The 144,179-nt window shown below is 46.4% G+C and overlaps 1 protein-coding gene across 1 annotated transcript; it reads right to left on the bottom strand.

Annotated features, from left to right (window-relative positions):
- Positions 1–57,789: 57,789 nt before the first annotated feature.
- Positions 57,790–125,599, bottom strand: LOC147662831 (uncharacterized). The gene is made up of 4 exons (XM_086950881.1): positions 124,874–125,599; positions 123,775–124,801; positions 59,304–60,759; positions 57,790–58,296 (listed from the first exon to the last, which is right to left on the bottom strand). The coding sequence occupies exons 1-4, from the start codon at positions 125,597–125,599 to the stop codon at positions 58,023–58,025; spliced, it is 3,483 nt and encodes a 1,160-aa protein (XP_086807007.1). The 3' UTR covers positions 57,790–58,022.
- Positions 125,600–144,179: the final 18,580 nt, after the last annotated feature.

Genomic DNA, 144,179 nt, shown 5'->3' with positions numbered 1-144,179 from the left:
CCGTCTTGATGCACTAAAAGAAAATATGTCAGTTTGTAGATATGATCCAGAACCTGGACAGGACGACTTAATGATATTAGCGTCTTTACGGTTAAGATCTGCTACTGATAGTTTGTTATGTTATGCAGGAATGAAGGAGCGCCTAGATAGAATTTATGAGTTCGTTCAAACGGGAAAGGACCCCGACAGTATTAAGGATGCCCTGGAGAAACAGAAAGTTAACATGCAAGCACTGATACTACGATTTTTCATAAATTGTCTAATAAGAGAACGAGACAGGCCCGGAACAGATCAGAGTGAATTAGATGCATTGAGCAAGTGGGGTCAAAACATAGCTGATGGAAAACATGACAGACAAAATTGCATAGAGGCCATGTATAAAAAGATTAAGAAAGCAGTGATAGCAGTACACGAGAAAGAGAAAGAAAAGGCTCCCTCCGAGGAGGAAGAAGAATCTGAAGAACCAGAACCAACTACAAGTACTATAGCATATGTAGGTGGGGAAACTACCTTAGGAAAGGTGTCCGTCCGGAAAGCAAGAGAGTTTTCTTCTCTGCCTTAACGAATCCGAATTCTGCTGAGCATCAGTTCCAGGAAACTGATAAACGGCTTCGAGATCGAGTGGGGTACCATGTACTCAATTCTATGGATGAACAAGAATTAGCCCGATCAGCGGTATCATGGGCCGAAAATGCAGACATATATAATGATGACACCGTAGCACAGACATTTCTGAACCTCTCCCCCGACGAACAGAAATTAGCAGGGGTATATATGATTCAGCACCTTCTCATTAAGTACAGAAAACATTATTCCGATCCAGGTCCCTTACATGAGACACTAGAAGCACTACTGATGGATAGATGGAGAGGCCTAAGCACTAAATTAGTTCAAATAATTCTAGAACAACGACGCAGATATGATACCTTTGTAAGTCCTGAATATGTCCCCGCCCCACCTCCGGAAAGGAAAATGTACCATATGCAGTGCGGGAGTGGTATAGAAAGTCAGAACCCCTTGCGAGAAGTGCACCCTGTTATGGGTGAGGATAAAGTTTTGAAACGCGTGTATGTACACACGCCTCTGACTAAATTAGAACTGTTAGAAATGAAGAAATTAGTACCATGCCATGATAAAGACCCTGCAGGTTTCCATAGAGAGCTTAAAGACATGTTATTAATGGGGGACTACACATATGATGATATCATGAAAATGTTGAAAGTATTATTGCCTACGGGAATATTCGAGAAATTAAAGGAAAAGGAATGGGAGGTGGGAGACACAAAGATTGCCTGGGCAGAAATAGAAGACGAAGAGAAAAAACGGGTTCCAGGGTTAGGCCTTGGGGACAAAACTAAAGCATTACCAGGTTTGATAGTACAGGTCCTGCCCAGATTATTGACAACTAGAAAGGAGGATTGGGATGCAATCTCGTCCTGTAAACAGAAACATGATGAAGATACTAGCGATTTTTATTCAAGATTCGAGAAATGTTTTATTATCAATAGTGGCCTCCAGCCAAGTAGCGAGTCGTACCCACATCTTTTTGTATCAAAGTTAGTCGAGAATTCCCTACCGTTAGTTAAAAATAGAGTGTATAAAGTCGAGAGTACATGGCAAGCAAATACGCCATCCCAGATGTTACAAATGTTACAATATCACCAGAATAGAATTAGGGAAGAACAAGATCAGGAACAGAAACGTATGAAGGACACGAAAATGAAAATGTTAGTAGCCCAGACGGTCCCATCCGACAGTCACAGGAAAGGTACGACCCAGACAAGTCACGCTGCAGCTCCTGTTAAAGGGACATGCAATTATTGCAAGCAGCCAGGTCACTACGTACACGAATGTGCAGTTCTAAAACATAACATAGCGACAGGTAAAACTAAAGAGAGACCGCATCCGCCTAGACAAGACCATAACCAGCATCAGTCTACACAGAATACACAGCCCATGCATGCATCTGCACAGACAGCACAGACCGTAGCAGTACCACAGCCACAGCCCATTGCTGCAACTCAGCAAGTCTCACAACAGATGTACCAGTATGCCCAGTCTGCTTACCCCGAATATTCCCGATATACATGAAACAGCCTAGAGAGGGAAGGTGGCTTGCCTCTTATCGAGATTCCTGTAGATCAAGAAGGTCCTTATGTACACAGTCAAGTATTGGGGAAAGATAGAAAGTTTTTAATTGACACAGGGGCAAGTCGCACTACAATAAGTCATGACGAAGTTCCAGGGGCACCCCTCTCAGGCTCACAAAATGTTTCCCTTGGTTTTTCAGGACAACCTATTGTAAATGAAGTATCAGAACCAGTTCCCCTGGCTGTGGGTCCATTATCACGCGTTACAGACCTGTTACTAACAAAATCATGTCCGGAAAATCTGTTAGGAATTAAAACACTGAAGGCTCTAGGAGCTATAATATGTTGCTCCCCGGAGGGGGTTAGACTCTTTCTGCGGGATTTCAAGGGTCATTACGTCCTTCGTGAGTTTGACGTCAGATTGAAAAAGGTACCTGATTACTTGTGGGCAAAAGGCCCAACTGATGTAGGATGTATGCACATTACACCATACCGCGTTACCCTCAAGGCAGGTGTTGTATTACCCAGAATCAGACAATACAAGTTACCACCCGATGCTGTAGCGGCTTTACTGAAAATCATTGAAGAGCTCATTGCCCAAGGAGTGGTCGTCGAGACCGACTCCAATATCTGTAACTCACCCATCATTCCGATTCTTAAACGTACTGATCCCAATGCACCGCCAGTATATCGGCTGGTGATTGATCTTCGAGAATTGAATAAATGCATTATCCCACAGTATCCTGTGGTCCCCGATATATCATCTCTCTTGACTGCTATTGATTCAGAAGCAACGTTCTTTACTGTAATTGATCTCAAGAACGCCTTCTTCAGCGTGCCTATTGATCCAGAGAGCCAATATCTCTTCGGATTCTGTTTAAATGGACGCAGTTTCAAATTTTCGCGCGCACCTCAAGGATTCACAGAAAGCCCCAGCATCTATAGTCAAGCACTGAAAAGACAACTAGATTGTATTCAAATGCCAGTTAACACCGCTTTACTACAATACGTCGATGATCTGCTGATCACCGCACGAAGCGAGCCCGAATGTGAAAAAGCATCACTGACAGTTTTACATTTCCTGGCCGACAAGGGACACAAGGTGTCTCCTTCGAAGCTACAATTCTGTGTTCAGCAAGTTGTGTACTTGGGTCACTTGCTGTCCAAAGTGGGGAGACAGCTCACTCCCGATCGCATTCAGTTAATTGTGAACATGCCGCAACCCAAGACACAAAAGGAAGTGCGGGCCTTCATAGGCCTCACCTCGTACTGCAGACAATGGATTCCCCAGTATGCATTTCTAGCTAAACCACTCATCCAGTTAACGACACAGGAGGCAGCGACTTCGACTGTCCTCCCTTGGACTCAGGAACACACACAAGCTTTTGAAGAATTAAAGAAAGTTTTATGCCAAGCACCAGTTTTAGCGACACCATGTTACAGCAAACCTTTTACACTTTTTGTTACAGAACGTGATGGCACAGCGTTGTCTGTCCTCACTCAAGACCAAGCAGGTTCACATAAGCCTTGTGCTTATTTTTCTAGTACATTGGATTCAGTAGCTCAAGCACTCCCTGCGTGCTTAAAGTCAGTAGCAGCAACAGCGTTAGCAATAAGACAAAGTGATTCAATTGTTTTAGGTCATCAGTTAACAGTTCAAGTACCACATTCTGTAGAGGTTTTGTTAAACAGAACCCAGACTCAACACTTAACTATAGCACGACTGACAGGTTATGAATTAACACTATTCCAGCCACACATAGAAATCAGACGTTGCAGCATCCTGAACCCAGCAACACTGTTACCTACAGTTATGACAGATCCAGCTCCGCATGATTGTATAGAAATAATTAATGCAGTAACTAAGCCTAGACGAGACTTAACAGATGTCCCATTGACAAATCCAGACCTGACACTTTATGTGGATGGTTCATGCATGAGAACAAGTACAGGAGAATTAGTGGCCGCGTACGCCGTGACCACTGAAACTGAAATTAAAGAAACACATCGTATTGACACACTGTCTGCTCAAGCGGCAGAGCTCATCGCTCTGACTCGAGCCTGTATTCTAGCCAAGAACAGAAATGTTAACATATACACAGATTCCCGCTATGCCTTCGGAGTTGTACACGACTTCGGAGTCCTCTGGCAAGAACGAGGTTTTCTGACTTCCCATGGGGCCAAAATACAACATGGCCCCCTCATTCAAGCACTGTTAGAAGCAATACATTTGCCCTCGGGCATATCAGTCATGAAGTGTAAGGCACATACTAAAGTCACAGATTCTGTTTCCCAGGGTAACGACCTGGCAGACCAGACAGCAAAACATACAGCACTGACTCACACCCAGACTACTGATGTGACAAAGACAATAGTCCAGACCCAGTGTATGGCAGTTAGAGATCCCGCCCTAGATGTAATTGATATCCAGACACATGCTACTCCAGAAGAGATAAAGAAATGGACTGAACTAGGAGGGATTCAGACAGATCAAGGTTGGGTGACGAAGGGAAAATCTATATGGTTTCTCCCCGACTCAATGGTTCAAGTCATGATAAATACAGCACATAGTCCTGCCCATCTTGGAGAGAAAGCCATGTTAGACAGTTTACAGAATCTCTGGTACAACAAACACTTACGAGCAGCAGCAAAACAGAAAGTGCGTACTTGCATGATCTGTTGTCAGTTCAATCCAGGTAAAAGTGTCCCTGTTGAGCAAGGTGGATTCCATCCTCCCGATCACCCTTTTGAAGTCCTCCAGATGGATTATATCCAGATGAATAGCTGTAGAGGATTTAAGTATGTCCTTGTAATTGTTTGTGCTCTGTCCCGCTGGACCGAAGCATATCCAGTCCCAGACTACACTGCTCCGACCACTGCCAGACAGTTGGTTCGTGAATTCTTCCCACGGTACGGTTTGCCCCGTGTCGTGTATTCAGATAACGGACAGCCGTTCTCGTCCGAGCTGATGAAACAAGTTTCCCTCTTGCTAGGATATCAGTGGAGGTTCCACTGTGTCCGACATCCCGAAGCAGCTGGCCTTGTAGAAAGGCATAATCAGACACTAAAAATCCGTCTTGCCAAGATCTGTCAGGAAAAAGGGGTCGACTGGATAGTCGCCCTGCCCGTGGCACTATTCTACATGAGAATGGTCGCCCACTCAAGATCAGGGCTATCCCCGTACGAAGTGGTCTTTGGCAGACCGCCGAATATGTGGGGGACGCCCGTTCCGAAAAAGATCACTGATATTGATTGTAACATGTTGACAGATTACCTTGCCTCCTTGATGTCTGCACTCCAATCATGTCGTTCACAGGTTGCCGCAGCCTTCCCTGACAACACCGATGTAAAGGCGCATGAGGTCCGTCCAGGTGACCTGGTAGTCGTCCGGAATTTCGACCGGAAAAGTCCGCTGGAGCCCCGCTGGAAGTCTCCAAAGACCGTTCTGCTTACCACCAGGACCGCCGTGAAAATCGAGGGGAGAAAGGGGTGGGTCCACACGAGTCACATCAAACTATGCAATGAACTAAAAAACGGACTGAAACAGGACTCTGACTCGTCCACCCCCACCAAAGACTGTGTTGAAGCACAAGACGTTACTGTGCCTAAAAGAGAAAAGACTCCTCAAGAACTTTACCGTATGAAGCTTCGATCTAGCAAGTCAGACAGTTTAATTGTTTAAGTCCTCCCCTAGGTGAATCGGTTAAATAGTTTCTGACATGTATCCCCTAGATCGAGTTAGAGAGAGAGAGGAAAAGAGAAGAACATATTGCAAATCACTTCGTAGTCACTGCATAGTGACACTAATAATCATGTTTATTCTGAGTATTCTAATTATTATTGCCAGCATTCTGCTTCCTATGTACTGGCCTATTTTCAGGCGTGAACAATCTGCTTACAATGTCTCTGCTGAACACACTTTTAGTGAACTTCCCGCACATGAACTCTCTTACAGACTTGCGCTGCGCAACAACACATTCATTAGTATGTTACACCATTCCCATCAGACAAATAATGCTACAGACTGTTGGATATGTGGTCGACTCCCTCCCTACCAGAATTACAAGGGAGCTCTGCCTCTCTTTCCATACCCATTCACTCACAATGGCTCCTGTGGAGCATGGTTTAAAATAATTAATTCTTTAGATCCTGATATTGCTGTTTTCGATGGGGGCTGGGTTTGGGGAAACTTGAACTTAGTCCTGCTCAACGTCTGTTATCCTGATAAAGAGGGACTTCCCACTCGAATAGGAACTGATCTAGAAAATGAAGTATATGGATTAGGTAATTACACAATTAGCCTTATGATCCTCACTGTTGAATCTGAAACTGCTCCAGTTCTGCCCCATATGTTAGTATTACCAGTCACAGGTGAATTATGTGTTAGCAAGAAAGGTTCAGTACACGTAGGTCATAGTAAATGCACTACTGTGGTCGAGTTCAGTGACCATGGTAAATCGTCCTTCAAAGCTACCAGTCATTCCTACTTTGTTTGTGGTCATACCGCATACATACGTTTGCCTCCAGATTGGGATGGTACCTGTTACATTGCCTTCCTTCTGCCACCTGTTTTTCTAGCTCCTCCTGATTACCATAGAAATACGAATCTAGCACCGAATAGACCCAAAAGAGATATTCCCCTTGTCGACTACACAGAAACGGCATGGGAACAGTACACTGATTTCAATAAAGGATTCTTTTTCTTCCTAGGGCCTGTCCAAAACAGTAAATTAATACGCAGATTAACGAGAACACTCGAAGCAGTAGTGAACGAAACTGCCTCCGCTCTAGGTAACTTAACAGAGGAGCAGTCTGCTATACGGACTGTTGTCCTTCAAAATCGTCTTGTGATTGACGTCATCTTGGCAGATAGAGGTGGAGCCTGTAAGGTCATCGGGTCAAGCTGCTGTGTTTTCATTCCACAAAACGCACCATCTGTCTATCAAGCAATAACCCGCTTACATAAAATTGCAAATCAGATACATCAGAATCCAGGCACCTGGACTTGGTCCGGTTGGTTCTGGACTACGTTAACAGCTTGGGGATGGAAGATCTTATCCTTCCTAGGCATTGGCCTTGTTATAGTATTCAGTTGTTGCCTGTGCCTGCAGTGTGGGCCAGCGATATGTGGACTGTGTGCCACATCCTGCATCGAGCATTCCAGTTGCCTCTCAAACAGTCAAAGAAAGAAAGACGAACATATAATGTTACAAGAACAAACCGATCGATTTATGAGGATCGATATATCATGAAGGGTCCGTAGGGAACAAGGAGGGAATGAGGTAATATAAATTTTATGGTCATGTTGTGTTCCCTAGCGAGTACCCCACCGACTCCATGTACGAGTTAAAGTGCATGTAACTTCCCTCCTGTACCAGCTATGAAGACGCAAATACATTTGCGTCCAACGTTAACTTGTCCTCTTTCAGACCCACCATGAATGGGTTTGATGGTCCGTTCCTAAGTATGCTATGCCAACGTCTTTTTGAAGTGTACTCCTACGTTTTTCAGCCTGGCTGAAAGTAGGCCCTGAATCTCTGCCATCGAGCCTCTTTTCTGGCTTCTGACTGCGAGGGCCTCTGCCCAAGCAGCCCCCGTACCCGTGAACTCTGACTTACTTCTAGCGCGGCCCTCCGTGCTCAGCTCAGCCTGCTGCCTGCCAAGATTGACTATAACCTTCGAGTTATCTGTTTTCCTCCCCGAAGATACATTCCAGCCTGCTAGCTTCAGTAAACATCCTTCCTCAGCTACAGGGCTAAAGGGCCGACCTGTCTTTATGCAAGTAATTCATAGCCTCTGTTGCCATGCTTCCATGGAAGGCCCCATGCCCCCACGTTTCTCATACAGACACTCAGGCGCTTATACACGCACTCACAGCAAGTATAGAATAGCTTCTGCTCTAGAGACCTTTCTGCCCAGATAGCTTAGTTCCTAAACATCAGATATCAGATATGATAGAAGCACAAGTTGATCTGACATGCCAGACTTCTGTCTCTTTCCGTCAGTGTAAATGTCAAGTCCCCTGCACCCCGTCTATCACACGTCATGCAGCTGCGCGCGCATCCAAGCTTCCGATTTCTGCTGACATTGCAACATTCTGTTAGCACCACCCCTTGGTGCCACCCACTTGCGTCACCTATCAGTGACGTTTCTAGCACACACGCCTAGTTTACGCCTAGTTTACGCCTCTTGATGATGTATTAGCACCACGTGTATACTGTTATCTTGTCTTCTCTCAGCTGTTACGCCTCTTACATTGAACATTATGATGTAAATCAAGTATATAAGCTATGTATTGTCAATAAACGACAGCGCGCTCATCTATCCCTTCTGACACCCTGTGTGGTGGTCAGAACATGATATCCTGATTCCTTTATGAGGAATAAAACCCTTAGAAACTCTTACACCACGGACTCTGTTTTCCTTCATTTCGATTGAGTTATTATTGATTAAGTACTTACCTGCATAGAAATTAAGAGAGTAAATTAATTATTTACATCAAGGGAACTGATACCTAGGTACGGTTTTCCAGTAACAATTGAATCAGACAGAGGTGGGCATTTTCAGAATGAAATAATAGGCCAAATCTGTGAAGCATTCAAAATTACACAAAAACTACACTGTGCATATCGCCCAGAGGCTTCTGGAGTGGTAGAACAACTGAATGGCACTATCAAGTCAAGATTGAGAAAAATGTGTGAATCTACTGGAATGGATTGGATAGATGCTTTGCCCCTTGTCTTGATGGGACTCAGAAGTATTCCAGATCGGAAGACAGGCCTGAGCCCCCACGAGATTCTGATGGGAAGAGTAATGCGGCAAGCATGGGTGCCAGGACACAAACTGATAAACATGTCTGATGATTTGGTGCCAGAGTACTGCAAGCAACTGGGTGACCAAGTGCGTTCTATCTCTCACCAGATTGGGGAAGACGCCGTCACCAGACCAGAAACTCCAGCCCATGACTTGAACCCTGGTGATTGGGTTGTAATTAAGAAACACACTCGGAGGAGTTGCCTTGCACCGAAGTGGGGAAAGAAAAGACAGCTGATTCTTGTTACCACAACAGCGGTGAAGTGTGCGGGTGTGCCACGGTGGATCCATGCCAGCCATACGAAAAAGGTGACAGAAGACGAAGAAACTGAGGCTGAAGGTTGTGCAGCTGAGGGGTCTCCAGACGTTGGTCCTGAAGTAGCTGAAGAAGAACAACCGAGCACCAGTCAAGATGATTGGGTCCCAGTAATCGACCTGACACTCGACCCAATAAGAACCAGAAGACAAACCTACTTAGATAGAGAGTGGTATAGTGAGGACGAGGCAGGAATAGAAGGAGATAATCAGATCATTGAAATCCAAATAAAATCTGATGGGAGAGGAAGGTCAGATAGGGACAGAACAAGTTAGTGACACACCTCCAAAAACTCCTGAGCCTGGAAAGGGACAGTTAGAAATTAGGGCAGAAGTTCAAGCGGAAAAAGATCAAAAGTTCGAAGTGCTTGAAAAGGATCAGATAGAGCTAGACGAATGTGTTCAGGAAATAGAAGTTGAAACAACCAAAAGTCAAAATCAGCATACACCTGAACAAGGCCAGTTTAGTGACCAGACAGAAGAAACTGAAATAAGACCTGGAACTAGTCAGACAGGAAGGGAAGAAGAAGACACTGAAGCAGATGTGCCACAACTAAACGAAAATAAAAGAGCATTTGAAGAAAGCCAAATTACAGTGCCAGTTAAAAGATTCAAGAAAAAAGACAAGGTACCTAGATATGTAAAAAGACTAAGATTGAGACTGAAAACCGACGAAGAACTTGAGTAAGAAATCCAAGACACCAGTAAATCTGATCAATCTGGAACAAACCCTAAAAGAAGAAGTGCCCGAATAAAAAGACTGAACAATAAGTATCAGAGTCCTGAATGGACTTATCTGGTGTTGGAGGAATTTGAAAATCTTGATATAAGTGACGAAAGTGATGAAGAATTGATTGCTGATTAGACAGACGAAGAAGTGCAACCAACCTGAAAATTGCCCTGTGTAAGTAACCTGTGTAAAGTTACAAAAAGGAGTTGCAACTTCTTTTGAAGCCAAAATGTCTGATTCCACTGTGAATGGAAGGCCAAGACGAAACTGTTGTAAAACATGCTGCAAAGTATGTTTGTGTAGTGTAGCATTAGTACTGATATTATGGTTAGGACTAACAATTACTATTCCTTACATGATGAGTAAAGATACTAATTTGTATCCTACTAAGATAGTGACAAAAGACACAGAAGAGCTGCAAACGAAAGAGACACCACAAAGTGTAGAAAGACCTGAGAAAGCACTTCACCTTAAGCAAACTAAAATGGACTTGGATGCATAAGATGAGGAAGGGCTACATTATCACTAAATAAAGAACAGAACTCATTTAAATATATTTTCAAACCTGTTAGTACACTACGTAGAAGCAATGGAAATAGAAGACTATTACGTCTGTATGAAGTTACCTACTTCTGTAGCTGAGGGTGTGACCTATCATCATTTACCACTAACATATGGAATTTTTTGTAGTATTTTAGCTAGTTTATTCTATAAAAGAGGACCGTTAACAATACTATTACTCTATCTCAGACGTGATATTTTTTTAACTTCCTATACGTGGAAATCTGAATCCTGTACATACCAAGAGTGATGTAACACGTTATATGGGAGAATACTTTCTAACCATAGGTACAATAGATTTAGGTGAAGCACATAGAGATAACTTAACATGTTCATTACATGAACAAGAGAAAATGTTTCTAAATATGGCAGAGAAAAGAAGAGAAAGTTTCCAAAGGAAAGCGAATTATAAAAGACAGAAAACTCCTAAGTGGGCAGAAAACATGGGGAGCACCTCAAATGGTGGAGCTAATCCTGCTTTGTTGCTGGATTTCAAAAAGAAGGGGAAACTTTGTCTGCACAGAGAAAAGACTAGTTATTATAATAACATGTTCATTGGTTCCAGTGAATGCAAACACAATTACAAGGTAATTGGAGGTTGGGGTTTCAAAAATGGGTCAGAACCTGTGTTTTTCCCGGAATTTATTATATATGTGGAAACAAGGCTTATTTCAAATTGCCAGATCACTGGTATGGAAGCTGTTATTTTGGAATTGTCTTCTCAAAAATATACCATGTGAATGAAGTCGCTGGAAGCAATGAAAATACTAATGGATTAGTACGTAGTAAAAGAGAGAGTGTAGGAAAAATATTAGGTGATATATTTAGTGCATTGATACCTGCAGTGGGAGTAACTCTGAATACACACAGAATTTGCAAATTGTCTACAGTGGTGGATCGGTTATCAACTGGCACTGCTGCAGGTTTCCTGCTGGTCAATACCGAAATGGTTGCGATCAGATCTATGGTTTTGCAGAATAGACTTGCTCTTGACACTTTATTGGCAAAAGAGGGCGGAGTCTGTAGAATGTTGAAAGCGCAACATTGTTGCACTTACATTCCTGACAAAAGTGCTGAAATAAAGAAATATGTGAGAAACATAACTAATTTGGAAAAAGAGCTCAAACCACTGGAGGTTGACAGTGCCTGGAAGAGACTGACTGAAGATCTTTCCTCTGTAGTTAATTTGTTTTCTAACCTAGGTAAAAGTCTTGTGAGTAAAATACTGATGCCAATAGTTGGAATAGGCTTAATTGTGCTAATTATAGTAATTTTCTGTAAATGTTGAAAACACAAAAAGAAGTATGCTGTGAATAAGAGAGGAATGAAACGGAATGTTGATGAACTTGAATTAGAAGAGCTGAATAATCAGATCTCTAAGAAAATGAAAAATTATCATCCAAATAAAGATGCCGAAAAAAGGCTGAGTAAAAAGTTTGAAGAAATTGAATTGGGTGAAATGTTAAAAGTTGGCATCTGGTTCCATCAATAGTGTTGATAGTAAATATCATCAAAGAGGGGATTGATGGAGCAAGTATTCGCACGTTAAACGACTTGCTTGTATCAAGAACCTCAAATAACCTTAATAGACTAAATCAACCTGTTTGTGTTACTATTATTGCACAATTTACACGACACGGGGTGTCCCAGTGAAGCTTGCTTATGTGTTTACTAACACGTAATACGCTTGCCTCTAAAATGGCCGCTGCTTTGCGGGAATTTAGCCTGCGCATGCATCGGTCATACCCATGTGACGTGACGTACTCGCAGTTCTGGTGGGAATTTGTTGCACAGGCGCAATACAGCTAAGATGGCCGCTTTGTCTTCTCATATGCTCCGAGCTTGCATCGCCGCTTTTGCAAAATTGTCTGTTCTGCTTAACTCCTAATGCTATAGTTATTATAAAGTAAGGGGTGTAGTATAGCCAATCATGGTATACAGTGTATTCATTTCTTCTGTATTTCTAAATTGTTTTCACTTGCTTTTCATGTATCGTATTCTTGTGGGCCTGGGAGGCGCTTGCTACTCCATCTTGAAGAGACCGTATGGTACTTGTCATGTGATGAGGGAAAAGAACCTTGTAGCAGTGGAACTCAGCCAGCTGGCAGCCTCGCCCAAGATGCTCCTGGGAACCGACCTGTAACCCAGCAGGAGGAAGCTGAACTGTACCTGAAATCGCTACAATTGTAATAAACTGCTGTATACACCATTGTCTTCTGTAAACCATATGCCATGGGAAACTAGAATGTAAGGGGTGGGTACGAAAATGAATACTAAGCCTGGAAAAGTCTACATTTTAGGTGGGGTGATGACCTAACCTCCTCCTTTGTCCAATCAGAACTTGGGGATCATTTCACTTGCAACATTGGGGGGTGGTACACTGACCCGAAAAACAGTATACCAAGCCTAGGTTTAGCTATAGAAATTGTCCGAATTGTCCGAATAGCTGACCTGTCAATGACCCAACGCACTCTATAGGTGACTGATACAGAGAGCTGCGGAGCACTCTGTCCGTATTTTCCACAGACCCAATCAGAGTTTTGGGGAACCTTAAGTGCTGGCGAAGCACTTTGCTGGGAGATTCGAGAACCCAATCGGGGTTATTGGCAGATTCCTTGCAGAGAGGGAGTAGCGCAGGCGTTGCAACCGAAGCTGCAGGTGTTGGTCCTACCCTTTGGTGAACCCGGTCCTGATCCAAAATCCTGGGGTTATCCTGTCCTTACTGTCCATGAGCTGTACTTGTTCGCCTACTGGCAACCTAAGTCCTTGAGGGTCCTTTCCCGTCTTTCCAAACTGACCTGTGGCCAGGGTTAGTCTTCAATCTATCCTAGGTAAATATAAATCTGTGTGGGTGTTCGTTTATCAAAACTTCCTTCCTAATCTCTTGAATAAAGTATACTTGCATACGTTCTTTTTCTCCTCTATTGTTCTATAAATCAGATTTTTATGCATTTTGTCTATTAGCATGTTCCACTTTTCTACCTACCTTTAGTCAAATAGCAAATCGTTTGCACATATAGTTTGTTCCATTCTTACCCTCCCTATAGTTAATAAGTACATCTGGATAAATACTAAGTTTCATTTCCTCTGAACCATTAGTGAATTTCGAAAGTCTACGTTGATTTAGCATGTTCCCTTTCTTTACCCGCCTTTAGTGAAGTTGTGAAAGACTGTTGATCTAAATTAGCTTGTTCCTTATTTTTCCTACCCTTTATTTTCGATTTCTAAATGATTCTTACTCTCATTCATAGCTATACAATATTTCTAGTTTTAGTTATAGACAGTTTGATCTGTGTAAATGTATGGCTCATGGCATATGATGATGATGATGATGATTAGATAAAGGTTTTCAAAACTTCTTGAGTCTGTGGTCATTATAAAGAGTACAAACTGTGAAGAAATTGTATATGGTATTGTGTTGTCTACTTAGTCCACAGCTAGCTCCTTGATCCATTGTGATTTTAGGTACCTGTGACGAGGATTGGTAAGTCAGGTACACGAGAATAAACAGAAAGGAACTGAATTGCTGATAATAGTGTGTAGGCTACCTGATTAAAGTGTAATGAAAATATTTTATGGGCCCACGTGTGCTTATCTGGTTAGTCGGGTGACCTGCGCGCTCTATCACAAGGTGCTCACTAGAATAGTGAACACCATATACCAGGCCAACTTCTCACAGGGATTACTCACTAAACTACTAATTTTAATGGTTAAGTCGGTAGTCTCCTTTCTCGACTCCCTATTCTCTTCTCTGAATGAAATTAATTCCCTTTGAATTCCTTCTAAGATTTCTCCTAACTTCTTTAAATCCAGGCCTTCTGCCATTCTGCTCAGGTGCCCAAATTAACATGGGCACTTCAGTCTGTCAGGTTAAGAGCCTTTCTTCCAAAGGCACAGGAGCAGAACGCCACAAGTTCCCAATGCCCCCACAAGATTCCTCAGCCACGGGGGAAAGGGGATTGAACAGAGAAGAGACAGCCACACTGCTATTCTTCTTTCTTTCAACATCTGTGGTCTTCTTGCTTCTTATCAGCTTTACAGGTAAGTATATAACTAAAAGGAAAATACACTCATTAATACAATACTTATGCCATATCAGTGACTAGGTTTTTGTTTTTTAATATATCCAGTTCACCTACCCTGTGTATGTGTGGCCAATGCTTCTCTTCTATTAGTGGTGTTGTATTCTTCTGTATGCTGTGGACCCAATGTAAGACTATTACTCCTTGTGCCTTACTTAGCCTAACTTTCTCTTTTTTCTATGTTTCTTTTAGGTTCCTTACCATTACTGTGCACTGCAGTTGGTTTTAACCTATTTACTCTGAGGTAAGTAGAACTCAGGTTGATATTTTGCTTCACATTTTTTCTCTTGCTTTTTAATGATAAATGTGTGTGTGGTAATTAACAGTCTTCCTTTTAATTACCAATTCTGTTGCAGTTTCTTCACTCCAACCGTGTATCTACCTCTCCAACCTTCTTGATAATATTTGCCTTGTAGTTTCGTTTATTTTTCTCGGTATACTGCAGAGGTTTTCTGCTGCTGATTCAATTTTGCCCTTGCCTAAGATGTGTTAATTTTTAATGAGCATGCTCAAACGTATTTTTGCTCGAACTAATTTGCACTCCAAAAATAACTACCTTGTCACTCGAATTGCGCTTGCTTATAGAAAAATCCGACAGTGAGCTACTGTGATTGCGCAACCTTCAAAAAACAAATATTCAATTGCTGGATTGCGCATGCTTGAAAGAAAACGACACACTGTCTCAGAGATTGCGCATGCTTCAGAAAAACAAACATTCAATTGCTGGGATTGCAAATGCTTCAAAGAAAATGACACACAGTCTCAGAGATTGCACTTGCTTCGAAAATATGACACTCAGTAGCAGAAAATGCGCATGCTCTCAAAATAATCCTCGGAACATTCTTACTTGACAATTGGTTCTCCTCCGTCTGCTGTGAGGACTCGGGCGCGACGAAGAGTTTAATTCCCTAAACTAACTTAGTGATGCTTGCCTCAATGAGATCTCCTATTCGGCGAACTTTGGTGAAGTGCGCCACAGTGATAGTCCAACACCTGGTCCACAGTGATTGCCTTCACCCACTAGAGCGCTAACCAGTTGTTGTGCAGGAGGACTCACGGCGGCCATGTTAGGTGCAGTAACCTCCGTTATTGTGTTGAGTTGTTGCCTGATTCTCTTTTTGGACCTAATATCATGGGCAATTATATTCACCCGCAGCCTTTTTCTGGGATGTGGTCTGACAAACCCTGACACATGTCCATCAAAGCTTTTACAGGAGCTCATGTCCATCAAAGCTTTTACAGGAGCTCATATCCATCAAAGCTTTTACAGGAGCTCATGTCCATCAAAGCTTTAACAGGAGCTCATGTCCATCGAAGCTTTTACAGGAGCTCATGTCCATCAAAGCTTTTACAGGAGCTCATGTCCATCCAGGCTTTTACAGGAGCTCATGTCCATCAAAGCTTTTACAGGAGCTCATGTCCATCAAAGCTTTTACAGGCGCTCATGTCCATCAAAGCTTTTACAGGAGCTCATGTCCATCCAGGCTTTTACAGGAGCTCATGTCCATCAAAGCTTTTACAGGAGCTCATGTCCATCAAAGCTTTTACAGGAGCTCATGTCCATCCAAGCTTTTATAGGAGCTCATGTCCATCCAAGCTTTTACAGGCGCTCATGTCCATCAAAGCTTTTACAGGAGCTCATGTCCATCCAGGCTTTTACAGGTGCTCATGTCCATCAAAGCTTTTACAGTAGCTCATGTTGTCGGGTTCAGAGCCTTTCTTCCAAAGGCACAGGAGCATAACGCCGCAAGTTCCCAATGCCCCCACAAGATTCCTCAGCCAAACGCAATGGTAGCGCCTAACGAATGAAACCTCTCGGGGGAAAGGGGATTGAACAGAGAAGAGACAGCCACAATGCTATTCTTCTTTCTTTCAACTTCTGTGGTCTTCTTGCTTCTTGTCAGCTTTACATGTAAGTATATAACTAAAAGGAAAATACACTCATTAATACAATACTTATGCCATATCAGTGACTAGGTTTTTGTTTTTTAATATATCCAGTTCACCTACCCTGTGTATGTGTGGCCAATGCTTCTCTTCTATTAGTGGTGTAGTATTATTCTGTATGCTGTGGACACAATTTAAGACTATTATTCCTTGTGCCTTACTTAGCCTAACTTTCTCTTTTTTCTATGTTTCTTTTAGGTTCCTTACCATTACTGTGCACTGCAGTTGGTTTTAACCTATTTACTCTGAGGTAAGTAGAACTCAGGTTGATATTTTGCTTCACATTTTTTCTCTTGCTATTTAATGATAAATGTGTGTGTGGTAATTAACAGTCTTCCTTTTAATTACCAATACTGTTACAGTTTCTTCACTCCAACCGTGTATATACCTCTCCAACCTTCTCGATAATAATTGCCTTGTAGCTTCGTTTATTTTTCTCGGTATACTGCAGAGGTTTTCTGGTGCTGACTCAATTTTGCCCTTGCCTAAGATGTGTTAATTTTTAATGAGCCTGCTCAAATGTATTTTTGCTTGAACTAATTCACACTCCAAAAATAACTACCTTGTCACTCGAATTGCGCTTGCTTATAGAAAAAACGACAGTGAGCTACTGTGATTGCGCAAGCTTCAAAAAACAAATATTCAATTGCTGGATTGCGCATGCTTGCAAGAAAACGACACACTGTCTCAGAGATTGCGCATGCTTCAGAAAAACAAACATTCAATTGCTGGGATTGCAAATGCTTCAAAGAAAACGACACACTGTCTCAGAGATTGCACATGCTTCGAAAATATGACACTCAGTAGCAGAGAATGTGCATGCTCTCAAAATAATCCTCGGAACATTCTTACTTGACAATTGGTTCTCCTCCGACTGCTGTGAGGACTCGGGCGCGACGAAGAGTTTAATTCCCTAAACTAACTTTGCAACGCTCACCTCAATGAGATCTCCTATTCGGCGAACTTTGGTGAAGTGCGCCACAGTGATAGTCCAACACCTGGACCACAGTGATTGCCTTCACCCACTAGTGCGCTAGCCAGTTGTTGTGCAGGCGGACTCACGGCGGCCATTTTAGGTGCAGTAACCTCCGTTATTTTGTTGCATTGTTGCCTGATTCTCTTTTTGGACCTAATATCATGGGCAATTATATTCACCCGCAGCCTTTTTCCGGGATGTGGTCTGACAACCCTGACACATGTCCATCAAAGCTTTTACAGGCGCTCATGTCCATCAAAGCTTTTACAGGAGCTCATGTCCATCAAAGCTTTTACAGGAGCTCATGTTCATCAAAGCTTTTACTGGCGCTTATGTCCATCAAAGCATTTACAGGAGCTCATGTCCATCAAAGCTTTTACTGGCGCTTATGTCCATCAAAGCATTTACAGGAGCTCATGTCCATCAAAGGTTTTACTGGCGCTTATGTCCATCAAAGCATTTACAGGAGCTCATGTCCATCGAAGCTTTTACAGGCGCTCACGTCCATCAAAGCTTTTACAGGAGCTCATGTCCATCAAAGCTTTTACAGGAGCTCATGTCCATCGAAGCTTTTACAGGAGCTCATGTCCATCGAAGCTTTTACAGGCGCTCACGTCCATCAAAGCTTTTACAGGAGCTCATGTCCATCAAAGCTTTTACAGGAGCTCATGTCCATCAAAGCTTTTACAGGAGCTCATATCCATCGAAGCTTTTACCGGCGCTCACGTCCATTGAAGCTATTACAGGAGCTCATGTCCATCAAAGCTTTTACAGGAGCTCATGTCCATCAAAGCTTTTACAGGCGCTCATGTCCATCAAAGCTTTTACAGGAGCTCATGTCCATCAAAGCTTTTACAGGAGCTCATGTCCATCGAAGCTTTTACAGGCGCTCACGTCCATCGAAGCTTTTACAGGAGCTCATATCCATTGAAGCTTTTACCGGCGCTCACGTCCATTGAAGCTATTACAGGAGCTCATGTCCATCAAAGCTTTTACAGGAGCTCATGTCCATCAAAGCTTTTACAGGAGCTCATGTCCATCAAAGCTTTTACAGGTGCTCATGTCCATCACAGCTTTTACAGGCAATCACTGCCACCCGCTGCTCCAAGTGCAGGCTGCGGAGACCAGGCGTTTCCTGTTGTGGGTAAATTGGAGCAGTGGGAAGATTAGGGATTGTTCTGCTGCTGCCTCAGACAGGACACCTCCTCATGTGCTGCTTAGCTGCGACCCATCCTTCAATGGAAGAAGGCCAGTCAGTACATTAAGTTGAGGTGTCACTCTCTTAACTGATGGTAGAGGATGTGACATTAGGACCAGAGCCATTGACTTTGGAAGCTGCAGCATCTCTATAAAAGCCCCCATGGGGGGAGATTTGAAGCTCTTTTACCCTAATGGGGAAAACACACCTGACCACAAACACACAAAGTCTCCCATACCTTGCAAAGCACCCACTGAGTGCGTCTTTGTCAGATCAAAACAACCCCAATTTGCAAACTTTTGCTATCCAATCCGCTTTTATTCTGGTGCCTGGGCTTATTTTCGGTCCCAGTCCGACCATGCTTTACTCATCCTGCATTGTGTGTGAACTTATACTTTTATCAGATGTGTTTCTATATTTCCATTCAGCGTGTGACTCTTTAAAAGTGCCTGAAAAGTGCACTGAGTTGCATGTAAACGCCTGCCTAAGTTCACCTTATAGGTGAGTGTGCCTCATAGAGCAAGACTGAAAGCTAGGAAGCTGGGGAACTGGGTTCAAGTCTCGGCGAGAACACTTAACATCCTGTTATTCTGGGCAAATCACTTAAATCTACCTGTGTCTATCAAGAATGAATGTGTCCATCTGTAAAAGAAACTGGTGCTCATATAAAGCGCTCTGATGCCCGATGTCTCGGGGTCTAGTTTGCGCTGTATTATACTCTAAAAAAACAAAAGGATTATGGCAGTGAGAGTTTTTCACACTCCCCCAACTTTGCCTCAGTCCTCTTCTCCCCTCCTCTGTGCTTGATTCCTTCCTCTCACCTCGCCCTCAGCCCCCTCCCTTGCACTCATCACTCCTCACCCTCCCTTTCACCCTACCACTCAGCCCCCTCCCTTGCACTCATCACTCCTCACCCTCCCTCTCACCCTCCCACTCAGCCCCCTCCCTTGCACCCATCACTCCTCATCCTCCCCTCACCCTCCCACCCAGCCCCCTCCCTTACGCCCATCACTCCCCACCCTCTCTCACCCTCCCTCTCACCCTTCCACCCAGTCCCCTCCCTTGCGCTCATCACTCCTCACCCTCCCTCTCAACCTTCCACTCAGCCCCTCCCTTGCACCCATCACTCCTCACCCTCCCTCTCAGCCCCTCCCTTGCACTCATCACTCCTCACCCTCCCTTTCACCCTGCCACCCAGCCCCCTCCCTTGCACCCATCACTCCTCACCCTCCCCCTCCCACCCAGCCCCCTCCCTTGCGCCCATCACTCCCCACCCTCTCTCTCACCCTCCCTCTCACCCTTCCACCCAGTCCCCTCCCTTGCGCTCATCACTCCTCACCCTCCCTCTCAACCTTCCACTCAGCCCCCTCCCTTGCGTCCATCACTCCTCACCCTCCCTCTCACCCTCCCTCTCACCCTTCCACTCAGCCCCCTCCCTTGCACCCATCAATCCCCACCCTCCCTCTCACCCTCCCACTCAGCCCCCTCCCTTGTGCCCATCACTCCCCACCCTCTCTCACCCTCCCTCTCACCCTCCCTCTCAGCCCCTCCCTTGCACTCATCACTCCTCACCCTCCCTTTCACCCTGCCACCCAGCCCCCTCCCTTGCACCCATCACTCCTCACCCTCCCCCTCACCCTCCCACCCAGCCCCCTCCCTTGCGCCCATCACTCCCCACCCTCTCTCTCACCCTCCCTCTCATGTTTCCACCCGGTCCCCTCCCTTGCGCTCATCACTCCTCACCCTCCCTCTCACCCTTCCACTCAGCCCCCTCCCTTGCGTCCATCACTCCTCACCCTCCCTCTCACCCTCCCTCTCACCATCCACTCAGCCCCCTCCCTTGCGCCCATCACTCCCCACCCTCCCTCTCACCCTCCCACTCAGCCCCCTCCCTTGCACCCATCATTCCTCACCCTCCCTCTCACCCTCCCTCTCACCCTTCCACTCAGCCCCTCCCTTGCGTCCATCACTCCTCACCCTCTCTCACCCTGCCACTCAGCCCCCTCCCTTGCACCCTTCACTCCTCACCCTCCCACCCAGCCCCCTCCCTTGCACCCATCACTCTTCACCCTTCCTCTCACCCTCCCACTCAGCCCCCTCCCTTGCACCCATCACTCCTCACCCTCCCTCTCACCCTTCCACTCAGCCCCTCCCTTGCACCCATCACTCCCCACCCTCCCTCTCACCCTTCCTCTCACCCTTCCACTCAGCCCCCTCCCTTGCACCCATCACTCCTCACCCTCCCTCTCACACTTCCACTCAGCCCCCTCCCTTGCGCCCATCACTCCTCACCCTCCCTCTCAACCTTCCACTCAGCCCCCTCCCTTGCACCCATCACTCCTCACCCTCCCTCTCACCCTTCCACTCAGCCCCCTCAGTTGCGCCCATCACTCCCCACCCTCCCTCTCACCCTCCCTCTCACCCTTCCACCCAGTTCCATCCCTTGCGCTCATCACTCCTCACCCTCCCTCTCAACCTTCCACTCAGCCCCTCCCTTGAACCCATCACTCCCCACCCTCCCGCTCACCCTTCCTCTCACCCTTCCACCCAGTCCCCTCCCTTGCGCTCATCACTCCTCACCCTCCCTCTCACACTTCCTCTCACCCTTCCACTCAGCCCCCTCCCTTGCACCCATTACTCCTCACCCTCCCTCTCACACTTCCGCTCACCGTTCCACTCAGCCCCCTCCCTTGCACCCTTCACTCCCCACCCTCCCTCTCACCCTTCCTCTCACCCTTCCACCCAGTCCCCTCCCTTGCGCTCATCACTCCTCACCCTCCCTCTCACACTTCCTCTCACCTTTCCACTCAGCCCCCTCCCTTGCACCCATCACTCCTCACCCTCCCTCTCACACTTCCACTCAGCCCCCTCCCTTGCGCCCATCACTCCCCACTCTCCCTCTCAACCTTCCACTCAGCACCTTCCCTTGCACCCATCACTCCTCACCCTCCCTCTCACCCTTCCACTCAGCCCCCTCCCTTGCGCCCATCACTCCCCACCCTCCCTCTCACCCTTCCACCCAGTCCCCTCCCTTGCGCTCATCACTCCTCACCCTTCCTCTCAACCTTCCACTCAGCCCCTCCTTTGCACCCATTACTCCTCACCCTCCCTCTCACCCTTCCACTCAGCCCCCTCTCTTGCGCTCATCACTCCACACCCTCCCTCTCACACTTCCACTCAGTCCCCTCCCTTGCGCTCATCACTCCTCACCCTCCCTCTCACACTTCCTCTCACCTTTCCACTCAGCCCCCTCCCTTGCACCCATCACTCCTCACCCTCCCTCTCACACTTCCACTCAGCCCCCTCCCTTGCGCCCATCACTCCCCACTCTCCCTCTCAACCTTCCACTCAGCACCTTCCCTTGCACCCATCACTCCTCACCCTCCCTCTCACCCTTCCACTCAGCCCCCTCCCTTGCGCCCATCACTCCCCACCCTCCCTCTCACCCTTCCACCCAGTCCCCTCCCTTGCGCTCATCACTCCTCACCCTTCCTCTCAACCTTCCACTCAGCCCCTCCTTTGCACCCATTACTCCTCACCCTCCCTCTCACCCTTCCACTCAGCCCCCTCTCTTGCGCTCATCACTCCACACCCTCCCTCTCACACTTCCACTCAGCCCCCTCCTTTGCACCCATCACTCCTCACCCTCCCTCTCACACTTCCACTCAGCCCCCTCCCTTGCGCCCATCACTCCCCACTCTCCCTCTCAACCTTCCACTCAGCCCCCTCCCTTGCACCCATCACTCCTCACCCTCCCTCTCACCCTTCCACTCAGCCCCCTCCCTTGCGCCCATCACTCCCCACCCTCCCTCTCACCCTTCCACCCAGTCCCCTCCCTTGCGCTCATCACTCCTCACCCTTCCTCTCAACCTTCCACTCAGCCCCTCCTTTGCACCCATTACTCCTCACCCTCCCTCTCACCCTTCCACTCAGCCCCCTCCCTTGCGCTTATCACTCCTCACCCTCCCTCTCACACTTTCACTCAGCCCCCTCCCTTGCACCCATCACTCCTCACCCTCCCTCTCACACTTCCACTCAGCCCCCTCCCTTGCGCCCATCACTCCCCACTCTCCCTCTCAACCTTCCACTCAGCCCCTTCCCTTGCACCCATCACTCCTCACCCTCCCTCTCACCCTTACACCCAGTCCCCTCCCTTGCGCTCATCACTCCTCACCCTCCCTCTCACACTTCCTCTCACCCTTCCACTCAGCCCCCTCCCTTGCACCCATCACTCCTCACCCTCCCTCTCACACTTCCTCTCACCGTTCCACTCAGCCCCCTCCCTTGCACCCATCACTCCCCACCCTCCCTCTCACCCTTCCTCTCACACTTCCACCCAGTCCCCTCCCTTGCGCTCATCACTCCTCACCCTCCCTCTCACACTTCCTCTCACCCTTCCACTCAGCCCCCTCCCTTGCACCCATCACTCCTCACCCTCCCTCTCACACTTCCACTCAGCCCCCTCCCTTGCGCCCATCACTCCCCACTCTCCCTCTCAACCTTACACTCAGCTCCTTCCCTTGCGCCCATCACTCCCCACCCTCCCTCTCACCCTTCCACCCAGTCCCCTCCCTTGCGCTCATCACTCCTCACCCTTCCTCTCAACCTTCCACTCAGCCCCTCCTTTGCACCCATTACTCCTCACCCTCCCTCTCATCCTTCCACTCAGCCCGCTCCCTTGCGCCCATCACTCCCCCCCCTCCCTCTCACCCTTCCACCCAGTCCCCTTCCTTGCGCCCATATCTCCCCACCCTCCCTCTCAACCTTCCACTCAGCCCCGTCCCTTGCACCCATCACTCCTCACCCTCCCTCTCACCCTTCCACTCAGCCCCCTCCCTTGCGCCCATCACTCCCCACCCTCCCTCTCACCCTTCCACCCAGTCCCCTCCCTTGCGCTCATCACTCCTCACCATTCCTCTCAACTTCCACTCAGCCCCCTCCCTTGCGCCCATCACGCCCCCCCTCTCACCCCTCCACCCAGTCCCCTCCCTTGCGCTCATCACTCCTCACCCTCCCTCTCACCCTTACACTCAGCCCTTCCCTTGCATCCATCACTCCTCACCCTCTCTCTCACCCTGCAACTCAGCCCCCTCCCTTGCACCCATCACTCCTCACCCTCCCACCCAGCCCCCTCCCTTGCACCCATCACTCTTCACCCTTCCTCTCACCCTCCCACTCAGCCCCTCCCTTGCATCCATCACTCCTCACCCTCCCTCTCACCCTTCCACTCAGCCCCCTCCCTTGCACCCATCACTCCTCACCCTCCCTCTCACCCTTCCACTCAGCCCCTCCCTTGCACTCATCACTCCCCACCCTCCCTCTCACCCTTCCTCTCACCCTTCCACTCAGCCCCCTCCCTTGCACCCATCACTCCTCACCCTCCCTCTCACACTTCCACTCAGCCCCCTCCCTTGCGCCCATCACTCCCCACCCTCCCTCTCAACCTTCCACTCAGCCCCCACCCTTGCACCCATCACTCCTCACCCTCCCTTTCACCCTTCCACTCAGCCTCCTCAGTTGCGCCCATCACTCCCCACCCTCCCTCTCACCATTCCACCCAGTTCCATCCCTTGCGCTCATCACTCCTCACCCTCCCTCTCAACCTTCTACTCAGCCCCTCCCTTGAACCCATCACTCCTCACCCTCCCTCTCACCCTCCCTCTCACCCTTCCACTCAGCCCCCTCCCTTGCGCCCATCACTCCTCACCCTCCCTCTCACCCTTCCACTCAGCCCCCTCCCTTGCGCCCATCACTCCCCACCCTCCCTCTCAACCTTCCACTCAGCCCCTTCCCTTGCACCCATCACTCCTCACCCTCCCTCTCACCCTTCCACTCAGCCCCCTCTCTTACGCCCATCACTCCCCACCCTCCCTCTCACCCTTCCACCAGTCCCCTCCCATGCGCTCATCACTCCTCACCCTCCCTCTCAACCTTCCACTCAGCCCCCACCCTTGCACCCATCACTCCTCACCCTCCCTTTCACCCTTCCACTCAGCCTCCTCAGTTGCGCCCATCACTCCCCACCCTCCCTCTCACCCTTCCACCCAGTTCCATTCCTTGCGCTCATCACTCCTCACCCTCCCTCTCAACCTTCTACTGTCGTTAATATTTAATTTACTATCTTAATTTCTATGCAGGTAAGTACTTAATCAATAATAACTCAATCGGAAGAAAGAAAACAGAGTCCGTGGTGTTAGAGTTCTTAGTAGTTTTATTCCTTAAAAAGGAATTATTCCGGAATAGGATATCATGTTCCTGCAACCAGACAGGATTCAGGAAGGGATAGAGCGTTGCTTTATTGACAATACATAGCTTATATACTTAATTTACATCATAGAAAACAGTGTAGTAGGCGTAACAGCTGAGAGTAGACAAGATAACAGCATCCACGTGTTACTAGTACGTAATCAGAAGGCGTGGACTAGGCGTAACTATAGGTGTGTTCTAGAAACGTCACAGATAGGTGTCACAGGTGGGTGGCACTAAACAGAAATGTTGCAATTGTCAGCAGAAATCGGAAGCTTGGATGCGCGCGCAGCTGCATGACGTGTGATTGGCGTAAATCTGGAGGGTGCAGGGGGCTTGACATTTGCACTGACGGAAAGAGACAGAAGTCTGGCAGGTCAGATCAACTTGTGCTTCTATCATATCTGATATCTGCTGTTTAGGAACTGAGCTATCGGGGCGGAAAGGTCTCTGGGGCAGAAGCTATTCTATACTGACTGTGAGTGCGTGTATAAGCGCCTGAGTGTCTACATGAGAAAGCGTGGGGGCATGGGCCTTCCATGGGAGCATGGTAACAGAGGCTATGAATTACTTGCACGGAGACAGGCCAGCCCTTTGGCTCTGCAGCTGGGGAATGTTTACTGAAACTAGTAGGCAGGAATGTATCTTCGAGGAGCGGAACAGATAACCCGAAGGTTGTAGTCAGTCTTGGCAGGCAGCAGGCTGAGCTGAGCGCGGTGGGCCGCGCTGGTAGTAAGGCAGAGTTCACGGGTACGGGGGTAGCCTGGGAGCCTGGGCTGAGGCTTTCAGAGTCAGAAGGAAGGAAAAGCTCGATGGCAGAAATTCAGGGCCTACTTTGCCAGAGCTGAAAAACGTGTGAAGTACACTACAAAAAGACGTTGGCATAGCATACTTAGGAACGGACTATCCAACCCATTCAGGGTGGGTCTGAAAGAGGACATGTTAACGTTGGACGCAAATGTATTTGCGTCTTCATAGCTGGCACAGGAGGGAAGTTACATGCACTTTAATTCGTACATGGAGACGGTGGGGTACACGATAGGGAACATAACTTAACCAAAAATTTATATTTCCTCATTCCCTCCTTGTTCCCTACGGACCCTTCATGATATATCGATCATCATAAATTGATCAGTTTGTTCTTGTAACATAATTTGCTCGTCTCTCTTCCGTTGTCGGTTTGAGAGAAAACTGGAATGTTCAATGCACGATGTGGCACACAGTCCACATATCGCCGGCCCACACTGTAGGCACAGGCAGCAGCTGAATACTATGACAAGGCCAAAGCCTAGGATGGATAGGATTTTCCATCCCCAAGCGGACAACGTTGTCCAGAACCAACCGGACCAAGTCCAGGTGCCTGGAGTCTGATGTATTAAACTTGCAATTTTGTGAAGACGTGTAATAGCTTTGTATACAGATGGCGCGTTTTCTGGAATGAAAACACAGCAACTTGACCCGATGACCTTACAGGCTCCACCTCTATCTGCCAAGATGACGTCAATAACAAGGCGATTCTGAAGGACAACAACCCGCATGGCGGACTGCTCCTCAGTTAAGTTACCTAAGGCGGAGGCAGTTTCATGTACTACAGCTTCAAGAGTTCTAGTTAATCTACGTATTAATTTACTGTTTTGGACGGGGCCTAAAAAGAAAAAGAATCCTTTATTAAAATCGGTGTACTGTTCCCATGCCGTTTCTGTATAGTCGACAAGTGGGAGATCTCTTCGGAGTCTATTCTTTACTAGATTTGGGTTTCTGTGGTAATCAGGAGGGGCTAGGAAAACAGGTGGCAGAAGGAATGCAATGTAACAGGTACCATCCCAATCTGAAGGTAAACGTATGTATGCGGTATGACCACAAACAAAATAAGAATGACGGGTAGCTTTGAAGGAGGACTTACCATGGTCACTGAATTCAACCACAGTAGTACATTTACTATGACCTAAATGTACTGAACCTTTCTTTCTGACACATAATTCACCAGTAACTGGTAATACTGACATAGCGGGCAGAACTGGTGCAGCTTCGGATTCAACAGTAAGAATCATAAGGTTAATTGTGTAATTGCTTAATCCATATACTTCATTTTCTAGATCAGTTCCTATTCTAATGGGTAGTCCCTCCTTATCAGGGTAACAGACGTTGAGCAGGACTAAGTTCAGGTTTCCCCAAACCCAGCTCCCGTCGAAAACAGCAATATCAGGATCTAAGGAATTAATTATTTTGAACCATGCACCACAGGAGCCGTTATGAGTGAACGGGTATGGAAAGAGGGGCAGAGCTCCCTTGTAATTCTGGTAGGGAGGGAGTCGGCCACATATCCAGCAGTTTGTAGCGTTATTAGTCTGATGGGAGTGATGTAACATACTAATGAATGTGTTGTTGCGCAGCGCAAGTCTGTAAGAAAGTTCATGTGGAGGTAACTCGCTAAAAGAATGTTCAGCAGAAACATTGTAAGCAGATTGTTCATGCTTGAAAATAGGGCAATAGATTGGAAGAAGTACACTTGCAATAATTATCAGAATACTTAGAAAAAACATGATTAATAATGTCACTATACAGTGACTACGCAGTGATTTGCAGTATGTACGTTTCTTGAATTGTCTCTCTCTCTCTCTATCTCGATCTAGGGGATACATGTCAGAAACTATTTAACCGATTCACCTAGGGGAGGACTTAAACAATTAAACTGTCTGACTTGCTAGATCGAAGTTTCTGTTTATACTCCTCTTGGGGAGTTTTCTCTCGTTCGGGAACCTTAAAGTCACTAGGTTTAATACAGTCTTTGGTGGGGGTGGACGAGTCAGGGTCCTGTTTCAGTTCGTTGCATAATTTAATATGACTCGTGTGGACCCACCCCTTTCTGCCTTCCAACTTCATGGCGGTCCTCGTGGTAAGAAGGACGGTCTTCGGTGCTTTCCAGCGGGGCTCCAGCGGACTTTTCCTGTCAAAGTTCCTCACTAGCTCCATGTCGCCAGGACGGACATCATGTGGCTTTACATCAGTGTTGTCAGGGAAGGCTGTGGCAACCTGTGAACGACATGATTGGAGTGCAGACATCAAGGAGGCAAGGTAATCTGTCAACATATTACAATCAACATCGGTAATTTTCTTAGGAATGGGCGTCCCCCACATATTCGGTGGTCTGCCAAAGACCACTTCGTACGGGGATAGTCCTGATCTCGAATGTGCAACCATTCTCATATAGAACAGTGCAACTGGCAGGGCGACTATCCAGTCGACCCCTTTCTCCTGGCATATTTTGGCAAGGCGTATCTTGAGTGTCTGGTTATGCCTCTCTACAAGGCCTGCGGCTTCGGGATGTCGGACACAGTGGAATTTCCACTGATATCCTAGCAAAAGGGAGACATGCTTCATAAGTTCGGATGAGAACGGCTGTCCGTTATCTGAGTACACAACACGAGGCAGGCCGTATCGTGGGAAGAATTCTCGAACCAGCTGCTTGGCAGTGGTCGGGGCAGTGTAATCTGAGACTGGGTAGGCTTCGGTCCAGCGAGAAAGGGCACAAACAACTACGAGGACATATTTGAATCCTCGACAACGATCCATCTGGATATAATCCATCTGGAGGACTTCAAAAGGGTGATCGGGAGGATGAAATCCACCTTGCTCTACAGGGACGCTTTTACCTGGATTGAACTGACAACAGATCATGCAAGTACGCACTTTCTGTTTTGCTGCTGCTCGTAAGTGTTTGTTGTACCAGAGATTCTGTAAACTGTCTAACATAGCTTTTTCTCCTAAATGTGCAGGACTATGTGCTGTATTTATCATGATTTGAACCATTGAGTCGGGGAGGAACCATGTAGGTTTTCCCTTTGTGACCCATCCTTGATCTGTCTGGATCCCTCCTAGTTCAGTCCATTTCTTTATTTCATCTGAAGTGGCATGTGTCTGAATATCGATTACGTCTAGGGTGGGATCCCTGACTGACATGCACTGAGTTGGTACTATTGTCTTTGTCACATCAGTAGTCTGGGTGTGAGTCAATGCTGTATGTTTCGCTGTCTGGTCTGCCAGGTCGTTACCCTGGGAAACAGAATCTGTGACTTTAGTATGTGCTTTACACTTCATGACTGATATGCCTGAGGGCAAATGTATTGCCTTTAATAGTGCTTGAATGAGAGGACCGTGTTGGATCTTGGCGCCGTGAGAGGTCAAAAAACCTCTTTCTTGCCATAACATGCCGAAGTCGTGTACGACTCCGAACGCATAGCGGGAATCAGTGTATATGTTAACATTTCTGTTCTTTGCTAGAATACAAGCTCGGGTCAGAGCGATGAGCTCCGCTGCTTGAGCAGACAATGTGTCAATACGGTGTGTTTCTTTCACTTCAGTTTCAGTGGTCACTGCATACGCGGCCACTAATTCTCCTGTACTTGTTCTCATGCATGAACCGTCCACATAAAGTGTCAGGTCTGGATTTGTCAGTGGGACATCTGTTAGATCTCGTCGAGGTTTTGTTACTGTATTAATGATCTCTATGCAATCATGCGGTGTTGGATCGGTCATACATGCAGGCAACAATGTTGCGGGGTTCAAGATACTACAGCGTCTGATTTCTATGTGTGGCTGGAATAGTGTCAATTCATAACCTGTTAATCGTGCTATGGTCAAGTGTTGAGTCTGGGTTCTGTTTAAAAGAACCTCTACAGAATGTGGAACTTGGACTGTTAATGGATGTCCTAAAACAATTGAATCGCTCTGTCTGATTGCTAATGCTGTTGCTGCTACTGACTTTAAGCACGCAGGGAGTGCCTGGGCTACTGAATCCAATGTACTTGAAAAGTAAGCGCAAGGCTTATATGAACCTGCTTGGTCTTGAGTGAGGACAGACAGTGCTGTACCCTCACGTTCTGTAACAAAAAGTGTAAAAGGTTTGCTGTAACATGGTGTCGCTAGAACTGGTGCTTGGCATAATGCTTTCTTTAATTCCTCAAAGGCTTGTGTATGTTCCTGAGTCCAGGGAAGGACAGTCGAAGTCGCTGCCTCCTGTGTTGTTAACTGAATGAGTGGTTTGGCTAGAAATGCATACTGAGGAATCCATTGTCTACAGTACGAGGTGAGGCCTATGAAGGCCCGCACTTCCTTTTGTGTCTGGGGTTGTGGCATATTTGCAATTAACTGAATGCGATCGGGAGTGAGCTGTCTCCCCACTTTGGACAGCAAGTGACCCAGGTACACAACTTGCTGAACACAGAATTGTAGCTTCGAAGGAGACACCTTGTGTCCCTTGTCGGCCAGAAAATGTAAAACTGTCAGTGATGCTTGTTCACATTCGGGCTCACTTCGTGCGGTGATCAGCAGATCATCGACGTATTGCAGTAAAGCGGTGTTAACTGGCATTGTGATACAATCGAGTTGTCTTTTCAGTGCTTGGCTTTCTGTGAATCCTTGAGGTGCGCGCGAAAATTTAAAACTGCATCCATTTAAACTGAATCCGAAGAGATATTGGCTCTCTGGATCAATAGGTACGCTGAAGAAGGCGTTCTTGAGATCAATTACAGTAAAGAACGTTGCTTCTGAATCAATAGCAGTCAATAAGGATGAGATGTCGGGAACCACAGGGTACTGTGGAACAATGCATTTATTCAGTTCTCGTAGATCAATCACCAGCCGATATACTGGTGGTGCATTGGGATCAGTACGTTTAAGAATCGGAATGATGGGTGAATTGCAGATATTGGAGTCGGTCTCCACGACCACTCCCTGGGTAATAAGCTCTTCAATTATTTCCAGTAAAGCCACTACAGCATCGGGTGGTAACTTGTATTGTCTTATTCTAGGTAAAACTACACCTTGTTTGAGTGTAACACGGTATGGAGTAATGTGCATACAACCTACATCAGTTGGGCCTTTTGCCCACAGGTGATCTGGTACATTTTTCAATCTGACGTCAAACTCACGTAACATATAATGACCCTTGAAATCCCGCAGAAAGAGTCTGACTCCCTCCGGGGAACAGCAGATTATGGCCTAGAGCCTTTAATGTTTTAATTCCTAACAAATTTTCTGGACATGATTTCGTGAGTAACAGGTCTGTAACACGTGATAATGGACCCACAGCCAGGGGAACTGGTTCTGATACTTCATTTACAATGGGCTGTCCTGAAAAACCAAGGGAAACATTCTGTGAGCCTGAGAGGGGGGCCCCTGGAACTTCATCATGGCTGATAGTGGTGCGACTTGCCCCTGTGTCAATTAAAAACTTTCTGTCTTTTCCCAATACTTGACTATGTACATAAGGACCCTCTTGATCTACAGGAATCTCAATAAGAGGCAAGCCACCCTCCCTCTCTAGGCTGTTTCATGTATATCGTGGATAATCGGGGTAAGCAGACTGGGCATACTGGTACATCTGTTGTGAAACTTGCTGGGTCGCGGCAATGGGCTGCGGCTGTGATACCGCTACTGTCTGTGCTGTATGTGATGAAGCATGCGTAGGCTGTGCATTCTGCATGGGCTGTATATTCTGTGAAGACTGATGCTGGTTATGGTCTTGTCTAGGCGGATGCGGTCTTTCTTTAGTTTTACCTGTCGCTATGTTATGTTTCAGAACTGGGCATTCGTGTACGTAGTGACCTGGCTGCTTGCAATAATTGCATGTCCCTTTAATGGGAGCTGCGGCGTGACCTGTCTGGGTCGTACCCTTTCTGTGGCCGTCGGTTGGGACCGACTGTGCTACTAGCATTTTCATTTTCGTGTCTTTCATACGTTTCTGTTCCTGATCCTGCTCTTCTCTAATTCTGTTCTGATGATATTGTAACATTTGTAACATCTGTGATGGCGTATTGGCTTGCCATGTACTCTCGACCTTGTATACACGGTTTTTAACTGCTAACAGGGAATTTTCGACTAACTTTGATACAAAAAGATGCAGGTACGACTCGCTACTTGGTTTAAGACCACTATTAATAATGAAACATTTCTCGAATCTTGAATAGAAGTCACTAGTATCTTCATCGGGTTTCTGTTTACATGCTGAGATTGCATCCCAGTCTTCCTTCCTAGTTGTCAATAATCTTGGCAGAACCTGCACTATCAAACCTGGTAATGCTTTAGTTTTCTCCCCAAGGCCTACCCCTGGGACACGTTTATTCTCTTCCTCTTCTATTTCTGCCCATACAATCTTTTTCTCTCCCACCTCCCATTCTTTTTCCTTGAGTTTCTCGTAGATGCCCGTGGGCAGCAGTACCTTTAACATTTTCGTGATATCTTCGTACGTATACTCCCCCATTAGTAACATGTCTTTAAGCTCTCTATGAAAACCTGCAGGGTCTTTATCATGGCACGGGACTAGTTTCTTCATTTCTAACAGTTCTAACTTAGTCAGAGGCGTGTGTACATACACACGTTTCAAGTGATGATCCTCACCCATAACTGGATGCACTTCTCGTAAGGGGTTCTGACTTTCAATGCCATGCCGACGTTCCATATGATACATTTTCCTTTCTGGGGGCGGGGCGGGAACATATTCGGAGCTTATGAAAGTGTCATATCTATGGCGTTGTTCTAGAATTATTTGAATTAATTTGGTACTTAAACCTCTCCATCTATCCATGAGTAGTTCTTCTAATATCTCGTGTAAGGGGCCTGGATCAGAATGTTTATTTCTGTATTTCGTGAGGAGGTGCTGAATCATGTATACACCTGCTAATTTCTGCTCGTCTGGGGAAAGGTTCAAGAATGTCTGTGCTACGGTGTCATCATTATATATATCCGGGTTTTCAGTCCATAATATGGCTGACCGGGCTAGTTCCATGGAATTTAGTACATGATACCCTACTCGATCTCGAAGCCTTTTATCAGTTTCCTGGAACTGATGTTCAGCAGAATTCGGGTTTGTTAAGGCAGAGAAAAGAACTCTCTTGCTTTCTGGACGGATACCTTTCCTAAGGTAAGTTCCCTTACCTACATATGCTATGGTGTCTGTAGTCTTTTCTGGTTCTTCAGGTTCTTCTTCCCCCTCGGAGGAAGCCTTTTCTTTCGCTTCTTTGTGTACGTCTAATACTGCTTTTCTTATTTTCTTGTACATACTGGCTATGCAAGTACCCTTGTCGTGTTTTCCTTCAGATATATTTTGACCCCACCTGTTCAGTGCATCTATTTCACCCTGATCTGTCTCAGGCCTGTCTCGTTCTCTTATTAGGCAATTTATGAAAAAACGTAATATCTGTCCTTGAACGTCAACTTTCTGATGCTCTATGGCATCCTTAATACTGTCGGGGTCTTTCCCAGTCTGTATAAACTGATATATCCTATCTAGGTGCTCTTTCATTCCTGGAAACATCAGCAGGAAATCAGTAGCAGATCGTAACCTTAATGATGCCATTATCATTTTATCGTCTTTACCGGGTACTGGATCATATCTGCAGACTGTAAGTTGTCCTTTGAATGCATCGAGACGGGGTGATTTGTACGTGTAGGGACTCTGCAAGTCCCCGAGCGGTAACCTACGTGTTGATGGCGGGGTCCGAAAACCTCCTGTCGCACCTCCTGAGGCGGAAGCTTGGGCATTATCTCTCTGTGAAGTCTGTATCTGTACTTGAATTTGTCCTTTAGTAGGGTCAGGTAAACGTGGCTTCGGTAGATTAACTTTAGGTATGGGAAGCGGTGGAGGGGATGGAACAGGCGGAATATGATCTTGGGGCAGGTTACCACCCCCATCCCTGTCGTTAGGCAGGGCGCGGACAGGCAGATTGGTGTAAGCGGGGGCTACATCCTCTAGATAAGAATTCAGGAATATGTCTTTAGTAGTCTTGTGAGTTACTTTAGTTGGAACCAATGGTGACGGTAGATTTTTCGGTATTTCTGAAATGGCCTCAGGCGAACCTTCGGCCACAAGATACATACTATTTACAAGATTGTGTCTTTCGCGGTCTATTTGCTCTGTTTTTACTCGAATCCCCTCAGTAACTAATTCGTTTTCTTGGGCTTTTTCTGATTCTTTAAGTCTGTCTTCTCTACGTAGTTCCTTTTCAGCACGCTTACGTGATTCCTTACGCCAAAACTCTATGGCGTCTTTCTGAGATTGTCTGGCTTTCTTTTTCCATAATGCTTCTTCTACCTTCATGATGCACTCGGCATCCCATGTTCCAGTAACTGGCCATCTGTGTCTCTCGTCTAGATGTTTAGTATACTCGGCCCATAAATCTAGATACACTATGGCATCTATGCCATGCTTGTGGTACATAAAGTTCCCAGGAGTGTCCCTGGGGGGCATAGGAATTTCTTCCTCTAGTATCCCTTTCCTAGTTCCTATCTGCTTTAACTTGTTGAAAAACGGCATCTTGTTTACTTAGTACTGAATGCTCAATCCTTGCTACTTAATACTAGATACAGCTATTTATACAAGAACACAATAATGCACATAAAACAGTCACACTCATACCACGACATTAATCACATGAAGAAAAAACATTTAAGAACACTTATTACTACCCCCTATATCGGATGTACTGCTAAACAGCACAGATACACTGCTGAGAACAGTGCAAGAACTTGAATCATCGGATGTACTGCTAAACAGCGCAGATACACTGCTGAGAACAGTGCAAGAACTTGAATCATCGGATGTACTGCTAAACAGTACAGATACACTGCCTAAAGCAGTGCAGACCGGACTTGTGTACCCAAACCCGTCTAGATACGTCCCAGCAATGGTACTCACCGGGAAGCACGGAAAACAGAAGGCCTCGGAAAACTCGACTGGACTGGACTGGACCGGACTCGACTCGACTCGACACGTGGACACTTCGGAAAACTGGTGGGCCTCTTGACACCTCGGACCTTGCTTCTTTCGGCTAGGCTCTGGTCGGGATCCTCCGCACTCCTCACCGCCTCGTCTGGGTACTGATCGCAATCTTCGTCTCCTCCGTGGGCCAGAGGGAGATACAGGAAATCCTGCCGGTACGCGTAGTTTCCTTCTAACTGATGGCAGGGGACAGAGCTTGCAATGCACCAACCGGCGCGTGAGGTGGGGGAGGCGTCCCTGTTCGGGCGCCAAAATGTCGTTAATATTTAATTTACTATCTTAATTTCTATGCAGGTAAGTACTTAATCAATAATAACTCAATCGGAAGAAAGAAAACAGAGTCCGTGGTGTTAGAGTTCTTAGGGGTTTTATTCCTTAAAAAGGAATTATTCCGGAATAGGATATCATGTTCCTGCAACCACACAGGATTCAGGAAGGGATAGAGCGTTGCTTTATTGACAATACATAGCTTATATACTTAATTTACATCATAGAAAACAGTGTAGTAGGCGTAACAGCTGAGAGTAGACAAGATAACAGCATCCACGTGTTACTAGTACGTAATCAGAAGGCGTGGACTAGGCGTAACTATAGGTGTGTTCTAGAAACGTCACAGATAGGTGTCACAGGTGGGTGGCACTAAACAGAAATGTTGCAATTGTCAGCAGAAATCGGAAGCTTGGATGCGCGCGCAGCTGCATGACGTGTGATTGGCGTAAATCTGGAGGGTGCAGGGGGCTTGACATTTGCACTGACGGAAAGAGACAGAAGTCTGGCAGGTCAGATCAACTTGTGCTTCTATCATATCTGATATCTGCTGTTTAGGAACTGAGCTATCGGGGCGGAAAGGTCTCTGGGGCAGAAGCTATTCTATACTGACTGTGAGTGCGTGTATAAGCGCCTGAGTGTCTACATGAGAAAGCGTGGGGGCATGGGCCTTCCATGGGAGCATGGTAACAGAGGCTATGAATTACTTGCACGGAGACAGGCCAGCCCTTTGGCTCTGCAGCTGGGGAATGTTTACTGAAACTAGTAGGCAGGAATGTATCTTCGAGGAGCGGAACAGATAACCAGAAGGTTGTAGTCAGTCTTGGCAGGCAGCAGGCTGAGCTGAGCGCGGTGGGCCGCGCTGGTAGTAAGGCAGAGTTCACGGGTACGGGGGCAGCCTGGGAGCCTGGGCTGAGGCTTTCAGAGTCAGAAGGAAGGAAAAGCTCGATGGCAGAAATTCAGGGCCTACTTTGCCAGAGCTGAAAAACGTGTGAAGTACACTACAAAAAGACGTTGGCATAGCATACTTAGGAACGGACTATCCAACCCATTCAGGGTGGGTCTGAAAGAGGACATGTTAACGTTGGACGCAAATGTATTTGCGTCTTCATAGCTGGCACAGGAGGGAAGTTACATGCACTTTAATTCGTACATGGAGACGGTGGGGTACACGATAGGGAACATAACTTAACCAAAAATTTATATTTCCTCACTACTCAGCCCCTCCCTTGAACCCATCACTCCTCATCCTCCCTCTCACCCTCCCTCTCACCCTTCCACTCAGCCCCCTCCCTTGCGCCCATCACTCCTCACCCTCCCTCTCACCCTTCCACTCAGCCCCCTCCCTTGCGCCCATCACTCCCCACCCTCCCTCTCAACCTTCCACTCAGCCCCTTCCCTTGCACCCATCACTCCTCACCCTCCCTCTCACCCTTCCACTCAGCCCCCTCTCTTACGCCCATCACTCCCCACCCTCCCTCTCACCCTTCCACCAGTCCCCTCCCATGTGCTCATCACTCCTCACCCTCCCTCTCAACCTTCCACTCGGCCCCCTCCTTTGCACCCATCACTCCTCACCCACTCTCTCTTCCCTCGAAGTTCCAGCCAATGTTGGCAGATTTTGAGACCCTTCCCAAGCCCAAAGCTGTACAAATTCCAGTACAAATTCAGTCCAACGCAGACCAGTTTCAGCCCAAATCTCAGCCCAGCGGTGCAACTCTCCCACGATGCAAACATTGCCTTTAGAAAACATTTTAAGGATAATTCTAAATTCTCATCAATATAAAGATAGTGGAGGAGACTATTGTGCTCCAGTGCCTGTCTGCAATCATGCCCAAATCCTATTAATAACAGCTCCTGCTAAGGACCAGTCCCCACTGGGACCTTCTAAACTGGACTTTTGTCACCTCAGATCCGAACCCAAACCTGGCGTTCATGGATAAACCCTACAAGAGTAGATTATAATCAACCTTCAAGAAGTCTAAGAACAGAAGCGTCAACGCTCATTCAGCAATGAAGGGACCGTGCACCATTAACACCACACAGCGATACTATCGTGACACAACCCGTCTGACCATTAACACCACACAGGGATACTATCGTGACACAACCCGTCTGTTCATGTCATCCCAACACAACTCCTTCGTAAAGGCTTGCATTCTATCTACTTGCCTGAAGATACTCAGAACATGAGTACACAATTTACAAGGACAGGACAGGGAAATAGTAAAAAGAAACACTTGTGGTATTGGGTTCTCCAGGCCTACATATTCCGCAAAACCCGCTACACCATAAAAAGATGTTGGCACGGAAACTGGAAAATGCGAAAGACAAGTTTATTAAGACCCCATGGGGTGGTGGTACATTCCTACGGCACCCTTCGGCAATGCAAGAAGTATCACACCGAACATCGGTGCGAGACCTCTTTTATACAGTTTTACAGTAATAAAAAGTGTAGGCGGAACACATTTACAGAGTTTAGGTACATATATGGTCATTTTTGGAACCCAGCCAACTCATGGGAGGAGTTACAACGCCACTGGTCAGTTTGGAGGAACATTCCTAAGGGATGACTGTCCACTAGTACAGAGGGTTTAACTGCGCATGTGCAAGCTTGACCAGTACTAAAAATAGCCTGTTGCTGCGCAAATTCGAGTGGTCAGTGGTACAGAGAAAGGACAAAGGGTATGCTGGCCACGAGGCGACGCATTCATATAAAATGGCCACCGGTGCGTTCAAAATGGCTCCTGAACACCATAGTCAAGTTAAGGAGAAATATGTGTAGCAAAGCTTAACGCTAACCCGATCACCGTCAAATTACGACAGACGACCCTTTTAGTTTTAGAGTTCAGCTGAAGCTACCTCATAGTGGACATAATCAGGGTATTCATCTTCAATATCGATGGACATAATTTTCGCTACTTCTCTATGAATCATTTGTTAATTTTTTACAATAGCTCGTTTGGACGGGATACAAGCAGAAAGGCACATGGAACATAGCATAGGGCCACATTGGATACAAAGACATAGGAAGAATAATATCCCAATTATTACACATAAGATTGTCAGCAACTTCCAACCCCAAGTACTAAGTAACGTCCAAAACCACCCCGAAAATGTCCAAGTACCATTATCAGGATGTATCTCAGCAGCTATCTTGTGTAACTTAGATATTGCATCATATTCAGAAGGTGAATTATCTGGCACGTATACACAACAACTACTTCCGATAATGCGACATGCACCTCCACGGTCAGCTAATACTACATCTAGAACCATGCGATTCTGGAGCGTTACAATTCTGGTAATTTGAAGTTCCTCTGTTAAGTGTTCTAAGGCAAAAACTGTCTCATTAGCGACAGCTTCTACAACACGTGTCAGTCGTCTTATTTTTCGACTATTTAAGGCAGCCCCAACAAATGAAAAGAGGCCTAAATTAAAATCAACATACTGTTGCAGAGACGTATCGGTTTGATCAATGTCGTCGAGAACTAATGTTCTTTTCACTCTATTCAATATAAAGTCATGGTACAAAACAAAATCATTATGATACATAGGTGGGGCAATAAACACAGGGGGTAATACAAAGGATATATAACATGTTCCTAACCATCCTATAGGGAGACGGTGATAACCTTTATTTCCACAAATGAAGTACGTGTTTCATGAGGCCACAAAGGTAATACCATTTGGAGTGTCAAAGGTGAGAGTGGTGTTACCTTCACTTCTTCCTACTGGGATTGTACCTTTATTACGAACACATAAGTCGGCTTTCGTATCAATAACAGTAATCACGTGCTGATTGGACATATTTACATTTCTTTGGTTACTATAAATTCGTGGCGAGGATACATTATCAGGTCTGTATTCTTCCCATTCGAACTTAGTTCCTTCAGCTTGTGGATAACCATCTCGATCATTAAAGCAGACCTTGTTAAGTCGGAAAAGTAGTCCACCTTTTGTTGGCCATTGCAAAGTAAACAAAAGAGTATACCAAGCATTGCAAGAACCATTATGAGAAAACGGGAGTGGGATAAGTGGAGTGCCTCCTTTCTTTTGATGTCCGGGCAACATCCCACATACCCAACAGTTCGAAGTGTTTGTCATGTTATGCGTATGATGCAGAATCTGGATGAAGCTGTTATTCAAATGAGTCTGTCTGTGCCGCTCTTCATGGTAAGGCAAAGTAAAATGAAAATGTTCAGATGGAATAGGGGTAGTTGGCAACAAGTGTTCTCCCGCTGGTACCAGCAACTCTACCACCCAAGCTATAACTGCAATCACCACAATTGTTATAACAAAAAGTACTGCACCAAGAATTCTCTTATTGCGCATTGTAGAAGATGCCATAGTTCAAAAGTTCAAAATGTCTCAAAAAACAACTAAAAAATAAAAATATGAGTGCTGAGCTCCGAGGTAGCCGTTGGTTTCTTCTCCGAGATTCAAGACGGGTGTCGCTACACTTGGCAGAACAGATTCCCCCCCTTGATATTCCCGGCTTCCATTTCACAAACCTGGAGCGGTAACTCAACCAGTCTCGCACAAAACAACTGCTTTTCTTGGTCGTAGATTATATCTCTCTCTTCCAGAGACAGTGCGGTCCGGGAAGGCTCCCTCCGATTCAGTAGACGCAACAGCTGGGCTCTTCTCCTCGTCCAAGATGTCTCGATAATCAGACAGCACAGTTGGATTCACCAGGTCCGGAGAGACACGACGGCAGTGAGTGGAATGCACCCAACGCTTCCTGTTGGTAACTCGCACAGCCGTTCGAGTTGCGAGTAGCACCTGCTCGGGGCCACGCCACCTCGGCTCCAAGCTGCTTGTTCTCTCAAAGCATCGGACCATTACATGGTCACCAGGATGAAGATTGTGAGCCTCTCCAATGGAATTGTCAGGGAGCGCTTCTCGAACCTGTTGATGAATGGAAAGTAAATCATTTGTTAATCGTGCCAAAAAATCGTTCATCATTATACAAGGCACATCATGTAACAATCGAGGCTTAGGAACTCCCCATATATTCATAGGCCTTCCAAACACCACTTCATAAGGTCTGAGGCCAGTTCGAGAATGGGGCACTGATCTGATAGATAGCAATGCCAGAGGCAGAGCATCCGGCCATTTCAAAGACGTGGATGCCACGATCTTTGCTAGCTTTAATTTCAGAGTAGCATTATACCTCTCCACGAGACCTGCTGACTGCGGATGGAATACAGCATGAAATTTCTGCTGAATTCCCAATCCCTTCATTACATATTCCACAATTTTCCCAACAAAATGAGGACCATTATCGCTCCACAAAAATTTACAAACACCGTAGCGGGGGAAGTATTCCTTGAGCAAAACCTTAGCCGTTGTCAGCGCTGTATTGTCCTTCGCGGGGAAGGCCTCAATCCACTTACTGAAAGCACACACCACCACTAAGACATACTTAAGGTTATTGCAACGCTCAAGCTGGATGTAATCCATCTGTAGTACCTCGAATGGTGCAGTAGGTGGAACAAAACCTCCTTTCGGAGTATGGGTCCCCTTAGCAGGATTGTGCTGTAAACATATCAAACAGGTCTGCACTACTCTTTTGGCCGTATTGGCAATCTCAGGATGCTCCCAAACTCGCGTTAGCAATCGAGTAATTGCGAGAGCTCCAACATGTGCCAATCCATGTGTCATTTGAACCATCGCTTGCAAGTAAGCTGCAGGCAATTTCCATCTTTCCATATATTTGCTTCTCCAACAACCCTCATCATCCAGCACTCCCTCGCTGCCCAGGTTGCGAGTTCTGCTTCAGACGCTGATTTCTGGATATCTAGTATCTCCTCTCTAGCATCGTGCCATCGCTCAGCCTGTGATTTCACTACATACATTGGCGAGGTATTTCGTAACAGAGCAGTTTCCCTCGCTATTCTATCTGCAAAATCGTTTCCTTGTCCCACTTTGTCCGTCACTTTCTTATGTGCACTGCATTTGATTATCGCCACTTTCTTTGGACAAAGTAACGCATTCAAGAGATCACGCACTAGTTCTCCGTGCATGATGTGCACTCCATGTGAAGTCAAAACCCCTCGCTCTCTCCAGAGTAGGCCAAAATAATGCGCTACTCCAAAGGCGTACCGGCTATCAGTGTAGATATTCACACACAAGCCAGCACTCAATTCACATGCTCTTGTTAAGGCTATCAGTTCCGCTGCTTGGGCCGATTTCTGTGGTATTCGTGCTGCTTCTACCACTGTCTTAAGTGTTGTGATCGCATATGCTGCAGAAGTTGTACCATCTGGCAGCCTCAAACACGATCCATCAACCCACAGTTCCCCATCCACATCTGGAAGTGGCGTATCCTGTAAGGCGACACGACCCTTTGTTTTTTCTTAAGTCAGGAAAACACAATCATGGTGTTCTTCCTCCTGGCCCTAAACAACTGGATACGGCAATAAAGTAGCAGGGTTCAAAGTAGCACATCTCTTTAGTGTGATGTGTGGTGCCAACAGTGTGAGCTCATATCCTGTTAAACGTGCACTCGTGAGATACTGGGTCTTTGTTTGGTTTAACAGAGCATCTACCGCATGGGGAACTAACACCAGCAATTTATGTGACAAAACTATTCCCTCACTCTGCCGTATAGCCACTGCTGTTGCTGCGACTGCTCGAAAGCACCCAGGTAATCCTCGTGCTACAGGGTCAAGTATTGCCGAAAAATATGCACAGGGCCTCTGCTTATCCCCGTGTGTCTGCACTAAAACTGACAATGCACACCCATCTTTCTCGTGTACGTACAACGTGAAAATCTTTGTGTAATCTGGTGTACCTAACACTGGTGCAGAACAAAGGGCTTGTCTCAATTGTTCGAACACGTTCTGACATTCATCTGTCCATTCAAGGGGCATTGGTGTAGTTTTGGACAATAACGCTAACAAAGGTTTTATAATGTGTGAAAATCCCATTATCCACTGCCTGCAAAAAGACGTTAAACCTATGAAAGCACGCACATCTCTCTGAGTACGGGGGACTGGTGTATCTAAAATTGCTTGAATTCGATCAGATGTTAATGCACGTCCCTCCTTAGACAAAAGATGACCGAGGTAGGTCACCTTTGGTCTACAATATTGGAGTTTCTTCCTAGATACCTTATGATTATTCTGAGCAAGAAAGGATAGCAAAGCAAGAGTACTCTCCTCACACTGTTCATGCGTATCTGCGGCAAGTAGAATATCATCGACATACTGGATAAGGGCCACTCCAGACTGCAAATCAAAAGAATCGAGCTGTCTTTTTAAAGCCTGGCTATAGATGCTAGGACTTTCTGTATAGCCTTGAGGAACTCGACAAAATCTATACGATTTATTATTTAATGTGAAACCAAATAGATATCTGCTATCGGGATGGATGGGAATGGAAAAGAAGGCATTTTTGAGGTCAATCACAGTAAACGTGGTAGCAGTGGGCGGAATCAAAGTAAGTAAGGTAGTAATATCAGACACCACCGGGTACTGGGGCACTACAATCTTATTAATTTCCCTCAAATCAATAATAAATCGATAGACTTTGTCATCAGTATCTTTCTTTAAGATCAGAAGAATCGGGCTGTTACAGACATTATAGGGAACTTCCTCCACTACTCCTGCAATAATCAAGTCGTGTATAATGTGAGTTAAGGCAATTTCACCTTCCCTAGATATTTTATATTGCGGCACACGCGGCAGAGACACTCCCTCCTTAACAGTTATTCGAATAGGAGGAATAAGCATCTGTCCCACATCCGAATCCGAAGCAGCCCATAACGTTTGTGGGAGAGAGGCTAGCGCTTCAATTTCTTGCATAGTACACAGTCTCCCTACATCTGGGTAATTGTCATTCAAGATAACCCGCACTCCTTCAGGAGCGCAGCATATTGTTGCTCGGAAGTATTTAAGCAAATCTATTCCCATAATATTGTCTGGAGTATTCAGCGACAATAAAAATGGGCACGGACCAAAGAATCTGTCAATGTAAAACGTAAGGGGTTGTGACAATGGGCTAAGAGAGGGTGTTCCATCGAACCCTATAGATGTAATCGTTTCGCCAGACAGGGGAGCCCTTGGAACCAAGTTTTTAGACCGAGCACTACGAGTAGCTCCTGTATCAACCAGGAACTGATCAGTAGAACCCAAAACGCCCGCTGATACATATGGACCTCTTTGATCTACTGGTACTTCAACCGATTCCACATCCCATCCTACGCAATCCTATGCATGCACATAGTCCTGGGACTCCACATTATCACCCTCCGATATCTGATACTGATTCCGTCGATCAAAAGTATTATGATCATCCTGACCACGACCCCTCGCCTCAAACCTACCACGATCACTTGCTCCGCCCCTCGCTCCTGAATAACTATTCCGTGGCCTTCCACCTCCTCGACCACGCTGATTACGTTGTTCACGGAGCACCGGACAATCTGAGGCCCAATGTCCAAACTCTTTACAGTATGCACACTGATCCTCAGCAATGTCGGTACGACCCGAAGACGCACCATACGCTCCACGCCTACCTCTATCGTTCCCTCTCGGCTGTGTAGCACGAACCTGAGACAACATCACTTTCGTCTTTAATTCCTTCGCTTTCTTATCAGTACTTTCTTTGGCCTCTAATTCCTGTCGCTCATAATACTGAGCCATAGTCAATAAGGAAGCAGTGGTCGCCGTGGTCCAAGAACTTTCACTAGTCTTTAGACGCTTCGCAATCTTCGGCAGGAGATTAGCCACGTACTTGTCGACAAACAAGTGCCTACCCGTATCATCTGTTAATAATTGCCCACTGTAATCATGGAATGCTTCTTCAAAACGTGAAAAGAAGTCAGACACCGACTCATCCGCCTTCTGTTTGCAAGAAGCTAACATAGTCCAATCAATCTTTTTATGGGGGACAAGCGTTTTTAATTTGTTTAAGATAGCCGTCGGAAGATCTAAGATTAATTGACACGGCTTACATGCAGGCTCCCTGTCTAAATCAGCTTGGGCTAAAGCTTTCCAATCCGCTCCTAAGATCGCTTGATCGTCGAACTTACGAATCGCTCTCCACATATCAGGGGGCAATATTAACCCAAAGAAAAGATCAATATCAACTAACGTCATAACACACAAAGAAATAGCCCCTTCCACTCCTTCATAGAAAGCTGCCGGATTCTTACGGGGATCAGGCAAAGCATTTTTCAATGCCATAACATCTGCTTTATTCCAAGGTGTATAAACCCAATTATATACAAAATAACCCTTGGCATCCCCGGACAATTTATCGTCACTTGTACCTTGCCCTTTAGGAGGGACATACAAAGGTGCAGCTTCACGCATAGGCATAACATGAACCGTAGAACTCTTATCTGCTCCAAAGATAGAACACTCTTTGGATGTCTCCGTCGACCCCGGCGCAGGCACATCTGATGCTTTTCTTGCTTCCCGTAATCTTGACGCCTCATCCCGTAGCTGGACCAACCGTTCGAAAAAACGATCCGCATCTGCAATAACAAATAAACCTTTACGCATATTCTCAATATTGACCGATATATCCTTAGGCTCTAGATCAGTCGAATGTTTCCTGAATCGTTCTACAACTTCATCTCCAAACTGACTCAAAAAATACAACCGTTCTCGTTCGGACCACTTACTCATTTCATCATTAATCTCTGACATAGTTATTTTGTTCAAATTAAGTTTGCGGGCAAAACTGCGCAATTCCGCAGCTACACTAGCACTTAGCCTGACACGACTACTCCCTTGACCATCTCCTTCCGAGTCCTCGTCTGGGGCCGTAGGCAGAACATACGGAGGCGGGCACCGATCTAATAATGAAAAATCATCAACTTCATTAGTAAGGACAGGATAAAGAGGATGTCGGATAGGAAATTGACCATTCGTTTGCAAATTACGTTCCAGTGCCTCCCTCTCTTTCTTCTCCTGCAACTCTTTTTCCTCCAGCTGTAAAGCCTTATCCCGAGCAGCCTTCCGCTGTTCTTTGTCCGCCAAGGCTATTTCACGCTTCATTCGTTCACGCACCACTTTCTCCCACATTCATACACAATCAAACATATCTTGTCTAGACCTGAAACAAACACTGCTCCACATACTGAACCTTTCGTAAATCAAACGACCCATGTAGTGGCCATTGCAATTCGGGATCAGGTTTTGTATACTTATGCCACAATTTACTATATAGAATCGGGGGAAGGCGAAATTTTATATACATTTCTCGATTAGGGGTCCCCTCTGGGGGAGCCGGCTGAGATTCATTTAATCGATAATTAGTACCTTTTCCAAGACAGCACATTCCTCGGAGTGTGCTTAAAACAGGCATGTCAAAATATCACAGAAACGCGATATCACAAAAATGGCACTTAATATACTTCACACAAATGTGCCGTTCAAACAAAGACAAATTTAGAGAAATATCTCTACATGCCTGCCTATGTGAAGTGCACTGCACATATAATTCAAATCATAGAACCAAGTGTTAGCTAACTCAAAACATATTCAAAGAGCCACAGTAAGCGTCCGTAGACTATCTTACCAATCACAAGCTTACCAAATTCTCAGATATCCAGGTTCCAACTGCCAAGTTCTTTAATCGAATCAGCCAAACCGACACTGTATGACAACTCGAATGAGCAGGATCTCAGTCGAGGACCGGCGCCACCTGGAAGGTCAGATCAGAAGGAAAGGAAGAAAACACCGTGGGTGCCAAGACTCGGGTCACTCAGTGGCAGCGTACGCGTCCATGGCGAGTTTCTAATCCTTCGTCACGACCTCTCCTTCGGGCATCCGAGTCGCCGATGAGTCCCTTCGTGGTCGCCAGTTTGTGGTATTGCGTTCTCCAGGCCTACATATTCCGCAAAACCCGCTACACCATAAAAAGATGTTGGCACGGAAACTGGAAAATGCAAAAGACAAGTTTATTAAGACCCCATGGGGTGGTGGTGCATTCCTACAGCACCCTTCGGCAATGCAAGAAGTATCACACCGAACATCGGTGCGAGACCTCTTTTATACAGTTTTACAGTAATAAAAAGTGTAGGCGGAACACATTTACAGAGTTTAGGTATATATATGGTCATTTTTGGAACACAGCCAACTCATGGGAGGAGTTACAACGCCACTGGTCAGTTTGGAGGAACATTCCTAAGTGATGACTGTCCACTAGTACAGAGGGTTTAACTGTGCATGTGCAAGCTTGACCAGTACTAAAAATAGCCTTTTGCTGGGCAAATTCGAGTGGTCACTGGTACAGAGAAAGGACAAAAGGTATGCTGGCCACGAGGCGACGCATTCATATAAAATGGCCGCCAGTGCGTTCAAAATGGCTCCTGAACACCATAGTCAAGTTAAGGAGAAATATGTGTAGCAAAGCTTAACGCTAACCCGATCACCGTCAAATTATGACACACTGAGGCAGACAACTTGAAAAGCAATTTTCATGCAGGACTCATCAACGAAAATGTGAAGCGATATTGTGATATGGTGCAGAGAAACACAAAGTAAGGATTTAAAATGTTAAGCGGTGGTTGTCTGTGCATAGACTTTATTACTATCCAAAGGAACCTTTTTTAACAACGTGGAATAACGAAAAATGGATGATAAAAACAAGCCATGCCTTTCCGGTCACATGTAGCTCCTTGTTGCGGGCAGTACGTCACAGCGCTATGCTAGAAAGATTGTCGCTTCTTAACTGCAAAGAACAAAAGGTTGTCTGGTCCCTGGAACGAGCGTGGGCTAGGAGGTTGGCACAGCTCTCTTGATAGAGAGGACATCGACAACGAGGTGTCCAAAGGCCGGGTGATACCGTAGGAACACACGCTCCTTGATATACGGGTTTTCACAAGGCGGAACCTGGCACACATTAGCCTAGATCATAGAAATGTACATCTAGTAGTGTAGATAGTTCCACTTGGTCCTGAGGAAATGCTGAGTACAACTTTGAACATTAAAGCATGAAACATGTCGACCATTTTTTGCTAGAGTAGGTTCTTACTTCAAAGGATCCTTAAGCCTGGTAAAGCAACCACTCTCCTTGTTTTTACTGAGGCGGGTTAGCACTTCATTAAAATTTCTCTGTGGACTACCCAACCTTTTTTAATCACTTTTACACATCTACACACACACCTCCCCTGATCAGTCCCTTGGGCACTTTCAACCACAGCACCATACGGCAGGAACAAAAAATCCCCGCCAAAGAGCCCCTTCATGGGTGCCCGTCAATTATTGCACCGCCAACCCGACGAGGGGCGAGCCCATATGATGAAGCATGACACCTAGCTTGCTGGGTTATGTGAGGACTCTAGTTCCGAAAGGAGGATCCCCCTCCTGTGTGCTTTCACTCCCTTTCTTTTTACAACTGTCTTTTCATTAATTCTTGTTTGATCCAGGGGAACTGTACACTCCTTTTTTTTTTAAAAACAGATTTTATTTGTCATAGGTCACATATATTGCATAGCTCCAGGGACCGGAGTCTGCTGCACACATTAATAGATTGCAATAACATCTTAGACTTTTATAGAAAAAGGAACAACACCCCCCACCCCCTCCCCCTGTTAACACTGATGCTGCCACTTATTTACAGTATATAAACTTTAAAAAAAAGAAAAGAAAAAAACCCACTCCTTTTTTGACATTGTCTGTTACAAAAGCAGTAACCCACTAAACGATCTACATTCAATGCAACAGAGGTGGGCACGCCAAGACATGAACAGGGAGTGCTGAGGCTGAGCCGAACCAAAGCTGGGCTCCGGCTCGAAAAGGCAGTGGTGAAGCCGAGCCATGAACATGTTTGACATGTACATCATGGCACAAAGATCATGTTAGACTATGATACGGTATCTTCACAATTCAAAATAGTATTTTTTCAACTTTTAGAGTGTTACACATTAGCACATAAAATTGTACCACCGCACTGAGACGTATTTATTAAAAGTGAGAGTTTTAAACCAGCACTGACAAACGTTCCTGGATTGAATGATCGACCACTTCCAAAGCGGCAGCAGGTCCACTAGGACCAAGGTATTATTATGACTAGCGTCTAGCTTGCCGACGTCATCAAGAATAGAAAGGAGAACTGAGGAAAGGATGAAAATCCGTCTGCATGTTATCAAGACAATTATTAGCCAAAAGATGTTGATGCAATTGTTTTAAAAAAATCATAGCCGCAAAAGGCTGTGTAGGAGAGTAGGGTCTGCTTCCTATGGTCACCCCCACTTTTTGCTGTGATTGTCTGTTTTTTCGACTTTAGTGTGGCTGCGGGCCCTGCTAATCAGACCCACAGCCCAGCTGTTCTCTCTCTAAATTGATACCATGCACTTTAGGTGCATACCAGATTGGTTACTGGGTCACCCTTGTGAGCCTCTGTATAGTGTACCCTAGGTACCCAGGGCATAGGTGCACCCTAGGCCTACCAGGGGCTGCAACATTTATTGTGCCACCCCTGGTTTGCCTTCCAAACTGACACCACAGGCCTGTTCACACAGCCTGGGTAAGGTGGTGTAATCACCCCTTCTTAGATATAGTATACCTATATCTACCTTTACATATACGCCTATAAGCCACTCCTATGGTAGGCATCGACAATCCTGGATGCAGAGTGCTTGGTTTTATGTGAGAGGGTGCTCTGGCATGTGCCGAGCCCCTCTACAGCTTTCAGAACCATCTCCTTATAGCTGTTCTATGATATAGCCATACCATATACTCTTAAGTGCATTATAACCCTCGCGGTTAATGCTAACTTTGGTTTGGCTTTATCAAAACATGTTGTGTAATGTGTTAAACACTTTGGAATACTACCCCCGCCAATTCTGGCAGCGGGGGTAGCATTCCACCCTTCCAGAGGGAAAAGACATGTATGCTACTGCTTTACCCAGTTAAAGATAAACAGCATCAGCATCACAAAATGGATGCTGCTGAAACAGACACAAGTCTGACCTCCTGTTGCTGGGGGAAACTCTATCAAGGGCAGCCTGGACAATAGGTTTGCTGTCCAGGGCGGTGCCAGCACCTCCCCAGACAGGGGTTTTGTGTATTGGTGCAGGGAGGGCTGCATTCAGTGAATGCATCTAGACAGTGCCAGGGGCACACAAGGTGCTCCATGCATAGCCCGGTTCAAACCGGTGCTGGGGCACTCCAGGCCCAGCTCTGGCACAAAACTGGACAAAGGGAAACCACCCTCTTCTCATGGCCACCCATAGGAGGGACCTAGTCAGGTAATCCAGCCCCTTTTCTTAGTATAAGTATAGGAGCTGTGTCCACAAGACTTTAGATTATCCTGGACGAATCTTTGAAAGACATATCTTGGACCTTCAACGTTCCATTCTGACTGGAAGACTTAAGACATCTCCCTTGTGGTCAAGTAGTGAGCTGAGACACGTGGCAGACACGAGAGACGTGCGACCGGACATCTTGGACATCCTGCATTTTGCTAACTGTACTCCTTTCTTGAAGCCTTAGTAAGTTGTGCATTGGGGTACGAGAAGCCCCAGCCCCAAGCATCATTTGCACCAAAGCCCAGGCCCCCACACTCCGTGAGTGTCCCGTGGGCCCCGCCTTCACATTTGTGCTTGACGCGTCTTCCCGGTTCCTTGCCCGTTGGCTAGTGAGCCCCCTGAAGATGCCATCTTGAATTTACTTTGCTTTCCTGGTTGCACCAGGCTTGCCCCAGCTTCCATACAAAGGAGAAGTGCCACAGACCTTGCTGGTTTGCAACAGAGCCCATCTCGACATCCTGCATGGGTTTCCGCTGCCAAGGCTTGTTGGGTCCAATCCAGATACCGACACCGCAGTCATTTAGATCCATTGTGGGACAGCTGGAGTCCAGCTCCTGGTCATCGTCGATGCCTCCTGGACATCGTAGCTGAAGAGACAAGCTCACCATCTTCACCTGCAAAGCACCCAACATCGCCTGGTTCCTTCCTGATTCCTTCCTTGTCGCTAGCTAATGACCCAGACTCTGTCTCCTCTGCTTTCAGGCTAAGACCTCAATAGGCGACTTAAGCAATTGTTTTACCATATATAATCCCTTGAGTACCAAATGAAAGGACACCACACAAGGTATATATCAAATAAACATGTATTTAATCTAAACACAACCCCTCTGCACTCTTTATGAGGTCAGCGGTAAAAATACAATACAGTTAATACACAATAGGTTGCACAGTATACCTTATGCCCTAGGGGCCTCATTAACCATATATTAAGAAAGTGGTATAAGTACCACGTGAGAGTTAGAAAGCAGGCCTAGGGCCTGTAGAATCGCTGGAGCTACACTAAACAACCAGTTGTTAGGAAGTAGGAGACCCATTGGAGCCGCATGCAGTGTCTAAACACAGGCGCGGGTTCCCATTGACTTTCTATTGAGTTCGTAAAAGTTACCAAGTTACAGATTAAGGACACTTACGGATGGACTAGGATGGAACCCTAGGCGGTACAAAAGGGGTGGTGATGGAACACTGATCCTCCAAAAACACTGTCATGCGCTGAAGGAATTCTGGAGAGTGTCTTCCCTTCATCCTGGGTAATGGATGAGAACTGTTAATGCCCTTTAGGAATTACTGTTTGAGTATCCAGGAACGCAATACTGATTCTTGCCTGCAGTTAATATTGGATTCTGTGTTATCCTTTCACTTGTAGGGGAGATCAGTTGGGGGTGTCCAGGACTGAACTGATATAGTCTGGTGGGGACAAGCACAATTCTTATAAGGTATGAGCATTTCAATAGGACTTTCCTTATCAAATCTGAGGGTGTGGTTATTGGTCAACAGAGTAATATGTTGGTAACTAAACCTGTTATTTCTTTATGATAGGAAAGTGCTGGTACCTTGTGTTCACCTTCACATCTCACCCGGTTTAAGGCCATCAATGTTTTCTTTACAGGTATATTGAGATTCCATCTTGTACGGCCTAAAGTGTTATAGTAGTATAGTTAGAACATTGACCTTACAGTAAAACTGTTTTCTCTCTTTATCTGTTCTCAGGTCTCCCTCCCCACTGTTCCTACCCTTTCCATCCCTCGCTTGACCATCCCACTAGTCTGAGAGGATTTATTCTATCCGGACTTGGGGCTGTTGAGAGGGGGACCCCTTAAAGCTTCAACCTGATCCGGAGGATAACCTGGTGACTGTGACATCTATACTGGGGTTGTTGTTCTAGACTGCCACCCTGCACTAAGGTTGTTGTTCTAGACTGCAACCCTGCACTAAGGTTGTTGTTCTTGACTGCTAATATATACTAGAGTTGATGTTCTAGACTGCCAATCTATACTAGGGTTGATGTTCTAGACTGCCAATCTATACTAGAGTTGATGTTCTAGACTGGCAATCTATACTAGGGTTGATGTTCTAGACTGCCAATCTATACTAGAGTTGATGTTCTTGACTGCCAATCTATATTAGAGTTGATGTTCTAGACTGCCAATCTATACTGCAGTTGATGTTCTAGACTGCCAACCTATACTAGGGTTGATGTTCTAGACTGCCAATCTATACTAGAGTTGATGTTCTAGACTGCCAATCTATACTAGAGTTGATGTTCTAGACTGGCAATCTATACTAGGGTTGATGTTCTAGACTGCCAACCTATACTAGGGTTGTTGTTCTAGACTGCCAATCTATACTAGAGTTGATGTTCTAGACTGGCAATCTATACTAGAGTTGATGTTCTTGACTGCCATTCTATATTAGAGTTGATGTTCTAGACTGCCAATCTATACTAGAGTTGATGTTCTAGACTGCCAATCTATACTAGAGTTGATGTTCTAGACTGGCAATCTATACTAGGGTTGATGTTCTAGACTGCCAATCTATACTAGAGTTGATGTTCTTGACTGCCAATCTATACTAGAGTTGATGTTCTAGACTGCCAATCTATACTAGAGTTGATGTTCTAGACTGGCAATCTATACTAGGGTTGATGTTCTAGACTGCCAATCTATACTAGAGTTGATGTTCTTGACTGCCAATCTATATTAGAGTTGATGTTCTAGACTGCCAATCTATACTAGAGTTGATGTTCTAGACTGCCAATCTATATTAGAGTTGATGTTCTAGACTGGCAATCTATACTAGGGTTGATGTTCTAGACTGCCAACCTATACTAGGGTTGTTGTTTTAGAATGCCAATCTATACTAGAGTTGATGTTCTAGACTGCCAATCTATACTAGAGTTGATGTTCTAGACTGCCAATCTATACTAGAGTTGATGTTCTAGACTGGCAATCTATACTAGGGTTGATGTTCTAGACTGCCAATCTATACTAGAGTTGATGTTCTTGACTGCCAATCTATATTAGAGTTGATGTTCTAGACTGCCAATCTATACTAGAGTTGATGTTCTAGACTGCCAATCTATACTAGAGTTGATGTTCTAGACTGGCAATCTATACTAGGGTTGATGTTCTAGACTGCCAACCTACACTAGAGTTGATGTTCTAGACTGGCAATCTATACTAGGGTTGTTGTTCTAGACTGGCAATCTATACTAGAGTTGATGTTCTAGACTGCCAATCTATACTAGAGTTGATGTTCTAGACTGGCAATCTATACTAGGGTTGATGTTCTAGACTGCCAATCTATACTAGAGTTGATGTTATTGACTGCCAATCTATATTAGAGTTGATGTTCTAGACTGCCAATCTATACTAGAGTTGATGTTCTAGACTGCCAATCTATACTAGGGTTGATGTTCTAGACTGCCAACCTATACTAGAGTTGATGTTCTAGACTGGCAATCTATACTAGGGTTGTTGTTCTAGACTGGCAATCTATACTAGGATTGTGAGTGATTACCAGAGGCATTCCTAAAATAAATCCAAACTGAGGGGAAGTAGTGACTTTGAAACGGGTGCACACATTGTGATTTTCATCTTCAGCTGTGTACTAAGGGGTTTCTGTGACAGTACGTGTAGATACAGATCCTGAACTGAATTCCGTAATGGCAACAGCAGTTACTAGTTCTGAAGCTTCTTCCGTCACTGCTGGTATGGACGGACGCTTCAATGTCTGTAAATCAAAGAAATGACCAGTAGCCCCTGAATCTATCCTAGTCAAATCAGGACAGCGGACTGAAGCATCGAGAGATAAACGAGTGTGTCTTCATGTCCGGTGCTCTACCAGGACAAAGAGAAGGGGCTTCCCAGAGACGACCTCTTCATCCTGCAGCAAGAATCTTAGGTTTCTGTCAGAACATCAGCACTGTGTATGACAACTGTCTCTGTCACTTCCAATGATTTCACTTCTTGCTTTAACGGACACTCTTCTACCAAGTATTGTTTCTTACCACAGGATAGGCACTGTCCATTTCAACGCTTTGCATCTTTTTTTTCCGTAGACAAAGTAGTTTGAAAGCTTCAGATTTCAATGGGTTCAGAGCAGCTCTCGCCTAAAATCATGTTTTTACAAGCGTGATCTCTTTTAGTGCACCCTGAAATCATCTTAAACTTACACCAGCCTCCTGTTGTCTTATGAGGCCTCTGGCCTAACCATGAAGTGAAATTTATAAGATCTCTGCATTTTGTTAGCTATGGCTCGTCTTCGAGACAGCAAACAAATAAAAACAGCTACTGTGTTTTCTTCAAATCACACGGTCTCTACCTACGGCCAACGACATAGGGGAGATGTTCCGGAAGATCTTGATTTACTTGTTATAGGCCCAGCAGTACTCTGTCAGCTGACAACATGGTTGATCTTCAATCAAAAATCTTTTCAAATTCAGATCTAGAGTTATTCCAGTTTACAAATGGGGGTTATCCTCTCTCACTAACGACACTGTCCAGAAAGCTTTCTCCTCCCAAATAGGAAATGAAACCTGCTGCCCCAGACTGGGAAACTCACACATTGCATCTGCGCCGGGGTTAAGTAGGTTTGTACCTTTTTGTGTCCAATAAATCTATTCAGAGCAGACAGCTGGACCACATGAGGCACTAAAACAGATATATCAGGAGCACAACGGGCAGTTGTACAGGGGGACTTGGAGTAACCTGCATCTCTGTACCTGGGAAGTGAGAGATTCATGATCGGACTGGGTTCCTGTGTTCCATTTGAGTGACCCTCTTAACAAAAGCTGCTGCCGCTAACCAAGCCACAGTAAGGTCTTGATAATCCATGGTAAAACCTTCACCACATCTGAACTCGCCATTAACAATGTTCTCTGTAGTAATTTTTGTCCTCTGTGTGCGGCCGTGTAAGATCTCTGTGCGCTGCAGCCAAGGCTATGTGCACTAAGAAATAGCCCACGCATGCGAGTGAAGCTACAAAAACCTGTGGCAAACACCATTCTAAGCATTTGTTTACGATGAGAGTGAAAAATGCCCATTTCCACACATGCGGCTCCACGTAGCAGGGTCTTGAGACAGGGCTGCAGTGTAGATACATACACAATTACGTGAATTGTTCACACAGGTACGTACACTCCAGGTTTATCAAAAGACAGGGCTCTGAAGGTCGTGCCATTATAAGATTTTACTGAACATTCTCAATTGGAATACTGTCCATTCTACTTTCCCAACATCAGTATGTACAGAGAGTTTGAATGCACGTGTATGTGTGGAGGAGCTGAAAAGATGTGTAAACACTTCGATCTTGGCCCTTCGGTGAGGCTACAAACATCTTGCGGTACCATTCTCAGCCATGACAGTACTTTAAATTGACTGAAATTGGTGCATAGCCAAAAAAGCATAACTAAGAATCCTTTAAAAAGATGCAGCTGGAAACATGTGAACTAGAATCCTGTTCTTCACTGAGAACCCTGCCAGTATTTGGGTGCCTCTGAGTTTTCTGTTACTAGATCCGGACATAACAACAATAGACCAATGCCTAAACAAGCCAGACTTATTGGCTTTGTCAATGCTTGTTACCTGTATCAAATAGATGAGTAACAACGATTTTGTTCTGATAACAATAACTGAAAAGTTCTGCCATTCACACCACATTCCTCTGCAGTCTCTCACTCTGTTAGAGACACCTTGACCCCTTTTTTTCCAACATCTTTTTGAAATCCTCCATATGCATATCACGAGCATCATCTCTTTCCTCCTCTTTAGTGCGATCCTTTCATCTGATTTACTGCAACATTCCCCCACACAAACACCACCGCCTGCAGTAAGCACTGCATTTTGTTACCCTTTGGCACTTTTGTGTAACTCCTCCAAACACGTTCCCACAGGTACAATTTGCAGACGTGTGACCATCACTCTCTGTGGTGTGTGCAGAGGACAAAGAGTGGAGGTGCGTGCAGCCTAAACACAAGGACCCACCGACGTGCACTGTGAGAAGCCGACACTACACTCTGACTCAAATCCAGAGCGGCCAATCACATCCCATCATAATCACACACCCACAATTTCTACTCAAAACCACACCTGGATGCAGCACAGTTTACAGTATACACTGCACAAGTGCATGTGTTGCATACTAAACTACTACACAACATTTGGAAACACAAATCTTCTTAGGTAAAGCAGGGTGAAATAACGTGTCACACATCCAGTGCATTTTGTTTTCGGTGGACTGGTAATGCTGAGTCGCAGCCCAGTGAACATGAAATGCAAAGTGCTACAGAAAGAAAGTGCTTGTAACCACTAAACAAAAAGGTTTAGGCGGCCCTCTAAACTAAAACATTTGTTGAGCATCAGTTACAATTTACACACATACACTGTTGTTCCTGTGTCGTAGTAAGCATGTAAGGTAGCGCAGATGGTTAACGCATCCACGACGGACATCTGCAGCACGCAGAGCACAGGCCACTTGTACAAAGCATTTTTGCAGTCGGAAACGTCCAACAGCAAAAATGCTTTAACAAATGTGCCAAATACAAGTTGTGATTCGGTAACACGCTACCTACTCGTAATTAGTGTTTGCGATTTGGTATTTAAAAGGGGCCTGTTTACGCATTTCTTCCAATTACTGAATCTGAATGGGCTGTATGAATGTTTTGCGACCGAATTAAGGTCAAATTTTACTGACTCCCTGAAGGAGGTGGAAACCCATTTGCAAATAGGTACGGGTCCTTTGAAGAATGGAAAAAAAATATTTTTAAGTGTAGGCATCTGTCCCACGGACCCCAATGTCTACTCTTAAAAATGTTAACAATAAAGCTTCTTTTTTTCTCTTTAAATGCATCCCATTATCCTTTAAGGAAAATAAGCTGCATTAAAAAATTTTTTAAAAACAGACTACTTTATTAAAAATCAATCATAGACATGGTGGTCTGCTGACCTCAGCAGGCTGCCATCTCTGTGATGGCTGTGATTCCTAATGGGTCTCAAATTGCGACCTACCACACTAATATGCATGAGGTAGGTCTATTTGTCACTCGCTAGCAATCGCTAATGAAACTCAAAAGAGTTTCATACATTAGGAATTCCGATTTCCAAATTGAGACCCAGAGAGCATCACAATTAGGAAATCGGTGCCCCTGATGCTAGAACATCCTGCCCTAAGTCTTGTTTTATTTTGCATTCTTCGAATGAGGAAAGCAAAAAAGGGCTGGGATGAAAATAAGAAATTAAAAAATCAGTCTGGACACAGTACTCACTCCTTAAAAAAAGTAAATCAAGTTATACCTGGCGGCACTCATAGATACGGGCTACTAGGTGGGTTCACTGCTTTCCAGTTGGTTGCGGCAGCACTCTTCACTACCAAAGCCTGAGGGCGGTAGAGCTTACAGAGCGACTCAAAAATAAATGTGCGCCCTATAAGAGGGGATCTTAAATGAACAGAATGCTGACTCGAACCCATTGCAATGCAAGATACAGCAGGATTTATTTAGGAAAAGATGTCTACATACATCTGCAATAAACACAGTTCAACGATTAACTCTTAAACATATGTGGGAAAAGGTATGATGGGAAGGGAAAAGAGCCCACGTTTCTTTCTGCAGCTCCAACGTTAATCAGGCACCACAAAGAGCGAGCAGCACCTGGGCTGAAGATGGAAGCAAGTCCGTTCCACGAGGCGAGTACCTCTGTGCGCTGCAGAGGGGCTACGGGCTTCGATTTGTTGGGACTTTGGCATCTGTGAATAGAAGTCTGTGCTGAGAGCCCAGCTGTGAGCTAAAAGTTGTTGTGATGTGTAAGTAGTAGTTTAGCGAGTGTTTTGTAAGACGGCGTGATAGCGTTGCGGCTGTGCCCTCATGTAATGCATGAGAGCGGTGTTAATGAATCCTATATTCGGTTGGTACAATAGAATCAACTAGCAGTGAGAAATGGTCAGCACATTTATAAAGAAATAACACGAGGATGCGATTGGTTACCGATCGTATCTCTTTACATTCTTGTATGGCTGCTCACAATCACGCTTCACAGGTGACCAGAGCTGCAATTACAGAGCCCAGGTCTAGGTCGAGAAAATGACACATCTTAATGATGCTGCCTCACTGGGGGCACATATGCCTTAGCATGCTTGCGGCAGGGTCAGAAATGACTTATCTAAATAAGTTTAACTCAGGCATACCATTATGCACGTGCTTGCCTTTGAACACTTTTAGCTGGGACTTAAACATCATTATGCCGTACATCGTGCCCTTAAATAAAGAACAATGCTAATTAGTGCATGGCCTTTTAAAATAAATTAATCTGAAAGGCGCGGATCACGCCCAGAGAGGCACAGCTGCCAGTAAAGTCCTGCAGCCTCTCTCAGAAACTAGTGCAGCAAACAGCATGCGAAGAAGAAAGATGCTGCACAACTTGTGACCCTCCGCAACCCGATACACTGCCGTTTAAGAGGCACGCTGCTCGTTCTCCCCTCTTCCACGGTGGTATGTTGCTAGGCCCAAGATCTGGTCTCTGTGCTCCTTCACGAAAGAGATCTTTTTTCCACGCTGCTCACTTTTTAAAAGCAAGAGCTGCAAATGGTGCCTCAGTGATGTGTGAAGTGTATGCGCTTCGCAACGGAGTTTGCGCACTCAGGGTTATTACACTAAATGCAGGTACCCTACAGGGAACACTGGCCATTAGGCATTTTGACTATAAGCCCTCGCTAAGTTACAGCATTCCAGTAAATCTTACTTTGGGGTAAGAATATTACAGTGAAAATGGATGTATCTTGTTTGTATTAATTGGTGTTGAAGAAACGTTTGTTTTGAGTGAAGTTCTTGGCAAAAACTGTGCAGTGATAGGGTTCAGTTTAGTGTATATTATTTGGTGCCGTTGCATATGTGCCTTTCGTGTAAAACTCTTCTCACACTCAGTGCAGCGATGAGGCCGCTCACTGGAGTGTAAAATTCGGAGCCGTAGAAGATGTGCCTTACCAGTAAAGCTCTTCTCACACACAGTCCAGTGATAAGGCAGCTCTCCTGTGTGTGCACTTTGATGCCATACAAGGCCTTTCTTTCATGGCCGCTAAATTGGCCTTATCTCGACCGCGATCCGCATCTTCATCGGCAGCTCTGGCCGACCTCCATTGGCTTCCAGTCCAGCAGAGAATTGCATTTAAAGCTCTATGTCTTGTCTTTAGGGCCCTGCATGGACTGGGACCAATACCCCTTCAGAATCTTTTCTCCTGTTATCAGGCAGCCAGACTTTTGAGATCCTCTTCGGCGTTCCTGGTAAGGGTCCCCAGGATAAACAGAGTGAGGATGGGTGGACGTGCCTTTAGTTTTACGGCAGCCACGCTGTGGAATACCCTACCTCTGGCACTGAGGAGTTGCCATGATCTGCCTACGTTTAAAAGGGACCTTAAGACCCATTTATTCCCTAGAGTAATGTAGCTTACTTAACAGATGTATGGATAGGTCTCAGCGCCAGGATACCCTTTGGGTGACAGCCGCGCTTAATAAGCAATAAATACATACAAAATAAATACAGAATAGCGCTTGGACGACAATTTGCAGTGATAAGGTTTCTCTCCTGTGTGTTTGTTGTTACGAGACTTGACTTTTGAGTTAAGCTCTTCTCGCACACAGTGCAGTGAAAATGTGTATGTATGTATGTATGTATGTATGTATTGGCATTTATATAGCGCACTACTTACCCGTAGGGTCCCAAGGCGCTTCGACCGCTGCGAAACCCTTCCTGGCTTCCCTGAGAGATGGTCCCTTAATGGGTATCTCCAGGGTGAGGCCAGGCATCCCCGGCGGTCTGGTGGGGCCGTTAGTGAAGATGAGGCAAGCTAATGCCCAGAGTTGCCGAGTGTGATCGCTGATCAGAGTGGGCACCGAGGCGAGAGAATTATCGAGTCCGCTGACCCTGGTCCAGAAACCTGCCGTGCCGGGAATCGAACCCTGGTCCCGGGCCGTCCTCTGCTCTCGGGTCTGCCGCCTCTAACCAGTGAGCCACACTACTTCACTAAAAAGCTTCTCTCATGTGTGTACTCTTTGATGCCGTACAAGGGATCCCTTATAAGCAAAGCGCTGGGAACACTCAGTGCAGTGATAAAGCTTCTCTCCTGTGTGTACGATTTGATGCCGTACAAGGGATCCCTTATCAGCAAAGCGCTTGGAACACAGAGTGCAGTGATAAGGCCGCTCTCCTGTGTGTGCTCTTTGATGCAGTACAAGCTTTGCCTTCTGAGAAAAGGTTTTAGAACACACAGTGCAGTGATGAGGTCTCTCTCCGGTGTGTGTTCTTTGATGCAGTACAAGGGTCGCCTTACGGGAAAAGCTCTTTGAACACACAGTGCAATGATGAAGTCTCTCTCCTGTGTGTACACTTTGATGCCGTACGAGGTCTCCCTTTTGAGAAAAGTGCTTTGAACACACAGTGCAGTGATAAGGTCTCTCTCCGGTGTGTATTAGTTGGTGCTTTATTAGATTTGCCTTTTGATTGAAGCTCTTCTCGCACATGGTGCAGTGAAAAGGTCTCTCTCCGGTGTGTATTAGTTTGTGCTTTAGTAGAGTTGTCTTTTGATTGAAGCTCTTCTCACACATGGTGCAGTGATAAGGCTTTTCTTCTGTGTGTATGCGTTGATGGTCATGAAGAATTTTCTTTTGAGTGAAGCTCTTGGCACATACAGTGCAGTGATGAGGCCTCTCTCCTGTGTGTACGCTTTGATGAGGCCTCTCTCCTGTGTGTACACTTTGATGAGGCCTCTCTCCTGTGTGTGTTCTTTGATCAGGCCTCGCTCCTGTGTGTACGCTTTGATGAGGCCTCTCTCCTGTGTGTACGCTTTGATGAGGCCTCTCTCCTGTGTGTATGCTTTGATGAGGCCTCGCTCCTGTGTGTACGCTTTGATGAGGCCTCTCTCCTGTGTGTGTTCTTTGATGAGGCCTCTCTCCTGTGTGTACGCGTTGATGAGGCCTCTCTCCTGTGTGTACACTTTGATGAGGCCTCTCTCCTGTGTGTACGCTTTGATGAGGCCTCTCTCCTGTGTGTACGCTTTGATGAGGTCTCTCTCCTGTGTGTACGCTTTGATGAGGCCTCTCTCCTGTGTGTACGCTTTGATGAGGCCTCTCTCCTGTGTGTACGCTTTGATGCCGTACAAGGCCTTTCTTATTAGCAAAGCGCTTGGAACACACAGTGCAGTGATAAGGCCTCTCTCCAGTGTGTGTTCTTTGATGCTGTAAAAAAGTTGCCTTGTGAATGAAACACTTTTTACATGTTCCGCAGGGATATGGCCTGAGGCTGGTGTGTCCTTTTTTGTGCCTCACAAGAAGTGTCTCATTGATAAATCCTTTGTCACACACATTACAAGCAAAGCTTCTCTCCCTCATGTGCATTCCGCGCCATTTTTTTAAGTAGATATTTTCAGTAAAATTAATCTTGCCTCCGGAACCTTTATGGCTTTCTTTTCCATTCATACTTTCTAGATGTGATTGTTGTTCTGCAAAATAGAAAAAACATTGAAAATTACATGAAGAAAATATTTCTTGAAAAAGCTACATTGTTATAATATGGAGAAGTGAACAGTTACAATTCAGGGAAATAAACGGATGTTCTAAGAAAAAGAGTCACACTTCCCTTTGAGACACAAATGGTGGCTAGTCCTCCTACACAAAGTGCGTTGACCTAGTCCTGCAGCAGGAGCATGCTGGGAAATCAAGTGATTCACAAGAACCACTGTTGGGCATGAGGTTTCTGGTTGGCTAGCGTAGGCACCTAAACCAGGCAGAATCCACCACTCTAGTCAGGGTAAGCCAGATACAAACCTGAGATAATCTGCACTCACCCTCTGGTAGCTTGGCGCAGCACAGTCAGGCTAGTTTAAAGAGGCAATGTGCAGAGCATTTGTGCAACACACTCGTGCAGCACCACAGTGAGTAAACCACAAAAGGGAATCCACGCAGAATTATGTAAAAATAAATTATATATTGTACATCAAACAAGACCAAAATGACTTAAATCACACCGTTAGTGCAAATAATGCAGGTTCAACAGAGAAAAACACAAATTACTATGAAAACATAGGTCACAGCGCACCTGCGCTCCTATTACACTTCATACGGTAACTGTAGTGAACGTGGTTGAAGTGATTGCATTTAGAAACCAAACATAGGGCGCAGGAGCACCTGCTAAACAGTAATTGAGCTTGAGTCTTCCAGCAGTTCACCTCTATGGACGGCCTGCGCCATTCTTGAGGTCATCTCCAGAGCAGAGACAATGCTGAACAAGAAATGCCCCTCACGCTCTTGGGAGTTTGGAGCCCACCCGAGACACTTGAATCGGGTCTCTTTGCCCAAGGGAAACCAAGTCACCCGTGAAGGAGAGCAGGGCGGCTTTACCACTCCTCTGGACCCAACCCGCCTCACAGTACCTTTGTGGGTGCAGGGTCACTGTCCTCAGGGCATCTGTAACTTGTTAACAATGTTGTCATGTCTCGGGAGTGGGACCCGACGTTCAGAGCTTCAAGCAGTATACACGTTAAAACCCGAGGGCGAGGCTGGCTGGAATGAGCCTCAGAATGCTGGTCCGCCCCATGTTATGGAACAACGTGTCGTCGATAGGCCTTCCTCGAAGGCTTTGTGCAGCTCCTATAGCTCTGCAGCCTTGGACGCTGCACTGTACCACCTCAGAGTAGTACAAGACTTCATGGGGCTGTTCCTCGAGTCTCAAGACTAGAGGGGCCACACTAGTTTGTTCTTGGTGGCATTTGACGGTGGTGATATCTTGCCAGACTTCCGGGGGTGAGGTTCACAATACAATTCAGCTGCAGTGAGCACGCTGGCTCAAGGATGTGTTTGTTTCTCTGGTAATGCCTCTAGGTGAAATAGCGCTGTTCTCACTTGGGAAAAAGCTCACCACATGCTGGTTTGTAAAACATGGAGCACTTCCCTAGAATACACAAAGGCACTCCCCTGGTCAGAGCGCTGTATTGTATATAAAACAGCGATAGTATTAAGCATTCACTGAAGACATGCTATTGTGTCTTTATTCTAGTTTTCCCGCTCATACTTGAAATACGGCCAGACTCCATTTTGTTTTCTGGCGTCCATCTTGTGTGCTATACATTGCCATGTGCTCTCCACGAGGCGAGTCCTACCTCACTGATTATCACCCCTGGAGTTTGCCCAGCAACAAGCTATAAATAGTTCCTTATGCGTCTAGCGCATACTCAGTAGGAGTCACATCTGTCTCTGATTAGCGTAGATTGGAATGTGCATTTCGGCGGGTCTCAAGAACCGTTAACTCCACCCATGTATCGATCATGTTCAAGAAATATCCATATATGGTCGTAAATCATGTTTTGAGCTGTAACCGCCCACTTATGAGCCCCTTCTTTGTGTATAAAAGGGGACCGCATGTCTGAGTTCTTTGTGCTACCTTGTACAATACTGTAGAGTGTTGTGTAGGCTGTAGTACCACCTTCAAAGGTTTATTAAACTATGTTTTTGTATTTCCAGTTTCCGTGCCAATTTCTTTGTGTAGTCTGAGGACTCCGTGCACAGAAGGGCGAACTCTTTGCATTCGCAGGCCTGGCTGAGGCCTGTACTCATCAATTGGCACCCGTCACGTGGGGCTCATCGACGACTCGGATGCTCGAAGGATTGGTCGTGACGAAGGATTGGAACCCTGCCGGGGATGTGATCACTGCCAGCGGCGCCTTTTAGTCCTGGCATCCCGAAGTATTCTTCCTTCCCTTCCGATCTGACCATCTCGGTGGCGCAGGACATCGACTGAGACCTCTTCTGTCGGTTTGTCGTGTAGTGGCCGTTTGGGCGAATTTGGAACTTGGCAGTTGGAATCTGGGCGCCCTTGATTGGTAAGAATCGTTGTACGGTACTTGCCGTGAGCCTTTGGTAGTCTTGATTGGCAAGGCAGTTTTAGGATATGCTTGCCGCGACTAATTTGTTTGTTTGTTTGAGGTGACTAGTCATATTATTTGGTTTGAATTTGTACATATATGCGTTGCAACACATATAGGCAGGCAATGTGGAGATATTTCTCCTGCACTTTGGATTTGAGCGGCGCAACGTTTTAAGTGTCATTTTAATTATAATATTGCATAGTTTGCACTATTTTTGAACATGCCTGTTTTAGCGCACTCCGTAAGTGGTGCTGCTGTTTTGGAAATGACCGGTTAATACTTGAAGAATCACAGCCGGCTCCCCCGGAAGGGACGCCGAATAGGGATATGTATGTCTAGTTTGGTCTTTCCCCCATAATGTACAGCACGTTATGGAGGAAATATACCAAAAAGGATCCTGAGTTACGATGGCCTATGTATGGATCGTTTGATTTGCGGAAAATTGAGTATGTGGAGCAGTGTATGTGCAAACGGCGAGTGAGGCAAGATATGTTTGAGTGTATACGTATGTGGGTGAAAGAGGTGCGAGAGCGTGAGAAGCATGAGCAGGCACTGATTGAGAAAGAGCAACAAAAGAGTGAGCGTAAGAGAGTGCAAGAGTCGAAAAAGCGCGAAGCGAAGGAATTGGAAGAGAAACAGGAGAAAGAACGTTGGTTGCAAGTATCTGGCCAGTATCCAGTTCGACAGCCTCTTTCTCCTGTTGTCGTGACTCATACAGTTTACACTAACCTGTTAGCTGGGTACAGCGGGAGCGATGACTGAAGCTAGTTCTCCCTATCCCTATGCAATGGCACACCCTGTGGATATATAGCAAACACCACAGAGAGTAACACTACCAGGGAAGGGGGAAAAAGGGACAAGGGAAACAATAAAGTGCAGCTGTTCAAAACAAAGTGGCAGATAACTTCAGATATCTGTGCGAAGTATAAACTCTCTGATCTCTGGTGGTAGACCCTGCAGAGGGAGAGACAAGGTATCAATCATACATTCCAGACCTCTAAAATAGATCAATGCACTATGTGTGGAATATAACTTACAGTTTATATAGCCGCAAGAATCCCCATGAACTCATTCAAAAAACATGAAAAATAAAGCATAAAAGTAAAGAAAAAGATCCTAAAGGTAGCAAGACACTCAAGATACTATGAGTGCAGTTCCATTAGATCCTTTTGCAACTTGAACGTATACTCCTTAGTTAATTAGCACTAGGCAAGGCAAACAGTTCGAATAATGTTGCAGGAATCTTCTGTTACTTCACAAAAGGATTCAATGACCAGCAAGAGGAAATTTCCACAGTCTCACTCCTTAGGAACAAGGAAAATGTACAAGCTTCTACTCAAGAAAAAACAATACTCCAGTCCTACTAGCAAGTTCATAACCAGTAGGTAATTTCCCCTAAGGTAAGTTACTTAAAAATAGTCGTATCAAAATCCATTTGTTTAGAGAGTGCCCTCTCTTCTTCTGAGATACTCGCGTATGGAAACGCGATCAAAATTAAAACAAATACGCCTTACCGCGAGGCTGTTCAATGCATGCGTAATCGTCTGCTGTCTTCCAACTGCTGGCTACGCCTGCCTCAGATCCCAGCGCGTTCAAAGTGCGATCAAGGCAGGGCGTTTGAGGATCACCAGGTTTACCGAGTGAAAACAATTCAGAAAAACAGATAAACAGGAGCCAAAAAACGAAGGAAATACTTCCGATATCCAGAGCGCTTTCTCAGGCTGAAAACCGCACAGCTTACTCCTAAGGTCAGGTGACAAGCACCGGACTGCTGATCAAGGAGGAGTATAAGTAAGAAAAGGAAAAGAGAGAAAGGACATCGCCCCTGAGCATTCTGGGCTATGTAGTGTCTCTAGATTACTCACACATTCCTCATTCGTACAGACAACCCAGGGTGCGTTGTGACACCTGTCCTTAATAAAAATGATGATGATTTTTCGTTATTAGATCGTTCTCCACCCCCATACATTGGTCCGTCTGCTCCGAGAGGAAGAGATCAGGAATCTGGACCGCCCGCGCAGAAAGTGGATACACAGTCTATGTTATCGGCTGACCGTATGGCTGATCTCCGAAAGATTGCTTATCGGGTTAACAAGGATACTGTCTCCCTTGCAGATTTATTGAAAGAGCTTGAAGTATGGGAGGATAGGGAGAAACTATACTTTACTGAGTTTGTCTCTAATGAAGTAGTGACAGCTTTTCGGAAATATTCCGATGTTCTTGAACCAGATGATGTGGTAGCTGATTCTAAAGAATTGCGTAAAGGTCTTTTTCTTCCTTCTCAGGTGCCTGATGCGGTTCGACGGCTATTTGCGTTGCGGGATGAGATGTTTCGGCTACGGGATGAAGCGCGAAAAAGGAAAGCTGGTGAGGAGAGAACAAATCCGAATGGTGACAGGAAGCAGGCATCCATCTTTTATTCAGATAAGATCGATGCAGTGCATGTTAAACCGATGCGGGAGGCAGCGCCTTTGTACGTTCCTCCTAAAGGAGCGGGTACTAGTTTGGATAGAGGGTCTCCTGATGCTCAAGGGTATTTCATTTATAACTGGGTTTATACTCCTTGGAATAGTGCAGATGTTATGGCATTAAAAGCTGCATTACCCGATCCACGTAAGAATCCCGCCGCCTTTTATGAGGAAGTTGAGGTGGCTCTAAATTCTTGCACTATGACCCTGGCCGATATTGATCGATTTTAGATCTTCCTGCTGCTATTTTGACTAAATTAAAAACGATTATTCCCCCTAAAAAGATTGATTGGACTATGTTAGCGTCATGTAAACAGAAAGTAGATGAATCAGTTTCAGATTTCTTTACACTATTTGAGGAAACTTTCCATGATTTCAGCGGCCAGTCGCTTACGGACGACACGGGTCGACATCTTTTTGTTGATAAATATGTTTCGAATTTATTGCCGGGAGTAGCAGCTCGATTGAAAGCGAGTGAAAGCTCTTGGACGACTTCGTCGCCAGCATCCCTCCTGACGATGGCTCAGTATTATGAGCGTCAGGAATAAGAAGCGAAGGGTAATGATGAAAAGAAATCTAAAGATTTGAAAACAAAAGTTATGTTAGCACAAGTGTATGGACCGCCTTGTAGAGGTAATGAAAGAGGCGGTCAGAATTTTCCAGGTTTTTCTTCGGGCCGTACTGATTTGGCCCGGGATCAATGTGCATATTGTAGGCAGAGAGGCCATTGGGCGAACGAGTGTCCATTGTTGAGCGCACAGCGGCGACAGCGTGGGCAGGGACCTATGAGGGGTAGAGGAGGTTCTTCAGGCCCTAGGGGCAACACAAATTATCGAGCTAGATTTGACTCTAGTATGCCAGCGCAGGATGGGTCCAATGTCTTTGATTGACGAAATCAATACCAAATGTCTGAGTATGTACCTCCCGAACAGCACGATTCGTATGCATGGATGGGGTAAGGAATCAGTCGAAGTGCCAGTAGATCAGAGGGGTCCTTATGTTACAGCACATGTTTTGGGTTCTACTGATCGGTTCCTGGTTGATACAGGAGCTACTCGTAGCGCTTTGTCTAAAGAATTGGTTCTGAGGGCTCCTCTGTCTGGCTTAACAATCACGTCTATAGGGTTCAATGGAACACCTTCTCTTAGCCCACTATCACAACCTCTTGCACTTCATGTAGATAAGTTTGTTGCACCAGGTCCATTTTTGCTTTCCCCGAACACGCCTGATAACATTGTGGGCCTGGATATGCTCAAGCATTTTCGGGCTACGATACGATGCTCCCCTGAGGGAGTACGTGTTATCTTGAATGACAACTATCCGACCATGGAGAGGGTGTGTACGATTAAAGAAGATGCTGCATTGGTCTCTTGACCTCATACTTTGCGGGCTACTTCGGATACTGATGTGGGACAGATGATCATTCCCCCGGTACACATTAGTGTAAACGCCTGCCTCAGTATCGAATTTCGCAGGAGGGGGAGGAGGCACTAATACAGATAGTGCAGGATCTGATTAAAGCAGGGGTTGTTGAAGAAGGTCTATACAATGTGTGTAACAGTCCTATATTACCGATTTTGAAGAAGGACACTGACACTAGGATTTATCGATTTATTATCGATTTAAAGGAGGTCAATAAGATAGTGGTTTCTGACATTACGACACTTCTTACTCTGGTCCCGCCAACTGCAACAACGTTCTCAGTTATAGACTTGAAGAACGCTTTCTTTTCGATCCCTATTCATCGTGACAGCCGATACCTTTTCGGATTCACTTTGAATAATAGGTCGTACAGATTTTGTAGAGTTCCTCAAGGCTATACTGAGAGTCCCAGCATTTACAGTCAGGCATTGAAAAGACAGTTGGATTCTTTTATTTTACCTGAAGGAGTGGCGCTTATACAATATGTCGATGACATCTTGTTGGCAGCCGACACCCCCGAACAATGTGAGGAGTGTACATTGTCTTTGCTTACCTTCTTTGCAACAAAGGTAACCTACTTAGGTCACCTTTTGTCTAAGGAGGGACGTGCACTTACACCAGATCGCATTCAAGCCATTTTGGATACACCAGCACCCTCCACGCAGAAAGATGTTAGAGCTTTCCTGGGTCTCACCTCCTTTTGTAGGCAATGGATATTAGGGTTTTCGTTAATAGTTAAACCACTGTTAGCTCTTTTGACAAAGGATACTCCAGTTCCCCTTCCCTGGACAGATGAGTGTGAGAATACTTTTCAACAATTACGACAGGCTCAGAGATGGATGCGCATTATCAGTGCTAGTGCAGATGCACGGTGACAAACAGCGTCCTTGTGCATACTTCTCGGCAGTGCTTGATCCTGTTGCCCGAGCATTGCCTGGTTGTCTTTGCTCAGTTGCAGCAACAGCTGTGTCAATACGCCAGAGTGAAGGTATTGTGTTATCTCATAAGCTGTTGGTGTTGGCCCCCCATGCTGTTGATGCCCTTTTGAATCAAACAAAGACGCAGCATCTGACTAGTGCTCGTCTGACAGGATATGAGCTAACACTGTTGGCTCCTCATATTACGTTGAAGAGATATGCAACACTGAATCCAGCCACTTTGTTGCCCTTTCCAGTGACTCGGCCTGAGGCGCAAAAGACACATGACTGTGTCTTTGTGACTGAGGAACAGACAAAGGGTCGTATTGACTTGCAAGATACGCCCTTAACAGATGTGGATGGAGAGCTGTGGGTGGATGGGTCTTGTTTGAAGTTACCAGACGGAACTACCTCAGCAGCATATGCAATTACTACGCTACACACAATAGTGGAGACAGCACGCATACCGCAGAAATCAGCACAAGCAGCAGAACTGATAGCGCTGATACGAGCGTGTGAGCTTAATGCAGGGTTATGTGTGAATGTCTATACGGATAGCCGCTATGCTTTCGGAGTAGCTCACGATTTCGGCCTGCTCTGGAAGGAAAGGGGCTTTTTGACATCACATGGAGCACAGATAATGTATGGACAATTAGTACATAACCTCTTGACTGCATTGACCTATCCGAAGAAGATAGCTATAGTGAAATGTAGCGCACACAAGAAAGTGACAGATAAAGTGGGACAAGGAAATGCTTTTGTAGATCGAGTAGCACGCAAAACTGTGATGCAGCCTGGCTCCACTCCAATGTATGTTGTGAAGTCACAAGCTGAGCGGTGGCACGATGCTAGGGAAAAGGTGTTAGAGATGCAAAAGACTGCTACTAATAAAGAACGAGAACAATGGTCCAAAGATGGAAAATTGGATGATGAAGGCTGCTGGAGGAATAAGCAATTGGATGATGAAGGCTGCTGGAGGAATAAGCAGATGGATAGGTGGAAGTTACCCACAGCCTTCGTACAACCTATGGTTCAGATGGCACATGGGCTAGCACATGTTGGAGCTTCGGCAATTGTGAAATTGCTTACGCAAGTTTGGGAGCATCCAGAAATTGCTGGCACAGCTAAGAGAGTAGTACACCCCTGCATGATTTGTCTTAAATACAATCCAGGAAAGGGGACACGAACTCCAGTAGGAGGATTTGCAACACATACTGCACCTTTTGAAGTATTGCAAATGGATTATATTCAGCTGGAACGCTGCAATAATCTAAAGTATGTTCTGGTTGTGGTTTGTGCATTCAGCAAATGAATTGAAGCATACCCTACGAAAGACAATACTGCAATGACTACTGCTAAGGTGCTGTTGAAAGAATTCTTCCCTCGCTACAGGTTTGTAGATTGTTTTGGAGTGACAACGGGCCCCATTTTGTAGCGGACGTTGTTAAGTATGTCCTGAAAGGATTAGGCATCACGCAAAAGTTTCATGCAGTGTTCCACCCACAATCAGAAGGTTTGGTGGAAAAGTATAATGGCACGTTGAAGCTCAAAATAGCGAAAATACAGGCTTCTACCTCTCTGACTTGGCCAGATGCTTTGCCTTTGGCATTATTGTCTATCAGATCAGTACCGCATTCTCGGACGGGCCTAACGCCCTATGAGATTGCCTTCGGGCGCCCCATGAACATATGGGGGGTGCCCAAACCAAGCTCAGTGTACGATGTACCTTGTCTTTTAATGAATGACTATTTGGCACAATTAACTGACAGCTTGGTTTCCATTCATGAACAGGTTCGAGAAGCACTCCCGGACCGGTCCACAGGAGAAGGCCATAATCTCCGGCCTGGTGACTTCGTCCTCGTGAAGTCCTTTGAGAGGTCGAGGAATCTGGAGCCGAGGTGGTGTGGTCCCGAGCAGGTTCTTCTCGCTACAAGAACAGACGTTCGAGTCACCAACCAGAAGAATTGGATACATTCCATCCATTGCCGAAAGGTGCAACCTGACCTGGTGGAGCCTGCTGTATTGACCGACCATCGAGATATTCTGACTGCGGAAAGAGGCCGTGCTGCGGTACCTGACGAATCTGAGGAGTTCTTCCCGGACCCGACAATTCCTGGATCAAGAAGATATAATCTGCGACCAAGAAAATAATCTGCAATTGTGTGAGAAGTTGTCAGAACGGTCCCTAGGTCAGTGAAACGGAGAGCCGATGAGGCAAGGGGGGGGATCAGCCCTGCATTAGTGTAGTGACACCCGTCTTGGCCCGCTGGTGAAGAAAACAACGGCTACCTAGGGGTAAGAGTTCTGACAACACTTTAGTTTGAGGAAGATACTGTGTGTACATTTGTTCGAATGGATAAGAAGAAGATTTTTGGTTCTGTAGGTTTTATTGCCGTTGTAGCAGTTGTTGCTACAGTCACGTGGTTTGTAGAGGATAAAGCTCCTGCCCGTGAGCTATATGTTGTTTTTACTCCAGTCCCAGATGAGCATTTCTTCTATCCACTTCCATATCAAGAGCTGAAACATCGACAGTCGTATTTGAATAACACTTTCATCCAAATGTTGCATCACACCCATGTTGCTACGAATGCCACGAACTGTTGGATATGTGGGATGATGCCGGCGCATCAAAAGAAAGGGGGAACACTGTTCATACCTCTCCCTTTCTCTCATAATGGCTCTTGTAGAGTATGGTACACTTTGCTTTTTGCTACAAGAAAACCCACAGTGGGTAGACTGCTTTTCAGACTGAATAAAGAATTCCATCAAGATAAGGAAGGCTATCCACAAGCCAACCGAACTATATGGGAGTGGGAAGAGTATCGACCGGATAATGAATCAACGCCTTATATCTTCACGAACACTAGAGACACTGTTGGAAAAGAGAAGTTTGTGATTTCAGTGGCCCAAGCACATGCAGATTTATGTGTACAGAGTGTAGGCCATATTCCTGTAGGTGTTAGTGATTGCATTGTTGTATTGAATATTGATGGCCTCAACAATAGCACTTTCCTCGCCTCTCATAATACCTACTTTGTATGTGGAAACAAAGGCTATTAACGATTACCAGCTGGATGGTCCGGAGTATGTTATGTATCATTTTTACTGCCACCTGTATTCCTGGCACCTGCATCGTATCATAAGGATTTGAAATTACTGAACAATGTGACTGTAAATAGATACAAGCGAACTTTGTCTGTAGATGACGTTGACCAAACCGATACTAGTCTGCATCAGTATATAGATTTCAACCTAGGATTATTTTTCTTTGTGGGAGCTGCTCTGAATAGTAGAAAGATACGACGATTGACGAGAGTAGTGGAAGCTGTTACTAATCAAACTGCTGCAGCCCTTGGAAATCTTACTGAAGAGCTGCAAATTACTAGGATTGTTGCATTACAAACCGAATGGTTTTGGATGTAATGTTAGCGGATAGAGGTGGGGCTTGTAGAATTATTGGAAGTAGTTGTTGTGTCTTTATCCCTGACCATACTCCTTCCTACATAAAATTGCAGCTGATATACATGTTGAAAATGGATCCTGGACCTTCTCCGGTTGGTTCTGGACTTTGATTTCTACATGGGGTTGGAAAGGTCTCACTGGACTTTGTATAGTTGTTGTCATATTATTCACATGTTGTGTTTGTATTCAATGTAGTACCGTGATATGTTCCTTATGTGTTTCGTTTTGTGTGCCCAATAAACGATCTGTCGCAGAGGCTACCCTTCAGAAAACCATAACTAGAGAGATAGCCGACATGATGAGCATCGATATAAACGATGAGTATTTAGATTATCCAAGGAGACCGAATGTCTTCAGCAAATGCTGAAAGGGTCGTCTGTTGTAAATAAAACGGCGATAGTATTAAGCATTCACTGAAGACATGCTATTGTGTCTTTGTTCTAGTTTTCCCGCTCATACTTGAAATACGGCCAGACTCCATTTTGTTTTCTGGGGTCCATCTTGTGTGCTATACATTGCCTTGTGCTCGCCACGAGGCGAGTCCTACCTCACTGATTATCACCCCGGGAGTTTGCCCAGCAATAAGCTATAAATAGTTCCTTATGCGTCTAGCGCATGCTCAGTAGGAGTCACATCTGTCTCTGATTAGCGTAGATTGGAATGTGCATTTCGGCGGGTCTCAAGAACCGTTAACTCCACCCATGTATCGATCATGTTCAAGAAATATCCATATATAGTCGTAAATCATGTTTTGAGCTGTAACCGCCCACTTATGAGCCCCTTCTTTGTGTATAAAAGGGGACCGCATATCTGAGTTCTTTGTGCTACCTTGTACAATACTGTAGAGTGTTGTGTAGGCTGTAGTACCACCTTTAAAGGTTTATTAAACTATGTTTTTGTATTTCCAGTTTCCGTGCCAATTTCTTTGTGTAGTCTGAGGACTCAGTGCACAGAAGGGCGAACCCTTTGCATTCGCAGGCCTGGCTGAGGCCTGTACTCATCAGCTGCACTGTAGACCCATGGTGCACTGTTCTGTAATGCACAAAGTTTTACCTTGTGAAGAAGGGAGCAATGGCGACATGCTAGCCCTTGTAAAATGGGCTCTGTAGGAGAGCGGGGTCTGCTTCCTATGGTCACCCCCACTTTTTGCTGTGATTTACAGATTTTTCGACTTTAGTGTGGCTGTGGGCCTGCTAATCAGACCCACAGCCCAGCTGTTCTCTCTCTAAATTGATACCTTGTACTTTAGGTACATACCTGATTGGGTATTGGGCCACCTCTTCGAGCCCCTGTAAAGTGTACCATAGGTACCCAGGGCATATGTGCATCCAAGCCTACCAGGGGCTGCAGCATGTATTATGCCGCCCCTGGCTGGCCATCCAAACTGACACCACAGGCTGTTCACTCAGCTTGGGTAAGGTGGTGTAATCACCCCTTACTTAGATATAGTATTCCTATATCTAACCTTATATAGTCCACATATGCACCTATAAGTCACTCCTATGGCAGGCCTCGACAATCCTGGAGGCTGGTTTTAAGTGAGAGGGTGCTCTGGCATAAGCATAAGCTGTGCTTGGTTTTAAGTGAGAGGGTGCTTTGGCATAAGCTGAGCCCTTCTGCAGCTTTCGGAACCATGTCCTTATAGCTATTCGATGATATAGCCATACCATATACTCTTAAGTGCATTATAATCCTCGCGGTTAAATGCTAACTTTGGTTTGGCTTGATCAAAACATGTCGTGTAAGGTGTCAAATGCTTTGGAATACTACCCCCCCCCCCCCCCCCCACCAATTCTGGTGGCGGGAGTAGCATTCCACCCTTCTAGAGGGAAAAGACATGCTGGTTACTGCTTTACCTGGTTAAAGTTAAACAGAGCCTCAGCATCACAAAGTGCATGATGCTGCCACAGACACGAGTTTGACCTCCTACAGCTGGGGGAAACTCCAGCAAGGGAGGCCTTGACAATAGGTTTCCTGTTGAGGGAGGTGCCAGCACCTCCCCGGACAGCCAGTAGTGTATTGGGGCAGGGTGGATTAAATGGAAAGATGCTTTTCCAGACACTGCCTGGGGCACACAAGGTGCTCCATGCATAGCCCGGTTCAAAGCAGTTGCTGGGGAACTCCAGCCCCAGCTCTGGCGCGAAACTGGACAAAGGGGAAGGGGTGTAACTACCCCCTTCCCAGGTTCCACCCATTGGAGGGACCTATCAGGTAATCCAGCCCCTTAGTTTAGTATAAAGTTAGGAGCTGTGCCTAGAGACATTATATTACCCTTGAAAGAAACTACTAAACGTAACTCTTGGACTTCGAAATTCTATGCTGACTAGAAGACTGAAGAAGATCTCCCTTGTGGTCAAGGAGTGACCATCCTGTTCAAACAGGCACCACCAGTAACTTGCCGGTTTGCTTTGCCGATGCTCCAGTGGGAACCCGACGACTCAGCGACTCAGAGACTAGACTTCCAGACTTCTCCGACTTTGATCTACATCCACAGCAAAGCTGTGACCCGTGGCGGACACGAGAGACGTGAGACTGGTTATCCTGGACTACCTGCACTTTGCTAACTGTGCAACGACCGAGTCACCCTCGCAGTTGTGCATTGGGGTAAGTGAAGCCCCAGAACCGAGCATCATTTGCACCGGAGCTCAGCCATCCTCACTCCACGAGTTCCGCGTGGGGCCTGCTCCTGCATTTCAGCTCGGCGCGTCTTCCCGGTTGCTAGCCTGTTGGCTAGTACGCCCCCTGAAAATGACCCTTTGAATTTTCAATGCTTGCCTGGTTGCTCTTGGTTTGCTCCAGATTCCCTCCAACAGAGAAGCGCCTCAGACCTTGCTGGTCTGACCTGAAGCCAATCTTCACTTCCTGCGTGGGTTGCGGTTGCCAAGGCTTGTTGGGTCCAATCCGGATACAGACACCGCAGTCAACTAGATCCTTTGTGGGACAGCTCGAATCCAGCTCCTGGTCGTCGTCGACGTCTCCTGGTCCTCGTGGCTGCAGAGACGAGCTTCACCTTTTCACCTGTTTGCATTGTGACATCACCTGGTTCCATCCTGGTTCCATCCTGGTCACTGGCAAGTGACCCAGACTCTGTCCCCTGTGCTTTCAGGTTGTTCACAGTTTCGATCCACTCTTGGAACCACCTGGACACTCTTCCTTCGGCCGCCTACAGCACTTCTTTTGCAGGTCTCCATTGAAAGCATCGACGAAACCCGACACAAAAAGGCACCTACGCACCCGGCTTCCCTGGGTGAGGTAACTCGAATACTCCGGTGCTCCCGTGGGTGTTGACTATCCAAGTGTCCTAGCTTAAAGGAGTTTTATCGTAGTCCACTCGGAAGTGCCCTTAATCTTTAACTTTGTGATTCCTTCGTTCTCCATTGAAGTCAATGAGAGCACGCGCCTGTGTTTAGACACTGCAGGCGCCGCCCGTGGGTCTCCTACTTTCTAACCTTTGGTCTGTAGTGTAGCCCCAGCGATTCCCTATGCTCTAGGCCTATTCACTATTCCTGAAGTGATCCTTATACCTCTTTCTTAGTATATGGTTCGTGAGGCCCCTAGGGCAGAATTGTATTTGTGCAACTTAAAGTATGCTGATTGAGTAACTTGTAATGTACTTCGATCTCTGACCTCATAAAGAGTGCAGAGGGGTTGTGTTAGTAATAAATACATATATATTTGATATATACCTTGTGTGGGGTCCTTTCATTTGGTATTCAAGGGATTATATATGGTAAAACAACTGGCTTCACATACTCTCTGACGTTTTAGCCTAAGACTGCTGGTCCATGCTACCACTAGGATAGCTTGTCTATAAGGTTGACTTTACAACCACCACCATAAGGGTCATTTAGACTGGTGCAAGATGTCCACTAGAATAGTGGACATCATATACCAGGCTAACTTCTCACAAAAACCACAAAAATAAACACATCCATACTAATATAATAAAGAGAGAGCCCAAACCTTTGAGGTGGGTAATCTCAGGAACCACAGCAACAATCACAACACCCAATTCAGCGTTGGAAAGGGCAGTTGCAGCAGAAGGACATAGGCTATGCAGACACCCACCATATACATTTAAAAGGTAAAAGAACCGTGCCAGCAAAGTAGACCCTTGTGGGCGTGTCTGCGTTGTGCTGTGGGCGTGTGCTGGGGGCGTGACAAACGCTGGGGGCCTTGTCTCATATTGTGTGCTGTGGGCATGTGCTGGGGGCGTGGGGGTGTGCGGGCACAGGATTACGGAAAAAAAAAGCGAGCGTTGTGCCCAATATTTCATTGTTTTTTCTTCCCAGGTTCTGTACATTGCAGCTCTGGGTGTCCACCCTGCTCCCTTTAAATACCCCTGCACCCCATAATCATAACCCACCCGTACTCCTTAAAAAACCCCAACACCCTTAAACACTAACCCATCTTAACCCTATAAATATACCCTGTACCCCAAAACACAAACCTATCCCTAAACCCTAAAATTACCCCTGTACTCCAAAACCCAAACCTAGCCCTGAATTCTAAAATACCCCTGTACCTCAAACCCCAACCTACCCTGAACCCTAAAGATAGCCATGTACCCCAAAACCCACACCTATCCCTGAACCCTACAAATACCCCTGTACCCCAAAACCCAACCCCTGAATCCTAAAATACCCCTGTACCCCAAAACCCAAACCTACCCCTGAACCCTAAAAATACCCCTGTACCCCAAAACCCAAACCTATCCATGAACCATAAAAATAACCCTGTACCCCAAAACCCAAACCTACCCCTGAACCCTAAAATACCCCTGTACCCCAAAACCCAAACCTAGCCCTGAACCCTAAAAATACCCCTGTACCCCAAATCCCAAACCTACCCCTGAACCCTAAAAATACCCCTATACCCCAAAACCCAAACCTAGCCCTGAACCCTAAAAATACCCCTGTACCCCAAAACCCAAACCTATCCCTAAACCCTAAAACTATGCCTGTACCCCATAACCCAAAACTATATCTGAACCCTTAAAATACCCAAACACCCCAAAACATATACCTCAGTACTCCAAAACATATACCCCTATACCCATACTTACCTTATCCAAACATTAAAGAAAAACCATGCTTTTACCATTCATGCATTTATAACGAATTTCGTTGTAAATGTATGCGTGGTAAAAGCATATAAAATGTAATGCCATGCGTTATAATGGCATTGCGGAGTCTTGGTACTTTCGTAATGAAAGTATGCGGAGTGATGGTATGCGGAAAGAAAGTTGCGGAATAATGGGTGTTTACCCTCCCCCGGTAAGTACATTGGTGGCATGGTGGCCCACATCTCCAGCAACATACTCATAATTTTTCGCCACCGATTTGAAAAATGCACAGGTTTCTCTCATTGATGGCCAGCACCGACATACACTTTTAGACACACCTCCCGCCACAAGTTCTAGAATTGCGAGCTTTAGAGCTGGGGAGCTACGTGAACTTCCCACTCATAAATTGGGTCATTTACTTGACCCTATTTTTGCCAACTGGGACGCGCTGGAAATGGAACCTCCGCTCCCGGTGCTCTGGTCAGATCACTTTCTGATCACGTTTAGGGTAAACCTGCCCATGCTTAAGATACAGGAGAGAGCTAATCATGGTATAATAAGAAGGAAGTGGGCTGGTTTTTCACAAGAGGCTTTGAACCTGATGTTTTTAAGGGATGGTCCTCCCTCTGGAGAGGATGTAAATGAGGTGTGTAAAGCACTCGAGAGACGTATAATTGTTGCTCTTGACTGCACCGCACCGTGGTCAACTAAAATGTCCATGAATAGACGTAAATCAGCTCCGTGGTTCAGTGAGGAGCTACAAACCGCTAAATCTATTTGCAAACAATTAGAAAGGCGCTGGAGGAAAGAATTCTCAACCCTTTTGGAAGTAGAGTATAAAATTAAACTCAAGCACTACCATTCGCTCATTAAGAAGGCGAAGTCAGCTTACTTAAATGCAAGGATCCAACCAACAGAGAACTCTACAAAAGAGCTGTTTAAGATCTTTAAATTTCCGCCTTGACATCCGTACCAGTGCCCATTGTGGGCTCTGAGGAGTCCTGTAATCGAGTCGCTGAATATTTTGCAGATAAGGTGAAGAGTATTTCTTTTTCTTTCCCCGATTCGGCTCGTAAGGGTAAAAGCGCAGAAAAGGAACATTTGGATCTGACTGAAAAGCACTGTCTTTATGAATTTACTGTGCCCCCTAAGACACTCTTAAAAAGACCAGCATTAGCATCAAATCAGGTTCACCTAGGGACCCAGCTACCCCCAGGGTGCTTAGAGGGAGCATTGACGCACTTGAGCCTTTTATGAGACACCTTTTAGAACTGTCTTTTATTTCAGGAGTGGTTCCGGAAATGTGGAAGGAGGCGGTGGTACTTCCTCTACAGAAGAAACCCCATATTAGCGCTGACCAGCTTGACAACTTGCGCCCCATCTCCCTGCTCCCGTTTTTTTCAAATGTTGCAGAAAAGATTTTGAATACCCAGCTCACTGTACATATTTGTTCCAACAACTTCATCCTTCCCAGTCTGGTTTTCGGGCCCTTCACTCCACGGAATCTGCCCTGTTGTATTCTACCGAGACCATCCGGAAGTATTTGGACGAAGGACAAACAGCGGCCTTAATTCTTTTAGATTTAAGTGCCGCGTTTGACACTGTTGCCCATCACACCTTGCTCCATGATCTGGAGAGTGGCGGTGTAGCTGGCGGAGCATTAAAGTGGATGGAGTCCTTTTTGTCTGAGTGTAGTTTCTCAGTCAGGCAAGGCAGCTATTACTCTAGAAACATCAAGCTAACCCAGGGGGTGACTCAGGGTTCTATATTGAGCCCAACACTGTTCAATCTTCATGTCCCCCCACCCTGGCTAAAATCTCAGATAAAATTGGGATTAACGCCCTGTCCAATGCTGATGATACCCAGCTGGTGGTCTCTCGGACTCAAGCCCTCCAACTTTGTATCCTGCCTTCAAGAACTGGCTGAATGGATGGCAAATAATTGCCTACGGTTGTGAGGAAATATAAATTTTTGGTCAAGTTATGTTCCCTATCGTGTACCCCACCGTCTCCATGTACGAGTTAAAGTGCATGTAACTTCCCTCTTGTGCCAGCTATGAAGACGCAAACACATTTGCGTCCAACGTTAACATGTCCTCTTTCAGATCCACCCTGAATGGGTTGGATAGCCGTTCCTAAGTATGCTATGCCAACGTCTTTTTGTAGTGTACTCTACATGTTTTTCAGCTCTGGCCAAGTAGGCCCTGAATTTCTGCCATCAAGCTTTTTCTTCCTTCTGACTCTGAAAGCCTCAGCCCAGGCTGCCCAGGCTGCCCCCGTACCCGTGAACTCTGCCTTACTTCCAGCGCGGCCCACCACGCTCAGCTCAGCCTGCTGCCTGCCAAGACTGACTACAACCTTCGAGTTATCTGTTCCGCTCCTCGAAGATACATTCCTGCCTACTAGTTTCAGTAAACATTCCCCAGCTGCAGAGCCAAAGGGCTGGCCTGTCTCCGTGCAAGTAATTCATAGCCTCTGTTACCATGCTCCCATGGAAGGCCCATGCCCCCACGCTTTCTCATGTAGACACTCAGGCGCTTATACACGCACTCACAGTCAGTATAGAATAGCTTCTGCCCCAGAGACCTTTCCGCCCAGATAGTCCAGTTCCTAAAACATCAGATATCAGATATGATAGAAGCACAAGTTGATCTGACATGCCAGACTTCTGTCTCTTTCCGCCAGTGTAAATGTCAAGCCCCCTGCACCCTCCAGTTTCACGCCAATCACACGTCATGCAGCTGCGCGCGCATCTAAGCTTCCGATTTCTGCTGACATTGCAACATTTCTGTTTAGTGCCACCCACATGTGACACCTACCTGTGACGTTTCTAGAGCACACCTACAGTTACGCCTAGTCCACGCCTTCTGATTACGTACTAGTAACACGTGGATGCTGTTATCTTGTCTACTCTCAGCTGTTACGCCTACTACACTGTTTTCTATGATGTAAATTAAGTATATAAGTTATGTACTGTCAATAAAACAGAGCTCTATCCCTTCCTGAACCCTGTGTGGTTGCAGGAACATGATATCCTATTCCGGAATAATTCCTTTTTAAGGAATAAAACCCCTAAGAACTCTAACACCACGGACTCTGTTTTCTTTCTTTCCGATTGAGTTATTATTGATTAAGTACTTACCTGCATAGAAATTAAGATAGTAAATTAAATATTTATGACATTTTGGCGCCCGAATAGGGACCCCTCCCCCACCTCACGCGCCGGTTGGTGCGTTGCAAGCTCTGTCCCCTGCCATCAGTTAGAAGGAAACTACGCGTACCGGCAGGATTTCCTGTATCTCCCTCTGGCCCACGGAGGTGACGAAGATTGCGATCAGTACCCAGACGAGGCGGTGAGGAGTGCGGAGGATCCCGACCAGAGCCTAGCCGAAAGAAGCAAGGTCCGAGGTGTCAAGAGGCCCACCAGTTATCCGAAGTATCCACGTGTCGAGTCGAGTCGAGTCCAGTCCAGTCCAGTCGAGTTTTCCGAGGCCTTCTGTTTTCCGTGCTTCCCGGTGAGTACCATTGCTGGGACGTATCTAGACGGGTTTGGGTACACAAGTCCGGTCTGCACTGTTTTAGGCAGTGTATCTGTACTGTTTAGCAGTACATCCGATGATTCAAGTTCTTGCACTGTTCTCAGCAGTGTATCTGTGCTGTTTAGCAGTACATCTGATATAGGGGGTAGTAATAAGTGTTCTTAAACGTCTTTTTATGTGATTAATGTCGTGGTATGAGTGTGACTGTTTTATGTGCATTATTGTGTTCTTGTATAAATAGCTGTATCTAGTATTAAGTAGCATTCAGTACTGAGTAAACAAGATGCCGTTTTTCAACAAGTTAAAGCAGATAGGAACTAGGAAAGGGATACTAGAGGAAGAGATTCCTATCCCCCCTAAGGATACTCCTGGAAACTTTATGTACCACAAGCATGGCATAGATGCCATAGTGTATCTAGATTTATGGGCCGAGTATACTAAACATCTAGACGAGAGACACAGATGGCCAGTTACTGGAACATGGGATGCCGAGTGCATCATGAAGGTAGAAGAAGCATTATGGAAAAAGAAAGCCAGACAATCTCAGAAAGACGCCATAGAGTTTTGGCGTAAGGAATCACGTAAGCGTGCTGAAAAGGAACTACGTAGAGAGGACAGACTTAAAGAATCATAGAAAGCCCAAGAAAACGAATTAATTACTGAGGGGATCCGAGTAAAGTCAGAACAGATAGACCGTGCACGAAATAACCTCGTAAACGGTATGTATCTCGCGGCCGAGGGTTCGTCTGAGGCCATTTCAGAAATACCGAAAAATCTACCGTCACCATTGGTTCCAACTAAAGTAACTCACAAGACTACTAAAGACATATTCCTAAATTCCTATCTAGAGGATGTAGCACCCGCTTACACCAATCTGCCTGTCCGAGCCCTGCCTAACGACAGGGATGGGGGTGGTAACACGCCCCAAGATCAGATTCCGCCTGTCCCACCCCCTCCACCGCTTCCCATACCTAAAGTTAATGTACCGAAACCACGTATACCTGACCCTACTAAAGGACAAATTCAAGTACAGATACAGACTCCACAGAGAGAAAATGTCCAAGCTTCCGCCTCAGGAGGTGCGACAGGAGGTTTTCGGACCCCGCCACTAGCGCACCGGTTACAGCTCGGGGACTTGCAGAGTCCCTACACGTACAAATCACCCCGTCTCGATATATTCAAAGGACAACTTACAGTTTGCAGATATGATCCAGTACCCGGCAAAGACGATAGAATGATAATGGCATCACTACGATTACGATCGGCTACTGATTTCCTGCTGATGTTTCCAGGAATGAAAGAGCACCTAGATAGAATATATCAGTTTATTCAGACTGGGAAAGACCCCGACAGTATTAAGGATGCCATGGGGCATCAGAAAGTTGACGTTCAAGGACAGATACTACGCTTTTTCATAAATTGCCTAATAAGAGAACGAGACAGGCCTGAGACAGATCAGGGTGAATTAGATGCACTCAACAGGTGGGGTCAAAATATATCTGAAGGAAAACACGATAAGGGGACTTGCATAGCCAGTATGTACAAGAAAATAAGAAAAGCAGTGATAGACGTACACCAAGAAGAGAAAGAAAAGGCTTCCTCCGAGGGGGAAGAAGAACCTGAAGAACCAGAAAAGACTACAGACACTATAGCATATGTAGGTAAGGGAACTTATCTTAGGAAAGGCATCCGTCCAGAAAGCAAGAGAGTTCTTTTCTCTGCCTTAACAAACCCGAATTCTGCTGAACATCAGTTCCAGGAAACTGATAAAAGGCTTCGAGATCGAGTAGGGTACCATGTACTCAATTCTATGGATGAACAAGAACTAGCCCGGTCAGCCATATTATGGACTGAAAACCCGGATATATACAATGATGACACAGTAGCACAGACATTCCTGAACCTTTCCCCAGACGAGCAGAAATTAGCAGGTGTATATATGATTCAGCACCTCCTCACGAAATACAGAAATAAACATTCTGATCCAGGTCCCTTACACGAAACATTAGAAGAACTACTCATGGACAGATGGAGAGGTTTAAGTACCAAATTAATTCAAATAATTCTAGAACAACGCCATAGATATGACACCTTCATAAGCTCCGAATATGTTCCCGCCCCGCCCCCAGAAAGGAAAATGTATCATATGGAACGTCGGCATGGCATTGAAAGTCAGAACCCCTTACGAGAAGTGCATCCAGTTATGGGTGACGATCATAACTTGAAACGAGTGTATGTACACACGCCTCTGACTAAGTTAGAACTGTTAGAAATGAAGAAACTAGTCCCGTGCCATGATAAAGACCCTACAGGTTTTCATAGAGAGCTTAAAGACATGTCACTAATGGGGGATTATACGTACGAAGATATCACGAAAATGTTAAAGGTACTGCTGCCCACGGGCATCTACGAGAAACTAAAAGAAAAAGAATGGGAGGTGGGAGAGAAAAAGATCGTATGGACAGAAATAGAAGACGAAGAGAACAAACGTGTCCCAGGGGTAGGCCTTGGGGAGAAGACTAAAGCATTACCAGGTCTGATAGTACAGGTTCTGCCAAGATTATTGACAACTAGAAAGGAAGACTGGGATGCAATATCAGCCTGTAAACAGAAACCCGACGAAGATACTAGTGACTTCTATTCAAGATTCGAGAAATGTTTCATTATTAATAGTGGTCTTAAACCAAGTAGCGAGTCGTACCCGCATCTTTTTGTATCAAAGTTAGTCGAAAATTCCCTGTTAGCAGTTAAAAACCGTGTATACAAGGTCAAGAGTACATGGCAAGCCAATACGCCATCCCAGATGTTACAAATGTTACAATATCATCAGAACAGAATTAGAGAAGAGCAGGATCAGGAGCAGAAACGTATGAAAGACACGAAAATGAAAATGCTAGTAGCCCAGTCGGTCCCAACCGACGGCCACAGAAAGGGTACGACCCAGACCGGTCACACCGCAGCTCCCGTTAAAGGGACATGCAACTATTGCAAGCAGCCAGGTCACTACGTACATGAATGCCCAGTTCTGAAACATAACATAGCAACAGGTAAAACTAAAGAAAGACCGCATCCGCCTAGACAAGACCATAACCAGCATCAGTCTTCACAGAATACACAGCCCATGCAGAATGCACAGCCTACGCATGCTTCATCACATACAGCACAGACAGTAGCGGTACCACAGCCGCAGCCCATTGCCGCGACCCAGCAAGTTTCACAACAGATGTACCAGTATGCCCAGTCTGCTTACCCCGATTATCCACGATATACATGAAACAGCCTAGAGAGGGAGGGTGGCTTGCCTCTTATTGAGATTCCTGTAGATCAAGAGGGTCCTTATGTACATAGTCAAGTATTGGGAAAAGACAGAAAGTTTTTAATTGACACAGGGGCAAGTCGCACCACTATCAGTCATGATGAAGTTCCAGGGGCACCCCTCTCAGGCTCACAGAATGTTTCCCTTGGTTTTTCAGGACAGCCCATTGTAAATGAAGTATCAGAACCAGTTCCCCTGGCTGTGGGTCCATTATCACGTGTTACTGACTTGTTACTTACGAAATCATGTCCAGAAAATCTGTTAGGAATTAAAACATTGAAGGCTCTAGGAGCCGTAATCTGCTGTTCCCCGGAGGGAGTCAGACTCTTTCTGCGGGATTTCAAAGGTCATTATATGTTACGTGAGTTTGACGTCAGATTGAAAAATGTACCAGATCACCTGTGGGCGAAAGGCCCAACTGATGTAGGTTGTATGCACATTACTCCATACCGTGTTACACTCAAACAAGGTGTAGTTTTACCCAGAATCAGACAATACAAGTTACCACCCGATGCTGTAGTGGCTTTACTGGAAATCATTGAAGAGCTTATTACCCAGGGAGTGGTCGTGGAGACCGACTCCAATATCTGTAATTCACCCATCATTCCGATTCTTAAACGTACTGATCCCAATGCACCACCAGTATATCGGCTGGTGATTGATCTAAGAGAACTGAATAATGCATTATTCCACAGTACCCTGTGGTTCCCGACATCTCATCCTTATTGACTGCTATTGATTCAGAAGCAATGTTCTTTACTGTAATTGACCTCAAGAACGCCTTCTTCAGCGTACCTATTGATCCAGAGAGCCAATATCTCTTCGGATTCAGTTTAAATGGACGCAGTTTCAAATTTTCACGCGCACCTCAAGGATTCACAGAAAGCCCCAGCATCTATAGCCAAGCACTGAAAAGACAACTTGATTGTATCACAATGCCAGTTGACACCGCTTTACTGCAATACGTCGATGATCTGCTGATCACCGCACGAAGTGAGCCCGAATGTGAACAAGCATCACTGACAGTTTTACATTTTCTGGCCGACAAGGGACACAAGGTGTCTCCTTCGAAGCTACAATTCTGTGTTCAGCAAGTTGTGTACTTGGGTCACTTGCTGTCCAAAGTGGGGAGACAGCTCACTCCCGATCGCATTCAGTTAATCATAAATATGCCACAACCCCAGACACAAAAGGAAGTGCGGGCCTTTATAGGCCTCACCTCGTACTGCAGACAATGGATTCCCCAGTATGCATTTCTAGCCAAACCACTCATTCAGTTAACAACACAGGAGGCAGCGACTTCGACTGTCCTTCACTGGACTCAGGAACATACACAAGCCTTTGAGGAATTAAAGAAAGCGTTATGCCAAGCACCAGTTCTAGCGACACCATGTTACAGCAAACCTTTTACACTTTTTGTTACAGAACGTGAGGGTACAGCACTGTCTGTCCTCACTCAAGATCAAGCAGGTTCATATAAGCCTTGCGCTTATTTTTCAAGTACATTGGATTCAGTAGCCCAGGCACTCCCTGCGTGCTTAAAGTCAGTAGCAGCAACAGCATTAGCAATCAGACAGAGCGATTCAATTGTTTTAGGACATCCATTAACAGTTCAAGTTCCACATTCTGTAGAGGTTCTTTTAAACAGAACCCAGACTCAACACTTGACCATAGCACGATTGACAGGTTATGAATTGACACTATTCCAGCCACACATAGAAATCAGACGCTGTAGCATCTTGAACCCCGCAACATTGTTACCTGCAATTATGACAGATCCAACACCGCATGATTGCATAGAGATCATTAATACAGTAACAAAACCTCGACGAGACCTAACAGATGTTCCACTAACAAATCCAGACCTGACACTTTATGTGGACGGTTCATGCATGAGAACAAGTACAGGAGAATTAGTGGCCGCATATGCAGTGACCACTGAAATTGAAGTCAAAGAAACACACCGTATTGACACATTGTCTGCTCAAGCAGCGGAGCTCATCGCGCTGACCCGAGCTTGTATTCTAGCCAAGGACAGAAATGTTAACATATACACTGATTCCCGCTATGCGTTCGGAGTCGTACACGACTTCGGCATGTTATGGCAAGAAAGAGGTTTTCTGACCTCTCATGGTGCCAAGATCCAGCACGGTCCCCTCATTCAAGCACTATTAGAGGCAATACATTTGCCCTCAGGCATATCAGTCATGAAGTGTAAAGCACATACTAAGGTTACAGATTCTGTTTCCCAGGGTAACGACCTGGCAGACCAGACAGCAAAGCATACAGCATTAACTCACACCCAGACTACTGATGTGACAAAGACAATAGTACCAACTCAGTGCATGTCAGTCAGGGATCCCCCCCTAGACGTAATCGATATCCAGACACATGCCACTTCAGATGAAATAAAGAAATGGACTGAACTAGGAGGGATCCAGACAGATCAAGGATGGGTCACAAAGGGAAAACCTACATGGTTCCTCCCCGACTCCATGGTTCAAATCATGATAAATACAGCACATAGTCCTGCACATCTAGGAGAAAAAGCTATGTTAGACAGTTTACAGAATCTCTGGTACAACAAACACTTACGAGCAGCAGCAAAACAGAAAGTGCGTACTTGCATGATCTGTTGTCAGTTCAATCCAGGTAAAAGCGTCCCTGTAGAGCAAGGTGGATTTCATCCTCCCGATCACCCTTTTGAAGTCCTCCAGATGGATTATATCCAGATGGACCGTTGTCGAGGATTCAAATATGTCCTCGTAGTTGTTTGTGCACTTTCTCGTTGGACCGAAGCCTACCCAGTCTCAGATTACACTGCCCCGACCACTGCCAAGCAGCTGGTTCGAGAATTCTTCCCACGATACGGCCTGCCTCGTGTCGTGTACTCAGATAACGGACAGCCGTTCTCATCCGAACTCATGAAGCATGTCTCCCTTTTGCTAGGATATCAGTGGAAATTCCACTGTGTCCGACATCCCGAAGCCGCAGGCCTTGTAGAGAGGCATAACCAGACACTCAAGATACGCCTTGCCAAAATATGCCAGGAGAAAGGGGTCGACTGGATAGTCGCCCTGCCAGTTGCACTGTTCTATATGAGAATGGTTGCACATTCGAGATCAGGACTATCCCCGTACGAAGTGGTCTTTGGCAGACCACCGAATATGTGGGGGACGCCCATTCCTAAGAAAATTACCGATGTTGATTGTAATATGTTGACAGATTACCTTGCCTCCTTGATGTCTGCACTCCAATCATGTCGTTCACAGGTTGCCGCAGCCTTTCCTGACAACACTGATGTAAAGCCACATGATGTCCGTCCTGGCGACATAGTCCTAGTGAGGAACTTTGACAGGAAAAGCCCACTGGAGCCCCGCTGGAAAGCACCGAAGACCGTCCTTCTTACCACGAGGACCACAGTGAAGTTGGAGGGCAGAAAGGGGTGGGTCCACACGAGTCATATTAAATTATGTAATGAACTGAAACCAGACCCTGACTCGCCCACCCCCACCAAAGACTGTATTAAACTTAGTGACTTTAAATTACCTGAACGAGAGAAAACTCCCCAAGAAGAGTACCGACTTAAGCTTCGATCTAGCAAGTCAGACAGTTTAATTGTTTAAGTCCTCCCCTAGGTGAATCGGTTAAATAGTTTCTGACATGTATCCCCTAGATCGAGATAGAGAGAGAGAGAGACAATTCAAGAAACGTACATACTGCAAATCACTGCGTAGTCACTGTATAGTGACATTATTAATTATGTTTTTTCTAAGTATTCTGATAATTGTTGCAAGTGTACTTCTTCCAATCTATTGCCCTATTTTCAAGCGTGAACAATCTGCTTACAACGTTTCTGCTGAACATTCTTTTAGTGAGTTACCTCCACATGAACTTTCTTACAGACTTGCGCTGCGCAACAACACATTCATTAGTATGCTACATCACTCCCATCAGACTAATAACGCTACAAACTGTTGGATATGTGGCCGACTCCCTCCCTACCAGAATTATAAGGGAGCTTTGCCCCTCTTTCCGTACCCGTTCACTCATAACGGCTCCTGTGGTGCATGGTTCAAAATAATTAATTCCTTAGATCCTGATATTGCTGTTTTCGACGGGAGCTGGGTTTGGGGAAACCTGAACTTAGTCCTGCTCAACGTCTGTTACCCTGATAAGGAGGGACTCCCCATTAGAATAGGAACTGATCTAGAAAATGAAGTATATGGATTAGGTAATTATACAATTAACTTTATGATTCTTACTGTTGAATCCGAAGCTGCACCAGCTCTGCCCGCTATGTCAGTATTACCAGTCACTGGTGAATTATGTGTCAGGAAGAAAGGTTCAGTACACTTAGGTCATAGTAAATGTACTACTGTGATCGAATTCAGTGATCATGGTAAGTCATCCTTCAAAGCTACCCGTCATTCTTATTTTGTTTGTGGGCATACCGCATACATACGTCTGCCTCCAGATTGGGATGGTACCTGTTATATTGCATTCCTTCTGCCACCTGTTTTCCTAGCCCCTCCTGATTATCACAGAAACCCAAATCTAGTAAAGAATAGACTCCGAAGAGATCTCCCGCTTGTCGACTATACAGAAACGGCATGGGAACAGTACACCGATTTTAATAAAGGATTCTTTTTCTTTTTAGGCCCCGTCCAAAACAGTAAATTAATACGTAGATTAACTAGAACTCTTGAAGCTGTAGTACATGAAACTGCCTCCGCCTTAGGTAACTTAACTGAGGAGCAGTCCGCCATGCGGGTTGTTGTCCTTCAGAATCGCCTTGTTATTGACGTCATCTTGGCAGATAGAGGTGGAGCCTGTAAGGTCATCGGGTCAAGTTGCTGTGTTTTCATTCCAGAAAACGCGCCATCTGTATACAAAGCTATTACACGACTTCACAAAATTGCAAGTTTAATACATCAGACTCCAGGCACCTGGACTTGGTCCGGTTGGTTCTGGACAACGTTGTCCGCTTGGGGATGGAAGATCCTATCCTTCCTAGGTTTTGGCCTTGTCATAGTATTCAGCTGCTGCCTGTGCCTACAGTGTGGGCCGGCGATATGTGGACTGTGTGCCACATCGTGCATTGAACATTCCAGTTTTCTCTCAAACCGACAACGGAAGAGAGACGAGCAAATTATGTTACAAGAACAAACTGATCAATTTATGATGATCGATATATCATGAAGGGTCCGTAGGGAACAAGGAGGGAATGAGGAAATATAAATTTTTGGTCAAGTTATGTTCCCTATCGTGTATCCCACCGTCTCCATGTACGAGTTAAAGTGCATGTAACTTCCCTCCTGTGCCAGCTATGAAGACGCAAACACATTTGCGTCCAACGTTAACATGTCCTCTTTCAGATCCACCCTGAATGGGTTGGATAGCCGTTCCTAAGTATGCTATGCCAACGTCTTTTTGTAGTGTACTCTACATGTTTTTCAGCTCTGGCCAAGTAGGCCCTGAATTTCTGCCATCAAGCTTTTCCTTCCTTCTGACTCTGAAAGCCTCAGCCCAGGCTGCCCAGGCTGCCCCCGTACCCGTGAACTCTGCCTTACTTCCAGCGCGGCCCACCACGCTCAGCTCAGCCTGCTGCCTGCCAAGACTGACTACAACCTTCGAGTTATCTGTTCCGCTCCTCGAAGATACATTCCTGCCTACTAGTTTCAGTAAACATTCCCCAGCTGCAGAGCCAAAGGGCTGGCCTGTCTCCGTGCAAGTAATTCATAGCCTCTGTTACCATGCTCCCATGGAAGGCCTATGCCCCCACGCTTTCTCATGTAGACACTCAGGCGCTTATACACGCACTCACAGTCAGTATAGAATAGCTTCTGCCCCAGAGACCTTTCCGCCCAGATAGTCCAGTTCCTAAAACATCAGATATCAGATATGATAGAAGCACAAGTTGATCTGACATGCCAGACTTCTGTCTCTTTCCGCCAGTGTAAATGTCAAGCCCCCTGCACCCTCCAGTTTCACGCCAATCACACGTCATGCAGCTGCGCGCGCATCTAAGCTTCCGATTTCTGCTGACATTGCAACATTTCTGTTTAGTGCCACCCACATGTGACACCTACCTGTGACGTTTCTAGAGCACACCTACAGTTACGCCTAGTCCACGCCTTCTGATTACGTACTAGTAACACGTGGATGCTGTTATCTTGTCTACTCTCAGCTGTTACGCCTACTACACTGTTTTCTATGATGTAAATTAAGTATATAAGTTATGTACTGTCAATAAAACAGAGCTCTATCCCTTCCTGAACCCTGTGTGGTTGCAGGAACATGATATCCTATTCCGGAATAATTCCTTTTTAAGGAATAAAACCCCTAAGAACTCTAACACCACGGACTCTGTTTTCTTTCTTTCCGATTGAGTTATTATTGATTAAGTACTTACCTGCATAGAAATTAAGATAGTAAATTAAATATTTACGACAGTTGAATGGCTACAAGACCGAGGTGTTGGTGATAGGGAAGGCTCCATCAGTATGGACCTCGACATGGTGGCCCAGTCATTGGACCCGACTCCCACATCTTGTGAACAAGCTAAAAACTTAGGGATTTGGGTGGACAATAGGCTGTCCTTTGACTACTATACTAGGCGAGTGGCAGGCGCCTGTTTTGGCATTTTAAGGAACCTACGGAAAACGCTTTGTTAGAAATGGGATTTCTGGTTGGCTGAGGCTTGCACCAAAGTCAGGCAGAAACCACCACTCTAGTCAGGGCAAGGGAGTTACACTCCAAAGATAACCCCTGCTCACCCCCTTGGCAAAGTGACACGAGCAGTAAGGCTGATCCCGGAGGCAATGTGTAAAGCATTTGCGCACACGCCCACCAGCAACACATCCCAGGCCCTCCACAAAATGAACTCCACACATGGTTATATCAAAAATAGCCTTTGTATTCTCACAACACATTAGAATAGAAAAACATTATAAACACTGTGCCAACTGGCACGGGCAATATTTACAAGGGATTATGTACACCTGACAGGGCCACATGGACCACTGTCAGGATCATCACAAAGTGAACTTGGTAACGGTGAACTAAAACATACAAGTAACATAGGTCATAGGATGTACAGTCAGTAAACACTGATAATCACAGCACATGGTAACAGTCTGTGCCATGAAATCCATCATACACAGTATCCCATAAGTCTAACTACATTAGATCCTCACCACCTATGTAAAACCTTACACTAGGGGCGTAAATCACACAGGGAAGTATACTCTCCCTAACATACCTAAACAGGTAAAACAACCTCCTATGCATACATCATATCTAGAGGCATCAACCACAGGGTGTGCAAAACATACTACACAAAGTACATTTCCTAACACCCAGAGCATTAGCACATAATTCACATCAAGGTCCAGGTTGCGCCACTGCGCCAAAACCTAAACGTGGCAGCTGCCCACTACTTGCTGGGCAGCTGAGGACAAGAATAGAGCCTAAATGCTGCAGCTGGCACTAAGTGCTGCGCAGCTGTGGAAGGCCAAAGTAGGGGCAAAGGAGTGCATCCCACTCCTGAGTTCACAAAGAATAAGTCCCTAGGAAGAAAAACCTAAACGATGCTGCTGCACACTAATTGCTGGGCAGCTGTGAATCAAAAACTGCGACAGGGGCCCTCATTGACCCTGCGCAAACGGTGGAGCCTTCTAGGGTCTGTACACACATGTGCACTCGGGAACACTCTGGTTCCTAAAATACCCTTGCGCCTCTGGAGCGCACTTGCTCCGCACATATTCATGGCCCCAATTGTTGGAGCGGCCCACTGGGCCCACAGGGCCGCTCGGGCTCGGTGCCTGCACTGGAACCACCAACACCATTTGCTCCCTTGGGGGAGCGGGAGCGGGAATGCCACCATTTCCCCCCTGCTCAGCCCTACTCACCGGGCTGCTCGGGACTCGGGCGGCTCCTCGTTTGGTCCGCGGTGGAAGCAGGCACCGGCAGTGTGCCTCGCATCCCTCCGCAGCAATAGGCGGCTGGGCTCTCTCTCCTTACGAGAGCCCCGCCCTCACAAGGCGCCTGGCTTCACCCGGTCCCCCATCTCGGGACCGGGACTTAGAGTAGAGCCTGCAAGGCTTCGGGCCAACTCTTTTTCCGGGGCAGCTTCCCCCAATGAGAGCGTGGCGGGCGGGACTTCCCTTCCAAATGGGAAGTCCCATCCACCATCAGGCACTACTGTGCCTGACCGGCTGCGGCGGTAAACGTCTGGGTGGGCACCCAACATAATTTAAATATCGGAAATGTCAGGGTGGGCACCCGACATAATTCAAATATCGGGACACACAGGAATAATGCAGGGTAGGCACCTGCACGCTAAAAATAGGCAAAATCAGCAAGGTGGGAACCCGCAATTGCACAAAAGGAGTGGGGATCCCCAGGCAGGAGCAATCCCTCTCACGAGGGCGGCAGCGTCTCGCTGCTCACCCTCCAGGCTCTCCCTTCCAAGGGAGGGTAAATCAAAGTGTCCAGCCCAGGAAGAAGGTGCAGGAAGGCTGTAACAAGCCTTGGTACAGTCCACAAAGGAGGAAATAGGTCCCAGAGGTCCTGGGCATCAGGAGGGGCGATGCAGGGCCCAGGGGCCAGCACACAGGGCACTCCAGCAAGGATACAGCCCCCATGGAGGTCCCTCCTGGGCCCCACCTGCAGCACGCCCCTGGTAGATTCACGTTGAGCACAAGAACATTTTACATAAGGTCACAGCCTCTTTTTATACACACATTTCCTTTGTTGTCAAAGGTGCAGGCAAGGGGCGAACCAGATGCAACTGGTTCTTGAGAACTTTGTTTTGCTCAGCCCCTCTCCCTATTCACAGGATGGGTCAGGGACATCAGACATGTGGTAAATAAATATTTACCGTCTGAATTTCTATGCAGTAAAGTTCAATAAAATAACTCAATCGAAAATAAAGAGACAAAGTCCGTGGCAGCCGAGTTATAAGGGGTTTTATTCCATAAAATGGAATGGTTCGAACCAGGGTATCATGTTCCTTTCACCATAAAGGATCAGGAAGGGATAGAGCATACTTTATTGACAGAGTACAACTTTTATAGTTAATGCACATAATGGTGAGGAATACAGAAGGCGTAACAGCTGAGAGAAACGAGATAAGAACACATGTGCGTAGCAATACGTAATCAGAAGGCATGCACTAGGGCGTACACAGAGGTGTGTGCTAGAAACGTCACATGAAAGTGTCACAAGTGGGTGGATACATAGTGGAATCTTGCAGTGTCAGCAGAAATCTGTAGCAAGGATGCGCGCGCAGCAGCATGACGTGTGACTGACGTGAGGCTGGAGGGTGCAGGGGACTTGACATTTAGCACTAGAGGAAAGAGACAGAAGTCTGGCATGTCAGATCAACTCGTTCCTAAATCATCATATCTGATATCTTGTGTTTGGGGAACCATATTATCTAGAAGGAAAAGGTCTCTCGGGCAGAGGCTACTCTATACTGACTATTAATGCGTGTATATGTGACTACGTGTCTGCGTGTAATGCGAGGGGCCATGGGCCTACCATGGTAACAGGAGCAATGAATTACTTGCATGGAGACAGAGAGGCCGGGCCCTTTGCGCTGCAGCCGGGGAAATGTTTATCTATTCTGCTAGACTGGAATGTGTTTTCGAGGAGCTGAACTCGGCTATACTGATAACTTGAAGGCAAAATACTGTCTTTGGCAGGCAAGCAGGCCGAGCCGGGCACCGCTTGCCACGCAGGGAGTAGGACAGAGGTCAGGGATGCATCCCACATTGCAGTTTCAGGAGGCAGAGAACAGAAAGGGCTCGATGGCAGAAATCAGGGCCTAGCTCTGCAGGACTAGGAAAAACGTGAAAGTGCACCATGAAAAGACGTTGGCAAGGCATACTTAGGAACTGAATTATCGATCCATTCATGGTGGATCTGAAAGAGGACATGTTAACGTTGGACGCAAATGTATTTGCGTCTTCATAGTAGGTCGAGGAGGGAAGTTACATGCACTTTAAACTCGTACATGGAGACGGTGGGGTTCACGTTAGGGGACACAATTGACTATAAAAATTTATATTACCTCATTCCCTCCTTGTCCCCTACGGACCCTTCATGATACATCAATCCTCATTAGTCCATCTATTTGTTCATATAACATCATTTGCTCTTCCTTTTTCAGGCGGGATTTAGAACGTGGACTTGGATGAGGAAAACAGGATGTGGCGCACAAGCCGCAAATCGCCGGCCCACATTGTATACATAGGCAACAACTGAATACTATGAGAAGGGCTATTCCAAGGAAGGATAGGACTTTCCATCCCCAGGCTGACAACACGCTCCAGAACCAACCGGACCAAGTCCAGGTACCTGGATTCTGATGTATCTGACTTGCAATCTTATGGAGACGTGTTATGGCTTTATATACTGACGGAGCATTATTTGGAATGAAAACACAGCAGCTCGATCCGAGGACTTTACAGGCCCCGCCCCTATCGGCCAGGATGACGTCAAGGACGAGACGATTTTGAAGAACGACAAGTCTCATAGCAGACTGTTCCTCGGTCAAGTTACCTAGGGCGGAAGTAGTTTCATTCACTACTGCTTTGAGGGTTCTGGTTAAGTGACGTATAGATTTACTATTAAAGACAGCACCTAAATAGGGAAAGAAACCTTTATTGAAATCTGTGTATCGTTCCCATGCCGTTTCAGTATAGTCGACAAGCGGGAGATCTCTTTTGGGTCTATGAACTAGATGAGAGTTTCTATGATAATCAGGCGGAGCTAGAAAAACAGGTGGCAGAAGGAATGCAATGTAACATGTCCCATCCCAATCTAGTGGCAAACGTATATAGGCTGTATGACCACAAATGAAATAGGAATGGCGGGTAGCTTTGAATGTAGACTTGCCTTTATCACTGAATTCGATCACAGTAGTACATTTACTATGACCTAGAGGTACTGAACCATTCTTTCTGACACATAATTCGCCTTTGACGGGTAATACTGACATAGAGGGTAAGTCTGGTCCTGTATCAGACTGAACATTTAGAATCATGAGGTTAAGTGTATAATTACCTAATCCATATACTTCGTTTTCTAGATCGGTCCCTGTCCTTTGTGGGAGACCCTCCTTGTTAGGGTAACATGCTTTATGCAGAACGGTGTTCAGATTTCCCCATATCCAACTGCCTTTGTAGACTATGGACGCAGAGTCTAAAGAATTTATTAAACTAAACCAGGCACCACAGGAACCATTATGTGTGAACGGGTACGGGAAGAGGGGCAAGACTCCCTTGTATTTCTGATAGGGAGGAAGTCGGCCACATATCCAACAATTGGTAGCATTTCTGGTCTGATGAGAATGATGTAACATACTGATAAAAGTATTGTTGCGCAGCGCAAGCCGGTAAGCTAACTCATGCGGAGGTAATTCGCTGAAGGTATGCTCGACAGTGCTATTTGGAAAGAGATGTGCATGTATGGAAATAGGGAAATACATGTGTAGCAGAAAACTTGCAGCAATAATCGTAAGACTCAGAAAAAACATAATCAATAATGTCACAATACAGTGACTACGAAGAGATTTACAATATTCTCGTTTCTTGAGCTGTTTCTCTCTATCTCTCTCTCTATTGGGGTCTAACGGGTACATGTCAGAAACTGTCTAACCGATTCACCTAGGGGAGGACTTAAACAATTAAACTGTCTGACTTGCTAGACCTCAGCTTTAATTTATACTCCTGTTGAGGAGTTTTCTCTACCAGGGGGAGTTTAGAGTCACTGGAATCTGGGCAGTCCTTAGAGGGGGAGGAAGAGTCAGTCTCTGGCGGCGATCCGTAAAGTTTTTTAACATGACTCATGTGGACCCATCCCTTGCGGCCCTCCAACTTCACTGCCGTCCTCGTGGTCAATAAGACGAGCTTCGGCTCCTGCCAGCGGGGCTCCAGCGGACTTCTCCTGTCGAAATTACGCACAAAAAAACGAGGTCCCCCGGTGTAATCTCGTGCGGCTTCACCTCGGTATTGTCGGGAAAGGCTGCAGCTACCTGTGAACGACAAGATTGTAGTGCAGACATCAAGGAGGCAAGGTAATCTGTCAACATATTACTATCAACATCAGTAATTTTTCGAGGCAGAGGCGTCCCCCACATATTCGGTGGCCTACCAAAGACCACCTCGTACGGGGACAGCCCTGTTCTAGAGTGTGCAACCATTCTCATGTAAAACAATGCAACTGGCAAGGCGACTATCCAGTCTACCCCTTTCTCGGCACAGATCTTGGCAAGGCGTGTTTTCAGTGTCTGATTGTGGCGTTCCACGAGACCTGCTGCCTCGGGATGTCGGACGCAGTGGAATTTCCACTGATATCCTAGCAGGAGTGAAATCTGCTTCATTAATTCGGACGAGAATGGTTGGCCGTTATCTGAATACACGACACGAGGCAAACCGTACCGTGGGAAGAATTCACGAACCAACTGTTTGGCAGTGGTCGGAGCAGTGTAATCTGGGACAGGATATGCTTCTGTCCAACGGGAAAGTTCGCATACAATTACGTGGACATATTTGAATCCTCGACATCGTTCCATCTGGATATAATCCATCTGGAGGACTTCAAAAGGGTAATCGGGAGGATTGAATCCACCTTGCTCTACGGGGATGCTTTTACCTGGATTGAACTGACAACAGATCATGCAAGTACGCACTTTCTGTTTTGCTGCTGCTCGTAAATGTTTGTTGTACCAGAGATTCTGTAAACTGTCTAACATGGCTTTTTCTCCCAGGTGTGCTGGGCTGTGTGCAGTGTTGATCATAACTTGAACCATAGAGTCGGGGAGAAACCATGTGGCTTTTCCCTTCGTCATCCATCCCTGATCTGTCTGGATCCCTCCTAGTTCAGTCCATTTCTTTATTTCGTCTGGAGTAGCATGTGTCTGTATGTCAAGTACATCTAGTGCGGGATCCTTAACTGTCATGCAATGTGTCGGTGTCGGAACTATTGTCTTTGTCATATCAGCAGCATGTGTATGAGTCAGAGCTGTGTGTTTCGCGGTTTGATCGGCCAGATCGTTACCCTGGGAAATGGTATCTGTAACTTTAGTATGTGCCTTGCACTTCATAATAGCTATGGCTGATGGCAAATGTATTGCTTCCAATAATTCCTGAATGAGGGGACCATGTTGGATTTTAGCTCCGTGAGAGGTCAAGAAACCTCTTTCCTGCCAGAGTACACCGAAGTCGTGTACGACTCCAAATGCATAACGTGAATCTGTGTATATGTTAACATTCCTGTTTTTGGCTATTATACAGGCTCAGGTCAGAGCAATAAGCTCTACAGCTTGAGCAGACAGTGTATCAATGCGGTGTGTTTCTTTGACTTCAGTTTCAGTGGTCACTGCATATGCGGCCACTAATTCTCCTGTGCTTGTTCTCATACATGAACCATCCACATAAAGTGTCAGGTCTGGGTTAGTCAGTGCAACATCTGTCAAGTCTCGTCGGGGCTTTGTTACTGCATTAATGATCTCTCTACAGTCATGTGGAGCTGGATCTGTAATGTTCGAGGGTAACAATGTGGCAGGATTGAGTATGTTACAGCGTCTGATTTCTATGTGTGGCTGGAACAATGTCAATTCATAACCTGTCAGTCGTGCTATAATCAAGTGTTGAGTCTGTGTTCTGTTTAAAAGAACTTCCACAGAGTGTGGAACTTGTACTGTCAGGGGATGTCCTAACACTATGGAATCACTTTGTCGGATTGCTAATGCTGTTGCTGCAACTGATTTTAAGCACGCAGGCAAAGCCTGGGCTACTGGGTCTAATGTACTCGAAAAATAAGCACACGGCTTATGTGAACCTGCTTGGTCTTGTGTGAGGACAGATAGAGCTGTGCCATCACGTTCTGTAACAAAGAGTGTAAAAGGTTTGCTGTAACATGGTGTTGCTAAAACTGGTGCTTGACATAATGCTTTCTTTAATTCATCAAAAGCCTGTGTGTGTTCCTGAGTCCAAGGGAGGACAGTCGAAGTCGCTGCCTCCTGTGTTGTCAACTGTATAAGTGGCTTGGCTAGAAATGCGTACTGGGGAATCCATTGCCTGCAGTAAGAGGTGAGGCCAATGAAGGCCCGCACTTCCTTTTGTGTCGTAGGTTGCGGTAAGTGTGCAATTAACTCGATGCGGTCAGGTGTTAGCTGTCTCCCCCTCTTGGACAGCAAGTGCCCAAGGTACACCACTTGCTGAACACAGAATTGCAACTTTGAAGGAGACACCTTGTGTCCCTTGTCAGCTAAGAAATGCAAAACCGTCAGTGATGCATGTTCACATTCAGGTTCGCTACGAGCGGTGATCAACAGATCATCGACGTACTGCAGCAGGGCAGTGTTAACTGGCATTTGAATACTGTCAAGTTGTCTTTTCAATGCTTGGCTGTAGATGCTGGGGCTTTCTGTGAATCCTTGAGGTGCGCGTGCAAATTTGAAGCTTCGGCCATTTAAACAGAATCCGAAAAGATATTGGCTCTCCGGATCAATGGGGACACTGAAGAAGGCGTTCTTGAGGTCAATTACAGTAAAGAACGTCGCCTCTGAATCAATCGCAGTCAATAAGGATGAGATGTCAGGGACCACAGGGTACTGTGGCACAATGCATTTATTTAATTCTTGCAGATCAATCACCAACCGATAAACTGGTGGTGCATTTTGGTCAGTACGTTTAAGAATCGGAATGATAGGGGAATTACATAGATTGGAGTCGGTTTCTACAACCACTCCCTGTGCAATGAGCTCTTCAATGATTTCCAGTAAAGCCACTACAGCATCGGGTGGTAACTTGTATTGTCGGATTCGGGGCAGTACAACTCCTGGCTTGAGTGTAACACGGTATGGTGTAATGTGCATACAACCTACATCAGTTGGGCCTTTTGCCCACAAATGGTCTGGTACATTTTTCAATCTGTCATCAAAATCTCGTAACACATAGTGACCCTTAAAGTCACGTAAAAACAGTCTAACTCCTTCCGGAGAACAACATATTACAGCTCCTAGAGCTTTCAGTGTCTTGATACCTAACAAGTTTTCTGGACATGACTTAGTGAGTAGTAAGTCTGTAGTGCGTGACAATGGACCAACTGCTAGGGGAACAGGTTTCGATACTTCATTAACAATAGGCTGTCCTGAAAAACCAAGGGAAACATTCTGTGAGCCTGAGAGGGGTGCCCCTGGAACCTCATCGTGACTTATTGTTGTTCGACTTGCCCCTGTGTCAATCAGAAACTTTCTATCCTTTCCTAATACTTGACTATGTACATAAGGACCCTCTTGATCTACAGGGATTTCAATAAGAGGCAAGCCAACCTCCCTCTCTAGGCTGTTTCATGTGTATCGCTGATAATCGGGATAATCAGATTGTGCATACTGGTACATCTGTTGTGAAACTTGCTGTGTCGCAGCAATAGGCTGTGGCTGTGGTACCGCTACTGTCTGTACTGTCTGTTGTGGAGCATGCATTGGCTGGGTGTTCTGTGGAACATGTTGCTGGACCTGATGTTGGATCTGGTCCTGTCTAGGCTGACGGGGTCTTTCTTTAGTTTTACCTGTGGCTATGTTGTGTTTCAGGACTGTACATTCATTTACATAGTGACCTGGCTGTTTACAGTAATTGCACGTCCCTTTAACAGGAGCCGCCGAATTATTAGACTGTGTCATACCCCTTTTCTGACCGTCAGCTGGAACTGACTGAGCAACTAGCATTTTCATTTTCGTGTCTTTCATACGTCTTTGTTCGTGATCTTGTTCTTCTCTAATTCTATTCTGATGGTACTGTAACATTTGTAACATTTGGGATGGCGTATTTGCTTGCCATGTGCTTTCGACTTTGTGTACACGGTTCTTAACCTGTGGCAGGGAATTCTCGACTAATTTGGTTACAAAAAGGTGCGGGTATGACTCGCTACTTGGTTTCAGGCCACTATTAATAATAAAACATTTCTCGAATCTAGAGTAAAAATCACTAGTGTCTTCATTGTGTTTCTGTTTACAGGCTGAGATTGCGTCCCAGTCTTCCTTTTTCGTTGTCAATAATCTTGGCAAAACCTGTACAATTAATCCTGGTAATGCTTTAGCTTTTTCCCCAAGGCCTAACCCTGGAGTACGACCATTTTCCTCGTCTTCTATTTCGGTCCAATTAATCTTTTTATCTCCCACCTCCCATTCTTTCTCTTTGAGTTTCTCGTAAATGCCAGCAGGCAACAGTACTTTTAACATTTTCATAATATCTGAGTACGTGTAGTCACCCATGAGCAGCATATCTTTAATTTCTCGGTGAAAACCTGCAGGGTCTTTATCGTGACAGGGTACTAGTTTCTTAATTTCTAGCAATTCTATTTTAGTGAGGGGTGTATATACATATACACGTTCTAGTGTGTCATCATCTTTTCTTACTGGATGTACTTCTCGTAAGGGATTCTGTCTGTCGAAGTAAAATATTTTTCTTTCTGGGGGTGGTGGAGCTGACATAAACTGTGGTTTCAGAAAAGTACTATACTTGTGTCTATGTTCTAGAATTTCTTTAATTAAATCAGTACCTAGGCCTCTCCATCTATTAGAGAGCAGTTCTATTAATATGTCCGGTAAGGGACCTGGATCAGAATGTTGGCTTTTAAACAACGTAATGAGATGCTGAATCATGTATACACTAGCTAATTTTTGTTCATCAGGGGAAAGGTTCAAAAACGTCTGGGCTACTGCATCATCATTATACGTACTAGAATTGTCAGCCCATTGTACGGCGGACCGGGCTAGTTCTTGTTCATCCATGGAATTGAGTACATGGTACCCCATTCGATCTTGAAGTATTTTATCGGTAGCCTGAAACAAATGTTCAGGGGTCCTCGGATTTGACATGGCAGCGTGAAAAAGTCTCTTGCTTTCTGGACGTATCGGACGTATTGTACTATTAAAGGGTCTTCCCTTACCTACATATGCTATCATTTCTCTAGCTGGTAATTGCAATGTTTCTGCTGTTGTTTCTGGTTGTTCGTCCTCCTCCGAGGATTCATTCTTGTCTGTATCTATTTCTCTTTCAGGCTTTCTTCTTTCGTGTATTTGTACTACTGCTTTTCGGATCCTTCTGTACATGTTGTCTATACAACTCTGTTTATCATGCTTTCCGTCTGCTATATTCTGACCCCATTTGTTAAGTGCATTCATCTCTTCCTTGTCTACACCAGGCCTATCTTGATCTCTTATCGAGCAGTTTATGAAGAAGCGTAATATCATACCTTGAGTGTCAACTTTCTGGTATGCCATGGCCTCGCCAATACTTTCAGGACCTTCCCCCGTTTGAACAAAATGATATATTCTGTCTAGATGATCAATCATTCCTGGTAGTAACATTAAATAGTTTGCAACTCGTCGTAGACGTACTGATGCTAGCATCATTCTGTCGTCTTTACCGGGTACTGGATCATATCTACAGTCTGTGAGAGGCTCTTTAAGTATGTCGTAACTCGCTGTTTGAGGTGTACGTTGTTTTGCTAAATCCCTATAAGTCAGTCGATGTGGTGGTGGCGGTGTTCGAAAACCTCCTGTCGCACCTCCTGAGGTGCCAGGTCCAAAAGGATTTAGTGGATGAATGCCAGGAATAACGAGAGGGGAGGTAATAATAGGTGCGGGAAGTGCTGGGGGAACAGGCGCAGGATGTGGAACGGGAGGAGGAGTTTGTTGTTGCGGGAGTGGGTGTAGATTATCTTGGGGTGGGTTGCCGTCAGCAGGTGGTGCATGGACACGTGCATTTGTATATTCGGGAGCTACGTCATCTAAATAGGAAGAAAGGAATATGTCTTTTGCGGTCTTGTGGCGTAATTTAGTCGGAACTAATGGAGGGGGCAGATCTTTTGGTACTTCCGGGGTGGCCTTAGGTAAACCCTCGGCCAAAAGAGGATACATACCATTCGCAAGAGTATTTCGCTGTCGGTCTACTTGTTCTGCTTTGACTCGTATACCTTCCTCAACTAATTCATTTTCTCGGACTTTTTCTGAATCTTCCCTATGTTTTTCTGCTTTTCTGAATTCTTTTTCTGTTCGTTTATGCGATTCTTTACGCCACAATTCTATGGCATCTTTCTGAGATTGTCTGGCTTTCTTTTTCCATAGTGCTTCTTCTACTCTCATGATGCAATCTGCATCCCATGTCCCTGTAACGGGCCATCTATATTTCTCTTCTAGGTTCTTAGTATAATCGGCCCATAAATCTAGGTACAGTATGGCATCTAAGCCATGCTTATCGTACATAAAATTTCCGGGAGTGTCCCTGGGTGGGACAGGAATTGCTTCCTCTAGTATCCCTTTCCTAGTTCCTATCTGTTTTAATTTGCTGAATAATGGCATCTTGGTACTTGACAATTGATACTTTCTCGAACTCGAACATAGCTGATATACAAAAACACAGTAAAACAGTCACTCATACCACGACGTTAATCACATAAAAACATTTTGAACACATATTGACTACCCTTGAACTCTAAAACGAGAAACAAAATCGAACCCTTGAATGTCTTGATATACTGCTAAACAGTACAGATACACTGCTAAAACAGTGCAGACCGGGTCTGTGTACCCAAACCCGTCTTTACCGGATACATAGTAATGCACCCGTCTAGATGCGTCCCCAGCAACGGTACTCACCGGGAAGCACGGAACGGAAGGCCTCGGAAACTCGACTGGACTGGACCGGACTGGACTCGACTCGACTCGTGACGTAGATACTTCGGAACTGGTGGGCCTCTAGATACCTCGGACCTTGTTCTCTTTGGCTGGGCTCTGGTCGGGATCCTCCGCACTCCTCACCGCCTCGTCTGGGTGCTGATCGCAGTCTCCGTCACCTCCGTAGGCCTGAGGGAGACACAGGAAATCCTGCGGGTACGCGTAATTGTCCGTCTTGGCTGGGGCAGGGGGCAAAGCCTGCAACGCACCTACCGGCGCGTGGGGTGGGGGAGGGGTTCCTATTCGGGCGCCAAATTAATGTGGTAAATAAATATTTACCGTCTGAATTTCTATGCAGTAAAGTTCAATAAAATAACTCAATCGAAAATAAAGAGACAAAGTCCGTGGCAGCCGAGTTATAAGGGGTTTTATTCCATAAAATGGAATGGTTCGAACCAGGGTATCATGTTCCTTTCACCATAAAGGATCAGGAAGGGATAGAGCATACTTTATTGACAGAGTACAACTTTTATAGTTAATGCACATAATGGTGAGGAATACAGAAGGCGTAACAGCTGAGAGAAACGAGATAAGAACACATGTGCGTAGCAATATGTAATCAGAAGGCGTGCACTAGGGCGTACACAGAGGTGTGTGCTAGAAACGTCACATGAAAGTGTCACAAGTGGGTGGATACATAGTGGAATCTTGCAGTGTCAGCAGAAATCTGTAGCAAGGATGCGCGCGCAGCAGCATGACGTGTGACTGACGTGAGGCTGGAGGGTGCAGGGGACTTGACATTTAGCACTAGAGGATAGAGACAGAAGTCTGGCATGTCAGATCAACTCGTTCCTAAATCATATCTGATATCTTGTGTTTGGGGAACCATATTATCTAGAAGGAAAAGGTCTCTCGGGCAGAGGCTACTCTATACTGACTATTAATGCGTGTATATGTGACTACGTGTCTGCGTGTAATGCGAGGGGCCATGGGCCTACCATGGTAACAGGAGCAATGAATTACTTGCATGGAGACAGAGAGGCCGGGCCCTTTGCTCTGCAGCCGGGGAAATGTTTATCTATTCTGCTAGACTGGAATGTGTTTTCGAGGAGCTGAACTCGGCTATACTGATAACTTGAAGGCAAAATACTGTCTTTGGCAGGCAAGCAGGCCGAGCCGGGCACCGCTCGCCACGCAGGGAGTAGGACAGAGGTCAGGGATGCATCCCACGTTGCAGCTTTCAGGAGGCAGAGAACAGAAAGGGCTCGATGGCAGAAATCAGGGCCTAGCTCTGCAGGACTAGGAAAAACGTGAAAGTGCACCATGAAAAGACGTTGGCAAGGCATACTTAGGAACTGAATTATCGATCCATTCATGGTGGATCTGAAAGAGGACATGTTAACGTTGGACGCAAATGTATTTGCGTCTTCATAGTAGGTCGAGGAGGGAAGTTACATACACTTTAAACTCGTACATGGAGACGGTGGGGTTCACGTTAGGGGACACAATTGACTATAAAAATTTATATTACCTCAGACACACCACAGGGGGTGGAGCCAGCATTGTAGAGGGAAGGCCCAGCCCTATTCAGGTCCCAGGTGCACTCCTCCCTCCCATCAACATGCAGATCTCTCCATTCACCACAGGGGCAGATCCATCCTGACTCCTGGAGCCAGGCACTCCAGCCAGCTCCAGCCAATCACAAGCCAGACAGTCAATTCACATTCACTGCACAGACAGGCCAACTTCTAGAAGTGGCACTTCCACACAAGACACAATAAATCTGTGCACATCATCACGCAGCATTCAGTCTCACGAGTACGCACATACCAAACTCGACCCTGAACTCCCCACACATCAGGAACTACCATGGACACACATATCCCTCATGCATACCTATGGGAGGGCAGGCCGATCTCACCACACGCACTCAGAGAGCGCACGCACTTTACACTGGGACACAGTGCCAAAGTGCGCAAAGACCAGAAATCACTATAATTATGTAACATTAAAAGGCAAAAAGTTCAGGGGTGAACCTGCCAGAAGGGTCAAGTCCAACACCCGTGATACCCTCCCTACTGCTTCTAGAAAAATTCTTGTTCATGCACTGGTAACCTCTCGCCTTGATTATGGCAATTTTCTGTATCTGGGTGCAACTGCTAGTTGCTTGCTGCGTTTGCAGTGCATCCAGAATGCAGCAGGGAGATTAGTTCTCATGCTCCCGAAGCGGGCCTCGCCTACTAGTGCGCTGGCCGCACTACATTGGCTTCCTATTAGGGAGAGAGTAAAATTCAAGGCTCTATGTGTGAGCCATCGGATTCTACAAAGAAAGGGGCCCGTATTCCTGCACGATTTTCTAACTCCTTACGTTCCAATTAGACTGTTAAGGTCCACCCGGATTGGTAACTATTATTATGATTATTATTATTAAGTGGGAGGGAAGAAAGGAAGAGCGGGAGAGAGAGAGAGAGAGTGAGAGAGAAAGAGAAATAGAAAGAGAGAGAGACAGACACACTATGGTTTAAGTGATTTCCAAATCATTTTTAAAAATAAATTAAGACGTTAAAAGCAATCCCAATATTAACTTCCCTGTAACCTTTGTGTTTTTGATCCAAGACCACCAGGCAGCGCTGAAGACAAGGGGATATTCAGAAAGCATCCCGGGGAATACATTCCACCCATTCCTTACCATTGGATTTGTTTTTTGTAACTCACATCTGTCCCTCTCGTTGCCCAAACCTAGTTTACTGTATTCTTCCACAAACACACTTTCTGTAAAAAGGCCTTTAAATCTTGTTTTTATCTGGTCACATTTGCTGTGCATTCAAAGACAGAGGTCAAATATCAAGCTCTTTCTTTGAGGAAGCTTGGTGTTTACTTTTCTTCCTATGACTTCAAACTGAGAGAATGTATGTGACAATTCTGCTGAGTATCCATACAAGAGGAGAAGGTGTAATTTTTCCTAGCACACAACAAAAAAACAAGCACTGGCTAAGCCAATTGGTCTTGCCTTGAGAACCTACTGACTTTGCAAATGACTTTTAGCAGTGCCCCACACCATCAGTCGAAAAAGAAATATCCTACTGCATTTTTCTGTGTTACGAAGATTGACACGTAGTTACTAAGGCCTACCCTTTGAATTTCAATCAAATGTGGTGGATATGATTAATGAAAATAGAATGCCTGGAACTGAGAGTTATTACTGTGCCATCAATAAGCTCCTTAGGTGCTGCACCAAATGCTGACATTACATTTTTTTTCTGAACGCTGGGAAAGGGGACTATTAGTCTGATAAGAAACTAGATATGGTTGCTCTCTGTTGCAGGGAATCCCAGCCCACAATCAGAACCTGAGAAGTCTCTCCCCAGTGTGAGGATGTTATTTTTGAAAAGTAGTTTGGCCGCGCCGCTGTACTTTATTTGACTATTTTTCACTAGATACCACTAGTAAAGCGCCCAATAATTTCCAAATCAGCCTACGGGCTTGCCGTCTTTCACTGTATTGGGTGTAAATGCCTGAGATGTCCTGATGGTTTTCTGCTTCAATATGGCCACCACGCAGACAGCATCGAGGGAGCTGGCCTTGCAGGGCGTGAAGGTAATTTTTCAGCCCTCACACACCTTCTTCACAGCAGGCACCAGGTGTGGTGGGGGGGGGTCTTCCCGCACTCAGGTGTGTTATTCATTTATTAATTCAGTGTTTTATATAGCGCAAACATGACCCAACTGGGTATCAGAGTGCTTCACAATTTTATAGCATTGTACTTCTGACATTTGGTTTGATTAGTCCTTTAAACAAACTACCAAGTATATATATTACATTTTAAGTGGAAAGCATTTCTACTTTACAAATAACGCAAGTCAAAGAGTAATTCCCTTTGGGCGAATTAACATAAGTACATAAGCACTCACAAACATACAGTGAACTGACCAATACCCCACATATAACAAGGAAGCAATGAAAATCGGTGATAATTACAATATACGTGAAAACACTCTGGAAAAATAAAGTATTAAAACAATTTATTAGCATACATTACATTGATTAAAAACTGAAAATTGGGAAACACATACAGGACGGAACAATACTCAATAAAATCAACATTCCAATAAAAAGGAGTTACAGGGAAAAAGGACTAAATTCAAACACAAAACAGTAATTTTGAATTTTCCTAATAGTTTATAATCCCGGATTTACTCCTTGGGCATCGACGCGTTTCGGCGGTGTAGTTAATTTGAAGCCGCCTTCATCAGGACAGTGTGTATAAAATGTTTCCCAATACTTCTCAAGCAAGCAAAGGGTCTAGCAGTGCATCATAAGGGGTATTCTGCCTCCTTATCGTTTAGTAGAGATATTCGTCCAGCGAATTATCTTCTTTATCTACTCAGACTTCTGAGTAAAGATAGTGGCGAAAGTATTTATATAGATTTCAATATCAGTATCGTTTACGCATCCAGCATAGTAACTTGGGGAAAAAGGTTAAAAATCGCTGCGTCCAAAGCACGCGGTAATTCTATTATCACTTTCGACTTCCACCTATCGATGTCTGCTCGTCTTACCGGCTAGCCGGTAAGACGAGCAGACATCCACGCGGGACGTTCGAGGTCGCAAGATAAGAGGGTCAACATAGAGGGAATTGCCTCGTGTCGTGGGTATTCTATTGGAACCCCGAACCCTGAACTCTACTAATTTCGCAAACTGCTCCATCGATAGGTGGAAGTCGAAAGTGATAATAGAATTACCGCGTGCTTTGGACGCAGCGATTTTTAACCTTTTTCCCCAAGTTACTATGCTGGATGCGTAAACGATACTGATATTGAAATCTATATAAATACTTTCGCCACTATCTTTACTCAGAAGTCTGAGTAGATAAAGAAGATAATTCGCTGGACGAATATCTCTACTAAACGATAAGGAGGCAGAATACCCCTTATGATGCACTGCTAGACCCTTTGCTTGCTTGAGAAGTATTGGGAAACATTTTATACACACTGTCCTGATGAAGGCAGCTTCAAATTAACTACACCGCCGAAACGCGTCGATGCCCAAGGAGTAAATCCGAGATTATAAACTATTAGGAAAATTCAAAATTACTGTTTTGTGTTTGAATTTAGTCCTTTTTCCCTGTAACTCCTTTTTATTGGAATGTTGATTTTATTGAGTATTGTTCCGTCCTGTATGTGTTTCCCAATTTTCAGTTTTTAATCAATGTAATGTATGCTAATAAATTGTTTTAATACTTTATTTTTCCAGAGTGTTTTCACGTATATTGTAATTATCACCTATTTTCATTGCTTCCTTGTTATATGTGGGGTATTGGTCAGTTCACTGTATGTTTGTGAGTGCTTATGTACTTATGTTAATTCGCCCAAAGGGAATTACTCGTTGACTTGCGTCAATTGTGGAACCCTATCCCTTTGGTTTTGGGGTCCCTCTCTCTTTTATTAGAGATACTTTACAAATAATACATGTCCTAAACATTACTAGAGATCAACTTGCATTACAATAGTATGTGTCCTAAATATTACAACAATTGACATTTTAGAAATACATGTACTAAGAATACCTCATATCATTTAGTACAGTGGATTGTACGTAGCAAAGAGACTGGTTACAGAATATATATCTATTATCCTATACTGCTTTCGGGCCGGAAACGTTGTAGAGATGTGGCAGGGTCGCGTCATGATGCTGCTGGTGACAGCTGCCAGAAGGTGCTTCAATGGCACGGCCCTGTGTACATCCCAATGTCCCCTCCACCCCAAGCCGCCCTTCCCTTACCTTAGGTGCCAACTTTACAGTCGACAGTGAAGTTTCTGGTCAGCAGCAGTAGATATGAGCGCTTTAGTTGAAACGGCTGCTACCGTAATGCGAAGGGGAGGTGGTGAAGGCAAGAAAATGAAGTCATTTGTTTTTATAAATAACAAGCAAGGAGAGGCAAGCAGCGACGAGTGAGACAGTGAGGTACTGGCTCTCTTACTTGGAAGTCAGAGAAAGAACAGGCTTTTTAGGTGAAACATCGTCTGACCTTTGATCTCGGTCTGTGAATGAACAGCAAATGTGACTAGATATGAATAATAATTACAGCCGTTTACAAAAAAGCTTGGAGCGAGTGAAAAAAGTGCTCATATGAAGTGCTCTTAGACAAAGAAGAAAGAAAAAGTGCCTAAAGCAGTTGATAATATGGGACCATTGCAAGAATACAAGCAACAGGGCGGTGCTCCGTGGGAGGGAACAATCTACGAAAAGGAGGGACAAGTAGGAAAGATTAGCCATTTGGAAGCAAGGCTGTTTAAAGGAGATTCGAAGAAACAAATAAAAAGCAATGGGTGGGCAGTAAGCCCACAAAGTTAAGCGCTGTTGCATCAAGACCTTAAAAAAAGAACTGTGCTGATGTTTCACAATATATCAGAAATAGCAGCCCGTCCCGACGTTGTCCGGTTAAGAATTGTTGCCGGCCAGTAGTTTTTTTTTTTTTTTTTTTTTTTTTTTTATTCCTCATATACCAGATTGGGTATTCTAGTTAGGGCATCTCCTCCTCCCTACATTGCGATTCACGAGACTTAGAGGATTATATCCTTTGTAGGGAGGGAGGGCGAAGACCCCGCTCTAGACTTGACTGTTTGCTATGTCCGCTCCATACCATTTCGACCTTGAAGACCCTTTTTACGGCAGGAGAACAAGCACCAACAGTACCCAGGTGAAATCATAGGAATACTGTCATCGGTTCCGCCAAGCCACAAGGGCCGCCCAGATCTTGTCTTGACTGGAACGATCACAAGCCATATCGGACTCACTCACATAAATAATATATTTCAGGCATTCCGTAAATGTAGGGGCATTCTCTGACTTCCAGGCTTTACAGATTTCACGCCTTGATAGGATAATTATATAAAAGATGAATTTAGTCATCAAATCCTGAAGCTGGTATTCTGCCCCTAACCCAAAAAAAATTATCCTCGAGGAAATCTCAAAATTTATGCCAAGTACGTCAGATATGAACTCTCCAATTTTAGTCCAAAAGAGTAACAAACTTGGACATTCTGCGAACATGTGTATATCATCTGCTGCAGGGGCCTTACAACGTGGACAGCTATATTCCAGCTTTGTAATTTTAACCAATTTTTTTGGAGTTATATAGACTCTATTTAAGGTGAACAGATGATTGCGCTTTAAGGGGGCAGATTTCACCACTATATTTAACAATTTAAAAGAGTCTCCCCATAATGCTAGCAAGTTATCACATTGCAGGTCGTCTATCTCCCCCCAGAGTTTGTTAAGTTCACTCTCTGAGATTTCATCCTTCTCATTTAAGGCCTCATACCAAAAGGAGATCTCCTTTTTCCATCTATCCTTTCTCGTCACAGATTCAAATTTTGGGTTGGTTGTGTACTCCCATGGAATGGTAGACCACCAACTTGATAACTGATAGAATTTAAATCTGGTTAGAGTTCCATTTGTCAACCTGGAGAGTGAATCCCACCCCAATAGCTGGGAATCATCCATCAAATCCTGCCATTGGAAAAAACCAGCTGTTTTAAGAGGAATTGATAATTGGTCTCTGAGACATGCTGGCGTCCCAGGTGAATCCCATATGGGGGCCTGGGGGGTGTAATAGGGAATACCCAGTTTCTTTCTCACAAACACCCAGTTTCTCAGGGCAGTTCCTAGCACCTTTAATCTAACCTTCTTGTAGAATCTTGGATCTCCAAATTTGAACAAAAAGAATTCTTGCCCTAAAGGGATACCATGTAATAGCGCCTGAAATAGCCGTCCTAAAGAGGATGTATCGGCTTTGTCTGCCATGCACCTAAAGTTTTTAAAGTGAAAAGAGTGACAATAATACAAAATATCTGGCATAGCTAGTCCTCCAGCTTTCAATTTCCGTCGCAATTTTTTTAAAGAAATTCTGGGCGATTTACAATTCCAAATAAAAGATCCGATTTTTCCCTGTAGTTTGGCGATATCTTTAGGATCAAATGATAAGGGTAATGAATTAAATAAGAAAGTAACCTTTGGTAAAATAACCATCTTAATTAAATTAACCCTTCCAAAGATGTTTAGTTGTAGACCAGACCAACGTTGTAAAGTCCCGCAGATTTCCTTGTAAACTCTGTCCATGTTCACCTTTGATGTTTCTACGATGTTCTGAACTAGGTGAATTCCAAGGTATCTCATCCGGGGTTTTGATTCCGGAAGTTTATCCACATAGTTCCATTGCATGACCTCCGTTTTTTCTTTATTGATTCTATATCCTGAGATCACCCCAAAACTTTCAGCATGGCGAAATAAGCGGTGGATGGATATCTCAGGATTGGATGTATACATTAGGAGGTCATCAGCATATAGTGCGAATCTCAGGTCTAACTCATTGATCTGGAAGGGTTTAATCATAGTATCAGATCTTAACTGGTTTACCAAAGGCTCTATATAAAGATTAAACAATAAAGGAGACAGGGGACATCCCTGTCTGGTACCCCGTGTTATATGAACCCAATCTGTTAGCAGATTATTTACAAGAAACTTGGCCTTAGGACTGTGATATAGCGCTTTTATGGATGCTATAAAATTAGCTGGAATGCCAAACTTAGATAAAGCCTCCCATAAATATAACCAGTGGACCTGGTCAAAGGCCTTAGCGGCATCAATTGCCACAATAGTCAAGGGTTTTTTTTGCTCTGAAGCATAATCTATTGCAGCAATAGCTTGATATGTCAGTTCATTTAACTGCCTTGCCGGCCAGTAGTATATTGTTTTGTAGGATTTCGTTTTGATAGCATTTCTTATCTGTGACAGGCCTGTGAAACGCTCCGAATCACAGTGCACTGCTGATGCACTTAAGAGTGCGCGTTCAGTAGTGTGTGAACTCGATTTCCCCTACTTTATTTTTCCTTGCAATATTATATAGCGCAAACTCGACAACGTGGCATGAGCACAATTTACATTACAGAAGAACACATTCATTTGTGGTAGGCACGGGGAGGCAAAGCGATTTGCCTTGATTTACAGGATGTTGAGCTGATGCCGAGATTCGAACGTAGCTCCCCAGCTCTAAAGTTCGCAATTCTAGAACTTGTGGCGGGAGGTGTGTCTAAAAGTGTATGTCGGTGCTGGCCTTCAATGAGAGAGACCTGTGCATTTTTCAAATCGGTGGTGAAAAAATATGAGTATGTTGCTAGAGATATGGGCCGCCGTGCCACCAATGTACTTACCGGGGGAGGGCAAACACCCATTATTCCGCAACTTTCTTTCCACATATCATCACTCCGCATACTTTCATTACGAAAGTACCAAGACTCCGCAATGCCATTATAACGCATGGTATTACATTTTATATGCTTTTACCACGCATACATTTACAACGAAATTCGTTGAAAATGCATGAATGGTAAAAGCATTTTTTTTTTTATGTTTGGATAAGGTAAGTATGGGTATAGGGGTATATGTTTTGGGGTGCTGAGGTATATGTTTTGGGGTGTTTGGGTATTTTAAGGGTTCAGATATAGTTTAGGGTTAAGGGGTACAGGCAGAGTTTTAGGGTTTAGGGATAGGTTTGGGTTTTGGGGTACAGGGGTATTTTTAGAGTTCAGGGGTAGGTTTGGGATTTGGGGTACAGGGGTATTTTAAGGGTTCAGGGCTTGGTTTGGGTGTTGGGGTACAGGGTTATTTTTAGGGTTCAGGGCTAGGTTTGGGGGTACAGGGGTATTTATAGGGTTCAGGGGTAGGTTTGGGTTTTGGGGTACAGGGGTATTTTAAGGGTTCTGGGCTAGGTTTGGGTTTTGGGGTACATGGGTATTTTAGAGTTCAGGGGTAGGTTTAGGTTTTGGGGTACAGGGGTATTTTTAGGGTTCAGGGGTAGGTGTGGGTTTTGGGGTACAGGGGTATTTTTAGGGTTCAGGGATAGGTTTGGGTTTTGAGGTACAGGGGTATTTATAGGGTTCAGGGCTAAGTTTGGGTTTTGGGGTACAGGGGTATTTTTAGGGTTTAGGGATAGGTTTGGGTTTTGGGGTACAGGGTATATTTATAGGGTTAAGATGGGTTAGTGTTTAAGGGTGTTGGGGTATTTTAAGGAGTACGGGTGGGTTATGATTATGGGATACAGGGGTATTTAAAGGGAGCAGGGTGGACACCCGGAGCTGGAATGTACAGAACCTGGGAAGAAAAAACAATGAAATATTGGGCACAACACTCGCTATTTTTTCCGTAATCCCGCACCCCGCACACCCCCACCCTCACAGCACACGCCCACAGCACACGATATGAGACATGACATGAAGGGCGAAACGTACCACACGCCCCCAGCGTTTGTCACGCCCCCAGCACACGCCCACAGCACAACGCAGACACGCCCAAAAGGGACTACTTTGCTGGCACGGTTCTTTTACCTTTTAAATGTATATGGTGGGCGTCTGCATAGCCTATGTCCTTCTGCTGCAACTGCCCTTTCCAACGCTGTATTGGGTGTTGTGATTGGTGCTGTGGTTCCTGAGATTACCCGCCTCAAACGTTTGGGCTCTCTCTTTATTATATTAGTATGGATATGGATTATTACAAATGAAGCACATTAGTTTTGTATTACTGAAGTGTGGAGAAGAATATTTGAATAAGATTGAAATACATTAATACACAAGGGGATGACATTTGCAAACATTATCCTTTATGTGCAGTAAAACCATATTTCGGTGTAAATGTAATAATCATTTCAATTGAAAATGTTTTGTTTGTAATGGCAGTGCGCTACCACACCAAGTATACTCCACACTACGCCACTCAACTCCACACCACTCCACTCCAATCTATGCCATTCACTCCATGAAACAACACTCCACTCCACGATCCTCTACTCAATGCCACTTACCCCACTCCAATCTATCCCACTCTACTCCAAAGTACCCCAATCCACCCCGCTCCAATTTACCACATTCTAATCTATCCATTACCAATTTACCCACTACAATCTACCCCACGCTAACTCAATCAACCCCATCCCGCTCCAAACTATCCCACTCCAATCTACCCCACTCCACCCCAAACTACCGCAGTCCACTCAGATTTACCCCACTCTGCTCCAATATACCACAGTCTACCCCACTCCACTTCAATCTACCCCAACTGTAATCTACTCCAATCTAACTGACTTCACCCCAATCTACCTCACTCTACTTCAGTCCAATTTACCCAACTCCATTTCAATTTATCCCACGGCAATCTATCCAACTCATCTACACTCCTACCACAATCTACCCACCCCAAACTACCTCAATCTACCCCACTCTAATCTTCCATAATCTACTGCACTCCATTGTAATCTACCCTACTCCACCCAATCTATCCCTCTCCACTTCATCCAATCTACCCCACTCAATCCAATCTACCCCACTTCATCCAAACCATCCCACTACAAACCACCCAATCTACCCCATGCCACTCCATCCTAATCTACCCCACAAAACTCCACTCCAATCTAACCAATTCCACTCCACCCCACTCTACCCAAACCTACATCATTCCAGTTGAATCTAATCCACTCCACCCTATTCCAATCTACCCTACACCACTCCATCCCAAATGTACCTATCCCAATCTACCCCATCCAATCCACCCCACTCAAATCTACTCCGATCAATTCCACCACACTCTATCCCACCCCAACCCAATCTACCCTAAACCACTCTATATAACTCCACTCCATTCTACTCCAGTCAAATGCACCCCAATCCAAACTACCCCAATATACTGCACTCTAATCTACTCCACTCCAGTCTTCTCCACTCTACTCCAATCTACCTCATTCCACCCCACTCTTTCCCAATCTATCCCACTCCAATCCATCCCAATCCATCCTACTCTAAGGTCCAGCTAACTCTACTCCTCAATCTACTCCACTTCACCTAAATCTACCTCAATTCAATATACCCCACTTGACTCCAATCTACCCCATTCCACTCTACCCCAATCTATATACCCCCCCGACTTCGTGCCACTAACTTTTAGCCATGTCGAACAGCAGTCAAACTGGTGTACATCATGGCTAAAATTGTATTGTGGCATACTTGTATAGCGCAACCTTTCACCACCAAGGGCATCCTGGCGCTTTGACCCGTACTCAGTGAAAACAGTAGCTCAGCCTATCCTGGGAAAAAGATGAGTTTTTAAAGCCTTTCTAAAAGATAAGAAATCTTCAAGGCTTCTCAAGGATATAGGCAGAGAGTTCCAGAGTTTGGCTGCCGCTACTCTGAACGAGCGGCCACCCATCCTCACTCTCTGGAATCGCGGGACTACCAGTAGCCTGGATGACGAGGAGCGTAGAGCTCTAGATGGACAATACCAGGCAAACATTCGCCGCAAAGGAATGGGGCCCAGGCCATGAATAGCCCTGAACACAATACACGCTGCTTTGTAGCGCACCCGCAGATGGACTGGCAGCCAATGAAGTTCTCGCAGTGCTGCCGTAGAAGAGCTGTGGTAGGGGCGAGAAAGGGCGAGTTTAGCAGCAATATTTTGCACCCTTTGCAACTTGCCCAGAAGTGTTACCGGGGCCTCCAGAAGTAGTGCGTTACAATAGTCAAGTCGACTTAGGATGGTACAACGCACTACTTCTGGTCTGGCTTGCTCAGGGAGGAGAGGAAGGACCTTGCGCAGCATGCGAATCAGCATCATACATGTAGAAGTGATCTTATTTACATGTAGATCCAACTGCAGGTTAGGCCCAAAAGTAACGCCTAAATTGCGTGCTGATTGTGCTGCAGACACCGTCTCTGAGAAGGACGGAGGCCAGAAGTCTACTGGGAGATCGCGAGGAACTCGATCAGTGGAACAGTGTAAGACCTCTGTCTTTGTTCCGTTGAACTGTAACGAGTTCAGCCGGAGCCATTCCGCTGTCGCCTGCATGCACCGGTGAAAAGTCTCCAGTGTGACTGCATCCTGTCCCTCCAGAGAAAAGACCAGCTGGGTATCATCCGCATAATTAAATGCGGAGATACCAAAGGATTTAATGAGCTGGACTAGGGGGCGGAGGTAGACATTAAAGAGTATAGGGCTGATGGCTGAGCCCTGAGGTACTCCTTGTCCCACTCTCCGCTCCTCTGAACTGAAGGTGGGTAGCGAAACCCGTTGCTGACGGCAGTCCAAGTAGGAGATTAACCAATCCCTGGCCTTGTCTCTAACCCCGCATTCCTCCAGCCTAGAGATCAGGGTGGGATGGCTGACCGTGTCGAACGCGGCCGACATGTCGAGCAGCACCAAGAAAGCTGCCCGACCACTGTCGACTCGCGCCCGCAGATTGTCTAGCACGGTCACCAGCGCGGATTCCGTCCCATGCGCTGGGCGAAAGCCGAATTGCGTCTCATCCAACCAGCTGTTCCCTTCTAGGATCCTGGACAGAGCGCGGGTAACCAGTTTTTCCATAATTTTAACCGGAAAAGGGAGCAGGGAAATTGGCCGGTAATTAGAAAGGCAAGCAGGGTCGAGCGTAGGTTTTTTTAAAAGCGGGGATACCACTGCCTTCTTCCAGCAACTTGGAACAGTAGCTGTCTCGAATGACTGACAGCAGATGGCATGCAGGGGCTGGAAGAGGTCCTCTTGAAACACCTTCCATAGTCTTGGAGGGAGAGGATCCAAAGGCGAACCAGAAGAAATCGTCAGGGCTAAGTCGCCGAACTCCTTCAGGGATGGAAGGGGAAAACTACTCAGCTGGGGTCGACTGGCCTCACTCGCCGGAGCTCCCAAGCTGAGAGCCGGCTCCAGAGAAGGAGAAAAAGGACTACTCTGCTGGGGTCGACTGGCTGCAGTAGCCGGAGCTCCCAAGCAGAGAGCCTGATCCAAAATGGGAACGGAGGGGCCACTCAGCTGGGGTCGACTGGCCTCTCTCGCCGGAGCTCCCAAACTAAGAGCTGGCTCCACAGAAGGAGGAAGAGGGCTACCCTGCTGAGGTCGACTGGCTGCAATTGCCGGAGCTCCCAAGCAGGGGGCCGAGTCTGGGGCTGAAAGGGAGGAGCTGTTCAGCTGGGGTCGACTGGCCGCAGTCGCCGGAGCTCCCAAGCTGAGGGCCTGATCCAAAAGAAGGAAAGGAGGGCTACTCAGCTGGGGTCGACTGGCTTCCGCCACCGGAGCTCCCGAGCTGGGGGGCTGCTCATCTGGTCGGGGTCGACTGGAGGACGTGGCCGGAGCTTCCTGGCAGAGATGAGTAGCCCTCTGCAGGGGTCGACTGGCCATCTCCTCCGGAGCTCCCTCCTCAGTGGTGGAATTCCGTGGGTCCTGCAGACCTGCTAGGATTTTACGGATTTTTTCCTCAAAGGCATCCGCAAGAGAGTCACAAAGAGCTTGCGACGAGGGGACTGCACTAGCCACACACGTAGGGTGAGCCAGGTCCTTGACGATTTTAAAAAGGGCCTGTGCCTTGTTTGGGGCCTGATTCAAAGTAAGTTCAAGAAAGGTCGCTTTTGCTATCTTAATTTGAGCTTTATATTTATGCATAGCAGACCTAAATGCGATTTTCTCAGAGTCTAGGTACTGTTTCCTCCAGACCCTTTCTGCGCGTTTACAGTCGAGTTTGAGCTGGCGAAGTTCGCTCGTGTACAAAGGACTGGCTCGGTTCACTCTCCCTCGTGACTTCCGAAGGGGCGCTAACTTATCCAGCGAGCTAGCTATGGACTGGCAGAAGAGAGTATAACTTTCTTCGACTGTATTGCCAAGTTTGAAGTCCTCGTCTAAGATGTTCGGCAATGGAGCGGTGTTTAGGATACGGGACCAAGGTCTCTCTAGCTTAGCTAGAGGTAGTCCAGCCTTACGCGAAGTAGGGTCCTCCGAGCAAAGGGAAAACCTAATCAGAAAGTGGTCCGTCCAATATTAGCACTTGATGTCCACGAATGATGCCCATTGAGGGTCCGCAAACACCAGGTCCAGAATGCGGCCTTTCCGATGCGTGGAGGCGTTCACCAGCTGTACTAAGTTGATATCTGTACAAGCTTGGCTAAGAGAGAAAAATGCATTGTCCAGCGAGCTGCCTGCCCACAGATTGAAATCTCCAAGAACCAATAACCTGGAGTGGGAGCTAGCAAGTTCATAGATCAGGTCAATGAGAAGAGGAATGGATGGTGCTGGTCCCGGGGGACGATAACAAAGAACACCCGAGCAGCAGATCGACTCCTGCTGTTTGACTGTAAAACCCATCAGTTCAAATCCCGGTACCTCTCGAATCTTTAACTGGGAGAGGGTAAGCGAGTCTCTATAAATGTATCCGATTCCCCCTCCTCGATTAAGTGGGCGCGGTGAGTGGCTGATTTTATATCCTGAAGGGCAGGCTAGGCCCAGCTCGACCTCACAGTCCTCCCGAGTCCACGTTTCTGTGAGAAAGAGGACATCGAGCTGTTCAGACTCAATGAGGAAGGCTATTTCCGTGTGGTGCTTGCAGAGGGATCTGACATTAAGCAAACCACAGGTGATTGGCCTAGAGGTTGAAGGCCTGACCGGGTCCTGACCAGGTCTGAGTTCGAATAGCTCAGCCCGAGTGTAAGCTATACGATTTGGACCGAATGGGCCAGAGGTAGCGGCCCTAAGCGCATCCGTTGCGCGAACGGGCGCAAACGGGCTTACCTCTGGCGCACCTCCGGCGCCCCTACGGCGCCCCCGCTGCGCACCGTCGCTGCGCACTTGTCTAGCGGCCATCTTAAATGGCCGACTGGATGTCACGTGGGTCCTGGCAGGGCGAGTGTCTCTCCCTCACCAAGATGGCGCTGAGAGTGGAAGGACTTCTCCCCACTCCAAGATGGCGCTCAAAACCGGCGCGATGATGCTGCAGTGCCCCCGAGTCCCTTCTATCCCACAAATGTGGGTATGTGGCGATTATGGTGCGGGTAAGACTCCCTTATTTCCCCCTAAGCGGTAGAAGAATGATAATTAAAAGCGCGAAGCGCTCGGCGCAATTTACATAAAACGAGGCAAGTGAAACTTTAAAATTCTACAGGCAAGGAGCGTTATGCGCGCAGCGCTAGAGCAGCGTTAGAACTAAAGCAAGGTCTGAGTGAACGAGGTAGGAGGTCCTACTAATATTACCTCCTCCTCCAATGCGTGGGTCCTGGCAGGGCGAGTGTCTCTCCCTCACCAAGATGGCGCAGAGAGTGGAAGGACTTCTCCCCACTCCAAGATGGCGCTCAAAACCGGCGCGATGATGCTGCAGTGCCCCCGAGTCCCTTCTATCCCACAAATGTGGGTATGTGGCGATTATGGTGCGGGTAAGACTCCCTTATTTCCCCCTAAGCGGTAGAAGAATGATAATTAAAAGCGCGAAGCGCTCTGCGCAATTTACATAAAACGAGGCAAGTGAAACTTTAAAATTCTACAGGCAAGGAGCGTTATGCGCGCAGCGCTAGAGCAGCGTTAGCACTAAAGCAAGGTCTGAGTGAACGAGGTAGGAGGCCCTACTAATATTACCTCCTCCTCCAATGCGTGGGTCCTGGCAGGGCGAGTGTCTCTCCCTCACCAAGATGGCGCAGAGAGTGGAAGGACTTCTCCCCACTCCAAGATGGCGCTCAAAACCGGCGCGATGATGCTGCAGTGCCCCCGAGTCCCTTCTATCCCACAAATGTGGGTATGTGGCGATTATGGTGCGGGTAAGACTCCCTTATTTCCCCCTAAGCGGTAGAAGAATGATAATTAAAAGCGCGAAGCGCTCGGCGCAATTTACATAAAACGAGGCAAGTGAAACTTTAAAATTCTACAGGCAAGGAGCGTTATGCGCGCAGCGCTAGAGCAGCGTTAGCACTAAAGCAAGGTCTGAGTGAACGAGGTAGGAGGTCCTACTAATATTACCTCCTCCTCCAATGCGTGGGTCCTGGCAGGGCGAGTGTCTCTCCCTCACCAAGATGGCGCAGAGAGTGGAAGGACTTCTCCCCACTCCAAGATGGCGCTCAAAACCGGCGCGATGATGCTGCAGTGCCCCCGAGTCCCTTCTATCCCACAAATGTGGGTATGTGGCGATTATGGTGCGGGTAAGACTCCCTTATTTCCCCCTAAGCGGTAGAAGAATGATAATTAAAAGCGCGAAGCGCTCTGCGCAATTTACATAAAACGAGGCAAGTGAAACTTTAAAATTCTACAGGCAAGGAGCGTTATGCGCGCAGCGCTAGAGCAGCGTTAGCACTAAAGCAAGGTCTGAGTGAACGAGGTAGGAGGTCCTACTAATATTACCTCCTCCTCCAATGCGTGGGTCCTGGCAGGGCGAGTGTCTCTCCCTCACCAAGATGGCGCAGAGAGTGGAAGGACTTCTCCCCACTCCAAGATGGCGCTCAAAACCGGCGCGATGATGCTGCAGTGCCCCCGAGTCCCTTCTATCCCACAAATGTGGGTATGTGGCGATTATGGTGCGGGTAAGACTCCCTTATTTCCCCCTAAGCGGTAGAAGAATGATAATTAAAAGCGCGAAGCGCTCGGCGCAATTTACATAAAACGAGGCAAGTGAAACTTTAAAATTCTACAGGCAAGGAGCGTTATGCGCGCAGCGCTAGAGCAGCGTTAGCACTAAAGCAAGGTCTGCAAAACTTGTTGCCAAAGCCAATCGTTTCCGGTGAGGAGACACCTATTTGTTTTGACAATGCTTGTTTTCAGTGGTTTTTTTTCATCATATTCACACGCAACAGTTCCCTACAACCAACTCCAAGCAGGCACAGGTGTTCAACTGTGCCTGGGCACAGCAGGGGATTCCCTAAAGGGCCTGTCTTATGTTTCTTTATTTCTTTCTTTCTTTCTTTCTTTATTTTTTTGTTTCTTTTCTTTTTTTTTTTAAACATCTTTATTCACAATTTTTCAACTACAACTTCCTACCTCCCCCCCCGCCCCCTCGATTAGACAGTAGAAAAACGAAAATACATTTCGTGCAATATACTATTTACAAAATGAGAAACAAAAAAGTCAGCATACAATGTATATTTGTGTTATAGATTGTCCCTCTTCCTGTCTCTTTATTTTTTTATTTTATACATTCTAGGAAGGGAGACCAGATCTTCAAACCAATTTTCCTACGCCACCTACCCTTCCGCCTGTATATGGAAGTCTCAATATTTGAGATGGCCAGGAATCTAGATAGCCATTGGTTGTAGGAGGGGGATTTGGAGTCTAGCCATGCAGAGGCAATACATAGTCTAAACACTGCCATAGCTATAAATATAAGTTCGTAGCCCACCCGGGTTTAATTGGGATCTGTGGCTCCGAGTAGGATTATATCGCTAGTGAGGAATACCGGCATTTTTACCACTGTTAACAATTTCTCAACTTCCTTTTTAAGGAGATTTAAACCTATATAGCTCGAGAATATATGGACGGCGTCAGCACTATACAAGCCGCATCTAGGACAGTGTGTGCTTGCTCCGCTCATCCATTTAGCCATTCTATCCGGGGTGTAAAATAGTCCAAACATGTTTTATAAAATTGCGCTTGCACTTTGGTGGACATGAGAATTGAGCATCTGTAATCCCCACTTTCTCTTGCCATTTCAGTGACGCTTTTGTCATATCATCTGGAAGATAATCTATTATTTGTGAATAGATCCCTCCAATCTTGTCTTTTTTCTTTTCGTGAATCAAGGTCTCGACTAGTTCATTGCTTCTGAGGCCCACGAGTCCCCCCACGTTATGTATCAGAAAATCTCTCATTTGCAAATATTTAAAAAAACCTTGCCAGACTAAACCAAATTTATTCTTTACCACTTCGAATGACAGAATCCCAGCAGGAGAGACAAGACACCCAATTTGAATAACCCCTGCCTCGAGCCATCTATTCATGTAGTTATCCCTAAAGATTTCTGGACGGCTTGGATTATTACCTAAGGGAGAGTAGAAGGACCATCTTCCTAGCCCAATTAGTTTTTTTAACAATTTTCCATACTTTTACGCTGCTAAGGAGTGTTTTAAATTTTTCTTTCTTGTGGTAACTATCGGATTGATGCTTACAAAGGTACCCTCTGTTTTCATACCCAATAAGTAGTTGAAAGATAGAAGGCATGCGGTGCCGTGTTTCCTCGGGTTCTCAGGTGTTCTGCAGAAATTCGCTACTATATAGTAGTACAGCCGCCCAATAATACGCTTTCAGGTTTGGGAGGGCACGTCCTCCTCTATCCTTCAGTAGTGTGAGAAATTTCGCTGCCCGCCTGGAATAGGCTCAGATAATATTTAGAAAGATTCGTTCAAGAGTTTTAAGCCAAGCGGGTAAGAATTCCAAGCATCCTAAATAAATATAAGATTTTAGGAAAGAAAATCATTTTAATAACATTAGATCTTCCAATAAGGGAAAGATGTAGATTATTTAATCGTTGCAATTCCTTTTGCATAATTGGTATCAAGGGTTTCATGTCAACCAGTTTGTCTAAGTCTGCGGTAATATTAATTCCCAGATAGGTAGCTTGGTCCATAACTCTGGGATCCCCCATTGTGCTATTTTTGTTCAGGACAATCTGCGTTTTCCCCTGGTTAAGGGCGTACCCGGATACTAGGCCAAACAGGCACGCCTCTTCCTCAATGATCCTTACGGCATTTTGTGGCTCATTTGTTACAACTGCTTTGTCATCTGCATAGGCCAATGATTTTGTGACAAAGTTTGAGAGATTATGGGTTGAATTCTCCCATTCCCTTCTAACCTACGAATAAAAGGGTCAATATAAATGGCAAAAAGCAATGGTGAACAAGGGTAGCCTTGCCGGGTTCCCCGTGAGATGTTCAATTCCTTTGTTAGGTTACCGTTTACCATAACTGAGGCCCTAGGGTTCAACGGTGCGTGGGCACAGCAGGGGATTCCCTAAAGGGCCTGGCTTATGTTTCTTTATTTTTTATTTTAAAGGGTTCCCGGACATTTTCTTGGGGTTCTCGGACCCTTGCAAACTTGTGTATCCTTATTGGACATCGATAGGGTTTCAGACCGAGCAGCAGGTCTCCGAACATCACAAATGTCTACCAGGGTACAAGACCAATTACTGAGCCTGCACAGACACCTGCCTAAGGTTTGCGGACCTCAAGAGTCATGATGTGGAATCCAACCTCTGTTCAAAATCAGCAATTTCTTTCTACATTTTAACATTAGTCAGCCCCTGTGCCAGGGAGAGACAGGATGGCACCACAGCTCTTTATGGCTTCTTTAGTATTTCTACAGGATGCGTGGAACAAGTCTTGTCATCATGTAATGGTTCAAGATGCAGCCAGACAATCAGGGAGCTTCAGGTCCGTAGACCAAACTTTGGGTTCACGTATCCGGGATGGATGGGCGAAAAAGCTCCCTCATCCAATCGGATCCAATATATTTTTACATTTGGGTCTGTGAGTGCAGATGCACGGACCATTCGTCGGCTAAAGGTCCAGCTAGCTCTATCTTAAATGATTAGTGGCTTAATTTGAGGACCACAAAAAAACACTGCATGAAACTAGCCATGCCAATCCCAAATAGATTTGTGCAGATTCATTGAACTGTGCCAAAGTTATTATATGTGTATAGATATAATTATATCACATGGGATTCTGCAATCCCTGTATTAATGGCAGTCTCTGATTTCTTTATAATCAGGAATTTGTGATGCACCAAGTCAGTGATTATGAAAAAAAGACGTCAGAACTCTGCTTTTATACGTTATGACAGTCGAGTTCTGAGGGCACAATGCCTGCTGCCAGCTCCAGCAGCTGATGTGAAAAGAAGGTCAAGTCACGAAGCATAATTGAAGCAGCTGTTTAAAGCAACAAACAGAACTTTGCTTTTATTACTTCTGTTGTATGTTACTAGTTTACTATGAGAAGCAGAGGGAATATGTTTATTAGTTTCCTTAGATAAAGGAAGGGTGGAATCTTTCTGCATGTTTCTACATGTTTCGAGCTACTGCAGCTTTTTCTTTTTAATGGACTTTTATTGAACTGTTTCTAACATCTTTTTGCAACAAATATCTAACAGTTTTTATTTTTACTTTTGCACAAGAGGTTTTAAGTTCATTCTTCATGTTTGCAAACATGTTAGCTGCTGCATATGTAGGAGCTACGCACCAAGGTTTGTGGGAAAGGTGATGGTGTGACCATGTATTATACGGGATAAAGTACCACATGGTGCATATAATAAGATTATGGCAAGTCACCTCAGAGTTCCATAACCTTTGTGTGTCTGTCTATCATGAGGTGGTGTGCACTTCTGGAGAACCCTGCAGTGACAACAACATCCCTAGTCGGCCCTGCTGTTGAGGCCGAATACAGACTAGGATTTTTATATCAGGAACTGGAGACGGCTGCGTCTTACCCAATGGAACTGTGCAACTAGAAACACAGTTCCCTCTCCAGACTGCGCATGTCTGCTATTCTCAATTAACACCACGTCACTTGCATCCGACTATTATGTGTGATTCTCTAAATTAATTCCTTTCATTAATAGCGCTATTTCCAGTTCCTCAGCCTGGAATGGGGACGAACAAGGAACAACAAGAGCTACTGGCCTCCTTGTCTCATGCAGAGTCCCATAACCAGGTATGTTTCTGCACAGGAAGGATGCAGTCCTGTGTGGAACCAGAGGAAGGGAATGCAGGGAAACATCTCCACCCTGTGTACTCGTACTCCGGGGGTCAGTATTGCTCAGTGGGTTCCATCCAAACCATAATCCTCCCCTCAGAGATTTTCTAAAATCTGCCCATACGCATTTTGAAGAGGTTACATGTGTTAGTTGCACTCCGAGAGTCCATTCATAGTGAAACACATACCTGGGGTAGCTTCGAACAGCAATAAATGTGATTTTGTATTTCCTCTCTCCATTGAGTCTTCATCTGCAGTATTTGTATCCAGTCCTAGGAATGATTGAGGCACACACTGACCCCGCTCATCAGGACAGAGCAGTTCTGCCTTGCAGTTCTTATGTTGATGCTGTGATTCAGGGTGCAGTGGTTCGAGTATGTAGTTCTGATCTGAACCCTCTGCATCAGTACAGGAAGGTTCTAGCTTGTACTTTTGATCTGAACCATGTGCATCTGCACAGGTCTGTTCTAGCTCGTCGTTCTGATCTGGTTTCTGTGCTTCAGGAAGCACTGACTCTAGCTCTCGGTCCTGTGCCGCAGTGTGCAGTGTTTCTAGCTTGTACTTCTGATCTGAACCAAGTGCATCAGTACAGGCCGGTTCTAGATTATCATTTTGATCTGGTTCCAGTGCTTCAGGGATCATAGATTCCAGCTCGTAGTTCACGTTTGGATCCTGCAAATAAGGAAGTTCCTGCTTCAAGCATAGGTGTTGCTGTCGGCATTGGGTTTGTTGTGACCCCAACTCATCAAAGGACAACAGCCCAGACTCTAAGTGTTCGTCTGGTCCCTTCCCATCAGGTGACACGGGTTGTAGGCACTGGTTCTCCTGAGGATCTTGGAAATCAGAACACGTCAATTCTTCCTCCAAGGGATCATCAGGTTCCTTCCCATCTGGTAGTGCAGGTTGTACACAGAGCTTTTCCTGTGGTTCGTGTCCTTCAGGAAATAGTGGGTGTGGGCAGAGGCTCTGTTGCTGCTCCCAGCTTTTACTAGACAATGAGGATGGTTCTTGCTTCAGGGGCTCATCTGGTTCCCTCTTTTCTGGGAAGGCTGACTGTACTCTCTGGTCTTGCTTTGGTGCCTGGCCAACAACAAATTCTGAGTGAAGACACCGTTTTACCGCCAGTGATCTGCCTGGAGGATCTGTCTGAGGGCACCTGGATAAAGGACAATCCTGCTGTACTCCATTTCCATCTGGAAACCCAGTTTGCATGCACTGGTCTCGCTGCGACTCGTGTACATCTGGAAACCCAGGTTGCATGCACCGGTCTCGCTTCGACTCATATACATCTGGAAACTCAGGTTGCATGCACTTGTCCTGCTGCGACTCGTGTACATCTGGATACCCAGGTTGCATGCACTCATCCTGCTGCGACTCGTGTACATCTGGAAACCCAGGTTGCATGCACTGGTCTCGCTTCGACTCGTGTACATCTGGAAACCCAGGTTGCACGCATTGGTCCTCCCTTGGGTCACATCGATGTAGCCACATTGGCTGTAGACAAAGGTTTGGCTCCTCTGGACGCCCTTGAACATTGGTTGGAGAAGAGAGCGTACAGTCCTGCTTTGGTGCATGCCCATCAGAGAACACCGGCTGACGACACAAGCTCGGTCCACCTGGCCTATCAGGCTGAGGTGTCGCAGGAGACCGACTAACAGCACAATCTCTAATGCTCGCCGGACAGACCACCTCCAAAGACACTCCACCATTATCTAGGTAACCTTGATCCTTTTCTATCCAGATTTTCTTAATCAGCCCAGCGACTCTAGACGGTACGTCCTCCACAGTATTCATCATGTTCTCCAGTTTGGCTTCCAACTCCTCCAGCATGGATAGAAGGATAATGTGCGGCAGGTTCTCCGAAAGCGGTTGCAGCTCATTGTCCCTCTGAGTATCTTTTCGAGATCTTGAAGCTGAGATGTCATGAAGAGGTAAAGATGGGACCGTGGCTCTTACGGATTCACGTGAACACTGCGCTGTCACTTTCTTTCCTGGAGCCCGTCTTCTCCCCATTCCGGTGAATTGATGTTCAAGTCTCAATGTCTGCAGAGAGAAGGAAAAGAGAAAAGACAACACGTTATCACAGGACAGTTCGGTCAAAATACTCCTTCCTCTCTCACCAACCCCAGTGTGAGCAGAGAACATCGCTCATTTCTAAACACGCTGAAAATGAATACTTGTGGCCCTGGCATCGTTTGTGGGAAACCGGCGAAATGTTTGTTGTTGAGATTTGGGGTTTGCGACCCAGCCAAGGCCCGCCACTGAAAGTGGTTTGGGTTTCTGCGCGAACATTTAGCTGTAGGTCTACACATATATAAAAGTTTAGATGGACAGAGTAGGGGAAGAGAAATAAAGAGAAAGTTATGCGATTTTCACAAATGGGATTGTGAAAATCCTGAGATCAGTGCTTTGAATATCGCTGCTGCAGCAGGATTGCCCATGGTCAAAATAGGATTTATTTGTTATTACAAATATTCAGAAACTAAAGCTACACTTTCAAGTGCTATGTGCATACTTCTTTTTATTGTAATATTATACCCTAGTCCACTAAACTTAGAACACGTAACCCATAACAGGATTTCCTGCAATAGGAGTAACAAGCTGACTGATCAGCCACATAAAACCTTTTTGCATGAAAAAATATAGACTCAATCGGAAAAGGAAATATATTTATCAATGTCTGTTCAAGCTTCTTTGATAGTTCTTGGCTGGTGGACTATAGCCAGCTTGGGCTTTTAGATGCTTTTGCCGGCCCCGGTCTCTGAAGGTTTAACACGGATAAATATTTTTGGGCATCACACGAACTTCAATGACCCTAAAAGCGGTAATAAATTCAAATGTATTACAAATAGGGAGCCCCAAATATGTGTTGCCCTGGCCCCACAAATCATTAGTATATCAATGAACTAGAAGTCGGCTTCATATGCTAGTTATGAATAAAACAACCACCTTACTTTAGGGAACAAAGTCCGGACATCAAAGGGTTCAATGGACAGAACTGTGGACAAAGGTGCTTAATAAAGACATGTATTTTGAGAGAAGAAACTAATATTGTTCTGTAAAAATATGCTTTTGTTTCCTCCTAGCATACCTCTTAATCCATTGCAGAGACAACCTCCCACTGAATACAAACATCAAAAAACAAGGTCTGAGCAGGTATTCGTGAAAATGAGTAACAACTCCAAACGGACCCATTCTGGACGAATATATGACGTTACAAAGCATACATTTACAACGCAGGCACTTACAATGCAGTTTTTACATCGCAACATCCACTACAACGCATTCGATTATATCGCATGACACTACATCACATTTTAAAAATCTACCTTTACATCGCATTCCATTACATCGCATACTACCTTTACAACGCATACCATTACAACGCATACCATTACATTGCATTTAAGGTACGTATTGGATAGTATGGGGATACAAATTACTATTCTAACTCCTGGGGGTGCATCAGTAGGGTAAGTGTTGGATAGTGTAAGGGTAAAAAAATACTATTCTAACTCCAGGGGGGTGCAACAGTAGGGTAAGTGTTGGATAGTGTAGGGGTAAAAATTACTATTCTAACTCCAATGGTATGCGTTGTAATGGTATGCGTTGTAATGCCTGCGTAGTAGTGAATTGCGATGTAGTATCACGCGTTGTAATGCCTGCGTTGTAGTGTCATGCCTTGTAAAGGATGTTGCGATGTAATGCCTACGTTGTAAGTGTAGTGCGACGTAATGGTTGCGTTGTAAAGGTTGTTTCCCATTTTCCAGATATAAAGGAGTTAAGACCACACACTGAGGCCACACTAAATCTTTGATGTATTATAACAAGGTCACAAAGTGACCCCCTTGCACAGTACACCTCAAGTCCTGAATTTCACCAAGGATACATAGAATTCTGGCACATGTAGCTTGAATCTAAACACTGTGAATATGGGTGCTTAAATATCATAATGCAATGTTCTTTAAAGAGCCATGGTTAAATGAAAGGATTCATATACAACAGTGGGCCAGGTAGTCTCACAATTATTAAACATTACACATACACCTGCCGGCTGCATCCCCTGATGATAGTGTGAGACCTGCAGGCTGCATCCCCTGATGATGGTGTGAGGTCAGTACACCTGCAGGCTGCATCCCCTGATGATGGTGTGAGGTCAGTACACCTGCAGGCTGCATCCCCTGATGATGGTGTGAGTCCAGTACACCTGCCCCCTGCATCCCCTGATGATGGTGTGAGGACAGTACACCTGCCCCCTGCACCCCCTGATGATAGTGTGAGGCTAGTACACCTGCCCCCTGCACACCTTGATGATGGTGTGAGGTCAGTACACCTGCCCCTCTTCCCTGATGAGGGTGTGAGGTCAGTACACCTACCCCCTGCACCCCCTGATGATGGTGTGAGGTCAGTACACCTGCCCCATGCACCCCCTGATGATAGTGTGAGGCCAGTACACCTGCCCCCTGTACCCCCTGATGATCGTGTGAGGTCAGTACACCTGCCCCCTGCACCCCCTGATGATGGTGTGAGGTCAGTACACCTGCCCCCCAATGATTGTGTGAGGTCAGTACACCTGTCCCTGCACCCCCTGATGATGGCGTGAGTTCAGTACACCTGCCCCCTGCATCCCCTGATGATGGTGTGAGGTCAGTACACCTGCCCCCTGCATCCCCTGATGATGGTTTGAGGTCAGCACACCTCAGGCTGCACCCCCTGATGATAGTGTGAGGCTAGTACATCTGCCCCCTGCACACCTTGATGATGGTATGAGGTCAGTACACCTGCCCCCTCTTCCCTGATGATGGTGTGAGGTCAGTACACCTGCCCCCTGCACTCCCTGATGATGGTGTGAGGTCAGTACACCTTCCGTGTGGTGTAGTGTAGTGACCGTCCTGATCCGTTCAGAAGCGGTCACTCCTCACGCTGCTCCCAGCTCCCGAGTGGTATCGTAGCGCCAGACGGCATAAAATACTGCTAAATTGCTTTAAATTGCTTTGAATTAAATTGCATTGCTCACGCTACCAGTAGTGCCTGACTGCACAATAGAGTTGTAAAATAGCGCTATAGTGCGAAAGTGCGCTTTGTGTATTATTATACTGTGCTGTGCTGCCTTGCCTTAATTATTTGTCTTGTGCTTGATTGTGCCGGTGCCATTGCCAATTAGCTCGCGTTTTCAGTGCTTGTGCCCCATTCCTCTTTCGATTTCGGCTCGCAGCCATCCATTTTGTTGTTTATTATTGTGCCTCCCTGCCTGGCTCCCCACCCCGCCATCCCCTGCCTCCCAGCTGCTCCGCCCTCGCCCCTCCCCTCCCACTATCCGCATATGTCAGATGCTTTTGAGCGCAGCATTCACGTGCAGCGGTCGCGCCCTATGCGCGCCGAAGGTGCGCCAAAGGTAAGCCCGTCAACGCCCGTCCGCGCCTGGACTGTGCCCAGCGCCAGACTCCCTGGTCCTCGCATACCCCCCCACCCGCATAACGTACGCCACTGATACCCTCTTTGCCCTTAACCCCGGACGCACACCACAATGCTGCGCAGCTACCCCAGGACACACCCATGGACCATTCGCCTGCCACTCCTGCAAGTTCACCTGCATCAGTACCCACACCAAATCCACTTCCTCCAAACACAGCTCCGACTCTAACCACCTGAAGTGCATCCTGCTGAACACCCGCTCGGTCCACAGACACGCCACTGAACTCTGGGATCTACTCGACACTACATCGCCGGACGTCGCCTTCCTTACTGAAACATGGATGAACGCCTCATCAGCACCCGACATCGCCATAGCCATCCCGGACAATTATAAGATCATCCGAAAAGACCGCACCATCCAAACAGGAGGAGGCGTCGCCATCGTCCATAAGAACACCATCCGAATCACGACCAGCTCCGACGACAACCTCGCGGCCGCCGAATACCTTCACTTCCAGATCCACACCGACCCCAGGACCACACTTAGAGGCACCCTCATCTACAGACCACCAGGAACCCGCACGCAATTCAACGAACACATCACTGACTTCATCAGCCCACATGCCCTCACATCCGAGAACTACATCCTACTGGGAGACCTCAACTTCCACCTGGAAAAGAAAAACGACAGCAACACCACCACCCTTCTGGACAACCTGGCCAATCTCGGACTCATACAACTTGTTGACACCCCCACCCACTTAGCCGGACACACGCTCGACCCGATCTTCACCTCCAGCAAACACATCTCCTTCGATCACACCACAGCGCTTCATTGGACGGACCACAGATGCGTCCACTTCAGCTACAAAAAGACCACGACTCAGAACCCCCCACAACCTATTCCTCGAAGAAACTGGAAAAAAATCTCCACCGACCAACTCTTCACATCGCTTACCCAAAACCCTCCTGCCATATCATCGGACCCAAACCAAGCAGCCACCAAACTCACACAATGGATCACCCACAGCGCGGACGAACTAGCACCCTTGAAAAACAACCAGATCAAACAAAGTAGCAAAAAGGCCCCCTGGTTCAACGATGACCTTAAGAAATCCAAGAAGTTATGTCGTACCCTCGAGAAATCCTGGAGAAAAAACCCAACCACTCACAACCTGACCACCTTCAAGGACGCCATCCGCAAACACCACCAATTGATCCGATCCACCAAGAAATCAGCATTCAAGGACCGACTCGACAACAACGCCCACAACAGCAAGGAACTATTCAACATCGTCAAAGAATTTACCAACCCCATCGCCGGCACCAACGACATCACTCCCTCCCAAGACCTCTGCGACTCTTTATCCTCCTTCTTTCACAACAAAATCGCCGACATACATAACAGCTTTGATAACCAGCCCGAAGATCAGACCACTCCACCCACCTCCGAACCAAAACAGCACTCTCAAAACCTTTGCGCCTGGAACCCAATCACTACTGAAGACACCATCCGCCTGATGAACTCCATCCACTCAGGTTCTCCAACCGACCCATGTCCCCACCACATTTTCAACAAAGAAGACTCCATCATCGCACCCCATCTCCGCGATGTCATCAACTGCTCCTTCAACTCCGCTACCTTCCCGGAAAGCTGGAAACATGCCGAACTCAGCGCCCTCCTAAAGAAACCCACAGCAGACCCCTCTAAAGTTAAGAATTACCGCCCCATCTCACTCCTCCCTTTCCCGGCCAAAGTCATTGAGAAAGCCGTCAATAATCAGCTCGCCGCCTTCCACGAATCCAACAAATCCTTCGACCCTTCACAATCCGGATTCCGAGCCAAACACAGCACCGAAACCGCCCTCATCACAGCTACAGAAGACATCCGAACACTACTAGACAACGGAGAAACAGTTGCCCTCATCTTACTTGACCTCTCCGCAGCCTTCAACACAGTCTGTCATAACACCCTCATACAACGCCTCAGCAACGTCGGAATACAAGGAAAAGCTCTGGACTGGATCATCTCGTCCTCGCAGGAAGAACCCAGAGACTCTTCCTCCCCCCATTCAAATCAGAGGCCACCGAAGTCATCTGCGGCGTACCACAAGGATCATCGCTCAGTCCCACCCTCTTCAACGTTTACATGAGCCCCCTCGCATCCATCGCGCGACAACACAACCTCAACATCATCTCCTACGCAGACGACACCCAGCTGATCCTCTCCCTCACCAAAGACCCAAACACCGCCAAAACCAATCTACACGAAGGAATGAAAGAAGTAGCCGATTGGATGAAGAACAGCCGTTTAAAACTAAACTCGGACAAAACGGAAATCCTCATCTTAGGATCACCCCCCCTCTGCCTGGGACGACTCATGGTGGCCACCGGCCCTGGGTACAGCACCCATACCTACAGATCACGCACGTAACCTGGGTTTCATCCTAGACTCCTCCCTCTCGATGACCAGACAAGTCAACGCCGTCTCATCTTCATGCTTCAACATCCTACAAATGCTCAAAAAAATATTCCGTTGGATCCCCACCGAAACAAGAAAGACAGTCACCCACGCACTGGTCACTAGTCGACTGGATTATGGAAATACCCTTTACGCCGGAACCACAGCCAAACTACAGAAAAAACTCCAACGCATCCAAAACGGCTCAGCCAGACTCATACTGGACATCCCCCGTCATGCTCACATTTCCGGCCACCTGAAAGACCTCCACTGGCTCCCAGTACACAAGAGAGTGAGGCAAGGGCAGTCTTTATCTCGCTTTTATCGATTTAAAGACTGCCTTTGACCTTGTACCGAGGGCGACCCTTTGGGGTGTTTTGGCAGACATGGGGCTACCGCACTATATCCTTTCATTGCTTATTAGGCTTCATGAAAATAGTTTTGCCCAGATAAGGTGGGGCCCAGAGGGTGAAAAAACTAGTAGCATCCCGGTAGAGAGGGGGGTCCGCCAGGGATGTGTCCTAGCTCCAACCCTTTTCTCCCTTTACATCAATGGGGTGGTTGAGCACCTCCGGAGTCATCCTTCAGACGAACCATCCCTGGCTGGAGAACATATACCAACCCTTCTCTTCGCGGATGATACGCTTCTGATATCGAAAACCCTGATTGGCCTCCAAAGACTTTTGATCAACTTTCAGTCCTTTTGCTCGGAACCGGGCTTGAAGTATCTCGTGCTGAATCCCCCAAAAAAGACAATCCGCCCTCCTACCCTGAATGGAGAACCTCTGGGGAAAGTTGAAGTTTTCGACTATCTAGGCATACGGCTGTCCCACAAAATGCAATGGGCCCCTCATTTGGATAAAATTTTGTTAACCCACAAACGTATAACAGGAGCCCTATTGAAAGAACAACGTTCTTGTATTTTTAGACCTATATCTACGGTTCTTGAAATTTATACAGCCAAAGGGGTTAGCTCTGCTCTTTATGGGGCTGAGTTATGGGGCTCATCTATTACAAACGAACTGCCAAGATCCGAGAGGAAATTTTGTAGAGCAATTATGTCCCTCCCACAAGGTACGCCTATAGTCCCACTTATGCTGGATTTAGGTTGTCGCCCAATTGACGACAAAGCAAAACTTCGGCCATTATTGTTATGGGCCCGCCTGTGGCGAGTAGAGGAACTTGGCAAATATGCAAAAGGCCTTTCAGAAATTATGTCTCTTCCAGGATGGCAGAAAATTAAATGGTTGAGAGATATGAAAACCTTGTTAATCAATGTGGGTCTAAAAGAAGCATGGCTAAATAGATCCTCACCACCTAAAGAAACTTTAAAAATCCTGTACTGGAATTGAATTGCATCAAAAAGGGACACTAATGACTGCTCGGGCAGACTAACGGAAGATTTCCTGAATTTTAAGGACTTGCCAGTGCACGAACTGTACTTAGATACAATCGAGAAACCTTTTGATAGGGCCCTCTATTTTAGATTTAGAGTAGGTACTCTTCCTTTGTATGCCTTCTCATCACGTTGGAAACCGCCCGCGCAAACCACAGAGTACTGCCCAATGTGCATAGGAAGACCAGAGACAGTGGCACACTTCTTGTTTGAATGCGGAGAGGACACCTTGCCACGGAAGAAATGGCTTAAACATTTATGTCGCCAGCTAAGCACTAGGCGCCATGCGGAGGCAATACGCATACTTAGGTCTGACTGTCGCACTTTATATGCTTGCATTCTTGCAAAATTTTTATCATGGGCTTGGTCCATTAGATCCAAGAGGCTTAAATCAATTGTTTAATTTGCTTTTTAAATCTTTTTATGAAATAACTTTTTTTTTTTCCTATGAACTCCGGAAATTCTTAAACTAACTGTATACTTAATTCTCTGTGTTTTGATTATTTTGCCTTTTTAAATTTTTAAATTTAAATATGAAATTGTGTATTTTATAAGCTTTTATGATAATTTCTATCGAAATAAAGCCTTCTTGACTTGACTTGACATTCTGTCTCCTCACCCACGCACACAAGGCTCTCTACGACCTAGGACCTGAATGCCTCAACACACAACTATCCTTCTACACACCCACCCGCCAACTACGTTCATCCAACCAAGCCCTCGCCGCAATTCCGCGCATCCATAGATCCACCATGGGAGGAAGATCCTTCTCCTACTTAGCTGCCAAGACTTGGAATTCTCTCCCCACTCACCTTCGTCTTACGCAGAACCACCTCTTCAGAAAGCAGCTCAAAACCTGGCTTTTCGATAAGTAATGCACCCAACCTCCCTCAAGCGCCTTGAGACCCCCTGGGTGAGTAGTGCGCTATACAAATCACTGAACTTGAACTTGAACTTCCCCATGCACCCCTTGATGATAGTGTGAGGCCAGTACACCTGCCCCCTGCACCCCCTGATGATGGTGTGAGGTCAGTACACCTGCCCCCTGCACCCCCTGATGATGGTGTGAGGTCAGTACACCTGCCCCCCAATGATTGTGTGAGGTCAGTACACCTGCCCCTGCACCCCCCTGATGATGGTGTGAGGTCAGTACACCTGCAGCCTGCATTATAATAATAATAATAATAATAATAATAATAATAATAATAATAATAAGGGAGTTTTATAAAGCGCCCGGTTACGCTCATCTAGCGTGTCCCTGCGCTAAGACAGAAAAAAACTCATGCAGGCAGGCAGCAGAGTCAGCTCGGGTTACCGTGTGTAGAGATGTGTTTTTAGCCTCTTCCTGAAGCCAGCTTCAGACGATTCTAGGCGAAGGTCCAGGGGTAGGGCATTCCAGCTTTTCGCCACCAAGTAGCGAAAGGATCTACCTCCCATGCGAGTCTTTCTTGTCCTAGGGACCTCTAATAGGCCACCATGTGAGGAACGCAGGGCTCGCATAGGTTCGTATCTAGAGACCAAACTCTGAAGTGGTGCTGGTGCCCTCCCATTAGGGATTCGATGACAGGTGCAGAGGGCCTTAAACTCGACCCTGCTCTTCACTGGGAGCCAGTGAAGAGTCTGAAGGGCTACTTTGGAGGCCGATCTTTTGGGAAGCTTCAGAATGAGGCGAGCTGCCGCATTCTGCAGCACCTGGAGACAATTTAATACCTTACTGGTTGCTCCTAGGTACAGTAGGTTGCCATAATCCAAGCGCGATGTGACGAGGGCATGCACCAGCGTCCTACGGGCAGACATGGGAAGTAGATCTAAGACCTTCCGCAGACTTTTTAGGACGCTGAAGCAGACCCCTACCACACGGCCTAGCTGAGGTCCAAAGGACAGATCAGCATCAAGCCAAACTCCAAGATTCTTGGCTTCCCAACAGGGGGTTGGAGCCTCGCCTAGGCAAGAGGGCCACCACGCTGACGTCCACACAGATGGGCTCCCCCCCACCACGAGCACCTTGGTCTTATTGCCATTTAATTTGAGGCAATTGGTGGACATCCAGTTTGCCAACTCCTGCATACAGGTTCTGAATCGGTCCACCGCAAGGCCGGGCGCGCGCGCTATGGAGATAACCAACTGCGTATCGTCGGCGTAGGATACTATGTGCAGTCCGTGACCCTCCACAATAGAGGCCACTGGGGAGACATATAAGTTAAACAGGGTGGGGCTCAAGGACGAGCCCTGGGGCACGCCCTGTCCCAAACAGATCTCCCCGGAATAGCATTCACCCTGACGGACCTGGAAGCCTCTCCCTGTCAGGAAGGACTGGAACCATCTAAGTGCAGCACCCGATATTCCTCCATTATTCAGACACTGTAGCAAGGTGGAATGTGCTACAGTGTTGAATGCCGCACTTAGGTCCAGTAGGATAAAGGCCATGGTCTGCCCTTCATCCGCCCCCTGGCGTAGGGTCTCCACCGCCATCAGGAGCGCCGATTCAGTTGAGTGGTGGGGGAGGAAACCAAACTGGGTATCATGCAGGAGGGCAGCCTCTTCCACGAAATCCATCAGTTGTACGTTAATCGTTTTTTCTGCCACTTTAGCCAGGTAGGGCAGAAGGGAGATAGGTCGAAGGTTCTCTAATTTTTCGAAACTGATGTTTGATTTCTTCCTAAGGGGTAGAACTACCGCCTGCTTCCAGTCTCTAGGCACTGTCCCAGTCTCAAATGACAAGTCTAGCAGGTGCCTGATGTAGGGTTCCAATACTGGCAAGCTATCGGCTAACCGTTTTGGTGTGGTGGGGTCCAGCGGGGATCCCGACTTGATAGATCTACATATCTTTAGGAGGTCCTCCGGGGGCGGGGTAACGAAGTTGGTCAGTCTGTGTCTATTCCCCCACTCCCTCGGGATTTCCACGAACTCAGTCCCTGCCATAGGGTGGCCAGGAAATGACGAGTAGATTTTAGTTACCTTCTCTGCGAAAAAGTTCGCGATCTTATCGCAAGATTCCGCCGAACACTCATCTGGGGCAGTGGCAGGTTTCCCACACGAGAGAGATTTATAAAGTAGAAAGAGCTCCCTCGTGGAGTTGCCGGCTTCACTGATTCTAGTGGCAGAATGTACAGCTTTGGACTTCCTAATTAGCCCATGATAGAGTCGCCTCTTGGTTAGATAAATCTCCCTAGTTTCTGTTGAGAAGGCCACTCGCCATTGCCTTTCTACTCGCTTCAGTGCTGCCTTAGCAGCCCGCAGCTCATCACTGTACCACGGGGCAGTTTTCTGAGTGCGACCACCTAATTTAGCACGAGAGAGTGGGGCCGTGCAGTCAAGTGCCTCAGTGATACGTTTGCAGAGGTTGGAGTTAGCAGTGTCCGCATCATCCCTACCCGGACTCCCTCCTTTGATAAGTGCCGCACAGAACTTTGCCTGGGAGAAGTTAGCCCATCTCCGCCTAGTGTGGTATAGTGGTGCTGGCACCAAAGATCTTGTCCCAGGAATACGTATGGAGAATGGTACCAGATAGTGATCCGACCATGGGATAGGGATGGGAGTCCTTGCTTCTACATCCCCCCAGTTAACAAATATGGGGTCTAACAAATGTCCTAGCTGGTGAGTGGGGCTACCTACTATCTGATTTATTTGGAGGGTTCCTAGTGCCTGGCAGAGGTCCTTGGTGGCGTTGTCTGTGGGGTTAATCAGATATAGATTAAGATCCCCTAGTACCAAGATATTGTCTCTCCGCAGTGCAGCCTCCATCATGCCTTCTACTAGACTCTCCCCAAACCGGGCCATAGGGCCTGGGGGTCAATAGATAAGGAAGCCCTTCAATGTACAACCTTCTTTTACTTTGATGGTAAAGTTCCCCGCCTCACTATCTAAAATGGGGGAAGTGTCCAGTTGACATCGTAGGCTTTGCTTAGCTATAATGGTGATACCCCCTCCTCTACCAGTGGGTCTATCCTGCCTAACCATAGTATAGCCCTCCGGTAGTGCTTCTAAAGCATCAGGGGTAGAGTCTTCATCCAGCCATGTCTCAGTGAGAAACAAAAGATCCCACTGTTTCTCAGTGAGTAGGTTGTACAGGTCTAGTCTGTGCTTCCGCAGGGAGCGTACGTTGAGCAGATCACAGGCCAGGGTAAGATCTCCAGATATCATCTTTATACCTAGATCATAGGAGAAGTGGCAATGTTCACAGGCTATATTATCCTCCACTCGCATCGTATGTAAGCATGTGTTGGCATTGGTATTGCGGAAAGCCAGCAACTCTTGCCTGCTCCACCGTATGCGTTCTACCTGATGGACATAGGGTCCGGCCCTGGACCGCGCCCGATCGCGGACGGGGGCAGACGGGCTTGCCTTTGGCGCGCCTTCAGCGCAGCGCCGGCGCGGCCGGGAGAAGCCCATGACTTAAGTAGGAGACGGAGGGGGCGTGGCCTGTCCAGGGGGGCGTGGCCTGGCCGGGGAAGGCTACCCCGGAAAGGCGTCGGTGTTAGAAGCGGCCCCGCAGCAGCGTTAAGATCGGCTGCGCGGTGTGAGGTCAGTACACCTGCCCCCTGCACCCCCGATAATGGTGTGAGGTCAGTACACCTGCCCCCTGCACCACCCGATGATGGTGTGAGGTCAGTACACATGCCCCCTCTCCCCTGATGATGGTGTGAGGTCAGTACACCTGCCCCCTGCACCCCCTGATGATGGTGTGAGGTCAGTACACCAGCCCCATGCACCCCCTGATGATGGGGTGAGGCCAGTACACCTGCCCCCTGCACCCCCTGATGACGGTGTGAGGTCAGTACACCTGCCCCCTGATGATGGTGTGAGGTCAGTACACCTGCCCCTGCACCTGCACCCCCTGATGATGGTGTGAGTCCAGTACACCTGCCTCCTGCATCCCCTGATGATGGTGTGAGGTCAGAACACCTGCAGGCTGCATCACCCATAGAATCTTCGCTGTTAATTCATCTGTTGACATAGCGCCTAATCGTATTTTTATCACAGCATAGCGCGCGTGTAGCTTTTTTGAAGAGCGACTAATTGTATTTCAAGTATATTTTATTCATTCACGTAGCGCAAGGAAACCTAGCGCTTAATTGCCTTGTTGTAACTATTTGGCGCCAGACTGCATTGCTTGAAAAGTTTAGCGCGTGTCTCAAAAGCAAGTTTCATACTTAGCGCCCGACTGCTTTCACTGGTAACTTCTTACATTGGTAACGCTTGACTGCATTACATAGAAAGTTGACGTAATTGTGGCTGCTGCTGCCATCTGCTCTGTGAATTTCTAATGCTGCCTTACTGGGTACATTACTTGGAAATAGAAAATAGTTTTAACCAAGCTCTGTTTTCACTTTCCATTCTCCATTTGGTGTCTGGTTTGTTGCGTGTTCCCTTGACCCGCCTACCCTCCCAGCTGACCCTCCCACGCTCCGCCCCCCCCACTATCCATTTAAGACGGATGTTCCAACGTGCAGTGGTCACGCGCTGCGGCTGCGCCGAAGGTGCGCCAAAGGTAAGCCCGTCTACGCCCGTCCGCGCCTGGACCGCGCCCAGCGCCAGACCCCCTGGTTCTCTTAAGTCCCATCCCACCTGCATTACCTATAATTCCTCCTCCCTCCTAGCTCTAAACCCCGGCCGACTCCCCAACTGCGCCCAAGCCGCACCTGGACACACCCATGGACCCTTCACATGCTACTCCTGCAAGTTTGATGGCACAAAAACCAATACCTCTTCCTCTAACACCAAACATAGATCAGACGCCAACCACCTAAAATGCATCCTACTCAACACCCGATCGGTCCACAGCCACGCCATCAACCTTTGGAATCTACTAGACACCATCTCCCCAGACGTCGCCTTCCTAACAGAAACTTGGATGAACGCCTCGTCAGCCCCAGACATCACCATAGCCATCCCGGAAGGCTACAAGAACATCCGAAAAGATCGCACCAACCAAACAGGAGGAGGCATCGCCATCGTCCACAAGAACTCCATCCGCATCTCAACCAGCTCGGACGTAAGCCTCTCTAGCGCCGAACACCTTCACTTCCAGATCCACACCGACCCCAAGACCACACTCAGAGGCACCCTCCTCTACAGGCCACCAGGATCCCGTGCACAATTCACTGAAGACTTCACTGATTTTATCACCCAACACGCCCTCTCCTCCGAGGACTACATTCTATTGGGAGACCTCAATTTTCACCTGGAAAAGAGCAACAACAACAACACCACTGTGAGAAGTTGGCCCGATATGCAACGTTCGCTATTCTAGCGACCGCTATGTATCGTTCCAACGACCCTTATGGTGTTTGGTTGTAAGTCAACCTATAGACCAGCTATCCTAGTAGCATGGATACGAGCAGTCTAAGGCTAAAGACTCGAGAGGGCGCGTTAAGCCAGCTGTTTACCACACATGTACCCCTTGAACACCCAGTGAAAGGACACCACACAAGTGTTATGAAAATAAACAGTATATTTATTAAGAATCACAACAGCCCTGTACTCTTTATGAGGACAGGGTACTAAGCACAAACCAAATCTCTTTAGCAAATACTTCAAGTGCACAGTTAAAACAAGTGTCCGAGGACACGGAAAGGTTAAAGGCAAGTCGGAAGCGAGGGACTCAGGACCCTAGAGTAAGGAGGCTATGCAGGCACCGAAATGCCGAGTTACCTAGCCACGAGGGCTGCGGCTGCACAAGTCTTACAGGCGTCGGGGTCTTCGCTGACGAGCCAGGAGCCGGAAGAAAAGAAGTTGCTGGCCGGTGACCAGTGCTGAATAGTTCGTAGAGATCCAAGCCTGGATCGGAGATTGATGAAACCTGAAAGCAGAGGGGACCAAGTTCGTACTACTAGCCAGTAGTCAGAGGGTACCAGGAAGGCACCGGTTGGCCGTCACCTCGACCAGGTGAGTGGGCGACGCTAGGCTCTGCAGTCTCTCGGACCAGGAGGCGTTGTCGGCGACCACGGTGGAGGTGCGAGCTGTCCCACGACGGATGTCGCTGTCGGCGTCTTTGGGTGGACCAGGAGGGTCCGGGGTGCCTCTCAAAAGATGGAAGCAGGGGCCAGTCTGGAGCAACCAGACCGGCAGTGATGATTCTTGGTCGTCGTCACAGAAGGGCACGAGCCAGCGGCAAGTGACCAGACAACGTGCTGAGCAGCGAGCAGAAGGGCCCCACGCAGATCGTGGAGATGCTGGGAGACTGCACTTCGGTGCTGGAGCGGCTCAGGGTCGGGGCTTCTCGGACCCCAGAGCACTCACCAGAGAGTTACCTCGATGGTCGTGCTGGTTTTTAAGAGCGTGCAGGTTCTGATGATGGCCGGTCCCTCGAGGTCTCGTCGCACCCACAGATCACAGCTGAGCTGATGACGTGGGTAGAGGTCAGAGGTGCCAGGGAAGCCGGTTCTCGTCGAGCTGGGCCGTCGGATTCCTTGAGGAAGGACTTACAGCAAACCGCAGAGTTCTTAGATGGTGCCCGCTGATGCAGGGTGACTACTCCTTAGCCACAAGGGAGAAATCTTGAGAAGAGTCTTGAAGTCCTTTCGTAGAAAGTATTCTTGATTCAAAGATGATCTAATTTGGAAGGGTCCCCGCTCCGGCCTTTATCCTAAAGAAAGGGGTGGGTACATGACTAGGTCCTGCCCTAAGGGTGGGACCAGGAAGGGGGGTAGTTACGCCCCTCTCCCCTGCCGGACTTTCCCCAGGCCAGGGCTGTCGCCCCTGGAACTGGTTCTAACCGGCAGATGCGTAGTGAGCACCGGGGTGCCACTCCGCAGTCACCTTCTCGCAAAAGCCCTACCTACCCAGAATACACAAACCCTGTCTGGGACGGTGCGAACAGCGCCCTCGACAGGAAACCCTTTGTCCAAGTGCTCCTCGCTGGAAGGACTCCCAGCAGCAGGAGGTCAGACTTGTGTCTGTGGTGGCAGCATCCATTTTGTGGAGCTGAGGCTTTAGTTAACTTTAACCGGGGTTCACAGTTACGTACATGTCGTGTCCCTCTAGAAGGGCGGAATGCTAACCTCGTCGCCAGGGTTGGTGAGAGGGCAGCATCCCGATTCGTATGACACCTTACTCGACATGCCTTGATAACGCGATACCGGAGTTACCGATATGGTACGCGTTATCATGGAACAGCCATTGGGTCTTGATTCCGCAAGCTGCAACCGGGCTCGGCTCGGGCCTGAACCTAGCTCACACGAGCCCACGCACTCTGCCTTCAGGATTGTCAAGGCCTGCCATAGGAGTGACTGATAGGGACTCGGGTGTCCATGGTAGGGTTAGATATAGGGTTACTATATCTAAAGCAAAGGGTGATTACACGACTTTGCCCCAGCTGTCATGCAGCCAGTTGTGTCAAATTTAGGAGGCCAGCCAGGGGTGGCATAATACATGCTGCAGCCCCTGGCGGCCCTGGGTACACCTACGCCCTGAGTTACAGGGTCTGATAAGGTGGCCCAGTACCAATTGGTATATGCACCTAGGGTACATCTCGTAATTTAGAAAGAGAACAGCCAGGCTGTGGGTCTGATTGGCAGGCCCACAGCCAGAGAAAGTCGTAAACCAGTGAAACAAAAGCAAAAAATCTGGGTGATCATAGGATTGCAGACCCTACTCTCCTACAACCACCACCCTCTTGGACAATCTCGCTAACCTCGGACTCAAACAACTCGTTAATACCCCTACACACCACGCAGGACACACTCTCGACCCTATCTTCACCTCCAGCAAACATATTTCCTTCAGTCACACCACAGCTCTCCAATGGACGGACCACAGCTGCGTTCACTTTGTTTACAATAAGGCCACAACCCACAACCATCCTCAACCTACCCTGCGAAGAAACTGGAACAAAATCACCATCGACCAGATCTCCACATCGCTTCTTCAGAACCCCCTGCCTACTCATCGAACACTGATCAAGCAGCCATTAACCTCACTCAATGGCTAACCAACACCGCCGACAACCTAGCACCTTTGAAAAAACGTCAAATCAAACTAGGCAACAAAATCGCACCCTGGTTCAACGATGATCTTAAGAAATCCAAGAAACTCTGTCGCTCCCTTGAGAAGGCCTGGAAAAAAGACCCAAGCACCAACACCAGAGACGCCTTCAAAAACGCCACTCGCATACACCACCAATTGATCCGGACTGCCAAGAAAACCGCATTCAAAGACCGACTCGACAAAAACGCCCATAACAGCAAGGAATTATTCAACATCGTCAAAGAGTTTACCAACCCCACTGCCAACTCCAACGACATCACTCCATCTCAAACCCTCTGCGACTCCTTAGCCTCATTTTTCCACGACAAAATCTCAGACATCCACAACAGCTTCGACAACCAACCCGGAAGCCAACCCACTCAACGTTCCACTGATCCCTCACCACCCCTGAACACCCTCAATAACTGGAACCCAATCTCCACTGATGACACCATCCGCCTGATGAACTCCATCCACTCAGGATCCCCCATAGACCCATGCCCTCACCACATCTTCAACAAAGCAGACTCCATCATAGCACCACACCTCCGAGACGTCATCAACTGCTCCCTCAACTCCGGCACCTTTCCAGAAAGCTGGAAACACGCCGAACTCGGCGCCCTTCTGAAAAAACCCACAGCTGACCCCACCAAACTCAAAAACTACCGCCCCATCTCGCTCCTTCCATTCCCGGCCAAAGTCATCGAGAAAGCTGTCAACAACCAACTCGCCGCCTTCCTTGAAGCCAACAAATCCCTCGACTCCTCACAGTCCGGCTTCCGAGCCAAACACAGTACAGAGACCGCACTCATCGCAGCAACAGACGACATCCGAACTCTACTGGACAATGGAGACACAGTCGCCCTCATCCTCCTCGACCTCTCCGCAGCCTTCGACACAGTCTGTCATGACACCCTGCTACAACGACTCAGAAACATCGGAATCCAAGGAAAAGCTCTGGAATGGATCACCTCATTCCTTGCCGGAAGAACTCAAAGAGTACGCCTCCCACCATTCAAGTCAGAGGCCATTGAAGTCATCTGCGGCGTACCACAAGGATCTTCACTCAGCCCCACCCTCTTCAACGTATACATGAGCCCCCCCGCGACCATCGCACGCCAACACAACCTCAACATCATCTCCTACGCTGACGACACCCAACTGATCCTCTCACTCACCAAAGACCCAAACATCGCCAAAACGAACCTACATGAAGGAATGAAAGAGGTAGCCGAATGGATGAAGCATAGCCGTCTGAAACTGAATTCAGACAAAACAGAAGTCCTTATCTTAGGTACCTCCCCCGCCGCCTGGGATGACTCTTAGTGGCCAGAAGCCCTCGGAAAAGCACCCATCCCGACGGATCACGCACGGAACCTGGGCATCATCCTGGACTCCTCACTCTCGATGACCAGACAAGTCAACGCCGTCTCTTCATCTTGCTTCAACATTCTTCGCATGCTCAAAAAAACATTTCGCTGGATCCCCACCGAAACTAGAAAAACGGTCACCCACGCACTGGTTACAAGCCGCCTGGACTACGGAAACACCCTTTACGCCAGTACCACCGCAAAACTTCAGAAAAAACTCCAACGCATCCAGAACGCATCAGCCAGACTCATATTAGACATCCCGCGTAAAGAACACATTTCTGGTCACTTGAAAAACCTCCACTGGCTTCCCGTCAATAAGAGGATTACTTTCCGCCTCCTCACCCACGCACACAAAGCTCTTTATGAACTTGGACCCGAATGCCTCAATACACGTCTCTCCTTCTACACCCCCTCCCGCCAACTGCGCTCTTCCAACCAAGCCATCGCTGCTGTTCCCCGCGTCAACAAAACCACAATGGGAGGAAGATCATTCTCCTACCTAGCGGCCAAAACCTGGAACTCACTTCCCATGCACCTTCGCCTCACTCAAAACCACCTAGCATTCAGAAAACAACTTAAAACTTGGATTTTCGAGAAGTAATTCCCCACCTCCCCTCAAGCGCCTTGAGACCCTCTGGGTATGTAGCGCGCTATATAAATATATTGAATTGAATTGAATTGAGTACAGCTGCCCCCTTCACCCCCTGATGATGATGGTGTGAGGCCAGTACACCTGCACCCCCCGACGATGGTGTGAGGTCAGTACACCAGGCCCCTGCACCACCTGATGATGGTGTGAGGTCAGTACACCCCCAGGCTGTATTCACACCTCTTAGGTTGCACGATGGTTGTGAGAGGCCTAACTTACCCCTGATGTGTCTACGATTGAAACTGAAGGTAACTGCAGCCAGGGCTCCTCCTTCCACTGGACAGACAGACCGATCCTCAGAGCTCCTCCTTCCCCTGGACAGACAGACCCTC

The sequence above is a fragment of the Lissotriton vulgaris genome, unplaced genomic scaffold, assembly GCF_964263255.1.
Source record: "Lissotriton vulgaris unplaced genomic scaffold, aLisVul1.2 SCAFFOLD_1088, whole genome shotgun sequence".
In the NCBI taxonomy this organism is placed as follows: domain Eukaryota; kingdom Metazoa; phylum Chordata; class Amphibia; order Caudata; family Salamandridae; genus Lissotriton; species Lissotriton vulgaris.
Note: the sequence above shows the minus strand (reverse complement) of the source record. Positions and strands in the feature narration are given on the sequence as shown.

Coding starts and splice junctions, on each gene's coding strand:
- LOC147662831 (XM_086950881.1), bottom strand. CDS start 125,599: ATGGGGAGAAGACGGGCTCCAGGAAAGAAAGTGACAGCGCAGTGTTCA. Junction 124,802..124,873: donor TGCAACCTGAGTTTCCAGAT/GTATATGAGTCG, acceptor CAGCGAGACCAG/TGCATGCAAACTGGGTTTCC. Junction 60,760..123,774: donor GCTGTTCGAAGCTACCCCAG/GTATGTGTTTCA, acceptor TCTATTTTGCAG/AACAACAATCACATCTAGAA.